The sequence below is a fragment of the Bufo gargarizans genome, chromosome 4 (genome assembly GCF_014858855.1).
Source record: "Bufo gargarizans isolate SCDJY-AF-19 chromosome 4, ASM1485885v1, whole genome shotgun sequence".
In the NCBI taxonomy this organism is placed as follows: Eukaryota; Metazoa; Chordata; class Amphibia; order Anura; family Bufonidae; genus Bufo; species Bufo gargarizans.
In genome coordinates this window covers 204,969,442-205,113,620 of record NC_058083.1, presented here as the reverse complement: position 1 = coordinate 205,113,620, position 144,179 = coordinate 204,969,442, and the positions used below count along the sequence as shown (strand labels likewise).

General features: G+C 44.0%; 1 protein-coding gene across 1 annotated transcript; it reads left to right on the top strand.

Annotated features, from left to right (window-relative positions):
• The first annotated feature begins 46,085 nt into the window (after positions 1 to 46,085).
• TMEM207 (transmembrane protein 207) lies at positions 46,086 to 132,724 on the top strand. Its single transcript, XM_044292154.1, has 5 exons — positions 46,086 to 46,225; positions 80,458 to 80,492; positions 80,577 to 80,621; positions 131,679 to 131,821; positions 132,441 to 132,724. Exons 1-5 carry the CDS (start codon positions 46,154 to 46,156, stop codon positions 132,584 to 132,586), a joined length of 441 nt encoding a protein of 146 aa, XP_044148089.1. The 5' UTR covers positions 46,086 to 46,153; the 3' UTR covers positions 132,587 to 132,724.
• The last annotated feature ends 11,455 nt before the right edge of the window (positions 132,725 to 144,179 follow it).

Below are 144,179 nucleotides of genomic sequence, written 5' to 3'. Positions count from 1 at the left end.
CCCAAATGGTTTTAAACTCAGGGGTGACCTCCCAGGCAGGGAATTTCTGTACCCGGAGACCCCTGGGTATAATACCACATTTAACATATTCTTCTAGGCTTTTAACATTCCACCATACCCTTGAGAACAATTTGTGTGCCTCAGTGAGTTCATTAACAAGCACCCTAAAATCACCACTGTCCTCCGGATCACCACCCTCCTGAAAGATGGTGGACACCTGGGAGTTCCACGCCGCCTCTCTATCCTCCACGTGTACCGCCATATCACTGCACAGACTATCACGAAATTAAAACAATGAATATAGGAGTGTCTACTGCAATTTATGTGTGTTTTTATATCATTTGAACTGGATAACCCTTGGACGCCGCAACCCCGGGTATGGTCATTACCCCTGAGAGTGACCTTCTTGATCCTGTGACCTCGATGCGGGGTGCTGCAGATCTTGGCATGGAGCTTTACATTTCTTTTTCCCTCTCTTTTCTCTTTTTTTTTTTTTTTTTTTTTTTGCGATTAATTCATAACTAGTAATTAAAATTAAAGAAAAAATGGTTATCTAGACACGATTGGGTGTGATACCATGTGGTCGAATTGAGAGACCAGGTCATTCATTTGACAGGTAGCTAATTCTGCACATGATTTAATTATAAATATTCACCTTGGGTTTTACTTTTGGGCACATACATTATTTCTTAGTGCACCAATTAATTGATAACTTCAAAAAAAATTTCATAAAATATAAATAATAAAAAAGAATAAAAAATAATATTCAAAAATATGCAAATAAAAAATAATAATAAATTCTAAAAAATATAAAATATAATAAAAATCATAAAATCAAAAATTAATGAAAAATTAATATAAAACAATAGTAACAAAAAAATATAAAAATATAGGCGAAAATAATAAAATAAAAAATAATTAAAAAATAGATTTAAAATAAGTAATAAATAAGTATAATAATTACAAACAATAATACATGAAAAATTGTTTCAGAAACATATAAATAATTTGGGATTTTGAGCATATTAATTATCATTATTTTGATACTTCTTTTGGTGTGTTCTTGAAATTAATCTATTCCTTTCCTGACATTTTTCTTATGCCCTTTATTTTTTTCAGAGCAACACTTGTTCCTTATTCTCTATTTCAATTCTTGGTCTCTCTCTGACTCTGATACACTGTTTTTTATAATTTATGCGCCAAGTCTGGTGCAAAAGGCCTGCTCTTGTTGTCCTTTTTCCTCCGTGTACATCTGCAGTTCCCCCCGTCGCCGTCACACGCCGGGATCTACGTCACTTCCGACCATTGACACGCAGTGGGAACCCTGCGAGCCGGCGCGTGCTGCTACTTCCGGTCTTTGGAACGCAGCGCGGGCCGGCTTGGATGGGCGCATGCGCGAACGGCACATCCGGACGCCGTTCGCTTCCCACAACGGACCCACACCTGTATTATGGGAGACTTCCCCATTCGCCTCTATGTCGCTCCACGACAGTGAGGGAGTTACCGCCCCCTTCTTCCATCTGGTATCCCTGCACAGGTACAAGGCATTACTTGATTATTTGATACATATATATTTGATGATTGCTATTGGGAACCAGGCACTCCTGAGGAAGCCAGCAAGCCTGGCGATACGCGTGGGGCTTTCTTTCTGACCGCCACAGACACCCCCCATCATGCCAATACCATGATAAGTATTTATTAACTCTTATTCATTGTTGATGGATCTCATGCACTTTATATTATGATATGCTGATGGATGTGGGGGTTCATACATGAAATTGTGGTGATTCAGATGGGCATGCGCCGATACACGGCTTACATGGCCCGGATTTGTTGTATACAACGATTTTAAACTTTTTTATGCTGTGTCTGTTACCCAAATAAACTTGTATATTTTTGTAGATGTGCGGCTCCTGTTTCGGTATTCTTTCTTCTCTTTTGCTACATTGTGCTTTATATACCGAGGGCCGGCACTCTTTCTTCTGACTTTCGGATGTGCCCCTATTTTTCTTTGATTGCATGGTCATTTATTAGCAGTGGTTTACACTGTTTTCTTGGGGAGGCACTCCTATATTCATTGTTTTAATTTCGTGATAGTCTGTGCAGTGATATGGCGGTACACGTGGAGGATAGAGAGGCGGCGTGGAACTCCCAGGTGTCCACCATCTTTCAGGAGGGTGGTGATCCGGAGGACAGTGGTGATTTTAGGGTGCTTGTTAATGAACTCACTGAGGCACACAAATTGTTCTCAAGGGTATGGTGGAATGTTAAAAGCCTAGAAGAATATGTTAAATGTGGTATTATACCCAGGGGTCTCCGGGTACAGAAATTCCCTGCCTGGGAGGTCACCCCTGAGTTTAAAACCATTTGGGAACAGGGTTTATCCCAATGTTCCAAAATTCTTATGGGCATGTTGATTGAGCACGATAGGGAATTGCTCCGTACAACCAAGCAGAGATTGGTGGGCCTAGAGGCGCGGTTGGCTCTGCATGAGAAAACCAAAGGTTGAGAGTTATTATACTAAGTTGAGGGACACTTTGGACAAGTATGATAAGGAGATCATGATGGGGAAGAAATCCAAGTTCCAGCGGGATAGGGTTGACTTTGACAACAAACAAGCATTTAAGTGGAAGCACACGGGAAATCTGCGTGGCCAGGGTAGGAATAACACCATGAATCCATCAACAAGAATGGCTGGTGTTCATACTGACCCCAGTGATCAGAGTTTGAGTGAGGGTGATTTTTTATCAGAGGCCAGCGACGACGGAGGTCAAGGAGGGGATTACGCAAATCCAAGAAAAAGAGGACCCCAACATCGCAGGGGCAGCAATTACCCAGTTTTCCAGAAGAGACGACTACAGCAATACTAAATGGTATGGACACAAATGTTCTTCAAATCATAAATTTATCTACATACGATCTTACTATACAGGAACAATCTATACTGGAAAAGGGACTTTCCTTTTCCCCTATGCGTGTCTTGGACAAATTTGAATTCGTCAAAGACACATATTTGTTTTGCAGACAACTTTGCTTCAAACTCCTTTTTAATCAACCCTCAATCTTACAAACCCTGGCCGACGATGAACGTGGAGTATTCATGGATCTTATGGACCTCCTGCGAGAGAGCGAATCAGAATCAGGTAGGAGGTGTTTCACCTTGAACAAGCCCTCCCTGCTTACTCCCTCATTTAACTTATTCCCCAATATTCAGCTCTTTTTTCAAGCGGTACTTCATGGAATACAGAACCTTAAACCCGATTCCTTACGTGGTAGAAATCTGAACAATTTGGAATCAGACACCATACGGAAACTACAGGCGAACAACACCTTTGTCATTAAGGAGGCAGATAAGGGCGGCAATGTGGTCCTTTGGGACATTGACCTGTATACAAAAGAGGCGAACCGACAACTACAGAATAAAACTTTCTATGTTCCTTTACCATCTGATCCTACAATGGTGTTTAAGAAGAAGTTTGATCAATTATTGAAAACAGCACGAGACATGTTCATCATCACTAAGAAGGAGCATTTGTTTTTAGAGGTGAGTCATCCTATCATTCCCACATTTTATATGCTCCCAAAAGTGCATAAGGACCTCCGCAACCCTCCGGGTCGACCCATTGTGGCCGGCATCGGGGGCTTGTGTGAACAGGCTTGCACTTATGTGGACTTCTTTCTTCAACCCATTGTTCTAGGATTACCCTCCTATGTACGGGATTCTCTCCACTTAATAGAAATATTGGAACATTTATCAATCACCTCCGATATATTACTGGTAACCTGTGACGTCGAGTCTCTTTATACGAATATTGCACACAAGGACGGCATCAGGGCTACAACCCATTTTTTGGAACAATCAATTTCGGAGGAGCCGGCCCATCGCGCCTTCCTGGTGAGTCTCCTGCATTTTGTGTTACATCATAATTATTTTGTTTTTGATCGGATTTTTTACAGGCAGGAGTCCTGGGACCGCGATGGGTGCACGCTGTGCGCCCTCCTACGCAAACCTATTTTTAGGCTGGTGGGAGGAGACCTGCGTGTACCCGTCGTCGTCTTTCAGTGGGGGCGTGGTGGGTTGGTTCCGCTATATTGATGATATCCTGTTTCTCTGGCAGGGTTCCAGGGAGACCTGCATCCAGTTCATAGATACATTGAATATCAATGATTTGAACATACACTTGACGTACACCATATCGGATGATACGGTGGATTTTCTGGATTTGAAGCTGCGTAAAGAGCATGAGCGGATCACTACATCTCTTTTCCGAAAAAGTACGGCTACCAACAATTTACTACACTATCAAAGTTTCCATCCGGCCCATATGAAGAAAGGGATCCCAAAAGGGCAGTTTCTCAGGCTGCGGCGTAATTGTACCAATATAACGGACTTCAGGACAGCATCGGCAGATTAACAACACGGTTTCGAAAAAGGGGGTACCCTAGGAAACTCATCACACGATCATATGAAGAAGCCAAAAATGCTGACCGGATGCAATTACTCACCCCAAAACCAAAAATCAGGGATGGCAGGGTGCATTTGATCACACGCTATAATAATCAATGGCCAGCATTGTATAAGATCTTGGAGAACCATTGGTTCCTGCTCACCTCTGATCGTAGACTGATACCACACATGGATGAAAAACCGAGAATTATTGCCCGTAAAGCACCCTCACTCAAGGACAAGCTTGTCTGTAGTCACTTCCAGCGTCCAACACGGGGATTGAACAGAGGCATCAAACTCAAAGGCACACATCCCTGTGGCCAGTGCAATGTTTGTCCGTACATGTTGGGAAAGGATAATTTCATAAATGGTGAGGCAAACATACGTTTAAAGCATTATATCAATTGTCGTACGAGAAACGTGGTATATGGGATTATTTGTCCATGTAGGCGAATATATGTGGGACAGACCTCACAGGAATTGCGAAAACGAATCCAGCAGCACATGTCCAACATCAACCTGGCCGCCCGGGACCGGGCTGATGAGGAGACGATTCTTACTTCTGTGGCTTCACATTTCTTGGATCACCATGGGGGTAAGTATAATGGCCTACAGGTTGTAGGCTTAGAAAAAATTTTCTCTAACATTAGGGGGACACATGTAGCACAATGTTTGTTGAAGGCCGAATCCCGATGGATTTACAATCTTGACTGTTTATCCCCACAGGGTCTTAATGAGGAGCTTTTGTTCACAGGTTTTTATGGTAGATGATTTGTTGTGGTTTTTCAATCATCCTAAATTTTCTTTTTTTTTTCCTCTCTTTTTTTCTGTCATTTTAGATATACATGTTGTTCACACTACATGTGATCACGTGGTCCTCTATTTCGGGACTGGATCATTTTTCTTCTGTACTTCGGTTCTTCGGTTGGGGAATCTTTTGATCATCGTTCACGACACTGAATTCTACTGGACTATCATGTCCTTTTCCTTAAGGACTTTCCCATTTGTCTGGACCTGTGATGACTAGTCTACTGCAATTTATGTGTGTTTTTATATCATTTGAACTGGATAACCCTTGGACGCCGCAACCCCGGGTATGGTCATTACCCCTGAGAGTGACCTTCTTGATCCTGTGACCTCGATGCGGGGTGCTGCAGATCTTGGCATGGAGCTTTACATTTCTTTTTCCCTCTCTTTTCTCTTTTTTTTTTTTTTTTTTTTTGCGATTAATTCATAACTAGTAATTAAAATTAAAGAAAAAATGGTTATCTAGACACGATTGGGTGTGATACCATGTGGTCGAATTGAGAGACCAGGTCATTCATTTGACAGGTAGCTAATTCTGCACATGATTTAATTATAAATATTCACCTTGGGTTTTACTTTTGGGCACATACATTATTTCTTAGTGCACCAATTAATTGATAACTTCAAAAAAAAAATCATAAAATATAAATAATAAAAAAGAATAAAAAATAATATTCAAAAATATGCAAATAAAAAATAATAATAAATTCTAAAAAATATAAAATATAATAAAAATCATAAAATCAAAAATTAATGAAAAATTAATATAAAACAATAGTAACAAAAAAATATAAAAATATAGGCGAAAATAATAAAATAAAAAATAATTAAAAAATAGATTTAAAATAAGTAATAAATAAGTATAATAATTACAAACAATAATACATGAAAAATTGTTTCAGAAACATATAAATAATTTGGGATTTTGAGCATATTAATTATCATTATTTTGATACTTCTTTTGGTGTGTTCTTGAAATTAATCTATTCCTTTCCTGACATTTTTCTTATGCCCTTTATTTTTTTCAGAGCAACACTTGTTCCTTATTCTCTATTTCAATTCTTGGTCTCTCTCTGACTCTGATACACTGTTTTTTATAATTTATGCGCCAAGTCTGGTGCAAAAGGCCTGCTCTTGTTGTCCTTTTTCCTCCGTGTACATCTGCAGTTCCCCCCGTCGCCGTCACACGCCGGGATCTACGTCACTTCCGACCATTGACACGCAGTGGGAACCCTGCGAGCCGGCGCGTGCTGCTACTTCCGGTCTTTGGAACGCAGCGCGGGCCGGCTTGGATGGGCGCATGCGCGAACGGCACATCCGGACGCCGTTCGCTTCCCACAACGGACCCACACCTGTATTATGGGAGACTTCCCCATTCGCCTCTATGTCGCTCCACGACAGTGAGGGAGTTACCGCCCCCTTCTTCCATCTGGTATCCCTGCACAGGTACAAGGCATTACTTGATTATTTGATACATATATATTTGATGATTGCTATTGGGAACCAGGCACTCCTGAGGAAGCCAGCAAGCCTGGCGATACGCGTGGGGCTTTCTTTCTGACCGCCACAGACACCCCCCATCATGCCAATACCATGATAAGTATTTATTAACTCTTATTCATTGTTGATGGATCTCATGCACTTTATATTATGATATGCTGATGGATGTGGGGGTTCATACATGAAATTGTGGTGATTCAGATGGGCATGCGCCGATACACGGCTTACATGGCCCGGATTTGTTGTATACAACGATTTTAAACTTTTTTATGCTGTGTCTGTTACCCAAATAAACTTGTATATTTTTGTAGATGTGCGGCTCCTGTTTCGGTATTCTTTCTTCTCTTTTGCTACATTGTGCTTTATATACCAAGGGCCGGCACTCTTTCTTCTGACTTTCGGATGTGCCCCTATTTTTCTTTGATTGCATATACAATGGCATATAGTACATGAAAGTTTCAAATGGTTAAACTTGCACAACCTACACTTGACATGCCACCGCTTCTACATATAAAAGTTTCTTCTATAACTGAGTTATAGAAGAAACTTTTATATGTAGAAGCGGTGGCATGTCAAGTGTAGGTTGTGCAAGTTTAACCATTTGAAACTTTCATGTACTATATGCCATTGTATGCTATCTTGATTGTTTTAGATATTTTATGGGGATATGTATAGGGATTGTATAATACATTTTTCTGCATACTTCAATCTGAGACCAAGTGCCTGAGTTCTCGCTCATTCTTTCTACTTTATTACTTTTCAATCGAGGGTTGGGTGTTCCCCTTTAATTGAGCTTGTAGCACCATAACAGAGCTAATTACGAGTAAGCCACCTCAACCTATTGTAATTACTGATCCTTTTTTTAAATTATGTTTTATTATTATTATTTTTTTAAGTGTGAAACTTTTTTATAAAATTTTTTACAAATAATTTTTATTTATTTTTTTTACATATTTTATTTTACACTTTGTGTCCCCCATAAGGTCAGACCTCTGGGGGACATTTAACTTCATATTTTTTTAACTATTGATTTCTCATGTAACTGTAGCTGACATAGTAGCTCCAGTTACAGGGAAAATACAGCCCCCAGAGAGGCTGTACAGCATAATACAGCACTGTACAGCCTCAGTGCAGGGCTGATCGAGGTTTATTGAAGACCTGTCAGCTCCTGCACTCACCCGGCCCCGGTGATCACATGACCACCGGGCCGGGACAGGAAGCAGCGGGCCCCCCTGCTTGGCAGCTTCACGATTAGCGCACAGAACGTCCATTCAGAGATAAACGACTGTCACGGTAGGTAAGCAGGGAAAGAACCAAACACAGGGAAAACAAAATGAATAAATGACTAGGCCAAAAAGCTAGGGAGAAAAGGGTCACCTCTTAGCGATCCCTAAGGCTTTCCCTATACTGCTGTGCACATGTGCTTACCCTAATGGTGGATATGCACATGCCCTAATGAGCCTAAGTCTATACACCCTGGGAAAACAATGAGCAGTAGGGAAAAGGGAAGAGGCAACCTGCTTCTTCAAACAGGAGGAAGCAAGAGTCTCCCTAGAGGCCTAGATAAAAGACACTAAGGGAAGAAACTGAGAGGACTTATCTTGAGCCGAACTGGAGCAGACAATCCACAACACATCCAAAGCCCACAGGAAGGAACTATAACCCACACAGACACTGGGGGAAGGAGGAATAAATAGCCTCGCTAATAATCAACCCAGTACACCTGAGGGAAGGTGGATCCAGCTCAAACCCAAAACAAACCAAAGAGAGGAGTCAGACATGTGCAGCCAGTCTGACAGATCTCTGCACATTCACAGGGCAAGGCGTGACAGTACCCCCCCTTCTACGGGTGACCTCCGGACACCCCGGGCCAACTTTATGCGGGTGTGCCCTGTGAAAGGCCCTCACAGGTGGCTAGCACTAACATCAGAAGCCGGAATCCACATTCTTTCCTCTGGACCATATCCCTTCCAAAGCACTAGGTACTGGAGGGAACCCCGAAGAACACGCGAGTCGAGAATCCTAGAGATCTCAAACTCTAAATTGCCATCCACCAGGACAGGGGGAGGTGGCAATGGAGATGGTTCCACAGGTTCCACATATTTCTTCAGTAAAGACCTGTGAAAGATCAGACCTGGAAGATCCAGACGAAACACCACCGGGTTGACCACAGCAGAGATTTTGTAAGGGGCAATACATCTTGGACCCAGTTTCCAAGATGGTACCTTGAGCTTAATGTGTTTAGTGGACAACCACACCGAATCACCCACACACAGGTCAGGTCCGGACCAGTCATACGTCTATCAGCCATCCGTTTATATCTTTCACCCATCTTTTCCAAATTACCTTGGATCTTCCGCCAGATAGATGACAAGTTGGAAGAGAATCTCTCTTCTTCTGGCATTCCAGAAGATCCAGTCCAGTACCAAACTGTGGGTGAAAACCATATGGACCAAAAATAGCGACTTATCAGTGGACTCCTGTCTACGGTTATTCAAGGCAAATTTGGCTAGAGACAAGAACGAAGACCTGTCATCCTGGTTCTCGGGAACAAAACCTCAAATAGGTCTCCAGGTTTTGGTTTATGCGCTCTGTCTGACCATTCAACTGGGGATGAAAAGCCGAGGAGAAAGACAGTTGAATTCCCAGACAAGAGCAAAACGCCCTCCAAAACCTGGAAACAAATTGCGTCCCCCTATCAGACACCACATCAGAGGAAATGCCATGCAGTTTTATGTTAAAACCTGAGCAAGAGATTTGGCATTGGGCAAGCTAGGTAATGGTATAAAGTGGTCCACTAACACCAAAATCACAGTTTTCCCAGAGGAACTCGGTAAATCGGTAATAAAATCCATGAACAAATGTGGACGAGACAGGATAGACAAAGGAAGAAGGGATCCTGAAGGTCATGTGTGAGCCACCTTCACACGTGCACAGGTCTCGCAAGCTGCCACATAACCCTCCACACCCTTGCACAACACTGGCCACCAGAATCTCTTGGAAATAAGATCTATGGTGGATTTGCTTCCAGGATGTCCCGCAAGGACCGTATCATGATGTTCCTTGAACACCTTGTTTTGCAGTTTAGCAAGAGCAAACAACTTGTCTGGAGGACATGAATCAAGAGCCTCCTTCTGGGCCCCCAACACTTCCATCTCCACCACCCCATCAGCCAAAATCGGAGCGGGATCCTCTGAATCACTCCCCCCAGGAAAACTACGTGACAACGCATCTGCCTTGACGTTTTTAACCCCAGGGCGAAAGGTGACCACAAAATTGAACCTAGTAAAAAGCAGTGACCACCTAGCCTGTCTAGGATTCAGGCGCTTAGCAGACTGCAGGTAAGCCAAATTCTTGTGGTCAGTATATACCGTAATAGGTTAAGTAGCCCCTTCCAACCAGTGACGCCATTCTTCAAAGGCCAATTTAATGGCCAGTAATTCTCTATCTCCTACATCATAATTTCTGTCAGCGGCGGAGAGTTTTTTGGAGAAAATAGCACACGGATGCCATTAGCTAGGGGATGGACCCTGCGGCAGAACTGCTCCGACCCCCACTTCTGATGCATCAACCTCCACGATGAAAGGTTGAGACACATCAGGTTGCATCAGAATGGGTGCAGACTCAAAACAGGCCTGTAATGCCTCATCCAACCAGACAGAGAAGTCGGCACCTTTTTTAGTCATATCTGTCAAAGGTTTTACAATGGTGGAATAATTCAAGATTAATTTTCTGTAGTAATTGGTAAAACCCAAAAACCACATCAGAGCTTTCTGATTCTCAGGCCTGTCCCATTCCAGTACCGCCCGGACCTTTTTGGGGTCCATACGAAAATCAGAGTGAGAAAGCAGGTATCCCAAAAACAGAGCTCCTGGACAGCAAATACACATTTTTCCAATTTTGCATACAATTTATTCTCCCAAAGGATCAACAACACTTGTCTCACGTGATCCTGATGGGTCTCCAAATCGGGTGAGTAAATTAGTATGTCATCAAGGTAAATAACAATAAACCTTCCCAATAAATGATGGAAAATATCATTGACAAATCGTTGAAAGACCACTGGCGCATTAGTTAAACCAAAGGGCATCACAAGATTCTCGAAATGACCTTTGGGTGTATTGAAGGCTGTTTTCCACTCATCTCCTTCCTTTATTCTGATCAAGTTATAGGCTCCTCTTAAATCCAACTTGGAGAACACCTTGGCTCTGACAATTTGATCAAATAGATCAGAAATCAAAGTAAGGGGATACGGATCACAGACCGTAATGAGATTCAATTCCCGGAAATCTAAACACGGTATAAGTGATCCGTCTTTCTTTTTTACGAAAAAGTAGCCGTGGCCACGGGGGACTTAGATGGCCTAATATGTCCCTTTGCCAATCTCTCGGCAATATACTTCGGCATAGCCTCTCTTTCGGGTTGGAAAAGATTGTATAGCCGAGATTCTGCCAGTTTAGCTCCAGGGATGAGATTGACTGGACAATCATATTCTCGATGGGGGGGCAGCTCCTGAGCTCCACCCTCCGAGAATACGTCCGCAAAATCAGAGAGAAACTGAAGTAGGACTGTAGTTGACACCCCTGTGATAGAAGCACAGAGACAGTCGTCCGTACAAAATTCACTCCAGCTACTGATTTGTCTTGTTTGCCCGTCAATAGTAGGGTTATGCTTTAGCAACCATGGTAAACCTAGATCCATCGGAGCAGGCAAGCCCCTCATAACAAAACAAGAAATGGACTCAACATGTGAATCACCCACCCTTAACTAAATGTCATGAACGATATGAGTAAGTGAGAGAGGGGAGGAATCAATAGCAAACACTGGTATTACCTTTTCTAATGTGCTAGTTCTAAAACCAAGATTTTGGAGAAAATGAAAGACAATAAGGTTTACCACTGTCAACAAATACCTCAAAATCAAAATTTCATGAGTCTAGCACCACCATGGCAGGCAGGAGGAAACGGGTATTGCAGGGAGAATGCATATTAGCTTGCTCAGACTCCCCATTCACACTAGCAAGAGTCGGGGAAGTTTTTTCTTTCTCTTTATGTGAATACCGCCGTAGTTTTTCATTACCGTTTTGAGGTTTAACAAAAGGACACGCGTAAACAAAATGACCTTCTTTACCACAGTAGTAACATAGCTTATTCAGCTTCCTAAAATCCCTATCACCTGAGCGAAAGGAAACCTGGCCCAACTGCATAGGCTCCTCTCTTGTCCCAGATTCAAATGTCATATTTCCCCAGGGGATAGGTGGGACGGATCCACTTTCAGACGGGACTCCCCGCTCGAGAGGAATCTTATACCTCTCTCTAAGACGTCTATCAAGCCGCACTGCCAAAGACATGGCCGTCTCCAATGAATCAGGATATTCATGAAAAGCAAGGGCATCTTTCAACCTCTAAGATACCCCCTGACAAAACTGACTCTGGAGTGCAGGATCATTCCACCCCGAGTCAGTTGACCGTCTTCTAAATTCTGCACAATACAACTCTGCAGTAAGACATGCGACAAACTGCGACGCGACATCCATTTTGGATGGGTTTTTTGCTACTGTCGTGTCGCAGCATGTCGCAGTGCGACATCATAGACTATCATTATAAAAATCATCACGCAACATTGTTGCGACAAATGTCGCCCAACAAATGTCATCGTGTAGCCCTAGCCTTATAGTCAATGGGCGGTTGGGAAATGGTTAAGTCAACGTGTATTTCGTTCTCTTTCTCTGTCCTTAGGTTGGACAATTGAGTTACTGAAGCATTTTCTATTAAAAAAGTAAAGAGCCGACAGAGCTGAGCCTTGAGCAGTAATAATAACATTTTCTACCTAGTATGCATTTTTTTTTCTCACCGTCTACATGGGAGAGATGTACAAACAGCAACGTGGGAGTGTGGGTACAGCAGCAGATATTCTCCCATAGAGTTTCTTCATTGTTTTTTGTATTTCAAAAGAATAAAAGAACAATGTAATTATTGTGATTATTTCCAGGCTGCAGCTGGCTAGACTGTTGTACAGGCAGACACAGCGCAGTAATGAAGCGGCGTTCTCAAACCACTGTGTGCAGCATTGTAAACCTGCACAAAAAATGACACATGCTGAATTCATATGAGTATTTTTCTTTCTTCTGCCAATCAAAGCACTCTGGCAATCTTAACCCTTTCAGTGCGAGAAAATGTATGCCTTTTGTTGCCCAAAAGCTATCACAGGCTATTGCGACATTTTGCTGTTCAGTTAATGCTATGTTTGTACGCTGGAAAGAGCTATGCCCTTTGGATAACATTTGCTCATGCTGGCCATGGTATACGTTTATTTAGCTGTCAGTGACAGTTACCACTCACCGTTTGTATGTATGCCAGGCTGATGTGAATGCATCCGCCATTTGGCTTACAGAATGCCCTCAGTCTTGTATATGTGTTCATACAATATGGCAAATGTTGCTTCAGTTCCTTTCACTCCTTATCAAGGAAAAAATTTCAAGTCATAACAGTAACAGCAGTGACAGTGACAGTTTCCAGATCATTAACTCTGTCTCTTTTTTTAGACTAATATTTCCTAGAAATGAATGAGTCTTTAAAAATCTCTCCTCCATTGATTCTCCAGAATATGAATATTACTCGGAATAATACCACCCTTTCTTAAGTCTCTGCTTTGTATTCATCATTTTAGATTGACAATAGCGTGTAATTATGGGCAGAATGGCCGCCATGGGTCTATGACTTGCTATCTTCATGCCAAATGTAGAGCAATCCTGTGCCTAGAAGACAAATGGTGCTCGTTTTATGTGTTTCTCAGAACAGAAGAACAGAATATCTGTCCCTGGCAGTCCTTAAATACTGGGGGCCCTAACATTCTGCTGCCCAATCAGTATTTTCATGTTACGTGTGTTTTTATATATTTCCATTTTAAACATTATAATTTTTTACTTGTTTGCTTTTTTATGGAAGAGTGAAATGAAGTTAAAACGCCTTAAACTAAGCAGCAAGACAGAAGTAAAGACATGACAGCATTGTAAAGGTTGCTAGGGTCTTAAAAGATCAAGGGGTACAAGCCCCCCCCCCCCCCCAAAATAAAAAAATAAAAAAATAAAATACCTTTATTAGAATAGATAGCATCTACCATATAGCAAACCTACCACTTGAGCACACACTCTGTGAGTTGAACCGATCACCACAAAAACTGCCCTACACCCTTGTGCATTGCCATAAAGACTTAGCCCATGATATAGTAGGACTATTTTAATCATTATTACATCTTGGATATACCTAGGGTGCAATATTTTATAAAAAAAAGCTAGGTGACTACAGAGGAAAGTTCATGTATCTAGACAAGGCATTCCTCTGCTGGTTTTCCTGCCTGGAGTATCCTAATTGTATCCAGATACTATGAGGATATACTTCACTCACTTGGCTCATTTGTATTTTTAGGTTGTAAGGGTGATACCCAGGGCTTGGCTAATGAAGACAGAGGGGCACATTTATTAAGACATTTCAGACTCCGGTCTTAATAAAGCCCTGCACTGGCGGTGGATCCGCCACAGTTATGAAGAGGCACCGGCCTCTACATAACTTTGGCGGATCCACCACCGCTTGTAAATATAAGACAGCTTCCTAGCTGTCTTACATTTAGACAATTTTCTACGCCTAAGGGTACTTGCACACTAGTGGCAGGGGACTCCGGCAGGCTGTTCCGGCTGGTGTACAGCCTGTCGGATCCATCCTGCCGCTAGTTCATGTTTGCCCCTGGACTTCCGCTCCATCCCTATTGACTATAATGGGGGCGGACTTCCGGCTACAGCACGGCAGCACACACCGAGAGGCAGCCGGACTAAAGGAACTGCATGCAGTACTTTTAGTCCGGCCGCCTCTCAGCGTGCGCTACCATGCTGCCACCGGAACTCCGCCCCCACCCCATTATAGTCAATAGGGATGGAGCTGCAGTCCGGGGGCACACGTGAACTAGTGGCAGGACGGATCCCACAGGCTGTTCACCCGCCGGAACAACCTGCCGTAGTCTCCTGCCATTAGTGTGAAACTAGCCTCAAACAGACATAGAAAATGGTAAATGAGACATGCCTGCCGTCTTTTTCCGTTCCCCGCCAATGCCCACTTTTTTTAGACCTGGCGTGAGCGGGGAAAATTGCAGATTGTGTCGAAAAGTACCTTTGCACTACAATCTGCGCCAGAAATACGCCTAATATAGGCGTATTTCTGTTTAACCACTTCCCAACCGCCCCTTGACTATAAAAGTCCAGGGTGGTTGGGTTTATCTCTGAATAGACATTTTAGAACGTCTTTTCAGAGATGGTAGCTGCATGCTAATCGTGCAGCTGCTGTCCCGGGGGCCCACTGTCAGTGACAGCAGGGCACCCCAGAGAGAAGGTAGGGACCCTTCCTGGGTGTCCCTGCCTTCTAGATCGTTGTATACACAGTGCTGAATGAGTATGTAGTAGTGTATACAGCAAGGTAGCCATATGCTGCTTCCTGTCCCGGCCCGGTGGTCATGTGACCGCTGGGGCCGGGAGAGTGCAGGAGCTGCCGGGTCTTCCATAGATCTCAATCAGCCCTGTATTGAGGTTGTACAGCGTAGTATAATGCTGTACAGCCTTTGCGCAGGGTGTATTTCCACTGTAACTTGAGCTACTATGTCAAAAATTAAAATTAATAAAGTCAGTTATAAAAAAATAAAAATTCACAAGTAAAAGAAAAAAAATTCTCCAATTAAGTAATTAAAAAAATGTTAAAAATAAAATTAATAAATCAAATAGACATACAGTATTTGGTATTGCCGCCTCCGTGCTGGCCGGTTCTATAAAAATATCACATGATCTACCCCAGGCATGCTCAACATACGGCCCTCCAGCTGTTGCAAAACTACAACTCGCAACATGCCCGAACAGCCTTCAGCTAAAATCCTAAAGCAGGGCATTGTGGGAGTTGTGGTTTTACAACAGCTGGAGGGCCGCAGGTTGAGCATGCCTGATCTACCCCATCAGGTGAAATCTGTAAAAAAATATAAAAAAATAAACATTAGCTAAAATACCTTTTTTATTTACCTCACTTCCCAAAATACATAATGTTAATCGATCAAAAAGTCATATGTACCCAAAAATTGTAGAAATGAAAAAGGTCGCCTCATCCCGCAAAAAATAAGTCTCCACACAAGACCATAGCCATAAAAATTTTAAAAAAATATGGCTCTAAGAAAACGGCAACACAAAAACATTTGTTTTTTCTCTGTGTAAAACGTAAATAAAAAATAAAAAAACAAGACATTTGGTATCGTTGCGTCTGTAATGACTGGATCTGCAAATATATCAGATGATCTACCCTATCAAGTGAGCGGTGTAAAAAAATATAGAAAAATTACACCAAAGCCAAATGTACCCCAAAATGATGCTAATAAAAACTACAGCTTGTCCCACAAAAAATGAGCGCTTACACAGCTCAGTCAACAAAAAATAAAAAGTTATTGCTCTTAAAAACCAGATGCTGCTCCTTCCCTTCTGAGCCCTGGCTTATCCCCAAAAAACATTTTATGACCACAATTGTTGTGTTACTGTATTCAGGAGAAAATGGCTAGCACATTGTGGGGAGATATTCTCCTGTTATCCTGTTAAGTTGGGGCCTAAAGCACCATTTTCTTGTAAATTTTTTGTTTTATTTTTCATTTTCACAGCTAAGGGTTATAAAACGCCTGTTGAGTCAAAGTGCTCGCTACACCCCTTAAAAATTCCTTGGGTGGTGGAGTTTACTAAATGTGGTCACTTTTTGGGGGTTTTCACTGTGGGGGTACCTCAGGGTCTCTTCAAATGCAACATAGCACCCTAAGACCATTCCAGCTAAATCTGCCCTCCAAAAATCATATGGCGTTCCTTGCCTTCTGCGCCCTGCCCTGTGCCCATACAGCGGTATACGACCACATGGGGTGTTTCTGCAAACTGCAGAATTAGGGTAATAAATATTGAGGTTTGTTTTGTTGTTAACCCTTGATGTGTTACAGGAAAAAAAAAATATTGAAATGGAAAATCTGCAAAAAAAAAGGGAAATAATGAAATTTCACCTCTATTTTGCTTTAGTTGCTGTGGAATACTTAAAGGGTTAACAACATTTCTAAAAAACTGTTTTGAATAGTTTGAGGGGTGTAGTTTCTAAAATCGGGTATTTATGGGTGGTTTCTATTATGTGAGCTCCTCAAAATGACTTCAAAACTGAACTGGTCCTTAAAAAAAAATATTTTTTTTTTTTTTTCAAAATTGCTTCTAAAATTGTAAACCTTCTAACGCCCTAAAAAAAATAGAATTGCATTACCAAAATGATGCCAGACATATGGTGAATGTTAATAAATGAGTATTTTATTAAGTATTACTATCTGTCTTAGGGCTCAAGCACACGAACCTTCCGTTTTTTTGCGGACCGTATGCGGAACCATTCATTCCGCAAAAACAATGGAAGGTACTCCGTGTGCATTCTGTTTCCGGATTTCCGCTCTGCAAAAAAGTAGTGCATGCACGATTATTGTCTCCAAATCACGGTCTGAGGCCCCATTCAAGTCAATAGGTCTGCAAAAAATACGGAACGCACGCGGAACACATCCGTATGCCATCCGGATTTCATCCGGATTTTGCGGATCCATACTGTAGAAATGCTATGCCCAGCCCATATTGCTCATGTGTTTGGTGATTAATAAATTACTGTCTTCGTTTCCGATCCGCAAAAAAACTGATTAAATACGGAAACCATACGGATATGTTTTGTGCAATAACGGAACTTAAATCAGAGAAAAACAACTGATCCGTGAAAAACAGACCGCAAAACAACAACGGTCGTGTGCATGAGCCCTTAGAGAGATTCAAATTTAGAAATTTTCCAATTTTAGTTAACTTTTGGATTTTTTTTTTATAAATAAAGGTGAAATATATTGACTCAAATGTACCATTAACATGAAGTACAATGTGTCACGAGAAAACAATCTCTGAATAGCTTGCATAAGTAAAAGTGTTCCAAAGCTATTACCACATAAAGTGACATTTGTCAGATTAGGCCTGGTGAGGAAGGGGGCAAATGGCCCGGCCTGGAAGTGGTTAATAAGTGACCACCAGAGTCTTCTGCTATATGGAGTTGGAAGAGGTGGATCTACCATGACACACACTACCTCCCATGTTTTTTGTTTCACATATTTTTAATATATTTTTGAAGGTGTTTTTTCTTACAAAGAATTGTATGGGGGGTGGGCGGCACAACCAGAGCATGCTGCTGCTGCAATAAAAAAAAAAAGGCTATGGACCCAAATAATGCACCACAAGTGAAAAAGCATCTGGCAACATTAAAAGCATGTTATTAAATGGTTTCTTCCTTTTTGATTGCACCACTGGCAATGTATAAGGCTAGGGCTGCATGGCCATCTTTGCATGAAACAGTCACGCAAACAAAGGTCGCTGTGTAGCAGAGCAGCAATTTAAGTTAGTGGGATTACAGCGTAAATTGCTTTGACTATGACCCCAGAATTGCAAAGCTAGAACCAGCCCTGCCCCTCACATGGATCCAGAGCTCTCCACATTTATTGCTAGATTCATTTCAAACTGGCAGGAGGTGTGTCCTTTCTCAGGAGGTGTGTCCTTTCTCAGGAGGTGTATCCTTTTTCAGGAGGTATGTCCTTTCTCAGGAGGTGTATCCTTTTTCAGGAGGTATGTCCTTTCTCGGGAGGCGTGCCCTTTCTGCTGCAGCTCTCTATCAGTCACAGGTTGGTGGGTGTGTGTCTTTTCAGTTGCAGCCTTGTCCTGTAACTATTACGGCTTCTAATATTAGATAGGGCTGGTGGCAGTAGACCATGTGCGACAATCTCAGCATGTTAGTTTGGCAGGCAGAGAAATAAGGAAAAGAACAAACAGCAGATGGCACTATACATATTGAATAACTCATCGGCTAAAATAAATTTTGAACTACCTACATAATTATTCAGATTCTGTTGCTGGTTTCAAACATTTAGAATATTTTTTGTGGGACAACCCCTTTAAAGTACAATTTTGTATTAGAAATGTAGAGCACACTTAGGACAGATCAGAGCTGGTGCACAGCTTTTATCTGTCTTTAGAACGCGTCTTAGGCTACTTTCACACTAGCTTTTTTAGTGGATCCGTCATGGATCTGCAAAAACGCTTCCATTACAATAATACAACCGCATGCATCCGTCATGAATGGATCCGGTTGTATTATGTCTTCTATAGCCATGACGGATCCAACTTGAACACCATTGAAAGTTAATGGGGGACGGATCCGTTTTCTATTGTGCCAGGTTGTGTCAGTGAAAACGGATCCGTCCCTTTTGATTTACATTGTGTGTCAGGACTGATCTGTTTGGCTCAGTTTCGTCAAGCGGACAGCAAAAAGCTGCAGGCAGTGTTTTGGTGTCCGCCTCCAGAGCGGAATGGTGACTGATCGGAGACTGAACTGATGCATTCTGAGGGGATCCTTTTCCATTCAGAATGTATTAGGGCAAAACTGATCCGTTTTGGACCGCTTGTGAGAGCCCTGAACGGATCTCACAAACGGAAAGCCAAAACGCCAGTGTGAAAGTAGCCTTAAATGTAAGGCTCTATTCACACTGGCATCATGGTTCTGTTCCTTCAGGTTTCTGTTATACTTGATGGGCAGAATAAGGTAGTCTGTGTAACATTACATGAAATATATCACAGACATAAATCAAATAGACTTTTGAAAATAGTAACTAAACTTGATTCTGCAACTGTACCGTAAAGCATTGTCTTCGTTATGCTATGGTACATTTGACATTGCAATCTTTTAGTCACAGTGCAAGGTGACAGCAAAGAGTCCGGTAATGAGAAATAAAATAAGAAAGTGTGGGATTCAAGTCTGTTTCATCATAAAACTGAATTGCCTTCGAGTCTGGTATACTGTTGGCTGCCTGGTGGCGCTGTATAAAACCAGAGCCATACAATGATACATTACAGGCTCCTGGAGTTGAATTGGCATCATATTGCAGAAACAATACTGCACTGATTCATAACATAGCTGTGTTCATATGGCCTTCCATGAAACCATTTTCTAAGACCAATATGATAAGCTAAGGGGATATGTTTATCTGCAGAGATGGTGCCCCCAGGTGGTACATGTTCTCCCACCGGAAACAGATGTCAGCATGCGCTGATTGTAACATGGTGTTCGCTATGTATGAATGTCATAGATGACAATGCGGCTTTCATTTGGTTCATCTACAGTAAAATTAACATGTAGAGATAAGATATTTTATTCTTTCACACAGCGCTATAGGCATAATGGATGTTTGACTGTAGGAACAGAGCTTATCTGCCACAGGGGAGTTATTACTGTCTGGCCCTATCTCTGGTTTCCCACTGAAACATGATGCTCATGAGGCCAGGAGATAATAGATTTTAGAGATAGATTAAGCAGTAGTAAAATAATTGCACCAAAGTACATGCGAGATTAAAAAAATGTGTCTCTGATTTCTCTTTCTCTCATAAAGGCAGGCAGTGGCACTCAGGGTTTCAGGCTTATTATGCAGTTTTGAAGCCTTAAATCTGGTGTGGATCATAAAAAAGAAAAAGTATTAAGGACACATACAACTTCTATTTTTAAATCCACTCCTGGTGTTGACTTCAAAAATGTCATAAAAAAAACCTGAACATGTGGCAGCAACCTAAAAAATATGTAAGGCACGATAAAGTCCAAGAACAGTATGGTAACATGAACAATATATAAGTGTTTCAACCAGTGGCCAAGCATATAGCAAAACAGTCAGCAAAATAGTACAAGCAAGTGCCACATATGTCTCACTGAAGTGAAAAATTCCAGGACCCTACATAACAAGTACTGCAGCAAAGCTTGACCACCACACCCGACATGCGTTTCACCAAAGGCTTCGTCTGGGTACAGATCGATTCTACCCAGATTGAAAGTGCTTTAAATGCCAGAACATTTTGTGTGTGTGTCTCTCTCTCTCTTTTTGTTTGTTTTCATTTGATTCATTGTGAAAAATTAAGCCACTTCCTAAATAGTCTTTCTTCAAAATGCCCTACCATTTCACTTCTTCAAAGTTTACTGTAATTTCTTCACATAGCTACTAGTGCTGCTGATTCTGGCAAACTTTACAGAGCACCTGCTCCTGCCTCTCTCTTGTACACTACAAAAGTGTGTGCTGACAAAGCATCCAAGGAGAGCAGCTCATACTAAAGATTAGTGCAACTTTTTTTTATTCAAGGTAACCACTAAAATATATTTTTTTTAAAGTCCATGTCAGAGGCAGGGGCATTGCTAGGGTCTCAAAAGATCTGGGGCCCAAGCACCAATGCATATGGCCCAATTCTCTAAGTTGAACAACCGCATCCCCCCCTCTGCAAACACTAGCACTGAAGACATTTTACTCCCAGGTGACGTCTCCTCTGATGTAGATCTTCTCTGTCATCATCTTCTCCATTCGGTCCGGACACTTCTCTCAGCCGCCTCTTCTCTGCAGAGTGTGATGCACAGACATCTTAGCTTCCTTACTTTTCTGTACCCCCAAATACTATCCTGAAGAAAAATGAGTGCCCCCCATAGTAACAGTACTCCTCATAGTCCCACCAATAGTAATTAGTAGCCCTCCAGTAATAATAATACCCTCACAGAGCCCCCAGTAGAAATAAGGCCCCCTATTATTCCCCCAGTGGTAATAAAGCTCTCTACAGACCCTTCAGTAGTAATAAGGCCCCCATAGTGCTCTTAGTATATCTAACAGGCAGGCAGTATATTCGGGGCCTGGGACAAAAAAATCAGGGGCCCAGACCCCGAATGTTTTGACCTAGCCACGTCCCTGGTCACAGGTGTCCATAGTGTTTAAGTGACTGTAATCGCAGTACCACAGAACCGGGTCCCTGCCGAGTGTTAATTTGGTGCATTACTAAAATGATCAATGCTTGGTATTATGTATGTGTTCTCAAAAGCTGTCCATAGGTGGCAATGTTTAGTTAAATATGTCCTGACTCAGCAGAGGGAACTAGTTTTCCGCTCTAAAGGAGGAGCTTTCTAGATAGATTGTATCAGCCACTGCAGAGTTTAGTTCTGCCTGCAGATGTTAGTTCAGTTTAGCCCTAAGAAAAACATCATTCATGTTGAGAGAACAATTCATTAAGGAAAGCTGGAGAAAACATTCATAGACTGTCCAGGATGACAAAGCAGTGTGAGCCAGCAAGCTATTCAGCAGATATAGAGACTACTGTTTGTGGAAGGAGTAACAGTTGACGGCACCTATCACACATGCATAGCGGTTTGTGTGGATAGTTTGTAGTGTGGGATGCCTACTACATTTTTGAGAGCTTTGCATGCCTGTGATTATCTTGGGAAGTTTGAAAAGTGTTTAGAATGAGCTTAGGGACATGTTTTCCTGTTATTATCATTGTTGCCATTTGCCTATATACAGCCATTGGGTGAAGACTACACTGTGACTTGCCTTGGAACTGTGCCTTGGTATCGTTGGGTGTACAATAACTCCATTCTGGACTTTTGTAAAGAGATACTTCTTAGTGTTGTGCAAGCATGCTCTCGAACACCATTTTCACTCGAGCATCTTGTTGCTCGGCATGTGTGCTCAAGCGTGATGCTTGAGTCACCTCCCCGAACGTTTGTTGGCTGCGTAGCAGCCAATAAATGTGTGAGGAAGTTCTGTCCCTCACTGTAATGCCGTAGCCATGTTGGTTAGTGGCATTACAGTGATTGGCTGGCTATATAGCACCCGATGACACGTGGTTCGACTCAGTCTTAGTCAGGGAGAGCTGCAGCAGAAGGGACAGGAATTGTTTAGTATTTAAAGGTGTTAGAGACCCAAAAGTCTTTTTAAGGACTATTGTTTTATTTGGCTGCAATATATATTATTAGCGCAACCTACGCAAAATTGCGTGCAATTGTTTGGCCACTGCTGACAGTGACACACTACATCTGTTGTGTTACATTAGCGCATCCTAAATATCTGTGACATTTAGCGCAATTGTTTGGCTGCTGGTTACAGCGAGATTACCTGCGCTACATCTCCTGTATAACGTTTGCGTTTGCGCATCCTAAATATTCAGTGTAATTTGTTGGCCGCGAATATTCGAATCACAAATATTAATCACGAATATTGGCACTTTGAGAATTTGCAAATATTTAGAATATAGTGATATACTGTATATTCGTAACTTCGAATATTCTAGATTTTCTTTTGATCAGTAACCTCCCTTCTTGCTTGTGGGCCAATGAGAAGGCTGCAATTCTTTGTCTGAGCTTAGCAACATTCCTAGCAACTAATAGGAAAGTTGCCTACCCCTTACTATATAAGAACCTCCCCAGCAGCCATTTCTACTGTTTTTTTAATTTCTGAGAGAGACAGAAGTGTCATTGCTGTGCTCTGTGCTTTCCACTCATTACATTAAATAGATAGTTAGATAGCTTATATATATCGTGTGTAGGTTATATCCTGATATAGTGTAGCTGTTGCAATGCAGTGTGTTAGGTAGCGTGATAGGTTCTGCTGTCCATACATACATGCAGACCTGCTAAAATGTGAAGTTTCACGTATTGCGCCAAAATATTTGCATCATTAGTGCCGATTACCACAATTGCGAATATATTGGAGCACGCTAACTGCATATAAAGCCATTTTCAATGTTCTGCCGTGCCAACCATTTTCTCCAGTCTCAGGAAACTTCCAGCAGCTTGGAAAATGTAGCAAAAGTGACCCATGGCTGTATTTCGCGAATATTACATTGCTGATTTTTCGCAATTAAGAAAATAATCTCGAATTTGTGTATATATGATAAATATTTGCCTAAATATTCGTGAAATATTGCGAATTTCAATATAGCCCCTGCCGCTCATCACTAGTGACAGTGACATTACCTGCGCTACATCTCCTGTATAACGTTTGTGCATCCTAAATATCTGTGACATTCAGTCTAATTTATTTGTGCATACACTTACAAAACCTGCGCTACTGTACGTGTGACATACTTGCAAGCATATATACAATTTTAATATGCTCGAGGTGAGCAGTAAGGGACAGGGAAGTGGCTGTGCTGCTTATGGTGCATGCAGAGGCTGTGGCCCTGGGCGCGTTGAAACTGTGCCTGCTGCCAGAGCACAAGAAACACACTCATCCATGATACCTAGCTTCATGTCCCAGTTTGCAGAGCGGCGCAGGACACCACTCTCAAAGTCACACCAATGTGACCAGGTGGTCGGTTGGATTGCAGCAGATAATGCTTCCAGTCGGTTAAGTACCACCCTGTCTTCCACAAAGTCCAGTCTCAGTAGCCAAGAGTCTTGTCAACAGAATCTTCACCCTGATCCTCCTTCCTCCCACCATGGAGAGTCTTGGCAAACTAGTGACCCACACTACACTTCCGAGGAGTTCTTTTCAGCACCATTCCTTGATTTGGGCCTCTCGCCAAGCCCGCTTGAAGAGGGACATGAGGAGATCTTGTGCACTGATTACCAAACTCTTGAGCATCAACAGTCAGAAGAAGATGATGGTGGGGAATGGCAATTAGTGTTTAACCATGTGGATGATGATGATGAGACACAGTTGCCAATAAGTCAACGGCAATTAGTGTCTCAAGAGGTTGATGATGAGGATGGGACACAGTTGTAAAGCAACAAGTCAGGAGGCTGATCAGTGAGGAAGTGGAAGAGGATGTGGTGGACGATGAAATCACTGACCCAACCTGGGAAGGTGGAAAGCCAAGCGAGGACAGCATTACAGAGGGGGAGAGATCCACAGAACCGCAACAAGCTGGAAGAGGCAGTGGGGTGGCAAAAGGACAATGGCGGGCCACACCAAACAGGCCCACAACTGTTCCCCGAAGCACCCCCTTGCGGCAATTTTCCTTGCCAAGGGGTAGGTGTTCCACAGTCTGGCGCTTTTTTGAGGAAAGTGCAGGCGATAAAAGAATTGTCATTTGCAACCTGTGACGTACCAAAATGAGCAGGGGTGTGAACACTAGCAACCTCACCACCACCAGCATGATACGCCACGTGGCATCAAAGCACCCTAATAGGTGGGCTGAATGCCTGGGCCCATAATAAATGTCTGCGGGGCACACCACTGCCTCCTCTTTCCCTGTGTTACGTGCTGACCAATCCCCTGTCCAAGACGCAGGCCCGGATGCCTACCGCCCTGCACCTGGACCTTCGCAAGCACCATCAGCTAGCACATCCACTTCTGTATCCCAGCACAGGGTACAGATGTCCATACCCTAGGCCTTTGAACGAAAGCGCAAATACTCAGCCACCCACCCACAGGCAATAGCACTAAATGCGCACCTTTTCAAATTGCTGGCCCTGGAAATGTTGCCATTTAGGCTTGTAGACACTGAGGCTTTCTGCAACTTGATGGCGGCGACCATCCCTCGCTACTCAGTCCCCAGCCGCCACTATTTTTTCCGGTGTGCTGTTCCCGCCTTACACCAGCATGTGTCCCGTAAGATCACCCGTGCCCTGACCAATGCAGTTATTGGGAAGGTCCATTTAACGACTGACACATGGTCAAGTGCTTTTGGCCAGGGATGCTACTTTTCACTGATGACACACTGGGTGAACGCTGTAGAGGCCGGAAGTGAGTCGTACCCTAGGATGGCAGAGGTGCTACCTACGCGAAGGATTGCGGGCCCTATTTCCATCAGGATTTCCGCCACCACCTACATTAGTGACTGCAACCACCCTTCTCCTCCTCCACTTCCACCTCTGAATTATCATCTTGCAGCACCAGTCAGCCATCAGTCAGTAGCTGGAAGCAGTGTAGCACTGCAGTGGGGAAGCAGCAAAAGGACGTGCTGAAACGAATTTGCTTCGGTGACAAACAGCATACTGCCGCAGAGTTCTGGCAGGAGATAAGAGACCAGACTGAGCTGTGGCTCTCGCCACTCAACCTAGAACCAGGCATAGTTGTGTCTGATAATGGCCGTAACTTGGTGGCGGCTTAGGAGCTCGGAAAGCTCACACAAATACCATGCCTAGCCCAGGTCTTCAACTTAGTGGTTCAGCGGTTTCTCAAAACCTACCCAAATGCCTGAGCTACTGGTGAAGGTGCGCTGCATTTGTGCCCATTTCCGAAAGTCATCTACAGCTGCTGCCGATCTGGCAACGCTGCAGCAGCGCTTGCAATTGCGAACTCACCAACTGCTGTGAGTACGTGCTGGAACTCTACGTTCCACATGTTGGCCAGGCCTTGTGAGCAGCAGATGGCAGTAGTGGAATACCAGCTGCAACATGGTCATCGCCTTTCCAGTTAGCTTCCACTCTTCATAATCGACGAGTGGGCATTGATGTCTGACCTCTGTGAGGTTTTACGCAACACAGATGGTAAGCAGCGATAACGCTATTATCAGCGTAACCATCCCACTTCTGTGTCTACTGAAGCACTCACTGCTCCCAATGAAGGCAGACGCTTTGTATGTGGAAGAGGTGGAAATGGGGGAAGACAGTACACAGGGTGATAGCCAGACCACCCTCTGTTCGTCTTCTCAGCGTGAATTCGATGATGATGAGGAGGAGGAGCAGGAGACGGTTGCCTCTGCTACAGAGGGTAATACCCATAGCAGGTTTATTCCATCTGTTCAGCGTGGATGGGCCAAAGAGGAAGAAGAGGATGAGGAGATTGAGAGTCATCCTCCTGACGAGGACAGCGAAGTCTTGTCTGTTGGGACTCTGGCACACATGGCTGACTTTATGTTATGCTGCCTTTCCCATGACCCTTGCGTTATACCCATTTTGGCCAACACCGATTACTGGTTGTTTACCATTCTCGCCCCCTGCTGCAAAGAGAACTTCTCATCTCTTATTCCTGTGGTGGAGAGGACTAGCAAAATGGTGCAATACCAGAAGGTCCTTGTGGAAAAATTGCTTCAAAAATTTCCAGCTGACAATGCTGGCGGCAGAGTCCATAGTTCCTTGGGCCACACGAGGAGGGGAGACAAGGGGAACACACAGCAGTTCCAACAGAGGCAGGGCAACACTCTCCAAGGCCTTGGACAGTTTCATGACACCCCGCCAGCACCCTCACCCTGATTCGCGGCCTAGTCTCACAAGGAAGGAAAAGTTTTGGAAGATGGTGAAGGAGTACGTAGCAGACCATGTCAGCGTCTTCAGTGATTCCTCTGTGTCCAAGCTGGACACATGGCACGAACTGGAGCTCTACGCCTTGGAGGTGCTGGCCTGCCCTGCCGCCAGCGCTTTGTCAGAGCGGGTGCGCATCCGCCTTACAATTGAAAATGCTGAAAGGTTGACTCTTATTAAAATGAACAAATCCTGGATTGCCCCTGACTTCTCTACTCCACCAGAGGAAAGCGGCTGAACATAAAGGCACTTTAACCGCCTCCGGACCGCCTAACGCAGATGTGCGGTCCGGAGGCGGCAGCGCTACGCACAACGATGCATATACTCGTCATCTCGTGAGACGCGAGATGGCGCGCTATGCGGCCCGCGCATGCGCAGTTCGGGCCGGCATTTCGTCAGGGACAGTGGCGTACCGCCCATAGAGGCAGACCACGCCACTGCTATGGGGCCCGCGGCACTGGGGGGCCCGTAGCGCAGATAAGGCCCCGCCCACTGATGACCTGCTTTTCTCCCCAGGGCCCCCCCCCATGTTTAGCTGAATCGCCTCCCAGAGGCGCGGCTAAGTCCTCAACACCCGCCCCCCTCCTCAGTGCTGCGCTCTGAAACACCCGATCCTCCTCTCGTCGGCGTCCCAAATCCCGCGCAGGCGCAGTGCCGGCGATTGCCTGCGCCTGCGCTCTGATAATACGGCTGAGGGCAACAGCTTCAACATCGTCACTGGGCATGCGCCGAGCCCAGTGACGATGTTGAAGCTGTTGCCCTCAGCCGTATTATCAGAGCGCAGGCGCAGGCAATCGCCGGCACTGCGCCTGCGCGGGATTTGGGACGCCGTCGAGAAGAGGATCGGGTGTTTGCAGAGCGCGGCGCTGAGGAGGGGGGCGGGTGTTGAGGACTTAGCCGCGCCTCTGGGAGGCGATTCAGCTAAATGATGGAGGCGTTATTAGTTTTCATATTTAGGCGGGCACGGCACTAATCAGAGGGGCACCGTTCCTGGGCACCGTGGAGAAAGAAAAACGCCCCTCTGGGCTCCAGTCCTTACAGCGTCATTTGCATGTCCTAAGAATCGATTTTTAGAAGAAAGGACAAGACTGACATGGAAAAGAAGAACACAGATGGAAAAAAGGTACTTTATTAAACATGGATCCATGAGTACCTTTTTTCCATCTGTCTTGTTCTTTGGATTGTGAGTCTTGTCATTTCTTCAAAAAATCGATTCTTATGATATGTAAATGACGCTGTAAGGAGCCCAGAGGGGCGTTATTCTTTCTCCACTGTGCCCAGGAACGCCCCTCTGAAGTGCCGTGCCCGGCTAAATTTGAAAACTAATAACGCCTCCAAGTTCATCTAAATCGCCTCCCAAATCCGATCCTCCTCTCGCTGGCATCCCAAATCCCGCGCCGGCGCAGTGCCGGCGATTGCCTGCGCTATGATAAGATGACTGACGGCACTGCGCCTGCGCGGGATTTGGGATGCCGGCGAGAGGAGGATCGGGGTGTTTGCCACAGAGCGCGGCACTGAGAAGGGGGGGGGTTGAGCACTTAGCCGCGCCTCTGGGAGGCGATTTAGATGAACTTGGAGGCGTTATTAGTTTTCAAACTTAGCCGGGCACGGCATTTCAGAGGGGCGTTCCTGGGCACCGTGGAGAAAGAATAACGCCCCTCTGGGCTCCTTACAGCTTCATTTACATATCATAAGAATCGATTTTTTGAAGACATGACAAGACTCACAATCAAAAGAACAAGACAGATGGAAAACAGGTACTCTGTTAAACATGGATTCATGAAAAAAAAATTGGGGGTAAATTGCTAGTGACAGATTCCCTTTAAGGCTACTTTCACACTTGCGTTCAGAGCGGATCCGTCTGGTGTCTGCACAGACGGATCCGCACCTATAATACAAATGCTTAGATCCTTTCAGAACGGATCCGTTTGCATTAACATGAACAAAAAAGAAAACAACATTTTTTTTTTTGTTCATGATAGTGCAAACGGATCCGTTTTGACTTTACATTGAAAGTCAATGGGGGACGGATCCGTTTGAAAATTGAGCCATACTGTGTCAACTTCAAACGGATCCGTCCCCATTGACTTACATTGTAAGTCTGGACGGATCCGTTTGCCTCCGCACGGCCAGGCGGACACCCGAACGCTGCAAGCAGCGTTCAAGTGTCCGCCTGCTGAGCGGAGGACAGACGGAGCCAGACTGAGGCATTCTGAGCGGATCCGCATCCACTCAGAATGCATTAGGGCTGGACGGATCCGTTCGGTGCCGCTTGTGAGAGCCTTCAAACGGAACTCACAAGCGGAGACCCGAACGCAAGTGTGAAAGTAGCCTAACATGGCACCCCAAATAAGGAGACCTGCAGGCTGCAGCAGATATCCCATGTGACAGGTCACCCCCAGGAAACCCCTAACAGTTTCTGTAGGTCATGTATAAATTTATTTAATGGGGGTGTGGCATGGGAGGAGCAAAGTCAGGAAGTGGGAGGGGCCATGGTGGGTAGTGGGCGGGGTTAAGGGGCCCAATTCAGATTTTTGCTATGGGGCCCAGTGATTCCTATGTACGCCTCTGGTCAGGGACCATTTCGTCATCAGCTTGCCAGCCAATGATCGCGGCTGGCAAGCTGATGATTTTCAAAAAAAACAATCACAGAGCCAGATAACAGATCATATTTGTAAATATGATCTGTTATATGGCTGCCTGCTCCTCTGCTGGTTCTTTTCGTCGGTTGGATCCAGCAGAGGAGCAGGCTACACAGTGAGTACACCAAACAGCACACTTTAGCCCCAGATCACCCCCCTGAACCCCAATTAACCCTTTGATCACCCCTTTGTCAATCACTAGTGAAAGGAAAAAAGTGATCAGTGTAAACTGTCACTTTTTTTTTTCACTGGTATTGACCGTTAGGTTTTAGGTATAGTTTAGGCCCCTTGGTTAGGTAGTTAGCGATCAGTTAGCGCCCAGCCCACCGCACCGCAGTCCGTTATTCGCTGATTAGCGTATCGCTAATCAGCATTTGTACTTTTATAGTATCTGGAAGTGATCAAAACTGATCACGGTCAGATCTATAATTGTATTAGTGTCACTTTAGTTCGCCCTCCACCCAAAACGCAGTGTTTGCCCGATCAGGCCTGATCGGTCGCCCACACGTGCATTCACCCACGCCCGCCCCACCGCAGTGACCAAAAAAAATTTTTTTTTGATCACTGCACAATCACTTTACACGCACTGCGGCGATAAAAAAAATCAGTTTTGATATTTTTTATCAACCGCAGCGGCCTCCGGTACTTCGCTAGCCTCCCCTTTGTAAGACAGGCTTGCTTTTTTTTTCTTGGGTAGTCTCAGGGAATACCCCTAAATTTAGTTGCCCAAAATGTCAAACAGGGGGTATTCCTCTGAAGAGGCCTACAGGCTTCTGACCCAGTCGGATGAGGAGTGGGAACCCTCATCTGATGAATCCAGCGGGTCAGAATACGAACCTGTAGAAAGCAGTGGCTCTCTGACCCAAAGTTCGGATGAGGAGGCTGAGGTCCCTGATACCACCAGGCGTACCCGGCCCCGTGTCGCTAGACCACAGGTTGCGCAGGATCCGCTTCAAGAGCAGCAGAGTGGGGCTGGTGCTGTCGGATTACGTGGTGAGGCATACACCAGCAGCCCAGCCCTCCCTGGACCTAGTACCAGCACTGCCGTACAACCTGGTGAAGTAGCGAGCACCAGAAGGGCAGTTGAAGCTGGTACGGTGGCACGTGCAGTAGTGACCCCGCCGCAGCCACCGCAAAGACGTGCCCGTAGAGCCCCTAGAATCCCAGAGGTGCTGGCAAACCCTGATTGGCAGTCCCCAACTTCAGCCGCACCTGTAGTTTTCCCTTTCACTGCCCAGTCTGGAGTTCGGGTTCAGACAGCTCAGATCGGTTCGGCCCTGGGATTTTTTGAGCTGTTCTTGACTGCGGAGCTCTTAGACATAGTTGTGGCCGAAACAAACAGATATGCCACACAATTTATCACCGCTAACCCGGGAAGCTTTTATGCCCAGCCTTTCTGGTGGAAACCAGTCCAAGTTTCCGAAATTAAAACTTTTCTGGGCCTCCTCCTCAACATGGGCCTGACAAAAAAGCATGAATTGCGGTCATATTGGTCCACGAACCCGATTCATCACATGCCCATGTTCTCTGCTGCTATGTCCAGGGCACGTTTTGAGGCCATCCTGCGTTTCCTGCACTTTAGTGACAACACCGCCTCCCGTCCCAGAGGCCACCCTGCTTTTGACCGGCTCCACAAAATTCGGCCCCTCATAGAACATTTCAACCAGAAATTTGCAGATTTGTATACCCCAGAGCAAAACATCTGCGTAGACGAGTCCCTGATACATTTTACCGGGCGCCTTGGCTTCAAACAATACATCCCAAGCAAGCGCGCCCGGTATGGGGTCAAATTGTATAAGCTCTGTGAAAGGGCCACAGGCTATACCCACAAATTTCGGATCTATGAGGGAAAAGATCAGACCCTGGAGCCGGTCGGTTGCCCTGACTACCTGGGGAGCAGTGGGAAGACAGTTTGGGACTTGGTGTCACCCTTATTCGGCAAGGGGTACCATCTTTATGTGGACAATTTTTACACAAGTGTGGCCCTCTTTAGGCATTTGTTTCTAGAACGGATTGGCGCCTGTGGTACCGCGCAAACTAGTCGCGCGGGCTTCCCCCAACGGCTCGTTACCACCCGTCTTGCAAGGGGGCAGAGGGTCGCACTGTGTAACGAAGAACTGCTCGCGGTGAAATGGAGAGACAAGCGTGACGTTTACATGCTCTCCTCCATTCACGCAGACACGACAATACAAATTGAGCGAGCAACCCGTGTCATTGAAAAGCCCCTCTCAGTCCACGACTATAACCTTCACATGGTAGGGGTGGACTTCAATGACCAGATGTTGTCTCCGTATTTAGTTTCCCGCAGAACCAGACGCTGGTATAAGAAGGTGTCTGTATATTTAATTCAATTGGCTCTGTATAATAGTTTTGTTCTCTACAGTAAGGCTGGGAGAACTGGATCCTTCCTCAAATTTCAGGAAGAGATTATCGAGAACCTCCTGTACCCAGGAGGTTCCGTGGCCCCATCCACCAGTGTAGTTAGCCGTCTACACGAGCGACATTTCCCCAATGTCGTTCCTGGTACCTCAACCCAACCGTCACCCCGAAAAAGATGTCGTGTCTGTAGCAGGAGTGGAATAAGGCGTGACACCCGCTATTTCTGTCCTGACTGTCCTGACCACCCTGCCCTATGCTTTGGAGAGTGTTTCCGGAAGTACCACTCACAGGTACACTATTAGCATAGGGATCATCTCACCAGGACAGGCACACAGGGCTATTAGGGCCCATTCACTCACACAGCTGCTGCAAATGTCTCCTTTCACATGGGACAAAGTGCATAACGCACTTTGCCACATCTTTGGGCGATTTGCGCTTTGCACATTGACCCATGGGGAAGGAGAGGTTTGTTCTATAAAGGTAATAAAAAAAAAAAAAAAAAAAAACACCAGTAAGCAAAAAAGTTAATGTTCAGTTAAAAAAGTTAAAGTTTATATGTTCTGTTGCAAAGTTAATAAAATTATTGCGTTGCGGCCTGGTTTTTTCTTTTTTTTTCTTTTTTTTTTTTTACCTTCCAGGTGGTCCAACCGATCGATTAGCTGCAGCACTGATGTGCATTCTGACAGAAGCATTGCGCTGCTGTCAGATTACACGCAAGTCAGTGTATGCGGCGCTGCAAGACGAGATTTCTACTCTGCAGTAACAGATACGTTTGCCGATGCATACGAGCTGAGGAGGAGGCGGCGTTCCTATGCTTTGGCAAACACTTTGTATATATATATATAAAAAATTAAAAAGAATCCCGGCAATGATTTATTCATCCACATCGATTGATGTGAATGGAGAAATCTGGTTTGCCAGGGCATACGAGCTAAGTGGGTATGGATGTAGGGCGGAGCTCCTATGTCCTGGCAGACGCCTTTCCCCTCCATTATTTTTTTTGGCAGAGATTTTTTCATCCACATTGATCGATGCGAATTAATAAATCTGTGCCGTTCATTTTTTTCTTTCAGCCCAGAGGCTGAACGGAAAAAAAAAATCTCATTACCTGTATGCTCAATATAAGGAGAATAGCAGAAACTCCTAATGCTGGCCATGCATGTAATGATTGCGGAGACCCTCAAATGCCAGGGAAGTACAAACACCCCACAACTGACCCCATTTTGGAAAGAAGACACCCCAAGGTATTTGCTGAGGGGCATATTGAGTCCATGAAAGATTGACATTTTTGTCCTAAGTTAGCGGAAAGTGAGACTTTGTGAGAAAAAAATAAAATATATCAATTTCCGCTAACTTATGCGAAAAAAAAAAAATTTCGATGAACTTGCCAGGCCCCTCATTGGATACCTTGGGGGGGTGTCTTCTTTCCAAAGTGGGGTCACATGTGGGGTATTTATACTGCCCTGGCTTTTTAGGGGCCCTAAAGCGTGAGAAGAAGTCTGGGATCCAAATGTCTAAAAATGCCCTCCTAAAAGGAATTTGGGCACCTTTGCGCATCTAGGCTGCAAAAAAGTGTCACACATCTGGTATCGCCGTACTCAGGAGAAGCTGGGGAATGTGTTTTGGGGTGTCATTTTACATATACCCATGCTGGGTGAAATAAACATCTTGATCAAATGCCAACTTTGTATAAAAAAATTGGAAAAGTTGTCTTTTGCCAGGATATTTCTCTCACCCAGCATGGGTATATGTAAAATGACACCCCAAAACACATTCCCCAACTTCTCCTGAGTACGGCGATACCAGATGTGTGACACTTTTTTGCAGCCAAGGTGGGCAAAGGGGCACATATTCCAAAGTGCACCTTTCGGATTTCGCAGGCCATTTTTTACACATTTTGATTGCAAAGTACTTCTCACACATTTGGGCCCCTAAATTGCCAGGGCAGTATAACTACGCCACAAGTGACCCCATTTTGGAAAGAAGACACCCCAAGGTATTCCGTGAGGAGCACTGCGAGTTCCTAGAATTTTTTTTTTTTTTGTCACAAGTTAGCGGAAAATGATGATTTTTTTTTTTCTCTTTTTTCCTTACAAAGTCTCATATTCCACTAACTTGCGACAAAAAATAAAAAATTCTAGGAAGTCGCCATGCCCCTCACGGAATACCTTGGGGTGTCTTCTTTCCAAAATGGGGTGACTTGTGGTGTAGTTATACTGCCCTGGCAATTTAGGGGCCCAAATGTGTGAGAAGTACTTTGCAATCAAAATGTGTAAAAAATGGCCTGCGAAATCCGAAAGGTGCACTTTGGAATATGTGCCCCTTTGCCCACCTTGGCTGCAAAAAAGTGTCACACATCTGGTATCGCCGTACTCAGGAGAAGTTGGGGAATGTGTTTTGGGGTGTCATTTTACATATACCCATGCTGGGTGAGAGAAATATCCTGGCAAAAGACAACTTTTCCAATTTTTTTATACAAAGTTGGCATTTGATCAAGATGTTTATTTCACCCAGCATGGGTATATGTAAAATGACACCCCAAAACACATTCCCCAACTTCTCCTGAGTACGGCGATACCAGATGTGTGACACTTTTTTGCAGCCAAGGTGGGCAAAGGGGCACATATTCCAAAGTGCACCTTTCGGATTTCACCGGTCATTTTTTACACATTTTGATTGCAAAGTTCTTCTCACACATTTGGGCCCCTAAATTGCCAGGGCAATATAACTACCCCACAAGTGACCCCATTTTGGAAAGAAGACACCCCAAGGTATTCTGTGAGGGGCATGGTGAGTTCCTAGAATTTTTTATTTTTTGTCGCAAGTTAGTGGAATATGAGACTTTGTAAGAAAAAAAATAAAAAAAATAAATCATCATCATTTTCCGCTAACTTGTGACAAAAAATAAAAAGTTCTATGAACTCACTATGCCCATCAGCGAATACCTTAGGGTGTCTACTTTCCGAAATGGGGTCATTTGTGGGGTTTTTCTACTGTTTGGGCATTGTAGAACCTCAGGAATCATGACAGGTGCTCAGAAAATCAGAGCTGTTTCAAAAAGCGGAAATTCACATTTTTGTACCATAGTGTGTAAACGCTATAACTTTTACCCAAACCATTTTTTTTTTTTGCCCAAACATTTTTTTTTTATCAAAGACATGTAGAACAATAAATTTGGCGAAAAATTTATATATGGATGTCGTTTTTTTTGCTAAATTTTACAGCTGAAAGTGAAAAATGACATTTTTGGGCAAAAAAATCGTTACATTTTGATTAATAACAAAAAAGTAAAAATGTCAGCAGCAATAAAATACCACCAAATGAAAGCTCTATTAGTGAGAAGAAAAGGAGGTAAAATTCATTTGGGTGGTAAGTTGCATGACCGAGCGATAAACGGTGAAAGGAGTGTACTGCCGAAGTGTAAAAAGTGCTCTGGTCATGAAGGGGGTTTCAGCTAGCAGGGCTGAAGTGGTTAAATGTGGCTTTTATTGAGTATTGAATACACTGTATTCCCATGCACCCCTTCCACCACAAAAAAAGTTATATGGTTCAATCCTCTTTTTATGGTCCTCCTCCTTCTCCATCATATCAACATGCTTCTTTGGCTGCCCTCACTCCTAATGTTTTATAGGGTCAGCTCAGCAGCAGACCCTCACCCATAATGTTTTAAAGGGTCACCAGCAGGCCCTTACCCATAATGTTTTAGATGGTCAGATCAGCAGCAGGCCCTCGCCCCTAATGTTTTAGAGGGTCAGATCAGCAGCAGGCCCTCGCCCCTAATGTTTTAGAGGGTCAGCTCAGCAGCAGACCCTCACGCCTAATGTTTTACAGTCATGTGAAAAAATTAGGACACCCTTTGAAAGCATGTGGTTTTTTGTAACATTTTTAATAAAAGGTTATTTCATCTCCGTTTCAACAATACAGAGAGATTAAAGTAATCCGACTAAACAAAGAAAACTAAAGAAAAGTCTTTTCAAGATCTTCTGTAAATGTCATTCTACAAAAATGCCTATTCTAACTGAGGAAAAAGATAGGACACCCTTGCCCCTAATAGCGAGTGTTACCTCCTTTGGCTGAAATAACTGCAGTGAGACGGTTCTTGTAGCCATCTACCAGTCTTCGACATCGGTCTGAGGAAATTTTACCCTACTCCTCAATGCAGAACTTTTTCAGCTGTGAGATGTTTGAGGGGTTTCTTGCACGTACAGCCCTTTTCAAGTCACCCCACAGCATCTCAATGGGATTCAAATCTGGACTTTGACTTGGCCATTCCAGGACTCTCCATTTCTTCTTTTTCAGCCAATCTTTGGTTGATTTACTAGTATGTTTTGGGTCATTGTCATGTTGCATGGTCCAGTTCCGCTTCAGCTTTAATTTTCTAACTGATGGTCTCACATGTTCTTCAAGCACCTTCTGATACACAGTAGAATTCATCGTGGATTCTATGATGGTGAGCTGACCAGGTCCTGCTGCAGCAAAGCAGCCCCAAACCATGACACTTCCACCTCCATGCTTCACAGTTGGTATGAGGTTCTTTTCTTGGAATGCTGTGTTTGGTTTACGCCAAACATGTCCTCTGCTGTTGTGTCCAAATAATTCAATTTTGGACTCATCTGTCCAAAGAACATTATTCCAGAAGTCCTGGTCTTTGTCAACTTTATCTCTGGCAAATGTCAGTCTGGCCTCGATGTTTCTCTTGGAAAGCAAAGGTTTCCTCCTTGCACACCTCCCATGCAAGTTAAACTTGTACAGTCTCTTTCTGATTGTAGAGGCATGTACTTCTACATCAACAGTAGCCAGAGCCTGCTGTAGTTCTCGAGATGACACTTTAGGGTTTTTGGAGACCTCTTTTAGCATCTTGCGGTCTGCTCTTGGGGTGAACTTGCTGGGGCGACCAGTCCTGGGCATGTTGGCAGTTGTTTTGAAAGCCCTCCACTTGTAGACTATCTTCCGGACAGTGGAATGGCTGATTTCAAAATCTTTTGAGATCTTTTTAAATCCCTTCCCAGACTCATAGGCTGCTACAATCTTTTTTCTGAAGTCCTCTGACAGCTCTTTTGCTCTCACCATGGTGCTCACTCTCACTTCAACAGTCAGGAGCACACCAAACTAAATGTCTGAGGTTTAAATAGGGCAAGCCTCATTCAACATGCAGAGTAACGATCTACTAATTATGTGCACCTGGTGTGATATACCTGTGTGAGATCTGAGCTAATTTAAGAGGGAATACATGTGAGGGTGTCCTATCTTTTTCCTCAGTTAGAATAGGCATTTTTGTAGAATGACATTTACAGAAGATCTTGAAAAGACTTTTCTTCAGTTTTCTTTGTTTAGTTGGATTACTTTAATCTCTCTGTATTGTTGAAACGGAGATGAAATAACCTTTTATTAAAAATGTTACAAAAAACCACATGCTTTCAAAGGGTGTCCTAATTTTTTCACATGACTGTAGATGGTCAGATCAGCAGCAGGCCCTCGCCTCTAATGTTTTAAAGGGTCACCAGCAGGCCCTTGGTTCTAATGTCTTTGAGGGTCACCAGCAGGCCTTCAATCATAATTTTTCAAGGGTGTGTATGAGGCCCTCCTTTATGTGAAATAAAGGGGGTGTATTAGAGTGCCGGTTCCTTGTAATTTTTGGCAGCCCTTTCACTTAGTGTATAAGCTTTATGAGTGTAGGAGTCCCACTACCTGAACAATTGTACCACAATGTGAATGAGGCCCTCCATTATGTAATATAAAGGTTGTATCGGAGTGCCTCTTCCTTGTAATTTTTTTACAGCACTTGCACTTTATATACAAGTAAATATACAGGAAAGAATGTTTCCTAACAATTTTTCCTCTAAAATCGATTTGATCTTCGGTTTTGTGCGTATTATTGTCAGTCTGTAAAAGTGGCGTACTACTCGGACAACATCGTTCCCAGCAGCGACCTGGGAGTCCAAGATGCATCCAGACATCCTCCCCATGCTGTTCCCGAACCATTTCAGTGGTGTTTCCATCAATTTCTGACCTTTTTCTGTGAAGCAGACACCCTCCCCTCTTCAGAGCAGGGGGTGTCTGGTTTAATGCTTGGCTTCTCCCATTGACTTCCATTGTGCTCAGGTGCTCTGTAATGCACACGAGCATCCCAAAGTATTTTACTTGAGCAACCGAGCACTTTGGTGGTCGATCAACACTAATACTAATGCTTAATTTTCTACAGTTAGCCTGGGTAATGACTCCAGCATGATTTGCCAGCCACAGGCACCTACATCTCATGTCATCGCATGTGGCTACTTTGGGGACTGAACTCAGAAAGGACCCATCCAGGAGGATCTTATTGTCAGGACCCCTTCAACAGTATTATAAAATTACATTATATACAGAGACACTGTAGGAAATGGACAGAGTGGCTGACAAGCCTTGTCTCCGAGAGTGATCTTGACTAGCCACAGAAGTGGGAGTTGCATGGGAGGAGGAGTGTCACGGCCATGGTCATGGTCGTGACTCTTGAACCGCATGCTGTTGCCTGCAGTTTGTATGTAGGTGTTCAACCACAGGTGAGGGCCGCTAGTGTGCTGCCTCACTTGTGGTTGCCGCGGGCAACAAGTTATGTTGTACTGTTGCAGCATAGCAGCCTGAGCTGTTGCTAGGCAGCTTGCTGTAAGTGCATGCGGTTGCACTTGGCTTGTGTGTTTATGTATGCACTTTGTATGTTAGGTGTGCACAGTGACACTTCCCTTCACTGTGGCTGCCCGTGGCAACGTTTGGTATTATGTACATGTGGTGGCAGTATCTCGGCCTTCTGGCTGACTCCCAGGACATGGTTGCCACCCATGTTGTTGCCAGCGGTAACAGCCGCAGTGTGTTGTGCATTTGGACACTTCCCCTTTAGTGGTTTCACTCCCTGTTAGTCTTGAAAGGGTTAATTCCCTCTCCTTGTGTGTCTGTGTGGGTGTGGCCACTTTGGGCTATAAAGCCTCTTTGCATATCAGTTGCTGAGGGGTTGCTTCAGCCATGCTTAGCTGGAGCAGCCTCCTGTGCATTCCATCTGCCAGTGGGGGCCACCCTTGTGTCATACTGTCACGGCTGAGGATGGGGATAACCCTCAGCCGTGCGATGCCAGAAGTTGTTAGGCTCCTTGGTCCAGGGCAATTCTGGGGGCTAGTAGGGACCCCTAGGCATCCGGTGTATGAGTCCTCCCACCTTCAGGGTTGACTCATATGGATAGGAGTAAGAGTCAGTTTAGGGACGCGATAGGAGGTGACCTGCTCCCTAATCCTGTCGTCCTGGCCGAGCAGCCTAACATCTTCTGGAATCGCACGGCTAAGGGGTTATCCCCATCCTCAGCCGTGACAAGGAGGTTGTGAAGATGTTGCTGGAGTGGGCCATTCAAAAATTTGCTGTGGGGCCCAGTCATTTCTAGTTACGCTGCTGACACCAGGGACACCACACTACCATCAGGCAGGAGCCCCAACATTGGTATATGCCCGATGAAAGAAATTGTACATCCTTCTGTCACTCCCCTGGCCCTAGGGAGCATCATTGTGAGGATTGCCACTGTGAGCCACTACCATTCCCATCATCTGTTCCCGCTCCTCCCAGGCCACGGCATAATCCTTATGAAATTCTGTAGATGGTTCTGTTTGTATTTTTACCCAGCACCTCTGTTTCTGTGTGTCTTGGTGCACATGCTGTTCATGAATAGAAAGCAGAGTGGAAACTTGAAGTGCCACAACTAGTATTGAGCGAATAGAAGCCAAACAAATTGACCTCGATCTGAATTTCAGGAAAAATTCAATCTGCAGCGAAACCGAATTTCCACATGCTTCGTGGTAATGAATCAATTTTTCCTGAAATGGTAAAAATTAAAAAAAATACATAGTTAACTCATCCATTTGCATGCAAAAAGGCCGTCATGGCCATCTTGATTGCAGAAACTGTGCAAAATTTGGGGTGGGGTGATGTATGATGTCACCACGCTGGCATGCTAGCAGGGTGCGGTGACATCATCAGCAATGAGATGACATCACCACGCCCGGCCGGCGTGATATCATCATCACATCAACATTCGAGATTTCATGCAGGATCTTCAAGATAGCTGCGATGGTCTCTACGCAAATAAATAGATAAGGTGAGTATTTATTTATTTATATTTATTTATCTTATTTTTTGAAAGTCCTAAATTGTGTCAGATGCCGCGATCAGTGATGAAAGCGGCATCTGAGGGCTTCGATGATGGGGGGGGCAGCACGATCGCCGTTCACCGTTATTGCGCCACAAATAAAAATTCTTTGTGAGTTTCGGCAAAGCAGCCGAATATAATTTTTCGTAAGTTTACTCATGTCTAGCCCCAACTACTGCACATAATTTAAAGTACTTATTGTGCAAAAGTGCCTTTACTGGAACACCTGTGACAACTTCTGAACCCCTCTAGATATGACCCTGATAGAAAGCACATGATACAGAGGGCAAGGAGTTTAGCAAAGACACAGCGCTTACCTGCAGAACACATGTACATCTGTATGTTATCTATATAAATGATTAACACACATTTCTTGTTGATGTCAATGTATAACTACTAATTACAGCAAACAAATTCAAAGCAACACCTATGTGTTAAATCTGTTGTGAATGTAGTGGCTTAATGGAGCGTTTTATGCTCTAGGTGACAAGTGACAATATTTTACATGAAAGGCCAAGGTCCTCAGCACCACCTTGAATAGCTTAAGTCGAATGCAAAGTGCTCATATTAATATATAATATAATTTCAGAAGCCAGCATAGATGTATGTTATAACCAAGCCATTGAAAACTGAATCTGGTTTTTGGCTAAAGAGCTAATAATTCAAGTGCCCTATCCAAAGTCATTGGCAATGCGGTACTTGTCATTTAGCGAAGTAAATTGATAGACACCGATGTGGATATAAGTCACTATGAATAAGTACACTGTACAAGAATATTTACAAAGGATTATTACTGGAAACATGTGGGGACATGATTTTCTGCCAAACTGTAGATGGGAGAACAGAAAAAAACTTTATAATGAACATCAAGAGAGTATCTCACTACGTTCTCCAGCCAGCAATAAGCCAAAGACAAGTTGCTATTACTCGGACAGTATATTCATCGGAATAGATTTATTTCATTCTATTCATCTTTTTGACATCCTGCATTTGATATCTATGTATTCTACAACAATATCTAAATATGGCTGTGAAGCTGCTCATAGCAGGAGCTGACAGCTGCAAATGTACAGAGATTACCATCGCTCTCATATGCAAAACTACCTGTCCACTTCATCTTAGAAGAATAATGGGTTTTATGCTCAAAATAGGTTCTGTTTCTCCTAGAACTCGTGGCATTAGCCTAGAGACTGCTAAGCTAATTTCAATATGATGGAAAGATTTTCATTTTGGTCTCAGATACTTTACAATGGTAATTAAAAATGATTGATTAGGCAATATTTGCTGGCATTTGCATGAGATACAGTACTTTCAGATACAATGAAATTGCTTGGCTTAGCTGTCATACAAAAGTTATGTATTTGAGAGTTTCAGAAGTATAAGCTTCTCTTTACTCGCAGTAATACATTGGATTAAATGGAAAGTATGTGACACCAAGGGTGATAAATATTTTTCAGTTCTGAAATCTATATGTCGCTGTTCCTGAGCTGATTGGACTGAGCTTCATTTTACAACATCACATTTGGTCATATTTGTACCCAAGTTTTATAACATTATTACAATTCCATGAATGGGCAAGAGCTCATAGTGCATCCAATTACAGCTTGTAGTATTTAGGATGCCAAATTTATATGGTGTTAGGTAATGCTCCAGTAATAACTGGTCTGATATTGGTGAGAGGAAGCAGGGAAGTATGACTTGTAATATCATTTTCGCAATACCAGCATAAGCCACCTGGATTTATGCCAGTCATTATAAATAGGGACATTTATGCTTGTGTAAAGGGCCTGCTTGAGTTCCAGAAATTGTCAACAATTGTAATGGCGTGCAGCGATCGCACAATGAGCGATAAATTGTTTGTTTTCCATGGATCAGACAAATCTGACAAGACTATGGCTAATCGCTGCCACATCCCCTCATCTAATATGAAGTCGGACAGTCGTTAGCAGTGTAAATGTTTTGTTCTTGAACCAGTAAGAATTGCAATAACAAGCAAACAGCAAAAAAAAAAAAAAAAATGGGGGATTATTGTTTCATGGAATATAATGCAATAAATGATCTCTGGCTGGTCGTTAATTAAATAATAGCTACTTGTGAGACCAACAGTGAAGCTCCTTGTGAACTTGTGGTAATTAATTAGTGATACCACAATTGAACATAAGATAGTTTGCCAGCTCTAACATGCTACAGAAGCCTTGCTGTGATCCTTGTACTGGCAACAAGAGAATGACTTGGAAGGGTAGCCCCTGCTGTTGGGAAGCCCTTCTGTTACTAATGGGGGTCTTGTTTCAGGCACGAGCCAAGGCTAGTTGAATGTCCACTAGAGTAAGAGGAAACCTATAACATACTTATCTGGATACAATCCAGCAGTGTCTGTGCCCCGCTCCTGGGGCATGCGCCAGTTGTTCAGCTATTCCTGGAAGATTGCCATGCCCTGGCTAGTCTGCCTATCAGAAAGACTTAATGCCAAGCTTTACAGACCTTTGGCTCAGCGTCTAATCAGTAGGCTAGGCAGCAGATTTAAATCAGGTACAGACTCTTTTTCATTGCCTGTAATTTCAGATGTGTACTTTTTGTCTTACTGTGCTTAGTGCTCATACCCAATTCCTGCTTTGATTTCCTTCATGCACCGACTTGGGCTTGGCTCCTGGTCAAACTCTTGTTTACTGATTTGGCTTACTCCCCTGGTTTTGACCCTGGCTAGATGACTACTTTTTAGTTTTCCTTTTGGTCACCCAGTATGGTCTACTACCTGTTGTCACAGTAGGGAACAGTGAGCCCTGAACAGCTACCAAGAACTTCCCCTACCTATTTTCACAATCCACCCTAAAGGGCGACCTGCAACTGGATGGCAGTCCCTTCCTTTATACAGTACATGCAGAGCCCAAATAAAGGAAGACAAAATAATAGACCTCAAGTGACAGAATGGCACAGTGGACAAAAAGCAGAACCAAAAATGTACCAAGCCAAGGTAAATACCAGGAGAGTCCAAACCAAATCAGAGCCAGCAGTGCAAACCATGGGTAGCCAGAGGTCAAAACCAGGAGATCACATCATTTCCAAGGGGTCAAACACAAGTCATAGTCAGGGTGCAATCAGTGGTCAGGAATCCAGTAGCAGCATCACACAAAATGCAGGGCTAGTGTGGAAATCCGTCCGTCTGGCCTTGTGGTAGACTGGTGAACACCTAGGGATTACCTTAGACTGTACTAAACAAAGTGGTGTAAAAAATTGGTAGCAGTTTTGAGTTTGCTGGCAGTGGTCACAAAACCTGGGTGACTGGTAAAACAGGATCCCTGCTGTGATTGCTGGATAAAATGAGTAAAGCTTCTTCTATGACTAGCAAAGCTGTGGGATGATTAGTATTAAAAAGCCAGCGCCCGTGGACTTTAAAACACCATGTGGGATGCCAGACAAGGCTGGTGCCATACGCACTGTAACCTCTTTTATCCCTGCCGGCTTTTCAATACTACTAAACTTGCCTTTTTCAGACTTCCCCTGAGTCCCCTGATTATTTGGGTTACACCACCCGAGGAAATGCGTTGAGACAACACTGCAATACGAAAGGACCCTGCTATACATCCCTACATCGAGCTGGGTATAGGTATTCTATAGGGAAATGACAAGGAAACCTAGGAAGTGTTTAGGGACGGCTCAGAGGGGTCGCCCTTTTCAGGGCAAGTGCTCCGCTACCTGAGCGTTATAGAACAGGCCAAGAAGGGGCAAGTAGGATAAGATACCTGGTTCTGTGATTTGGGACCCCCAAGCACCATGTACCACTGAGACAGTAAGACTGTTCCCTTTTTTTTAACATGCACTGGAATCAATTGCACTATTGCACGCACTAGTACACTATAAAAACTTTTTGGGCTATATTTTTATTATGGTTGAAATTTATTTGGAAATGTGTGTGGTCTCAATGATCACAGTTCAGGAGTCTCTATCTTAGCCTACAGCCTGTTTTGTGGTTGCTAGGTCATCCATGGGACTACCGCAGCACTGCAATTCAAAAAGAGGGGCAGCCACTGCAAATAATAGGAGCGGTATCACACATGAATGAAAGAGCCAATCCAATATAATAGAAGAAGGGGCCACTGCTATTTTATTTAGCTGATGGTATCTAGGGCTGTGTCTTACCCCAGTGCCATATTGAAAATATTAGCAAGAATCACCATACTTTACATAAGTCAATTTACAAATATACAACATGTACAATATACTTACTATACATTATAGATTATATATGCAACCCATATCTAACATACACTTAGAGTGCTCATGCTATAAAATACATTATTCTAGTAGCAGCAGTAACTGGTCTGGCAAAAAGAAATGAACCAATACAATTAACACTAGCATATCATGGTATAGAGCCTCATTCACAAGTCACACAGCCATCTTCAGGGCCATTGCAGTTTATTGGGCCTGTTTTTAACAACTGTTTAGACAGAAGTGCAGCTGTCAAATGGCCTTAAAGGGAACCTGTCACCATGTTCTGACATATAAAACCAATTGTACCTTAATGCTTGTTTACCCTGATAGTTCCCAGCGATCGATCCATAATCTTCTCAGGACTAACCTCTCTTATTTTATCGCCATATAATGCTTTACCGCCGTTATGCTCATTAGCATAAATAATTCCTTCCCCTCACACTATAATAGCCTATTTCACTCCCCCTAGACTTTGATTGACAGCCAATTTCTGCCCTCACTGCTTGTAATCTCGTCCGAAATCGTGCACATGCACACATGCCCTTTTATTGAAAGACCAATCAGCTAGCTTAGTGTATGTCCTCTCTCCCTCACGCCACTGCGTGCGGAAGTAAATAAGGAGTGCGCATTACGTGGTAGCATTGCGATACTTACACAACATAGTTCTGCCCGAAATAAATACTGCACATGCGTGAGATTTTATCCAGGGGATGTTTCTTAGGCGGAGCTGAAGCGCTTGACTCAGAGAAAATATGACTCTTTTCTGGTCAAACATGCAAGATATGACTCTTTTCTACTAATTAGCATAAAAGGCGGGAAAGGTTTATAGGGCGATAAAATAGGACAGGTTAGTCCTGAGAAGATTATGGATCGATCGCTGGGAACTATCAGGGTAAACAAGCATTAAGGTACATTTGGTTTTATATGTCAGAACATGGTGACAGGTTCCCTTTAAGAACAGGTAGACCATAAAAAGAATACTCACCTCACCATAGGCACGTGCAGGGAGTAAAAGACTGATGACCTATCCTGAGGATAAGTCATCAATATCTGTTCGTTTGGGGTCCGACTCCCCTGCCAATCAGCACTCCGGTGAGCGGTATGGCCTCTTTCTAGGCCGTTCATTATGTTCATCAGTCACATGACCTATGTGCAACTTCATGTAAATGGGCCTGGGCTGCTATACAATGTACAGCGCCGTGCAGGCTATTGCTGTGAGTAAGCCGGCACACTTACAAGAGCGCCACAGCCGCTTCAAACAACTGATCAGCGGGGGTGCCAGAATCAGACCTGCACCGATCAGATATTCATGACCAATACTGAGGGCAAGTCATCAATTTTCTACTCCCGCAAAACCTCTTTAAACCTGAGTCATGGTAAGTACTGTAGCGTGTATACAGTAACATGAATTTGAGCCTTGTGTACTATACAAATAGATACCGCACACTAGCATAGTACTGAGGTATTGAGATTGTGATGAGCACTGAACTGTGTGAACACTGCTACCTTTCCACAAATTAAAATCAATAAGCGTGACAACCACCTTCATCACACCAATGACGGACCAAAGAGATTCTTAGTCTGCGCTGCCAAGTTTCTACCTGCTATAGTCAGATATTGAAGATCTGGAACGTACAGTAATGTACATGAGCAGAATTTTGACTCCTCCAGATAGGAAATATTATGGAGAGCTTATGTGCTTCTGTGTCTAATGGTGTGAAACAAAAGTTCATTTGCTGTTAACACCCTTTAAAGCCACACTTTCTGCATCCCATAATCAGTTGGTCACACAGGAAAAGTCCCTAATGAATTCAGCAACCCGAGCAGAGAACTTCAAAAGCACAGGAGAGCGGCATACCAGCTGTGAGTGCTAATCTTAATAGGATTTTTCACACTCATAATGAGGTTTAAAACAGTGTGCTCCTATTTCCTGAACCCTTTAAATGGATTGGCATATTTTGCTTTTCCTCAGGTAACATTACATACCATATATAAATGTACATTACGTCTTTTTCATGTCCTAGACAGCTTTTTCCATGTCCAATTGCAAAGTTTGTGAGTGATATTATATTTAATTGCGTGTAAACTAATGAGTTCGCAAAGTACAGCACAGAAAGTTCACCCTGAGGGATTACGAGTACATAGATAAATGGTGGTGACAGTCGCTCTCGCAGCTGGAGTCCAGGGTTTGAAGTGATAGTTGTGTAATATTTGGAGGCAGAGATACCATGAGTTATCTGAAGTATAACACTGAAGATGAGTTGATAGATGGCATTTTGTAGAAGATTATGCTCTATGGCTGATGCACTCAGTTCAATTACTGGTAAGAGCCTTGCTTCCAGGTTCTTATGCCAGGCAATCGCTCAATGTCCAAAATATTTCTTTAAAAAAAAATCTTAGTGGAGTAAAAATCTATAAGAAAGTTTGTATAAAACTTTTCTTAAGAATTATTAACATAATTCATTTCTATGTACTTGTACTGTTGAATTTATTCATATATATGTTCATTTTATTATATTTAGCATCTAAAATATTTAAAGTTTATAATTTGACAAAGTCAAGGCTGTCATCAAGACAGGTGCAAGGCTGGAACAGCCACACGGGACGGATTTCCACAGCAAAATGCTCAAAGAATCCAGAGCACAATCTGCAGGTGTTATATGCAGATGTATCACAGACTTTGCTATGACTTTGGCATTGAAATGCCTGATGTAAATCCACAGCATACATTGGGACATCCTAAAACATTTAATGTGAAAATGGTTTAATGTAGCTTAATGTACCATAATGTGCCTAAACCTCAATCAATTGCCTTGAAACTTTGCACCACCTAAGATCCCAGCTTCCCAAACTTATCCTGGAAGTTTCATGGATTTTGGCTACTCACAAGGCAAATAAGTGGCATTAAGCTTATTTTTTTGTTAGCTTAAAGAGGACCTTTCACCGATTATGACACTGTGAACTAAGAATACAGACATGGAGAGCGGTGCCCGGGGATCTCACTGCACTTACTATTATCCCTGGGCGCCGCTCCGTTCTCCCGCTATGCCCTCCGGTATCTCCGACCACTAAGTTATAGTAGGCGGAGATTTCAGTCACTAAGTTATGGTAGGCGGAGTCTGCCCTTGTTCTGCTCTAGCCAGGTTATTTTCTCCCAGGCTGTGAGCTCTGCGATGCGATTGGCCAGCTCTACAGAAGAATTGAAATATATGTATCGCGGCTCACCCGTATCTCTATTGTGGTTAAGGTGCTCTGTTTTTCGGATGATTCACCTGTTCATCCTATATAACAAATGTGTATTCCAATTCTAAATAAAAACAGGCACTCACTATCTGGTATATTGGAATTGGTATTTTTACTCAATATAATGGTCTAAAACTATACAAAAAATTATACATAAAATATATAAAATACAATATTAAAATATACTGCGATGCAATATCATGAGATGTCACATATATGTCCAAATCAGCAATTCCTACTCTCTACACACTATGATGTCAGGATGGATCTTGTGGTGCACTTCCCCTAATTTTTGCTAGATGCTGTATTCCCAATATCAACACAAACAAATATTTTTAATCCCTAATTGAAGTGTCCTATGCAAAAATATATAGATAATAATAGTGCAAATAATTTTTTTTATGCAGATAAATAAATAACCATTCACCCAATAAAGTGTCCTGTGCAAAAAAATATATCCTGTAGAAGAAATGTCCTGTGACAACTGTATCCTGTGAAGATGTATATAGTGTCTACAATGTATCCGTCCAACGTGACACTGTTGTAATATGCACTATGCATGTAGATTTTGTGATAAAAATCAAGGAAGCTCCTCTACTGGTATTCTGTGCCTCAATTCCATTCAGAATCCACAATGTAAGGGTTAATTTGCCTCTAAGGGTTAGGTATTAACATCAGTCAGGTTTTGCAGTTGGGGCGTCCTCCTGATGCAGACCCTCTAATCTTGCCCTTTGAGGTGGATTTTCTGCTGCGGTAGCTGTTTTTGACAGGTTCGCTCCTCCTGTAGTTCCTGTGTTTTTTGTATCTCCCGAAGTATCACACGGGATCCGATACTTAGTTGTTCCTGCTTGCTGCTCTAATCTCTGGTCTCTCGGCGTTCCACGTGATTTCCTCTGTGCATGTCACCGTCCAGAAAGAGCTCAGCAAAATTTGCGTTGTCTCGCGATAGAATGAACCAGGTTCTCTTTGCTTGCGCTTGTACTGTTGCAGAAATCCTTATGATAACCCGTACTGTATTTAGTAGGCCTTTATTCAGATTCAGGTGGGTAGTTATTACTCGCAGGATCAGCCAGACGCGTTTCGAGGGTTCACCCTCTTCCTCAGTGGCTATAGTGTGAGTGCTACTACCCCCTTCTTTTTACATTATGGCTTTCAAAAACCCACCTGAAAGCCAACATGGAATTCTGGTGCTCATCTTCTAAACATTCAATAAAATATATACGAAAATCATGTCTACACAATCAGTTATAGTGCTTCTCGAACATATTAATCGAGTATCTATTACAATTTATAAAACCTTAAAATTCTATGTAATAATCAATATCTCATCCATTGGATTATTTCTCCTTCTTTCCATTCTTTCCCAATGGGTCATCTTAAACCAGATGGCTGATTAGTGATTCTCTCAGCCCACACAACTTGAGAACTTAAACACATATTTACGTCTTTCATGTATTTTCTTTAGAATCAATCATCAATTTTTCATCAATTTTCTTCCTTTAATCCTCATGCTCCCTTATTTTCTCGTGTTTATAGTCTAATTTCTATATAAGGAAGTGATCTGCTCTTTCCCGTTTTCCATCTTTTTTTAATTTATTTTTTATTTTTTATTATTGATTATTTTTTATTCACGGTTTCTACATTATTTCAATCAATACTTTAAGTATGTAGACAGAAGATGGAAGGGATCGGAAGGGATGCGTTTTCCGTGCGTTTTTTCCAAATTTCATTTTTTTGTGTTTATCTTAACTGCCCCGTATCAATTATCAATTACTACCATATTTGGGACCAAAATATCTCCTTATTCTTTATTTTCCTTCATTAATTTGGTGGGAACACATTCTATCCTATATCCTCCCCTGTATACACTTCCTCACCTGTATACACTTCCTAAGTCTGCTTTTTAAATGACTTCTATTAAACAGCTCCATATTCATTTCATATTTATTTCTTTAAATATTGGTGTTGTTTTGATGTTCTTCTGATGTTATTTTGATGTTAATTTGGAGTATGAAGGGAGGGAGCCTCCGCCCAAGAGGAGATCCTGCTGCTGATAAACAGCCAGACGCAGGATGTCCTATCGGAGGAAGGCACCCATCCCCACTCAATATTTGACACATTTCATAAAAAACCAAAGAGTTCAAAGTCCGAGTTAAGCCCTTGTGGGAGAAGTGTTTCAAAGTCGAAAATCCGTCTGGATTCCTACCTCGACATCCTGGCGATATGGTCTCCACCTCTCCAATGCACATCTACCTTTTCAAAGGCTGCGAAGACCATACCTTCAGGATTTTTGTTATGGTGTTGTTTATAGTGTAGTGAAAGAGAGTGCTTTTCATACCCATTTTTGATGTTAGTAATATGCCCTGCTAATCTTTTTTTTTTGAGAGCGTTTAGTTCTTCCGATATATTGTTTCTTGCACTGACATTCTATAATGTACAAGATGTTACTTGAACTACAGGTCAAGAAATCTTTTATTTTCCATACAAAGGAATTTACTCGTGATTGAATTTCTACGGTCTTCTTGGGGAATGATGTGAGTTTGCAGACTCCGTATCTCCCACATCTATAAAAACCGCTCAAATTCAACCAACTTTGCATGGTTGGCTTGTTCGCTTTGTTTTTGATTGATGGAGCTACCTTTAGGGATAGGTTCTGAGCCCTTGTGTAAGTTATTATGGGACCATCACTGACCATGGGGCCTATTAATCTATCCCCCAATAGGTGGTGCCAATGCTTCTTCACAATACCTTCTATTTGTTTGTGTTGTTTATTGCAGGGTAATATTATTCTCAGTTGATCTTTTTCCTCTTCCCTTATGTTCTCTTTAGTCCTTTCTATGAAAAAAAGTCTCCCTCTGTATGTTTTTAACTTTTGTCAGTGAATTCTCCAATACATTGGTGGGGTATTTTTTATCCAGAAAATGTTCTTTCATGGTTCTGGCTTCTCTCTCGAAGTCTGCTACATCTGTGCAATTTCTTTTTATCCTTTTAAATTTTCCTGTTGGAACTTCAAGCAGCCATCTTGGTAGATGGCAGCTTGAAAAAAGGATGTAGCTGTTTCGGGAAACCGCTTTCTGATATGTGCTACACATTAGTTGTTTATTCTGCACTCTAATTAATAGATCTAAAAATTCAATTTTTTCCACACTTATATTTGCAGAGAATTTTAGGTTATATATGTTGGTATTGATTCTTTCCAGGAATGCATTAAGATCTTCTCTCGTACTTCTCCAGACAAACAGGATACCATCGATAAATCAGGTCAGTACCAGGTCTGCCCCCAGCATGGGTAGGATTTCTACAGAAGAACAAGCTCTACAAAAGAACAAGGGCAGACTCCGCCTACCATAACTTTGTGACAGGAGAACGGAGCGGCGCCCAGGGATAATAGTAAGTGCAGTGAGATCCCCGGTGCCGCTCTCCATGTCTGTATTCTTAGTTCACAGTGTCATAATTGGTGAAAGGTCCTCTTTAATGTGGCTTAACGTACAAAAAACAACTTAGATGTTAACCAATTTCCACCAAACTTCCCATCCTATTAGACTCTCTCTATGCCAACATATTCTGAAGATTTGGGGTCATTTGATAAAACATACCAAAAGTGTATTATCAAATGACCCCAAATCTTCAGAATATGTTGGAATAGAGAGAGTTGTTTTGCGTACGTTAAGCCACATTAAGCTCCCCAAAAAACCAGCATAATGTCACTCATTTGCCTTGTGGGTAGCCAAAATCCATGAAACGTCCAGGATATGTTTGGGAAGCTGGAAACTTAGGCTGTGCAAAGTTTCAAGGCAATTGATTGAGGTTTAGGCACATTATGGTACATTAAGCTACATTAAGCCATTTTCACATTAAATGTTTTGGGATGTCCCCATAAATTGACATGCTGCAGATTTAAAATCTGTACCGCGGGTCAATTTACATTGCAGTTGTTTACCACCGTGAGTGGATGAAATTCTTTAAAATCTCATACATTTAGCTGGTACTGTAAATTTTACAGAATCGCTGCTAGGTGTGTTATGCAGCATGTGCATGTCTACATAGATAAATAGCTGTGGTTCAACTGGTTAAATCGCAGTTTTTCTTTTGTTTATCCGAGGCTCCATTCCCAGTTATGATACTTTTTCTTAATATGCAAATTAGGCCTTTGGTGTAATGAGGGCCTCGCCATTGCTCTTGATGTACCCAAGCTCAGCTCCTTTCTGTGACTCGCCCCTCCCTCACTGCTTTGCCACTGCCTGGCCCTGGCAATCAAAGCAGTCTGGGAACATCCACATACCACCCTATAGGCCCATTCCTGATTTAAACCCATCTTAGACCAGTTTCACACATCAATATTTAGATTAGTATTTTACATCAGTAATTGTAAGCCAAATCAAGTAGTTGGTCCAAAACCAGAATGGCTATAAATCTTTCGCTTATATATTTTCCTGGTTTTGGCTTATAAATACTAAACACAAACACAAAATGTTTACCAAAATACTGCTGTTTGAACATGGTTTTGACTGTAACCATTTGTCGGGCTAAAAGATGCATTTATTTCTCAAAAAGTGTTTGTGTGTGTGATGGGGATTAAATATCCAGCAAATTGAGATAAGTATTATAGTGGTGGGTTAAGTATTCAAAATTAGTGAAGTCCAGCTAGAGCCTAACCCTAACAAAAATGTAAATAATAAAGTTTAATATTACTTATAACAAACACATTGTCCAATAAATGTCCAGGCCTACACCAGACCATCCAGATACATAAGCTTACGGGGATGTTAAAGAGAACCCTAAGTTATAATCCCTAATACTAGGCCCTGAGCCCAGGGGCGACTCCTGATGGTGGAGGCCCCCTGTCCTCGAACCTAACTAGACACTCCTGATGTGCCCTAACAAGTAAGGTGATTGAGAGTAAGGATTAAATGTGGTGGGCTGGTGTAGGCGTGGACAAGGAGGATCAATAACACGCAATGCACAGTGTATACAGCCCTGTTGATGCCAGTGATCAGCAGGTACACGGTACAGTAAACTACACTACAATTAAATGAAGACACCAATTGAATAATAATCAATAATGTCACAGATCTAGTCTGTGTAAAGCCCCCTAAAAAGCCTCCCAGGGTCCACTGCTTGGTCAAATCCAAATAGCCCTCCATTTATACAGATTCCCTAATTAGACATGCAAAAACACCTGTTCAGAGGTGAATCCACTCCGGTATGTGGTTCGCATGCCTGAACAAGTGCCGGCGTGCGTTCCACTGTGGAACGCACGCCGCAGGATATCCGGTTCAGTCGTCCGGATATGACGTCATAAGATCATGCGTTCCAGCGTGGAACGCATAGCGATCTCAGCGTCTACATGACCAGACTGAGCCCTATATTCCAGAATTGAGCGCAAGGGGCCAGATCGATTACAGGGGCATAAAATCCTCCCAATGACATATAGAAACATTGGGTGGAAAGAATGCTTGGCCATAATGTATTATCGATAGTTAAAAGCCACTTTTATAAGCCCATTTTGATGAATGTATAACGATAAATAATGTTAAAGGAGGCTAAGTAAATAAAAGAAGTAGCTTTGTTATTCTGGATTAATGCTCAGAGGGGTATATATAGATAGAGAAGATATCTAAATGGCAAATAGCTAAATGGAGGGCCATAATGAGGACAAGGGGTTGTTGCAGTAATAGATATGGGATATATAGAAAGACGATAAGCACGACGGTGAAACATTTATTATTCACCGTTTATGATAACAAAAATTTGGGTACTTCACGCACCCGGCTCAGTCCACAAGGATACAAAGGTCCATCCGAGCCCATATGCTGCAGGGAAAAAAAAAAAAAAAAAAGTAGGGAGGGGGCATGGGGAGGGGGGAGGGGAGGGAAAGGAGAGTACGGATATAGCTAGCATAGGCCAAAGGCCAATAGGTAAAACAGGTTATAGGAAGCAGGAAAAGGTCAATCTTTCATTTAGGCCAAGGGGGGACTGAGACCGGAGTCTATGGATCCATTCGCTTTCTTTTTGTAAGATCCTCCTGTCCCAATCCCCTCCGCGTGGCGATGGATGTATCAATTCAAGTGCCGTGAATCGAAGACATCCTGAATCCCCACCGTGATGGTCATTAACATGTATGGCTATCGGAGTAATTTCCTTATTTTTGACATATTTTTGACATCATTGATGTGCTCCAGAATACGCCTTCTAAACTCTCTAGTAGTTTTCCCGACATAGTCTAGAGGGCATGTGCATTGGCACAAATACACCACCCCCCTAGATCTACAATTGATGAAGTCACGTGCCTGAAACGTCTGGCCAGAGGTGGATCCTACAATAGTTTTGGCCGTATTCAAAAAAGGGCAGGCTTTACAACTACCACACTTATAAATGCCTACTGGTCTACGGTCCAGCCAAGTACCTGCCCTGATAGGTGGTGTAAAGTGTCTCGCTACCAACCTGTCTTTGAGACTCCTGCCCCGTCGATAGGACACAGATGGACGTTCCGTAATGATCTGATAAAGGTCGGGGTCCATCTTCAGGATAGGCCAATATTTATTGAGTATTTCTTTGACATCCGGATTGGCGGTGTCAAAGTTTGAAACAATCCTCAACGGTTGAGGGCTATCCATGATCCTCTTTTTAGGACTTAGTAGATCATTACGTTTATAAGTTGATGCGTGCTTAAAGGCTTCCCTAAGCACCGATTGTGGATACCCCCTTGCTATAAATCTATCCTGGAGAGCCCTTGCCTCATTGAAGAATGCTTCATCACTGGAGCAGTTCCTCCGAACTCGGAGATATTGTCCCCTAGGGATACCCCGTTTCAGGGGGGTAGGGTGGTAACTGCTCCAGTGAAGAAGAGAGTTGGTTGCAGTTGTTTTCCTATGTATGTTCGTAGAAAGTCGGTCCCCCACTATTGTTACCTTAACGTCCAGAAAAGTAATGCTCGACGGATGGTATTCAGAGGTAAAATGGAGTCCGATTTCGTTCACATTAAGATCGGACACAAAGCGCTTAAATTGGCAGGCATCGCCCTTCCAGACGACGAAGACGTCGTCTATGTAGCGAGTCCATAGCTGGATGTTCTTGGACCACCAGACATCACGGTCTGGGAAGACATGGGTATCCTCCCACCAGCCCAGGAAGAGGTTTGCATAGGTCGGGGCACAAGGACTGCCCATCGCCGTCCCCCTGAGCTGGTGGTAGAATTTAGAATTAAACAAAAAGAAATTGTGAGTAAGGGTGTACTCAAGTAGCCTGATGATAAAGGCATTATGTAGGTCAAATTGAATGCCCCTGGCACATAGAAAATATTCAATGGCCTTGATCCCATGCTGATGTGGAATGGAGCTGTATAGTGACTCCACGTCAATACTACACAGCATACATTCAGGGTCAAGGGTAAGGGCATCAATTTTGTTGAGGAAGTCCATTGTGTCCCTCGTATATGCTGGGAGGGACACAACGAACTCCCTCAACACCCTATCCAAATATACCCCACAGTTCTGGGTAAGCGAATTTACACCTGACACTATGGGGCGACCTTTAAGTGGATTAGTCCCCTTGTGGACTTTCGGGAGTCCGTAGAAGGTCGCTATCATGGGTTTATCAGGTAAGAGAAATTCGAATTCTGATGTTCCAATCACCTTATTCTCCAAACCGTGCAATAAGATGTCTCTAAGCTCGGTTACAAACATCAGAGTCGGGTTAGACGGTAAGATTCTATACCCCTCCTTGTCCTTTAATAATTCCAGGCACATGTGCATGTAGGCCTCGTTCTCAAGTATCACCAAGTTTCCGCCCTTATCTGAAGATTTTATTACGATACTATGATCTTTCTCCAGGGAACGTAGTGCATTCATCTCTGAGATGGATAGATTAAAAGATTTTGGACCTCGTTGGTCAAGTTCTTCAAGGTCCCTTATCACCATCTGCAGAAAAATGTCTACATATTCGTAATTGGCTGGTGGTGGCATTTTCTTACTTTTTGGTCTCAGTGTTGTGAAGGGGCCTGAACCAACAGTCCGAATGTGGTCCCTATTTAAATCAGTGAGGGTTTGGAGATCGTCAAAGTCTTCCTCACCAAGACCGAGCCTGTTACAGGTGTCTCTATTTGAGACCTTAAAGAACTTGTGCCATCGGAGTCTCCTGCAGAAGAGGTGGAGGTCCTTAGTCCAGGAAAAAAGACTAAAGTTGGATGTGGGCACAAATGACAGGCCTCTTTTAAGGACCTCCACCTCGTCCGGAGTAAGACACCGTTTGGACAAATTGATAATTTGGAGGTCTAGCACTGACCCTTGTCCAGGCGACCGCGCAGTGGGTATGGCATCGCATTTTTGTCTAAAAAAGAGGTGGATGAAGGCTGAGGTTGAGTCTGAGTGTGAACTTGGATGTTGGAGTAGCCAGAGGGAGGTGAGGAGGAGGAAGTATTCACGTACCCAGACCCTCGTGAACCCCGTCCTCTTCCCCTGTAGCCCCCTCCCCTCTGCCATCCCCGTCCACCTCGTCGCCTCGTCCCCTGGCGGCCTGTAAGCGAAGAGCTACCGTGAGGCTTTGTGTATGAGTCAGTATCTGATGAGTCGAGTTCAGAGGATGAGGGTTCAACAACCCCTTCAGGTTTCTGTATAATGCTGTAAGCCCTGTTCTCCTTAAATTCACTGAGGTCCCTGACAAATTGTCTATGCTTCCTGTCTTTAATCAGACTCTGAAAGCGTTCAACAGATGTTTGGAGTGATCCCTCTCGTCTTGAAAATTCAGGGTCCTCCTTTAACTTCAGGGCGCTCTCTATCTGTTCTTGTAATTTTTTCGAAGACTGCTCAAAGGTAGATCTCTCCTCCTCGAGCAGTAAGCTCATCAGATTGAGTGAGCTTTGTGTTAGTAGCTCCTCCCACTTAATCAAAAGAGAAGGTGAGGAGATTCTCTCAGCCGGTTTTACATGAAGACGTAACCCCCTAGGTACGATTCTATTACCTATATAGCTTTCCAGGGATTTAATCTCCCACCACGATTTAATATTTTCTTTATAGCAATTATATAAATCATTAAAAACCTGTTTACTAGTGGCCTGTTGGCCTATACCTGGTACATCCTTATCCGAAAATATATCCCTTGCTTCGATTGCTAGAGCCTCGGTGAACAAAGTCCCTGAGAGGAAACTGGCCATATTAGACAAATGAAATAAATATCCAGCAAATTGAGATAAGTATTATAGTGGTGGGTTAAGTATTCAAAATTAGTGAAGTCCAGCTAGAGCCTAACCCTAACAAAAATGTAAATAATAAAGTTTAATATTACTTATAACAAACACATTGTCCAATAAATGTCCAGGCCTACACCAGACCATCCAGATACATAAGCTTACGGGGATGTTAAAGAGAACCCTAAGTTATAATCCCTAATACTAGGCCCTGAGCCCAGGGGCGACTCCTGATGGTGGAGGCCCCCTGTCCTCGAACCTAACTAGACACTCCTGATGTGCCCTAACAAGTAAGGTGATTGAGAGTAAGGATTAAATGTGGTGGGCTGGTGTAGGCGTGGACAAGGAGGATCAATAACACGCAAATTATTAAGTACCCAAATTTTTGTTATCATAAACGGTGAATAATAAATGTTTCACCGTCGTGCTTATCGTCTTTCTATATATCCCATATCTATTACTGCAACAACCCCTTGTCCTCATTATGGCCCTCCATTTAGCTATTTGCCATTTAGATATCTTCTCTATCTATATATACCCCTCTGAGCATTAATCCAGAATAACAAAGCTACTTCTTTTATTTACTTAGCCTCCTTTAACATTATTTATCGTTATACATTCATCAAAATGGGCTTATAAAAGTGGCTTTTAACTATCGATAATACATTATGGCCAAGCATTCTTTCCACCCAATGTTTCTATATGTCATTGGGAGGATTTTATGCCCCTGTAATCGATCTGGCCCCTTGCGCTCAATTCTGGAATATAGGGCTCAGTCTGGTCATGTAGACGCTGAGATCGCTATGCGTTCCACGCTGGAACGCATGATCTTATGACGTCATATCCGGACGACTGAACCGGATATCCTGCGGCGTGCGTTCCACAGTGGAACGCACGCCGGCACTTGTTCAGGCATGCGAACCACATACCGGAGTGGATTCACCTCTGAACAGGTGTTTTTGCATGTCTAATTAGGGAATCTGTATAAATGGAGGGCTATTTGGATTTGACCAAGCAGTGGACCCTGGGAGGCTTTTTAGGGGGCTTTACACAGACTAGATCTGTGACATTATTGATTATTATTCAATTGGTGTCTTCATTTAATTGTAGTGTAGTTTACTGTACCGTGTACCTGCTGATCACTGGCATCAACAGGGCTGTATACACTGTGCATTGCGTGTTATTGATCCTCCTTGTCCACGCCTACACCAGCCTACCACATTTAATCCTTACTCTCAATCACCTTACTTGTTAGGGCACATCAGGAGTGTCTAGTTAGGTTCGAGGACAGGGGGCCTCCACCATCAGGAGTCGCCCCTGGGCTCAGGGCCTAGTATTAGGGATTATAACTTAGGGTTCTCTTTAACATCCCCGTAAGCTTATGTATCTGGATGGTCTGGTGTAGGCCTGGACATTTATTGGACAATGTGTTTGTTATAAGTAATATTAAACTTTATTATTTACATTTTTGTTAGGGTTAGGCTCTAGCTGGACTTCACTAATTTTGAATACTTAACCCACCACTATAATACTTATCTCAATTTGCTGGATATTTATTTCATTTGTCTAATATGGCCAGTTTCCTCTCAGGGACTTTGTTCACCGAGGCTCTAGCAATCGAAGCAAGGGATATATTTTCGGATAAGGATGTACCAGGTATAGGCCAACAGGCCACTAGTAAACAGGTTTTTAATGATTTATATAATTGCTATAAAGAAAATATTAAATCGTGGTGGGAGATTAAATCCCTGGAAAGCTATATAGGTAATAGAATCGTACCTAGGGGGTTACGTCTTCATGTAAAACCGGCTGAGAGAATCTCCTCACCTTCTCTTTTGATTAAGTGGGAGGAGCTACTAACACAAAGCTCACTCAATCTGATGAGCTTACTGCTCGAGGAGGAGAGATCTACCTTTGAGCAGTCTTCGAAAAAATTACAAGAACAGATAGAGAGCGCCCTGAAGTTAAAGGAGGACCCTGAATTTTCAAGACGAGAGGGATCACTCCAAACATCTGTTGAACGCTTTCAGAGTCTGATTAAAGACAGGAAGCATAGACAATTTGTCAGGGACCTCAGTGAATTTAAGGAGAACAGGGCTTACAGCATTATACAGAAACCTGAAGGGGTTGTTGAACCCTCATCCTCTGAACTCGACTCATCAGATACTGACTCATACACAAAGCCTCACGGTAGCTCTTCGCTTACAGGCCGCCAGGGGACGAGGCGACGAGGTGGACGGGGATGGCAGAGGGGAGGGGGCTACAGGGGAAGGGGACGGGGTTCACGAGGGTCTGGGTACGTGAATACTTCCTCCTCCTCACCTCCCTCTGGCTACTCCAACATCCAAGTTCACACTCAGACTCAACCTCAGCCTTCATCCACCTCTTTTTTAGACAAAAATGCGATGCCATACCCACTGCGCGGTCGCCTGGACAAGGGTCAGTGCTAGACCTCCAAATTATCAATTTGTCCAAACGGTGTCTTACTCCGGACGAGGTGGAGGTCCTTAAAAGAGGCCTGTCATTTGTGCCCACATCCAACTTTAGTCTTTTTTCCTGGACTAAGGACCTCCACCTCTTCTGCAGGAGACTCCGATGGCACAAGTTCTTTAAGGTCTCAAATAGAGACACCTGTAACAGGCTCGGTCTTGGTGAGGAAGACTTTGACGATCTCCAAACCCTCACTGATTTAAATAGGGACCACATTCGGACTGTTGGTTCAGGCCCCTTCACAACACTGAGACCAAAAAGTAAGAAAATGCCACCACCAGCCAATTACGAATATGTAGACATTTTTCTGCAGATGGTGATAAGGGACCTTGAAGAACTTGACCAACGAGGTCCAAAATCTTTTAATCTATCTGTGACGGTAGTAGAAAATATCCCCGTCAAGCATTCCCTTCTTCCCATGAAAGAAAGTCACCCAATATTCCACGAGTAGGAATATCCCTGGAATCGCCGAGTAATCCACACATGAGTCAACTTAATGCTGGAAACACGAGACTCTTTACTGGCGCACAGAACTCACACTTTATGCAGCATAAAACTCCTCCTCTGGGCCCGGCTAGATAATTGAGTTTTAACAATACACACGGCTCAATTGTCTGCTGGCCAGAACATTTACAACTTTTAACACTTTCAGAATACACACAGCTCAATTGTCTGCTGGCCAGAACATTTACAACTTTTAACACTTTCAGAAAAGTACTTTCCATCCCACATACAAACATAATTTCAGCCTCCCTGTTCGGTACACGAATACATTCATTCTTGACATTTGGAACCAAACAATATAGACCTTAAAATAGCAGGGAGAGAATTAAACTGAAGCATATAGGCAATTGCATCAAAGTCCTTCACAATGGCCCCCCTTTTTCTCCCTGCTCCGGCAACTCGGTTGGACCTTTCCTGGTCCAGTAGGGTTGACGGGTTCAGAGCTTTTAGTCCGAGGTTAAATCCGTTTGGCGTGACAATCCATCGGCATTCCCGTTTTGCTTGCCTGGGCGATAATGAATCGTAAAGTCATAGGGCTGTAAGGCCAAGCTCCAGCGTAGCAAACGGGCGTTGTCCCCTGAAACCCGGTTAAGCCACACCAAGGGGTTGTGATCGGTGATGAGAGTGAACGCCCGGCCATAAAGGTAAGGTGTGAGCTTTTTGAGTGCCCACACCAAGGCCAAACACTCTTTTTCAATGGTGGCATAGCTGACTTCCCTTGGCAACAGCTTCCGACTCAGGTATGCCACCGGGTGCTCACCTCCATCCTCCCCGATCTGGCTCAGTACTGCCCCCAGTCCAAACATTGAAGCGTCTGTGTGGACAATAAATCTTTTGTTAGGATCTGGGGTAACCAACACCGGAGCATTAACCCGAGCAGTCTTTAGTGCTTGGAAAGCCACCTCGCATTCCGGGGACCACAGGACTTGTCGGGGTAGCTTCTTTTTGGTCAAGTCGGTCAGGGGTTTGGCCAGGGCGCTATAGTCGGGTACAAAGCGTCTGTAATAGCCGGCTGTGCCTAAGAAAGCCATGACTTGTGTCTTGGTGTGGGGAGTGGGCCAATTGGCAACAGCCTCGATCTTAGCCGGCTCCGGCCGTTGCTTACCACATCCTACTCGGTGGCCCAAATATTGTACCTCCGCCATACCAGCTGAGCTACATCCCCTCCCTTTTTACCTATACGTTGGCATACCTCGCACGTTTGACAATACGCCCTGACGTCGTCAGATACCCCAGGCCAGAAAAAGTTCTGAGTTACCCGATACCCTGTCTTGCGTATTCCCAAATGGCCTGCCAAGGGTACGTCGTGCCCAATCCTCAATAACTCCTGCCGGTATTTCCGGGGAACTACCAGCTGGCGTTTTTGCTTAGGCCCTGGTGCATTACCCCGGGTCTCGGTGAGCCTGTACAAGCGGCCGTTCTCCCAGATAAATTGCTCCTTCTCTAATCCCCCTTGGCCCCTCCTGGCTTTCTCTCGATACTTTCTGAGGGAAGGGTCTCCGGTCACCTCCCGCCCAAAGTCCTCTGGGGTGTCCCAGGGTAGGGGTTCTACAGTCAAGGGTAGGTTGGGTTGGCTTACCTGGGTCTCAGTAGGAAGTGGATGGCTCTCGGCAGCGCGACTTTGTGCTCTGGTGGTTACTGCGTGGGCCTCCTGAGCGGGGGTAGAGGCGAACGCCGAAGTCAGGGGGCCAATGTCGTTGCCCAAGATGACTTCAGAAGGTAAGTCTTTCATGACGCCCACATGAACAATGCCAGCTCCCGCCCCCCAGTCTAGGTGTACCTGTGCAGTAGGGATACGGTATACTGCCCCCCCTGCCACTCTCACAGCAATTGATTTCCCCGGTTTCTCTGATGCCTTAATAAGGTGTCTTTGTACCAACGTGATGGTTGCCCCACTGTCTCTTAATCCCCGGGCGGTTTTTCCATTAACCATGACCAGCTGACAATGGTGTTTCCTGTTGTCCGTAATAACAGATTGTACCATGAGGGCTTCGTAAAGGGTGCCCAATGGTTCTTCCTGACCCAGTTCCTGGGGATCCCAAGCCGAGTCTACACAATGGGCTGCTGCTGGGGGGCGGTACCCAGGTCGAGACCAATTTGACCTGGTGTTGTTGTCCATGGGGCAATTCTGCTTGTAGTGACCCAGCTGTTTGCACCGGAAGCAGCGTTGTTCATTGCCCTCCTGGCGTGGATAGCGAGGGCTAGATGTCACCGGTCTGTTAGGAGGTTGGTATCTAGCGGCGGGTGGGTATGAGGGCACCGTTGGTCGTGGAGGTTGTACCCGTGGTGTGACCGGGTTCGTCTTGCGAGTATCCGCATATTCATCCGCCAACTTAGCGGCCTCTGGTAGAGTCATGGGCCGGCGATCTCTCACCCAGTCTTTGACATCCGTCTGGATGTGCTCGTAAAATTGTTCCAGGAGCATTAGTTGCAAAATGTCCTCTGCGGTGGTGGCCTGGCTGCTGTTGACCCAGTTAGAGGCCGACAGGGATAACTGGCATGCCCATTCCACGTAAGAGTCTTTCGTGGTTTTGCGTGAGTCCCTGAACTTTTGTCGGTAGGACTCCGGGGTTACTGCATAACGAGCCAGGAGCACTTCTTTAACCCTGGCGTAGCTATGGATCTCCTGCTCTGGCACGGTCCGGAAAGCATCAGAAGCTTTGCCTGACAGTTTGCCTGACAATATTGCGACCCACTCTCCTCTATCTATTCGGTGCAGGTTACATTGTCGCTCAAAATCTGCCAGGTAATTATCAATTTCACAGTCTTTTTCATCAAAAGCTTTAAAAGCGCTAAACGGAATCTTCCTTGTGTCTGCTGTGCTGTACTCACTGTTTGGAGAATGTGCGGCTGCTTGTTGGACTGCTGCCAGTTTTAACTGTAGCTCTGCGTCTCTTATTTGTTTAGCCTCCTCCGCTAACAGGTTCATCACTTTCAGCACCACATCCGCCGTTGGGTTCGGACCGAACCATGCTAGCTTCTCTCTCATTGCCTTGTTGGCTGGTGATTCCTCCTCCTGAATCACTGGTGTCCCCATCTCTTGTACTGCTGGCGTTGCTGCAACCAAGTTCTCCTGGTCTAGCTCCATTAATTCTGCTATAATGACCCGCTTGGTTTTGTTGCTAGCAATCCTTCCACGGACTTCCAGTAGTTCTTTCAGTGTATTTCTTTTAAGCAGGGTGTACCAGCCTTCCATTCACTGTTCCCAGTGTCTGCTTGGAATCCTGGTGTAAAGGAAAGTAGAAGGGAAAATCCCGCTGCTGCCAACCAGTTGTGACGGTAGTAGAAAATATCCCCGTCAAGCATTCCCTTCTTCCCATGAAAGAAAGTCACCCAATATTCCACGAGTAGGAATATCCCTGGAATCGCCGAGTAATCCACACATGAGTCAACTTAATGCTGGAAACACGAGACTCTTTACTGGCGCACAGAACTCACACTTTATGCAGCATAAAACTCCTCCTCTGGGCCCGGCTAGATAATTGAGTTTTAACAATACACACGGCTCAATTGTCTGCTGGCCAGAACATTTACAACTTTTAACACTTTCAGAATACACACAGCTCAATTGTCTGCTGGCCAGAACATTTACAACTTTTAACACTTTCAGAAAAGTACTTTCCATCCCACATACAAACATAATTTCAGCCTCCCTGTTCGGTACACGAATACATTCATTCTTGACTTTTGGAACCAAACAATATAGACCTTAAAATAGCAGGGAGAGAATTAAACTGAAGCATATAGGCAATTGCATCAAAGTCCTTCACACTATCCATCTCAGAGATGAGTGCACTACGTTCCCTGGAGAAAGATCATAGTATCGTAATAAAATCTTCAGATAAGGGCGGGAACTTGGTGATACTTGAGAACGAGGCCTACATGCACATGTGCCTGGAATTATTAAAGGACAAGGAGGGGTATAGAATCTTACCGTCTAACCCGACTCTGATGTTTGTAACCGAGCTTAGAGACATCTTATTGCACGGTTTGGAGAATAAGGTGATTGGAACATCAGAATTCGAATTTCTCTTACCTGATAAACCCATGATAGCGACCTTCTACGGACTCCCGAAAGTCCACAAGGGGACTAATCCACTTAAAGGTCGCCCCATAGTGTCAGGTGTAAATTCGCTTACCCAGAACTGTGGGGTATATTTGGATAGGGTGTTGAGGGAGTTCGTTGTGTCCCTCCCAGCATATACGAGGGACACAATGGACTTCCTCAACAAAATTGATGCCCTTACCCTTGACCCTGAATGTATGCTGTGTAGTATTGACGTGGAGTCACTATACAGCTCCATTCCACATCAGCATGGGATCAAGGCCATTGAATATTTTCTATGTGCCAGGGGCATTCAATTTGACCTACATAATGCCTTTATCATCAGGCTACTTGAGTACACCCTTACTCACAATTTCTTTTTGTTTAATTCTAAATTCTACCACCAGCTCAGGGGGACGGCGATGGGCAGTCCTTGTGCCCCGACCTATGCAAACCTCTTCCTGGGCTGGTGGGAGGATACCCATGTCTTCCCAGACCGTGATGTCTGGTGGTCCAAGAACATCCAGCTATGGACTCGCTACATAGACGACGTCTTCGTCGTCTGGAAGGGCGATGCCTGCCAATTTAAGCGCTTTGTGTCCGATCTTAATGTGAACGAAATCGGACTCCATTTTACCTCTGAATACCATCCGTCGAGCATTACTTTTCTGGACGTTAAGGTAACAATAGTGGGGGACCGACTTTCTACGAACATACATAGGAAAACAACTGCAACCAACTCTCTTCTTCACTGGAGCAGTTACCACCCTACCCCCCTGAAACGGGGTATCCCTAGGGGACAATATCTCCGAGTTCGGAGGAACTGCTCCAGTGATGAAGCATTCTTCAATGAGGCAAGGGCTCTCCAGGATAGATTTATAGCAAGGGGGTATCCACAATCGGTGCTTAGGGAAGCCTTTAAGCACGCATCAACTTATAAACGTAATGATCTACTAAGTCCTAAAAAGAGGATCATGGATAGCCCTCAACCGTTGAGGATTGTTTCAAACTTTGACACCGCCAATCCGGATGTCAAAGAAATACTCAATAAATATTGGCCTATCCTGAAGATGGACCCCGACCTTTATCAGATCATTACGGAACGTCCATCTGTGTCCTATCGACGGGGCAGGAGTCTCAAAGACAGGTTGGTAGCGAGACACTTTACACCACCTATCAGGGCAGGTACTTGGCTGGACCATAGACCAGTAGGCATTTATAAGTGTGGTAGTTGTAAAGCCTGCCCTTTTTTGAATACGGCCAAAACTATTGTAGGATCCACCTCTGGCCAGACGTTTCAGGCACGTGACTTCATCAATTGTAGATCTAGGGGGGTGGTGTATTTGTGCCAATGCACATGCCCTCTAGACTATGTCGGGAAAACTACTAGAGAGTTTAGAAGGCGTATTCTGGAGCACATCAATGATGTCAAAAATATGTCAAAAATAAGGAAATTACTCCGATAGCCATACATGTTAATGACCATCACGGTGGGGATTCAGGATGTCTTCGATTCACGGCACTTGAATTGATACATCCATCGCCACGCGGAGGGGATTGGGACAGGAGGATCTTACAAAAAGAAAGCGAATGGATCCATAGACTCCGGTCTCAGTCCCCCCTTGGCCTAAATGAAAGATTGACCTTTTCCTGCTTCCTATAACCTGTTTTACCTATTGGCCTTTGGCCTATGCTAGCTATATCCGTACTCTCCTTTCCCTCCCCTCCCCCCTCCCCATGCCCCCTCCCTACTTTTTTTTTTTTTTTTTTCCCTGCAGCATATGGGCTCGGATGGACCTTTGTATCCTTGTGGACTGAGCCGGGTGCGTGAAGTACCCAAATTTTTGTTATCATAAACGGTGAATAATAAATGTTTCACCGTCGTGCTTATCGTCTTTCTATATATCCCATATCTATTACTGCAACAACCCCTTGTCCTCATTATGGCCCTCCATTTAGCTATTTGCCATTTAGATATCTTCTCTATCTATATATACCCCTCTGAGCATTAATCCAGAATAACAAAGCTACTTCTTTTATTTACTTAGCCTCCTTTAACATTATTTATCGTTATACATTCATCAAAATGGGCTTATAAAAGTGGCTTTTAACTATCGATAATACATTATGGCCAAGCATTCTTTCCACCCAATGTTTCTATATGTCATTGGGAGGATTTTATGCCCCTGTAATCGATCTGGCCCCTTGCGCTCAATTCTGGAATATAGGGCTCAGTCTGGTCATGTAGACGCTGAGATCGCTATGCGTTCCACGCTGGAACGCATGATCTTATGACGTCATATCCGGACGACTGAACCGGATATCCTGCGGCGTGCGTTCCACAGTGGAACGCACGCCGGCACTTGTTCAGGCATGCGAACCACATACCGGAGTGGATTCACCTCTGAACAGGTGTTTTTGCATGTCTAATTAGGGAATCTGTATAAATGGAGGGCTATTTGGATTTGACCAAGCAGTGGACCCTGGGAGGCTTTTTAGGGGGCTTTACACAGACTAGATCTGTGACATTATTGATTATTATTCAATTGGTGTCTTCATTTAATTGTAGTGTAGTTTACTGTACCGTGTACCTGCTGATCACTGGCATCAACAGGGCTGTATACACTGTGCATTGCGTGTTATTGATCCTCCTTGTCCACGCCTACACCAGCCCACCACATTTAATCCTTACTCTCAATCACCTTACTTGTTAGGGCACATCAGGAGTGTCTAGTTAGGTTCGAGGACAGGGGGCCTCCACCATCAGGAGTCGCCCCTGGGCTCAGGGCCTAGTATTAGGGATTATAACTTAGGGTTCTCTTTAACATCCCCGTAAGCTTATGTATCTGGATGGTCTGGTGTAGGCCTGGACATTTATTGGACAATGTGTTTGTTATAAGTAATATTAAACTTTATTATTTACATTTCTGTGATGGGGATTGACAGAATTATTGAATGAATGCTAATGACCGCTTCTATTATGGAAACTGTCATTAGAGTGCAGGAGGCGCGGGGAGCAGTGAATACAGTGCTGGTAACACTAGCTGTACCCATCGTTCCCTGGTCTTCTTCTGGCAACCGTGCTGAATATGTACTGACACAGTACAGCATCAAGAAATGGTGCACATAGGCGCACACCATAAATTGACACTGTGTGATGTCAGGTCACAGTGCAGCACGGGCCGGAAGAAGAGAAGGGAGAGGTGAGTAATGGATCTGCAGCAGGGGCGTTGCTAGGTCAAAACATTCAGGGCCTGGGCCCCTGATGTTTTGTCCCAGGCCCCGAATGTCCTGCCTGCCTGTTAGATATAACTGTATTGCCGTCCTCAGGACAGCAATACAATTGAATCTAATGCACTTCAAGAGCTGAAGGACCTGTGATGACCTCACAGGTCATGTGATGTATTCTAAATGCAGGCCCTTGGATGATGTCACCATCATGTGACCAGTGCAGGAGAGGACGGCTCAGCAGTGAAGAGAAGCCCTGGGAAGAGGCTGAAGATTACTCAGTGTGAGAGGCAGAGCAATGTTGGGAGTTGTAGTTATTTAACTGGGACTGTATGTTAGGGCTGAAGGGAGGGAAGTTATTTACATGGTACTGTGAGGTGGAGTGATGTTAATAACATGGGACTGAAATTTGGAAGTGGCTGGGGTAGGGTGATGTTACTTACATGGGACTGTATGTTGAGGGGTAATGTTATTTATATGGGACTGCATGTTGAAGGCAGCTGCTGGAGGGAGTTATATTATTTACATGGGATTGAATGTTAAGGGGTAATGGTATTTACATTGGACTGAATGTTGGAGGTGGGTGGGGAGGGGGTGATTTTATTTACATGGGACTGTATGTTGAATGTGTCTGGGGGAGGGAGTGATGTTATTTATATGGGACTGAATATTGAGGAGGTGATGGTACTTACATGGGACTGTATGTTGAAGGAGGCTGGGGAGGGGGTGATGTTATTTACATGCGACTGTATGTTGGAAGGGGCAGGAGAGATGGTGTGATTTTATTTACATGGGACTGTATTTTGGAGGGGGCTTTAGATAGAGAGGGATGTTATTTACATGGGAATGTATATTGGAGGGGGCTGGAGAGATGGTGTCATGGTATTTATATGGCTGAGGGAGAGAAATATGGCTACTTACATGGGACTGTATGGCAGAGGTGCTGAGAAATTATAATTTCTGAGGACACTAAACAGAGAAATATAACTACAGGAGGCACTGCAGACGGCATTATAAATATTGGGGGCACTTCAGGGCGAGCATTATAACAGTAGGGGGGCGATATAACTACAGGGGGCACTTCAGGTGGTATTATACATACTTGGGGCACTTCAGGGCGATCATTACAACAGTAGGGGGCAGTATAAATACTCGGGGCACTGTGGGGGCATTTTAAATCCAGGGGACATTAGGTGTTCTTATTACTAATGGGAGCTCTATAGGAGGGATCTGCATTATTTCTACTAAGAGCACTATGGGAGCCTTATTACTACTGAGGGGTCTGTAGAGAGATTTATTACCACTGGGGGAATAATTGGGGGCCTTGTTTCTACTGGGGGCTCTGTGAGGGTATTATTAATACTGGAGGGCTCTTCTACTAATGGAGGTAGTGGAGCATTATCACTGTTGGGTCCAGTAGGGGGCAGTATTACTAATGAGAGCATTCTAGAAGGGAATTACTATTGGTGGGACTATGAGGAGTACTGTTACTGGGAGGCCCTGGATGTGACAGGTATAGCAATGTCTTCAGTGCTAGTGTTTGCAGGGGGGGGGGCGGTTGTTCACCTTAGAGAATTGGGCAATATGCATTGGTGCTTGGGCCCCGGATCTTTTGAGACCCTAGCAACGCCCCTAATCTGCAGAGAGATCTCCAGATCAGGAGAGGTACGTTTTTTTTAAATGTATGATCTGAGGTCTGATTTGAGACTGATGAATTTTTTTTTTCTTATTTTACTCCTCTAAATATAAGGTACATCTTATAGTCCGGTGTGTCTTATAGTCCCCCAAAAAAATGGTAACTTGATTATGTAAACTTTTAATATTGCTTTTCTTTAAACAAAATATAACTCTTTTTCACTTTAGTTAAGTCAAAATATGTTTGCAGAGCCTACAGTCATGTGAAACTTCCAACTAACAAAAGGAATATTCCTGTTAATGGGAACAAACTGAAAGTTGCAGAATCAATTCTCATTATTTTCCCCATTGCTAATGGTACAATTGATTGTTTGCTGATCGGCTTCTTGTAGCACATACCTTTTACATTAGCAGCAGCATGTTTATTGTTTGACTGAACCAGATGTCTAAAATTCCATCTAGCTTATTTGATTAAACTAATTATTTGCGTCATATGTTGTTTAAACTGATTTGCTTTAAAATGGATAATGACCTTTTGTCTGCTCTTGTGGTGGTAGAAGATTGGACTGGTCCATTGATTTCTCCCAGTATGAGTATTCATTAGTGGCATGTAACTAGAAAAGAACAGTGTGTTGTAAATAAATACATCCTTGTATCCCATTATTTATTTTAAGATATTATAAAACTTCTAAAGATGTAAAAAAAATTCTGATATTTATTACATTCATGAGGCAGAAATGGGCATGTAGTTGTCCTGTGAATTTCCTGTTGGTTCCAAGAAGATTGAAGAACCACTAGCCATGGACTGCTCCAAAACTAATAAAATCTATACAGGGCATGATGGAGCTTGCAACCATGTCACTAAGAGTATGACCACAAGACACAACGATGCTGTGGTCAAGTACCATAACCATTATGTTCGTACAGACTGTAGCTGCCTTTAGTTAAACTACCGTTCATTGGGTCTGTATTGTTAATGACAGCACGGTATTGAAGGTGCAGCACGGCCATTAACGTTGCAGACCCACTGAACAGTGCGGTCTCATTATTTTAATTAGAAATAACAATACAAAGACAGCAGTACTTGACTACAGCATTACCGCATTGCAACGCTACACGACCGCACCATGTGGTCATTTGTTAAGGCTGCATTCACACAGTAAGTGTTTGGTCAGTGATTGTGAGTCAAAACCCGATGCAGGTCAAAAGCACAAAACAGGTGCAAATCTTTCCATTATACCTTGTGTCTGAGTAGGCTCCACTCCTGGTTTTGACTTAGATTTACTTATGGAAATCACTGACCAAACACTGAATGTGTGAAAGCGGCCTTAGGCCTCATGCACACGACCATTGTGTTCCGCACCCAAGCAGCAGTTTTTGCGGCTTGGATGTGGACCAATTCACTTCAATAGGGCCGCAAAAGATGCGGACAGCACTCCATGTGCTGTCCGCATCTGTTGCTCCCTTCCGTGGTCTGCAAAAAAAATATAACCTGTCCTATTCTTGTCCGTTTTTGCGGACAATAATAAGCAGTTGATACAATGGCTGTCTGTGCCGTTCCGCAAATTGTCGTGTGCATGAAGCCTTTAGGCTGATAATATTAGAAGTTACAATTGACAGTCATTTGACAGTCACGTTTAAAATTATTTGAAAAGGAGAATCCTAAATTAGCTGATCTACCAAAAGAAAGTAGCTTTTCATTGGGACATTTAGTGTACTTACTAGTATCTTTAAGTTACTATCATGTTGGCCATATCGTTCACACCTCTTGTATACAAACATAAAAAAATATATTTTATAGGACATTCTATATTTTATTGGCTCCACATGAACTTTAATATGGAAGTTATTTGCTCCATATGCATCTATTAGGTTTAAAAACACTTTTCATGCATATTACAGTAAATGCACTTTGAAAAGAAAATACAGTGCAGGCATGGCAGCTTTATGAATGTTATATAGATCCATATGTATACAGAGCCTTGAAAAAGTATTCCTACCTCTTGAACTTATCCAAAAAAATGTCACGTTACATCTGCAAACATTCTGTACTTTATTGGGAATTTATGTAATAGTCCAAGTATGTGTGAAGTAAAAAGAAAATGATACATGGTTTTTGACATTTTTAATAAATAAAAGTTTGAAAAGTGTGGAGTTCATTGTTATTCACCCCCCTGTAGTCTTATACCCCTAAACAAAATCCAGTGTGACCAATCCACATTGAGTAATTGCACTAAAAAATGTATTCCTTTAGGTATCAAGTATAAACGGCTAAAATTAAACCCCCCATGGCTTACAGCTACTGTGAAAAGGGCAATAAAAGACTAAAAAAGGGCATTTAAAAAATACAAATCTGAGGGGTCAACTGTAGCGATTGAAGATTACAAAGAGCTTAATAAAAGCTGTAAAAAGGAGATAAAATTAGCAAAAATACAAAACGAACAGCAGGCAAAAGAGAGCAAAAAAATCCCCAAAATTCTTTAAACATATAAATGCTAAAAAACCAAGGCCCGAGCAGGTAGGGTCCCTAAATAATCGTAAAGGGGAGTAGTCACTGAAGATAAGGAAAAGGCAGAGTTACTAAATGATTTTTCTAGCTCTGTATATACAAAAGAAGAGAAAGGAGCTGATATGTGTGGTGCTGGGGCTGTTAGTACATCCAGTAATATACTTAATTGGCTAACTATAGATGGTCCAAGATAAGTTAAATAAGGTAAATGTGAACAAGGCTCCGGGTCCAGATGGATTACACCCAAGAGTGCTTAAAGAGCTCAGTTCAGTCATTGCTGTCCCCCTGCTTATAATTTTTAAAGATTCTCTAGGAACTGGCACAGTGCCAAGTGATTGGCGCAAAGCAAATGTGGTACCCATATTCAAAAAAGGATCTAGGTCCAGTTATAAACCAGTTAGTTTAACTTCTGTTGTGGGGAAAATGTTTGAAGGACTCTTAAGGGACTATATACGGGAGCATGTGACTGTAAATAATACTATAAGTGATAACCAACATGGGTTTACCAAGGACAGAAGTTGTCAGTCTAACCTGTTTTGTTTTTATGAGGAGGTGAGTAGTAACCTGGACAGAGGGGCAGCTGTGGATGTAGTGTTTCTGGATTTTGCAAAGGCTTTTAATGCTGTCCATCAGATGTTTAATAGGTAAAGTAAGGTCTATAGGCTTGGAAAGTATAGTTTGTAATTGGATTGAAAACTGGCTGAAGGACCGTATCCAGAGAGTTGTTGTCAACGATTCCTATTCAGAATGGACCCAGGTTATAAGTGGTGTACCCTAATTTATTTATTAATGATATCGAGGATGGGATTATTAGCACCATTTCTATTTTTGCAGATGACACTAAGCTATGTAGTACTGTACAGTCTGTGGAAGATGTCCATAAACTACAAGCTGGCGAAGATATATTGATGACTGTCTGCTAGTGTGGGAGGGGAGTAAAGAGGGTCTGGAAGAGCTTATCTGTAACCTCAATAGAAATTATTGAAATTTAAAATTTACTAGCAGCATAAGTGATAAGGCAATACATTTTCTGAATTTAACGATATTCATAGAGGATGGAAGATTGAAGACTAAAACATTTTTCAAAGAAACAGATGTAAATGGGTATATAGATATAAAAAGTTGCCATCACAAGCCCTGGTTTAGAAATATCCCAAAAGGTCAGATAAAAATAATTCATCGAAATTGCACAGATGTAATTACCTTCAGAGAACAGAGTAAGGTGTTACAAGATAGGTTTGTTGAAAAAGGCTATAAGCGGGAAGATCTTCGCATGTGTAGCCAAGAAATAGAGATAGGAGGCTATAAAGAAAAAAAAGGGGATTAAAAAGAAGGATTTTAGATACTCTTGAATTACTCAATATACTGTACAGGCTGGATTGGTGAAGAACGCGATATAAAAAAAAGGGGAGTACTTAAAAATGACCCTGTGTTAGGCAAGGAAATACCGGATCGTCCAGATGTTATCTTCAGAAAGCCCCCAATTTTTGCAATCACTTGGTACATTGCGCTATCCCATTGGAAGGTAAGGAGAAAGGTCAGGAGAAGTTCACATGGTGCGGTTTTTGTCCCTCATGTAAAAATAGAATAAAAAAAGAGAGGTATGTGCAAATAGTGCATTCGAATGCAAGGAACAAGGATTTTAAGGGGAAGGGAGAGATTACCTGTGAAACTTCAGGGGTGGTCTACATGCTGGAGTGCAAGTGTGGCCTCCAGTATGTGGGCTGAACAACCAGGAAGCTCAAAGTCCGAGTGCAGAAGCACATCAGAAATATAAAGAAGGGTCTAGAATCGCATGGGATGTCCCTGCATTTCAAAAACAAACATCAGAAGAACTCAAAAGGGTTAAAGTTTACGGGGGTGGATGTAGTGAAAAGTAATTGGAGAGGAGGGAATTTGGTTGCAAAGATAGATCAATACGAAGTTAAATGGATTTATGAATTAGATACACTTCAACCAAAGGGGCTCAATGTGGAGTTCGATCTCACGACCTGCCTTGTAGATTGAGTAGAGACATCATGGGAGCACAGTTCCCCTACACCAGGGAGGACTTTGCAAACACATACCTTGCAGTTAGGTATGAACTACGTCACTTAAGCCTAAGAAGAGAATTTGACCTCTGAAGAATGGATGTAGGATCGAGAGGGAGAGGGTGTGTGTGCTGGCTGGTACAGGTGTAAAAACCTAGGATATGGAGATGAATGAAATAGAACCTGTGACCTGGATGGGTGCGGATAAAAGAATATTTGTGGATGAATGAAAGGAACATCTAAAGAAAGTGCAGTTTGTAGACAAGATATTAATGTGGATATGTGGTTTTAAGAACAGGAAGAATTATGAAAAGTATTACTGGTTTTTAGTGTTTCAGATTACAATGGGGGAAGGGAGGGGGTATTTAAAGACGGGATGTGGGATTTTAAGTTACGCCCCTGATGAAGCTTTGGAGCGAAACCCGTGGCGGGCAGGAGCAATAGCCTGCTATTTTTTATAATTGCTTGCGTCCACCTACATTTGTGAGTATTATTAAAAAAGGTTTTATCTACTGAATAGCGGCTCTTCACTATTGGAGCTTCTATGTTCTATAGAACTACTAAGGAATAAGAACATCGGAGGATTTGTGGTGTTTACTGTGTCTGAGGTGCCTGATTTCCACCTGCCCCTGTGAGTATAATAGGGAAAGGTGCAGGTGAGAAGCATATACTGTGCTACACTATTGGTGCGCTTTTCCTACAGCTGCAGTGGAAAGAGAAATATTTGGAGTATATGGAATCCCACTAGTGCTTGCATAACTGGAGGATCTTTGAGAGAGGAGGAAGTAGTGAATAATTGCGTGGACCCGAAAAAACACATGCTGATATTGTAAATTGAGCCCACTTCACTCCTGGGACCCACAGCGGTAAAACCATTGTGAAACCACGGTTTGGAACTTTTGTGACTTTTTATAGAGATGGACCCCAGGATGCGGATCAGATCCTATCAATATCCCAGTCCGTAATGCAGCGAATCATTGAAACAGCCCTCAAACCACTTAAGAGTGACCTCTCGGATATTAAAGATGACATCTGCAATATTGGCCTCAGAGTAAAGCAACTAGAAGCAAATCAGTCCTTTATTGTCACGTTTGGGGAGGTCACAACTGCCGCTTTCCACTCTTGTCACTCCCACCTCAACGCCCTCCTATCTTACCTGGAAGATCAAGAAAACAGGAAGAGAAGGAACAACCTCCGGATCCGGGGCGTCCCTGAAACTATCCCTCTCTAATGGGCACTGTCTATGGCATTTTGAGGTCCTTGCTTCCAGAAGAAGAGGCCCCTCACCTGGTTCTAGAACGAGCCCACAGAGAACTCTGCCAGAAGCCAAGGGATGGAGACCACCCCCCCCCCTAGGGAAATTATTTGCAAGATCTTAAATTCCCTGACCGTAAAATTATATTAAGGTCAGCTAGAGACTCAGAAAATATCACCTGCAGCAGAGTTCCCATTTCTCTCTATCAAGACCTACTATATCCTCCCTGAGCTTTAACAAACGCAAATGTCTTAAGCCAGTCACGGAGCTCCTAAGGAGGAAGAAAATTCCTTATCGTTGGCTGTTTGCATTTGACCTCTCCTTTACCCTCAACGGCTCAATGAAAGTTATCCGTCATCCGGAGGACCTCCCCCCTATATGCTCGGACCTTCATCTGGAGGCCTCATCTATCCCTTCCTGGCTCCAATTCTCTGATGTTCTGGACCTCCCCCGGAGATCCCGCAGTGGTAAACTGTGAAGGGGCCAGCTTCAAGAAAGAGATCCACAATCTTCACTGAGGACTGAATGCCTTTTTCTTATTATTTTTAGTCCAATTCACAGTCACTGTAAGCCCGGGTAACACCATCTTGCTCTAAACGTTCCTCTCCCTCACCAGGAGAGTAACTCTTTGTTATCGTGAATGTGTACTAATTAGTGCTCGGGGTCTGCGGGGAAGGTTGTCTGGTTTCCTAGGCCTGCCCTCCTCTGACGTGGGCTGCGTGCTGTCCGCCTCCCCTCTCTGTGGGCGCCGGGTCACCCTTGTTTTAGGCCCAGTGGATTCTCTCCCCTGCCGCACAGGGTGCTACACCCCCCCCCCCATCCAGTTCCTAGAGCGCCGTCCCTATAGGATTTCACTGATTCTGTTCTAGTTACTATTTGGTTCACATTGCTTATCAATTTTACTTCTACATGACTACTTTTCACGTTGTCACGTGGAATGTCCACGGATTGAATTCTCTAACAAAGAGGTCCAGGGTCTTTCAGCACTTGAGGTCCTTGAGCGCGGATATTGTGGTCCTCCAAGAGACTCACTTCAAAGCAGGTAAAATCCCTACACTCACACACACTAACTACTCACAATGGTTCCACTTTTGTCACCCCACCTCTAAAATTAGAGGTGTCTCTATCGCCATTAAAAAATCGGTCGCCTTTACACTCTCCTCCAGCATATCTGACCCATAAGGCAGATTTCTGTTCCTGAAGGGCACAATTGCCAACACGACTGTCTCCATCGCAGGCTTATACGCTCCAAACAGCAGTCAAGCTGAATGGTTAAAAGAGGCAATTAGACAGTTTGGCTCATTCAAAAAGGGCTCTGCATAGTGGGCGGAGATCTCAATGTAGCTATAGAACCTCACCTAGGTTCTCCCTCACTGAAGTCTCACCTGTCCGCCCGGAAACTCAGAACAGTGAAACAGGGCCTACAGTCATTGGGAGTTAGAGATACATGGCGCTCCTTATATCCATCACATCGTAACTACATCTACTTCTCTACCTCACATAACTCATACCAAAGACTGGACTACATATTTGTATCCACCCGTCACTTACACCAAGTTTCTAGAGTGTGAATTGGGCAGATCACCGTCTTGGACCATGCACCAGTTCTGGTTGAGATAAAGATCCAGACACTCCCTGAACTCCTCCTCCTCAATAATGAGCTCTCTATACAGAGGATCTCAAAGGTCCTCAACTCATATTTTGCCAAAATTGTGTCTGAATCTGTTTCCCCAACAACACTCTGGGAGGCCCATAAGGCTGTGGTCCGAGGAGAACTTATTTCCATCGGCACGTACGCTAAAACTTGCCGGACCAAGGAGGTCGATTCTCTATGTCTGAATTTACTAGGCTAGAGAGATCTCACAAATAATCCTTGGCCACTTCGAACCTAGCTGAGCTCACTAAACCCAGCTAAAACTGCAAAAGCTTACCTGTACTCCCAGCATAGGGTATATCATCATGGTAACAAAGGCTCTAAGTTCATGGCCTTCTTAGCTAAGCGCAGACAGGAACAAACCCATATCAAACAAATAACCCCTGTGTCAGGCCCCCCCTCCGTCTGTCACGGACACACAAGGAATTGCACACCAATTTCAGCAGTTTTATGCGTCACTATACAATATACGAGAAAACAAACCCCCAAACCTAATGGCTCAACGCAAGTTGGATATAGCTACCTTTTTTGATCACTTATCCCTCCCATTGTTATCTGAAGTCCAACGCGCCAAACTAGATAAAAGATTTACCCTGGCAGAACTAAAACGGGTCCTTTCGTTATCCCCCAGGGCAGGAGTCCAGGCCTCCCCCTGATGGCCTCCCCATACAATATTACAAATCTTTTTTAGAGATATTACTTCCCCAGATACTGAACACCTTCAACTCATTATTGGAAGGGATGGGGTTCTCAGCACAAAACAGAAGCACACATAACCATTTTGCCAAAAAATGGTAAAGACCCCTCTCTCTGTGGCAGCTACCGCCCTATATCAATTCTCAATGTGCACGTAAAACTGTATTCAAAATTACTTACAAACAGATTAAATGCTTTGCTACCAGGACTAGTAAATGCCGAACAAGTAGGCTTTGTAAAAAGGAGGGAAGGTAAGGACAACACGCTTTGGGTCCTACAGATGATCTAGTTTGCTCAGTCCACTAAAAATCCTTTAGCTCTCCTATCCACAGATGCCAAAAAAGTGTTCGGCCGAGTAGATTGGAGCTTCAAGTCCCAAGCCTTGGCAAAGTTTGGGCTCCTCCACACTTTATCTTCTGTATAATGGTGCTTTACTCTAAACCTATAGCTTTGGTACGAGTCAACGGCACCCTCTCTCACCCCTTCAGATCTCCAATGGTACCAGGCAGGGTTGCCCCCTGTCTCCTTTGCTTTTCGTCCTTATGATAGAAACTCTCATCCAGCATATCAGCCAACACCCGGACATCCGAGGTTTAAAAGTAAGAAACCAAACTCACCTCACAGCAACTTATGCAGATGATCTCCTGATTCTAACAACAAACCTTGATGTGTATTTCCCTGTGTTGCAGGATATCTTTTCCACTTTCCAAGACCTCTCCAATTTTAAGATAAACCCCACCAAATCATCTGCATTAAACATTTCTTGCCCTGGGGGTATGGTCGCTAGAGCCTCTACTGGATCTCCCTTCCCATGGTCTCACACCTCTATTAAATATTTAGGTCTTTCCATCTTGGATAATCTAGAGAACTGGTACACACTTATCTATGCCCCTTTACAGACACAGGTTTCATGGACCATATATAGCTGGAAAATCCCTTATATCTCGTGTTTTGGTTGAGCTAATCTCAGGAGATGGGTATTCCTAAATCCCTTTACCTATTTCAAACATTACCTATTCACCTTCCCTGGTCCTTCTTTATGTCTACCCGAAGACGGTTTCTGCAGTTTCTCTGGTGGAAAACTAGCCATAGAATAGCCTATAAAACCTTGACAAGATTTAAAGGGGCAGGGGGCATAGGGCTCAATGACATAGAAGTCCTTTATCAGACAGTCCACTTGGCTAGGATGGCTGACTGGCACCAAGGGACTTTTCCTAAACTGTACGTCCCCATAGAAGAAGCTCTCGGGTTTTCCACTCACCCAGGGCATTGCCCCTTTACTGAATGAAATCACCAGGGCTACTCTCCAAGTATGGCACTCTCTTCACAAAGTAGCTCTAATATGGCCATCCCCTTCCCCCATTACTGGAGTAGGGGACCTTCTCGATCTAAACACCTCCTACACCTCTATCTATCTCCCTCTTAAAAAGAACTTAAATGTTAAGAAAATTGGGGATATACTAGTTGATGGCACTCTTCCGGAGTTTTGGGCGTTGTGCTATCAGTTTCCTTCCATCTCTATGACGCAGTTAACATACAACCATATCACTCTGGGCTTTCGGACATTCCTGAATCTGGGCCCTCTGCCCTGAGACACTACTTGGCTGGAGCTCATATTTTCATCTCTCTCTCCAATACCCAAGTTTATATCCAAGATATACAAGGAGCTGGTTGTGCTTCCCCGGAACTCCCAGTTGCAATACATCAAGGCCTGGGAACAGGAGCTGGGCCAAACTCTCAACCCAAGCGAAATCAACTAAATTTACAAACATAGCTGTGGCCCCTCCAGATGTATTATATTACAGGAAATTAACTATAAATTGACATTCCGCTGGTATAAGACCCCTGTGGTTCTTCATAGGATCAACGCCTTGATCTCCAGCCTCTGCTGGCGCTGTATCTCGCACACTGGCACCTATGCTCACATTTGGTGGGATTGCAATCTTATTAAACCATTCTGGAAGAGAGTAGGGGAGCTCATAGTAAAAATCTGCCCAGGAGCCCCACACCTGTCCCCAAGAATCATTTTTCTCAGCCTTCCCCCGACATTCCCTCCCCGTTTTAACAGACAACTTTGGTCCACATTGGTAGTTGTGGCAAAAGCATTGATCCCCCTTCTTTGGAGAGACACCACCGCCCCATCGGTATCTCAGTGGATTTCCAAAGTGTCCCAGATCTACCGCAAGGAGTAGCTCTGTTACATAACTTCACGCAATTATCCTAAGTTCCACAGACTCTGGAGACTATGGAAAGATTTAATGTTCACGCTAACCCCTGACCACTTGTCTGAATCCTAAATACAGGTCGCTAGTGGCGCTGGGCACTCACAACACTGACTGACTACTCGGGGGGCTCAGCGGTGAGCCTTTCCGACAGAGATGCTGAACCTCTTTTACGGCTTTCGTTATACTTATCTCTGCTACCAATGTTCTACCTATGTGTTCTCCTACTCCACGGTGGGACAGATTTGAATTGTGCATAGTAATTGTCTTCTCACTCGGTAGTTGGTGAGCAAATATAGTGTTGGCCAAAACAGGCCGCTGTTCCATATGTTTTTATGTTTCACTCAATATATGAACCACGCAAATGTTTATATGTAACATGTATACAAAAATTTCAAAAGACTTATTTTCTTAAGTACTGCTGTATTTTCTTGTGCTTTGTCCTTTTATAAACCTAATAAAAAGAAATTTGCATTAAACATTGCAAAACACTTTGTATGACAAAAAACTGCACATCACCCTGAAATCACCATCCCCACTGTGAAACATGGTGGTGGCAGCATCATGCTGTGGTGTGCTTTTCTTTGGCAGGGACAGGGAAGCTAGTCAGATTCGATGTGAAAATGGATGGGGATAAATACAGGGCAATCCTGGAGGAAAACCTGGTGGAGGCTACAAAAGACTTGAGACTGGGGAAGAGGTTAACCTTCTAGCAGGACAACAACCCTTAACATACAGCTAGAGTTACAATGGAATTGTTTAGTTCAAAGGATATTCATGTGTTAAAATGGCCCAAAATCCAGATGTAAATCCCATTGAGAATCTGTGGTAAGACTTGATAATTGCTGTGGCCCTCCATCCAATCTAACAGAGCTTGAGCTATTTTTCAAAGCATGGAGAAAAATTTCAACCTCTACATGTGCAAACCTGGTTGAGGCATACTTCAAAATACTTGCAGATGTAATTTCTTCAAAAGGTGGTCCTACAAAGTATTGACTCAGGAGGGCTGAATACAAATGCATGTCACACTTTCCAGTTTTTTTTTTTTTTTTTACTTTTTAAACCATGTGTCATTTCCTTGACACTTCACAATTGCTTGCTACTGTGTTGGTCTGTCACATAATACTGCTGGGACTGCTGGGTCACGCCTCCTGCTGGCATGGTGTTGCGGCGGCGGCGGTGGTTGTCATGTGGTGCTGCACCAATTTAGAGTAAGTACCCACTCAAAGAGCCAACTTTGGCGTGGTGAGTGGGCCTATGCATTTTGATCAAAACATATATTAATGCCTCATGTACGCTATGTAGATTAGGGCTTGATATCCTATTACATACACTGAGAAGTGATATGAATTGTGCTGAGAAGCAATAATAGATCAATGCATAGCATGGGAATGTGAGATCCATGCTTTTTTCTCTTTTTTTGTTGTTGAATAATACAGAAGTACATTAGATGCCGTGTATGCCTATGTCTTTCTTGGTACTAGCCTAAATCATTTTATGTATCTGCAGCCTTCCTGCTCCAGTTTGTGCGACCTGTCTGAAATGTAAGTTTCCTTCAGTTCCATTGATATTCAAATTTCCCATGTGTCCATGATATACATTTTATGCTGAGTTTTTATATTTTCTAGATGTGTTGCTTACATTGAACACCCCTTCAGTGTTTGGTATATATGGTATGTATAATTGCAGTCCTCTTTATTCTAAACAGAGTACATGTCTACCCTCAACTGTCTTTGTTCACCTATCCTTGAATTGGAGAAAGACCATGGCCTCTTTTAACCCCTACATTACCTGGGAAGAGAATTCAGGTGGAGACGGAAGAGATTCAGGTGGAGACAGAGGACCTCATGCATACCTGTATTGGTGGTAGTAGTATGGGCAATGGTAGCGACAGTGACATTTGAGGCAAATAGAGAGGAGGGAATTGGGAGGGTACAAGGAACCCACAATGACATATCACAGTGTGATAAAAGTGCCGTGGAAGGGTGATTGTTGTGACTATTGTGTGTTGAACAAGACCTAGTAGGGGTGCTGAGGAGAAGGACTAGAGGAGAAAGGTGGTAGCCACAGTGGCAAAAAAGAGTGGAGGCAAATATGGCCAAAACCTCCAAAAGAACTGGCAGGGTCAGATCTGCTTATATTTTGATCAGCTCCGGAACTGGAGATGCTGCTGATACTGGGGAATAGGCTCAAAATATGCCAGACCTAAGCTACACTGACATTGTGCGAGTATCTCCCGTATAGCCTTTTTTCTCCAAAAGGCAAGTACAGAAAACTACAGACATGTGCAAGATCTGCAGAATTAAAAAAGGTAATGGGTAGAGTTGACCGGACACCTGGATGTTCGGGTTCGACGGGTTCGGCCGAACTTGAGAAAAAAGTTTGAGTTCGGGACCCAAACTTGACCCCGAACCCAACCCCATTGAAGTCAACGGGGACCCAAACTTTTGAGCACTAAAATGGCTGTAAAAATGTAATGGAAAGGGATAGAGGGCTGCAAATGTCGTCAAAATGTGGTTAAGAGCATGGCAAGTGCTCTGCAAACAAATGTGGATAGGGAAATGTCTTAAAATAACATACAATACGTAAAAATAAAAAACTATAATCTTGATCTGGGAGGACCAGGTCCATATGGAGTAGAAGGTTGAGGAGGCGGTGAATGTGGCGGTGTAGGTGAAAGTGGCGGTGGAGGAGGAGGTAGCCTACACTTCTTTTTGGTTTTAAATTTATTTGCATTTTTTTAACTTAGGGTACACCCCAAAACATTGGGAAATATAACCTGTGATTACCCCCTCCAGTCATGCTAAACACATGTTCAGACAATACACTGGCTGTAGGGCAGGCCAGCACCTCCAAGGGGTAAAGGGCAAGCTCAGGCCATGTGCCCAATTTGGAGATCCAGAAGTTGCAGGGGCTGACCCCTGTCAGTCAGTTTGTGTAGGCGTGTGCACACCTACTGCCCCACCATGTCGCACGTCCCCGTGATGTTCACGATGCAATTTGATGTCTGCTCTATCAACTTTCGATGTTCTTTTATGCGCCTACCATGGTGATCACGGGTGGCGGGGAATCAGGGATCCAGGCCAGAGAGGGAGCGTGAGAAAGAGAGACCACATCCAAGGGAGGATTCATTTTTTCAAATTTAAAATTATAGAGTTGAAATATGGGAGAAATTATTAAAGCGTAAAAGTGTGAAAACTTTTCAAAGTTTGAGCATTGAATGAAAGGATATGGCGCGCATTAATTACTGAATAATATATTACATTTTATTCCCTGTCACCTATGCATAGCAGGTGTTTATTCACGTCTAAAATTGTATAATGTCAACCCAAGAATGTAACAGAAAAATGATTGAAATTTATTAGGCTGTCAACTAGGTAGAGGAGTGGTATATTAAACCCAAAAATTGGTGAATTTCACCCAAAAATTTAACTGACAATTTTTTTTTAAACCTGTCTACTAGGTATAGCAGTGGTACATCACACCCAAAAATGAATTTCACAGGAAAATGACAATTATTGTTTTTTCAACCGGCCTACTAGGTATAGCAGTGGTACTATACACCCAAAAATTTGTGAATTTCACCCGAAAATGTAAATGACAATTTCTTTTTTTTAACCGGCCTACTAGGTATAGCAGTGGTACTATACACCCCAAAATCGGTAAATTTCACCCGAAAATGTTATTGACAAAGTAGTCAAATGATATAAAATAAAATACGTGCAAATAAAAAAAAAAATTGATTTATGAGGTGGAGTTCCATATGGAGTAGGAGTTTGAGGAGGCGGTGGACGTTGTGGTGTAGGTGGAGGCGGCGGTGGAGGAGGACGAGGTAGCCAACACAGGTTTTTGGTTTTAATTTAATTTTTTTAAATTAGAGTACACTCCAAAAGAGTGTGAAATATCCAAAATACAAACATGAGCAATTGCGCCGAAGTTATGCTGCAGCGCTGACAGGCGAGCAGCAGGGTGAGAACGCCGAAAGCACGCACAGACGGACCGCACTTTATGCAGCAGCTCTGACATATCGGGGTAATTTTTAAGGAATCTCTGCACCACCAAATTCAGCACATGCGCCAGGCAAGGCATGTGCGTCAAACCGGCTAGTCACAGAGCTGCTACGAGATTTCGCCCATTATCGCACACCACCAGGCAAGGCTTGAGGCTGACTGGCACAAACAACTCATTGGTCTGTTGTTCAAGGCATGTCCACAGCTCCTGCACGGTTGTGGGGTTTGTCCCCCAAACAGATAAGTTTTAAAACTGCCTGCTGTCGTTTACCCCTGGCTGTGCTGAAGTTGGTGGTGAAGGTGTTACGCTGACTGGATGAGGAGCTGGTAGAGCATGAGGAAGCAGAGTAGGAGGAGGAAGCAACAGGAGGCAAACTGAAGCGCCCTGCAATCCTCGGTGGTGGAAGGACATGCGCCAAACTGCTATCCACCTCAGGCCCAGCCGCCACTGCATTTACCCAGTGTGCTGTTATGGAGATATAACGGCCCTGACCGTGCTTACTGGTCCAGGTATCCGTAGTTAGATGCACCTTGCCACAGATGGCGTTGCGCAGTGCACACCTGATTTTGTCCCCTACTTTCAGGGTTAGAGATCGCGTGTTGGTAGGGGGGTACTTCCTCTTCCTCTCCAGCGTTTGGGAGATGGAGAACTGAACGCTTCCGTGGGACATTGTGGAGATGCTTGGTGACCCAGGTGTTGGTGTTGCGGGCAAATCCTCTGTTTGCGGGGTGGCAGGTGGCACTGTCACTCCAGAGGTGGATGAAGAGGCCGAGACTGCAGCAGAAGAAGAAGCAGGAGGAGCCAGAGACCTTTCTTGGTTTTTGAGGTGTCTACTCCACTGCAGCTCGTGCTTTGCACTTAAATGCCTGGTCATGCAGGTTGTGCTCAGGTTGAGAACATTTATGCCTCACTTCAGGCTCTGATTGCATAGCGTACAAACCATTTGTGTCTTGTCATCAGCACATTGTCTGAAGAACTGCCACACCAGGGAACTCCTTGGAGCTGGCTTTGGTGTGCTCGGTCCCTTGCTGCGGTGGGCAGTAGCAGGCGTACTGTCTAGAGGATGGCCGCTCCGCTTTTGCACCCTGCTCCCTCTTCTGCTGTGTTGGTGGCTCTGTGCAACCACCGCCTCTTCCTCCGAACTACATAGGTCACTCGCATGACCTTGATTCCATGTGGGGTCGAGGACCTCATCGTCCTCCACATCATCTTGCACCCAGTCTTCACCCCGCCTTCCTTGTCGGTCTGCACACTTTCAAAAGCACCAGCAGTTGGCGCCTGTGTTTCGTCATCATCCGAGACGTGCTGCGATGATCCTCCCATGTACTCATCTTGAAAGATAAGTGGTTGGGCATCGGTGCACTCAATCTCTTCCACTTCTGGGGCAGGGCTAGGTGGATGGCCCTGGGAAACCCTGCTAACAGAGTCATCAAAAAGCAGAAGAGACTGCTGTATGACTTGGGGCTCAGACTGCTTGGTTGATTTGCAAGGGGGTGAGGTGAAAGACTGATGGACATCTGCTACAGGTGCCAACTGTGGTCTTTCAGCAGTGGGAGACAATGTGAAGGAACTGGATCAACTCTCAGCAACCCAATCTACTATCGCCTGTATTTGTTCAGGCCTCAACATTCGTAGAGCAGCATTAGGTTCGACCAAATACCGCTGCAGGTTTTGTCGCCTACTCGCACCTGAGGAAGGGGTTTCACTTGTGCGTGTAGCTGGCACAGATCGACCACGTCCTCTCCCTGCAACAGGAGCTCCACCAGCAGCACAACGACCTGGGCCATGTCCCTTATTTGACGCTCTCTTCATATTTTTCGAATTTAGGATCTTGCTCTAAATGGGTGTTTAATTAATAGTAGAATAGAACGACAGTATGTAAAGGGTGTATTTCACATGGCCTGAACTAGACTAGGCCGAAATTAAAGATTTCTTTGCCCAAAATGGCTGTATTTCAAATACCTGAATCAAACCCCTGTATGTAGAGGGTGTATCTCACATGGTCTGAACCAGTGTAGGCCTGAATTCAATATTGGTGCACCAAATGGCGGTATTTCAAATGCCTGAATCAAACCCCTGTATGTAGAGGGTGTATCTCACACGGCCTGAACCAGTTTAGGCCTAAATTAAATATTCGTGCACCAAATGGCGGTATTTCAAATGCCTGAATTAAACCCCTGTATGTAGAGGGTGTATCTTACACGGTCTGAATCAGTGTAGGCCTGAATTAAATATTTCTTTGCCCAAAATGGCTGTATTTCAAATGGCTGAATCAAACCTCTGTATGTAGAGGGTGTATCTCACATGGTCTGAACCAGTGTAGGCCTGAATTAAATTATTCTTTGCCCAAAATGGCTGTATTTTAAATGGCTGTATTTCAAATGCCTGAATAAAACCTCTGTATGTAGAGGGTGTATCTCACAGGGCCTGAACCAGTGTAGGCCTAAATTAAAAATGTCTTTGCCCAAAATGGCTGTATTTCAAATGCCTGAATCAAACCCCTGTATGTAGAAGGTGCATCTCACACAGTCTGAACCAGTGTAGGCCTGAATTAAAGATTTATTTACCCAAAATGGCTGTATTTCAAATGGCTGTATTTCAAATGCCTGAATCAAACCCCTGTATGTAGAGGGTGTATCTCACACGGTCTTAATCAGTGTAGGCCTGAATTTAATATTTCTTTGCCCCAAATGGCTGTATTTCAAATGGCTGTATTTCAAATACCTGAATCAAACCCCTGTATGTAGAGGGTGTATCTCACACGGTCTGCACCAGTGTAGGCCTGAATTAAATATTTATTTGCCCAAAATGGCTGTATTTCAAATGGCTGTATTTCAAATGCCTGAATCAAACCCCTGTATGTAGAGGGTGTATCTCACATGGCCTGAACCAGTGTAGGCATGAGTTCAATATTGGTGCACCAAATGGCGGTATTTCAAATCTCTGAATCTAACCCAAATGTATTAAGGGTGTATCTCACAATGACATCTGCATCAAAGGCTGCCAACTAATTTATTTTTTGCCCAAATGAGTGTTTGTTTAACAACTGAATTTGACAGCAGTATATAAGCCTGCAAAACCCCAGAAAATGATGGGTGTATTTCTAGCTTAAATTGCACACTGACTAATCCAGATGTTGTAGATTACCAAAAAAGTGTTTTTGAAAACTCGGCTAATGCACCGTTTGTCATCCGCGTCCGTGATCCGTGGTTCCAGTCCGTCAAAAAAATATAACCTGTCCTATTTTTTTCACGGAAAACGGTTTGCGGACCTATTCAAGTCAATGGGACAGTGAAAAAACACAGAGGCACACAAGATTGTTATCCACGTCCGCGTCCGTTACTTAGACTATTTTTTTCAGGTCAAAATTTACAAATCTGACATACGTCACTTTATGTGGTAATAGCTTTGGAACACTTTTATTTATCCAAGCCATTCTGAGATTGTTTTCTCGTGACACATTGGACTTCTTGATAGTCATAATATTAAGTCAATATATTTCACCTTTATTTATGAAAAATTCTGAAATTTACAAAAAAATTATGAAAAATTTCAATTTCTCTGCTTCTAAAACCGAAAGTCATACCTAATAAAATATTTATTACTTAACATTCCCCATATGTATACTTTATGTTGGCATCATTTTAGAAATGTCATTTTATTTTTTTAGGACGTTAGAAGGCTTAGAAATTTAGAAGCAATTCTTAAAATTTTTAAGAAAATTTCCAAAACCCACTTTTTAAGGACCAGTTCAGGTCTGAAGTCACTTTTGGGGCTTACACAGTGGAAACCCCCCATAAATGACCCCATTGTATAAACTAAACCCCTCAAGTTGCTCAAAACTGATTTTACAAACTTTGTTAACCCTTTAGGTGTTCCACAAGAATTAAAGGAAAATGGAGATGACATTTCTAAATTTCTAGATTTAACATTTTATTACATTTTTTTCTTTAACACATTGAGGGTTAACAGCCAAACAAAACTCAATATTTATTACCCTGATTCCGCGGTTTACAGAAACACCCCACATGTGGTAGTAAAATGATGTAAGGGCGCACGGTAGGGCGCAGAAGAAAAGGAGCGCCGTATGGTTTTTGGAAGGCAGATTTTGCTGGACTGGTTTTAGATGTTGTGTCCCATTTAAAGCCCCCCTGATGCACCCATACAGTTAAAACTCCCAAAAAGTGACCCTATTTAGGAAACTAGGGGATAAGGTGCCAGTTTTATTGGTACTATTTTGGAGTACGTATGATTTTTAATTGCTCTATATTACGTTTTTTTTTTTTACAAGATTCGTCTGACATGGTAGATCATGTGCTATTTTTATAGAGCAGGTTGTTACGGATGCAGTGATATCAAATATGTTTACTTTCTTTGTTTGCTTGTTTCAGTTTTACATAATAAAGCATTTTTGAAAAAAAAAATTATGTTTTTGTGTCTCCATTTTCTGAACGCCATATGTTTTTTTTTTTTCTGCCGATCGTCTTGTGCAGGGTCTCGTTTTTTCCAGAAAGAGTTGAGGTTTTTATTGGTACCATTTTTGGGTACATAGGATTTTTTGATCATTCATTATTACACTTTATGGGGCAAGGTGACCAAAAATTTTTTGGGACCAGTTTTTATTTATTTTTACAGAGTTCATCTAAGGGGTAAGGTCATGTAACAGTTTTATAGAGCAGGTCGTTACTGACGTGGCAATACCTAATATGTATACTTTTTCTTATTTATTTATTTAACTTTTACACAATAATAGCATTTATAAAACCAAAAAAATGATGTTTTAGTGTCTCCATAGTCTGAGAGCCATATTTTTTCTATTTTTTGGGCGATTGTCTTAAATAGGGTATCATTTTTTGTGGGATGAGGTGACGGTTTGATTGATACTATTTTGGGGTTTTTAAGCGTTTTTGGGGTTCATAAGCTTGCTGCTGCACCTTTTGTGATGTAAGGTGATAAAAATGGCTTTTTTGGCACAGTTTATTTTTTTACGGTGTTCATCTGAGGAGTTAGGTCATGTGATATTTTTATCGAGCAGGTTATTACGGATGCTGCGATACCTAATATGTACACTTTTTTTTATTTATTTCACTTTAACACAGTAATAGCATATTTGAAATAAAAAAATTATGTTTTAGTGTCTCAATGTTCTAAAAACTATAGTTATATTTATTTTTTGAGCGATTTTCTTATGTAGGGTCTCATTTTTTGCGGGATGAGATGATGGTTTTATTGGTACCATTTTGTTTGATATATACCTTTTTGATCGCTTGGTGTTGCACTTTTTTTTTTTTTATGGTGTTTAGCGGATGGGGTCTATCATGTGATAAATTTATAGAGACGGTCGTTACAGACACAATGATACCTAATATGTGTTTTTTTTTTATAGGAAAAGGCAATAAAAATTTTTAATTTACATTTATTTTTTATTTTTTTATCAAGTCCCTCTTGGATCTTGAAGATCCAGTGGGGCTGATGGCTGTACTATACTTTGCAATGCTCTTGCATTGCAAAGTATAATACTATTAGATGTCCTATAGGTGGCAACACCGGATGCTTTGCAAAGCACGGCAGCCCCGATGGTTGAGAGAGGGAGCCCCCTCCCTCTTTTAACCCCATGGATGCCGCTGCCACGGCATCTAAGGGGTTGCAGAAGAGTGTCAGCATAGAGCTGACACTCGCTGCTGATGGCGGCGGCTCAGGAACAGAGCCACCGCCATCACACACAGCAGGGGGACCGCACCGCATCGGGGGCAGAGGGCAGGGGACAGCGCTGGAAAGGGGGAGGGGGAAGGCACGGCCAGCATTGAAGGGCAGGAGCAAATGGGGGCAGGATGAATGTATGGGGCAGGGTGGGCGCGGACCGCATCAGGGGCAGGCTGCATGAATATGGATGGGGGCGGGGGGAACTGCATCAGGGGCAGGTGGAGACAGGAGGCGCACAGGAAGGGGGCACAGATCAGGGGCAAGAGGACATATTACTTGATTTCAGGCTCTGATCTGCAGAGTGCAGATCAGAGCCTGGAACAGGCATTTTTTCACTGCCGCAATCCGATTGGTTAGTCTGCACAGACTAACCAATCGGATCGATTGTCCGCAAGGGACCACTCTGATTGGTCCCTTGCCAGCATTACTGCACTGTATGCTGTCCGTGACAGCAGCAGGGCAGGGGCAGAAGCTTTAATCCAAGCGTTTTGCAACACTTGGATTAACCACTTCAGCCCCACTAGCTGAAACCCCCTTCATGACCAGAGCACTTTTTACACTTCGGCACTACACTACTTTAACCGTTTATCGCTCGGTCATGCAACTTACCACCCAAATGAATTTTACCTCCTTTTCTTCTCACTAATGGAGCTTTCATTTGGTGGTATTTTTTTGCTGCTGACATTTTTACTTTTTTTGTTATTAATCAAAATGTAACGATTTTTTGCAAAAAAATGAAATTTTTCACTTTCAGCTGTAAAATTTTGCAAAAAAAACTACATCCATATATAAATTTTTCACCAAATTTATTGTTCTACATGTCTTTGATGAAAAAAAATGTTTAAGCAAAAAAAAAAATGGTTTGGGTAAAAGTTATAGCGTTTACAAACTATGGTACAAAAATGTGAATTTCCGCTTTTTGAAACAGCTCTGATTTTCTGAGCACCTGTCATGATTCCTGAGGTTCTACAATGCCCAAACAGTAGAAAAACCCCACAAATGACCCCATTTCGGAAAGTAGACACCCTAAGGTATTCGCTGATGGGCATAGTGAGTTCATAGAACTTTTTCTTTTTTGTCACAAGTTAGCGGAAAATGATGATGATTTTTTATTTTATTTTTTTCTTACAAAGTCTCATATTCCACTAACTTGCGACAAAAAATAAAAAATTCTAGGAACTCACCATGCCCCTCACAGAATACCTTGGGGTGTCTTCTTTCCAAAATGGGGTCACTTGTGGGGTAGTTATACTGCCCTGGCAATTTAGGGGCCCATATGTGTGAGAAGTACTTTGCAATCAAAATCTGTAAAAAATGACCAGTGAAATCCGAAAGGTGCACTTTGGAATATGTGCCCCTTTGCCCACCTTGACATCAAAAAAGTGTCACACATCTGGTATCGCCGTACTCAGGAGAAGTTGGGGAATGTGTTTTGGGGTGTCATTTTACATATACCCATGCTGGGTGAGAGAAATATCTTGGCAAAAGATAACTTTTCCCATTTTTTTATACAAAGTTGGCATTTGACCAAGATATTTTTCTCACCCAGCATGGGTATATGTAAAATGACACCCCAAAACACATTCCCCAACTTCTCCTGAGTACGGCGATACCAGATGTGTGACACTTTTTTGCAGCCTAGATGCGCAAAGGTGCCCAAATTCCTTTTAGGAGGGCATTTTTAGACATTTGGATCCCAGACTTCTTCTCACGCTTTAGGGCCCCTAAAAAGCCAGGGCAGTATAAATACCCCACATGTGACCCCACTTTGGAAAGAAGACACCCCAAGGTATTCAATGAGGGGCCTGGCGAGTTCATATAATTTTTATTTTTTTGCATAAGTTAGCGGAAATTGATTTTTTTTTGTTTTTTTCTCACAAAGTCTCACTTTCCGCTAACTTAGGACAAAAATTTCAATCTTTCATGGACTCAATATGCCCCTCAGCGAATACCTTGGGGTGTCTTCTTTCTGAAATGGGGTCACATGTGGGGTATTTATACTGCCCTGGCTTTTTAGGGGCCCTAAAGCGTGAGAAGAAGTCTGGAATATAAATGTCTAAAAATGTTTACGCATTTGGATTCCGTGAGGGGTATGGTGAGTTCATGTGAGATTTTATTTTTTGACACAAGTTAGTGGAATATGAGACTTAGTAAGAAAAAACAAACAAAAAAAATATATATTTCCGCTAACTTGAGCCAAAAAAATGTCTGAATGGAGCCTTACAGGGGGGGGGTGATCAATGACAGGGGGGTGATCAATGACAGGGGGGTGATCACCCATATAGACTCCCTGATCACCTCCATCATTGATCACCCCCCTGTAAGGCTCCATTCAGACGTCCGTATGATTTTTACGGATCCATGGATACATGGATTGGATCCGCAAAACACATGCGGACATCTGAATGGAGCCTTACAGGGGGGTGATCAATGACAGGGGGTGATCAATGACAGGGGGTGATCAGGGAGTGTATATGGGTGATCACCCCCTGTCATTGATCACCCCCCTGGTAAGGCTCCATTCAGACGTCCGCATGATTTTTACGGATCCATGGATACATGGATCGGATCCACAAAACACATGCGGACGTCTGAATGGAGCCTTACAGGGGGGTGATCAATGACAGGGGGTGATCAGGGAGTGTATATGGGATGATCACCCCCCTGTAAGGCTCCATTCAGACGTCCGCATGTGTTTTGCGGATCTGATCCATGTATCCATGGATCCGTAAAAATCATACGGACGTCTGAATGGAGCCTTGCAGGGGGGTGATCAATGACAGGGGGTTGATCAATGACAGGGGGTGATCAGGGAATCTATATGGGTGATCACCCGCCTGTCATTGATCACCCCCCTGTAAGGCTCCATTCAGACATCCGCATGTGTTTTGCGGAACCGATCCATGTATCCATGGATCCGTAAAAATCATACGGACGTCTGAATGGAGCCTTGCAGGGGGGTGATCAATGACAGGGGGTGATCAGGGAATCTATATGGGTGATCACCCGCCTGTCATTGATCACCCCCCTGTAAGGCTCCATTCAGACGTCCGCATGTGTTTTGCGGATCCGATCCATGTATCCATGGATCCGTAAAAATCATACGGACGTCTGAATAGAGCCTTGCAGGGGGGTGATCAATGACAGGGGGGTGATCAATGACAGGGGGTGATCAGGGAATCTATATGGGTGATCACCCGCCTGTCATTGATCACCCCCCTGTAAGGCTCCATTCAGACATCCGCATGTGTTTTGCGGATCCGATCCATGTATCCATGGATCCGTAAAAATCATACGGACGTCTGAATGGAGCCTTGCAGGGGGTGATCAATGACAGGGGGTGATCAGGGAATCTATATGGGTGATCACCCGCCTGTCATTGATCACCCCCCTGTAAGGCTCCATTCAGACGTCCGCATGTGTTTTGCGGATCCGATCCATGTATCCATGGATCCGTAAAAATCATACGGACGTCTGAATGGAGCCTTGCAGGGGGGTGATCAATGACAGGAGGTGATCAGAGAATCTATATGGGTGATCACCCGCCTGTCATTGATCACCCCCCTGTAAGGCTCCATTCAGACGTCCGTATGTGTTTTGCGGATCCGATCCATGTATCTGTGGATCCGTAAAAATCATACGGACGTCTGAACGGAGCCTGACAGGGGGGTGATCAATGACAGGGGGGTGATCAGGGAGTTTATATGGGGTGATCAGGGGTTTATAAGGGGTTAATAAGTGACGGGGGGTGTAGTGTAGTGTTTGGTGCGACTTCACTGACCTACCTGTGTCCTCTGGTGGTCGATCCTAACAAAAGGGACCACCAGAGGACCAGGTAGTAGGTATATTAGACGCTGTTATCAAAACAGCATCTAATATACCTTTAGGGGTTAAAAAAAATCACATCTCCAGCCTGCCAGCGAGCGATCGCCGCTGGCAGGCTGGAGATCCACTCGCTTACCTTCTGTTCCTGTGAGCGCGCGCGCCTTCGTGCGCGCGTTCACAGGAAATCTCGGGTATCGCGAGATGACGCGCCGATGCGTCCAGGAGGAACAAATCAACCACCTCCCGGACGCATCGGCGCGTTAGGCGGTCGGGAGGTGGTTAAAGAGCTGCCTGACGTCTATACACGTGCTATCTGCATGGGGCATGTGCAAATGGCACGTATATAAACGGATTGCAGTCGGGAAGGGGTTAAAGATGAGTTTGCGGGCAAACAGCTGTACATCTTTTACTTTTCAGAAAAGAGCTTTTGGTGTAAACTATAATCCCTTACCTAAGATTGACATATGATCCTGGGTCAATACATGGTCAGATAAGATTATTGCCTGCAAAGTCTCAGGGCGTCCCTGGTTGTTATGATTCACCATGTTTTCGCTTACTATATCTGTTAGGATATATTCTAACTCTTTGGGCTTGGTTACTCCCATCTTCACTCATCGATGTCTCCGATATTATTGATACTGATCTTGACCTCAATTACTTTTGTATCGATATACCCTATCAATATCAACATCCAAAAGATCACGTTGAAACTTTTTTACTTTGATGTCTTTGATCTGTCTCTCCCAGTTAAGAAAAATTCCTTCCATTTCCTTCTTATATTCCTCCAAATCACTCTGGGACAATTTCTGCATCAATTGATTTTCCACATTAGTAATTTCCATTTCCAACTGAGACCTAGTTTAGGTATTCAATACAATGATCAATTGCATGAGATTAATCGAACACGCACTACACGTCTTTTCCCATTTTTTGCAAAAGTCATCATCATCCCTTCCATAGGAAGGAAAAGTCTGTAAATGCAAACCTCTATGAATAAGGTCCTTCGTAATATACTTTTCCAATGTCGCTTTGTTCCACCAGGTCTTCATGTGTTTATGCAGCAAATAGTACCAATCAAACCGTCACCATTTGGTCACCTTGCCCCATAAAGTGTAATAATAAATGATCAAAAAATCCTGTGTACCCAAAAATGGTACCAATAAAAACTTCAATTCTTTCTGGAAAAAACGAGCCCCTGCACAAGACGATCGGCAGAAAAAAAAAACATATGGCATTCAGAAAATGGAGACACAAAAACATAATTTATTTTTCAAAAATGCTTTATTATGTAAAACTGAAACAAACAAAGAAAGTAAACATATTTGATATCACTGCATCCGTAACAACCTGCTCTATAAAAATAGCACATGATCTACCCTGTCAGACGAATCTTGTAAAAAAAAAACTGTGCCAAAACAGCCATTTTCGGTTACCTTACGTCACAAAAAACGTAATATAGAGCAATTAAAAATCATATGTACCCCAAAATAGTACCAATAAAACTGGCACCTTATCCCCTAGTTTCCAAAATAGGGTCACTTTTTGGGAGTTTCTACTGTATGGGTGCATCAGGGGGGCTTTAAATGGGACATGGCATCTAAAACCAGTCCAGCAAAATCTGCCTTCCAAAAACCATACGGCGCTCCTTTTCTTCTGCGCCCTGCCGTGTGCCCTTACATCATTTTACGACCACATGTGGGGTGTTTCTGTAAACCGCGGAATCAGGGTAATAAATATTGAGTTTTGTTTGGCTGTTAACCCTCAATGTGTTAAAGAAAAAAATAGAAAAGAAATAAAATGTTAAATCTGCCAAAAAAGTGAAATTTAGAAATGTCATCTCCATTTTCCTTTAATTCTTGTGGAACACCTAAAGGGTTAACAAAGTTTGTAAAATCAGTTTTGAGTAACTTGAGGGGTTTAGTTTATACAATGGGGTCATTTATGGGGGGTTTCCACTGTGTAAGCCCCAAAAGTGACTTCAGACCTGAACTGGTCCTTAAAAAGTGGGTTTTGGAAATTTTCTTAAAAATCTTAAGAATTGCTTCTAAATTTCTAAGCCTTCTAACGTCCTAAAAAAAAAAAATGACATTTCCAAAATGATGCCAACATAAAGTATACATATGGGGAGCTACGTGCCCTGGATGTGCATCCCTCCCTACCCACCCCTGCAGCTGACAGGAGTTGATTTTTACCTTCATTTTTTCAATACCCATCAGCTTTGGAGTGGGAGGGGGCGTGGCTTAACCAGCTTAGCGGGACCTGGGGACAGGGTTTTTAAGTCCATCTTTTGAGAGATGCCTGAATGGCCACCCTACCTGCCCCCTTAACTGGACCACCACAGCACTCTGCTCCGTTAACGGCGTTATCCACAGCGCCCCGCCCTTTAAAGCTGACCTACAGCAGTGAAGAAAAATGGGTGGGTTATGGAAACCTGGTGTAAAACTGTGTGTATGTGGAGACTAGGGCCTGGGAGCTTCCATTGGCTGCTAAGGGTCACGTGACCATGTTTCTATTGGCTAATACATTTTTTTGGAATATCTCTGTATGTGCTAGAGATCTGAGACCCAGTCTAAAACCTTCCTGGACACCTGGTGTACATGTGTGCCAAATATCGTGATTGTAAATGCGACAGTGCTGATTCCTTTAGCAGACATAAACACTTACATAAACTCAGCTTTATATATTAGACTAGCTGAAGGACCCGGCTTTGCACGGGTACATTTCATCTATTTCATTTAATGTTTGTGTGTGTCATTAAAAGATATCAACAGTATCCACTATAACAGTGACATCCACAGCCCCCACCTCTTAACACTGACCCCCCCACCCCACAGTGCCCCGTCTCCTTAAAATGGGACGTCCACAGCAGCCCACCCCCTTAACTTTGACCCTTTACGGCAGTCTTTCCCTTTAACAGTGAGTTCCACAGTACCCCACTCCCTTAACAAAGACCTCCACAGAGCTCCGTTCCCTTAAAATGTGACTTCCACAACACCCCACCCCCTTAACAATGAGCTCTACAGCACCCTGCCCCTTAACACTGACCTCCATAGCGGACCGTCACCTTAACTGTGACCTCCACAGCAGCCTGCCCCTAGGGTAGCCAGAGGTCTGGTTTTAGGCCGGACAGTCTGGCTTTCAGACTCCCTGTTCTCCATCCAGCGGAGGGCCTGGACAGACACAGGGATGTCCTTTTGAACAGCTCACGCTCAGACAGCAGCACTGACAAGCCGTGATACGGAGCGATCATGTGATCTCCTTCCAAGCACCCTCTGTTGTGACAGGGTAGGTATCCTTATTGGTCAGCGTTGATAGGGTGATGCCCTTAGGCCAATCTATACCAATTAGGTGGGGTATAAAAGGACATGTGAGGTAGACAGTAGGTTACGCCCCCCAGAAGAAGCGCACCAGCAAAACGTACGTGGGGCCCAGGCCTTCCCTAAAGTGGTTACCTGTATTTTTCGCCTTATAAGACGCACTGGCCCATAAGACGCACCCAGGTTTTTGAGGAGAAAAATAAGAAAAAAAATATTTTGAACCAAAAGATGTGCTTTTGTTGGGCTTTGAGCTAATTGTAACCTGTGAATGACACTATATGGGGGTCTGTGGCTGGCACTGTTATGGGGGTCTGTGGCTGGCACTGTTATGGGGGACTGTGGCTGGCACTGTTATGGGGGTCTTTGGCTGACACTGCTATGGGGGCATCTGTGGATGGCATGACACTGCTATGGGGGGGATCTGTGGATGACAGATAAATAGCATCTTATGCTATTTGACATCCATAGATCCCCCCATAACAGTGTCAGCCACTGTGAATGACCCCCAGGGGGTGGGGCTGGCATCTACACTAGTTTTTAAATGGCAGCGGGGGCCCAGTGCAGTCATTGCCCCGCTCACTGTACTAATGGTATCTACTGTAACTGCAGGCTAAGTTCGATCCAGCACTGAGCAGCCTGTACTGACGATCATAGCAAGCTGGAGGCAGGAGGCTGGGTGAGTGGGCACTGGCAGCGCAACTTCCTACGTCACGTGCCTGCGCTGCCTGCTTCATTCATAAAGTGGGCGGAGCAGGCATGTGACGCATGAAGTTACGCTGCCAGTGCCTGCCCGCCCAGCCTCCTGCCTCCAGCCTGCTATGATCGTAAGTACAGGCTGCTCAGTGCTGGATCGAACATATGTATAGTTAACCATTGCCTGCCTGCAGTTACAGATACCATTAGTACAGTGAGCGGGGCAATAGAATACAGTGACTGCACCAGGACCCGCTGCCATTACAAAACGAAAGGCCGGCCCCCAGCCCCTCCTCCCCCCCTCGCTGATACACACGCCGGCAGCGCTGTGCAGCTTGCGGTCGGCGATGTATCAGTGTAAAAATGGCAGCCTTCGCACCATAAGACGCACTGCCATTTTTCTCCCACTTTTGGGGGGGGGGGAGTGCGTCTTATAGGGTGAAAAATACGGTAGTTACCTTGCCTACATGACATCAATTGTTTTGTCTACATTTTCTCTGCAGTGGGCTATTCTTGATTCTTGATCTCCTTGATTTTTTTGCCACTCAATATCATTGGCAATGTTCATTTGATGTTGGTTTAGCGACATTGTGTGGCATATATTCTTGATGTAGGATTAATTTTATCCACAATTATTATATATTTTGTACACTTGTACTGGTATTTGCGTATTATTTCAGCTGACAGGAGTTGATTGGATGTTGCTTTGTAACTTGAAAAAATTGATTAAAATAGAAAATCTGCCAAAAAAGTTAAATTCAGAAATTTCATCTCTATTTTCCATTAATTCTTGGGGAACACCTAAAGGGATAACAAAGTTTGTAAAATCAGTTTTGTATACCTTGAGGGTGTAGTTTCAAAAATGTAGTCACTTTTTTGAGTTTCTACTCTAGGGGTGCATCAGGGGGTCTTTAAATGTGACATGGCAGCATAAAATTATCCGAGTGAAATCTGCTTTCCAAAAACCATATGGTGTTCCTTTCCTTCTGCACAACACTGTGTGCCCGTACAGCAGTTTACGACCACATATGTGGTGTTTCTGTAAACTACAGAATCAGGGCCATAAATATTGAGTTTTGTTTGGCTGTTAACCCATGCTTTGTAACTGGAAAAAATGGATTCAAATGGAAAATCTGCCCAAAAAGTATTGTGGAACACCTAAAGGGTTAACAAAGTTTGTAAAGTCAGTTATGAATACCTTGCGGGGTGTAGTTTCTAAAATGGGGTCATTTTTGGGTGGTTTCTATTATGTAAGCCTCACAAAGTGACTTTAGTCCTGAACTGGTCCTTAAAAAGTGGGTTTTGGAAATTTTGTGAAAAATTTCTAAATTTGCTTCTAAACTTCTAAGCCTTCTAATGTCCCCAAAAAATAAAATGACATTCACAAAATGATCCAAGCATGAAGTAGACATATGGGGAATGTAAAGTAATAACTATTTTTGGAGCTATCACTATCTTTTATAAAAGTAGAGAAATTGAAATTAGTAAATTTGCTAATTTTTCATTTTTTTTGCAAATTTGGCATTTTTTTATAACTAAAAATAAATTTTTTGACTCAATTTTACCAATGTCATGAAGTACAATATGTGACGAGAAAACAATCTCATAATGGCCTGGATAAGTCAAAGCATTTTAAAGTTATCACCACAAAGTGACACATGTCAGATTTGCAAAAAATGGCCTGGTTCTTAAGTTGAAAAATGGCAGGCTCCTGAAGGGGTTAACCACTTTGTAAGTAAGAGCCAACAGAGAATATAGAAAAGTAAACCAGTAATGTGTGGCAAGAAGAATTCTGTCAATCAGGGTATAACTATTAGGAGAGTAGCGATAATTTGTGGGCACTAACTGGGCATAATGTCCTTACCCACTATATGGCCAATCAAAGATGGTCATTATGGCCCACTAAGGAAGTATAGAGAAAACAAACACGGACAACTGACAAACTTGATGAACAGGGGAAGTAGATGAAAGACAAACTAAGGGGGCCTTCCAATGGATGGCAGGCACCATGAGTGGTATTTGGTCAACTGTAGGTTACAGCTTGCAGTGTTCCATCATACGGCTCAGCCAGGAGCGTAGCTAAATGCTCATGGGTCCACCTTCCCTTAGTGTTTTGTGGCCAGGGGCAGCCGAGCACATAGCCTTCCTGCTGCCTGAGGCAAAAATTGACACTCCAGGTTCAGCCAATGAACTAATAGCAAAACAATATTAAGGCTGTAGAAATAAAAGTGGGTATACAGCATTATGTTTATACCAGTGTCCTGTCATTATCACTATTTAATCATATAGAGGTGCTGCCGGACAAACCACATGGGGGAGAGAAGGGAAAGGGCTCTCTTGCGGGTGGAAGACTCAAGGCAGGCAAGCTCAGCATGTATAGGTAGAGTCTTACATAGACAGCAGAGGTCTGCTAGGAGGAGCAGAAAGGGGATATTTCACCCAATGTGTAAATATTTTTAAGAATTGATCATGATGGTCCTACTTTAAGTTTTTATTTGGGGGAGGATTGGGGTCTTATAGTTTTTGTTTTATGGTATCTTATATATTTCATGTATTTATTGTTTTCAGCTGATGTGTATTTGCCCACCTTTTGTTGGCTTGGAAATACATTGATCTATTGTCAGGGAGATTAGTATTGGGAGTGGGTTGATTAGGGCACCCCCTTAGTGTGCTTCACGTGGTTAATTAAATTTTAGTTTTTTTAATATCATGTTTGCATATGGCAATCATGTATTACAGTTTATAATTTCTTAGAATTTTAGGTGTGCTCAGTTCATTCCTCTGAATTCCACATTCCTCTCTCTTTTTTCTTATCATCCCTTTTCTTCATATTATGTAAAGTCAAGGCCTCTTCTGTATGCAGTGATATTACATTCATTAGCATTTTTTTCTGGTGCTGGTCTCTGTTACATTGTGAAATTGCACCTCTGGTTGAGTGACTGGTAGGTATGAAGTGTGTCTAGCGGCCCAGGGAGTGATAGCTTTGGAGGCATCATTCAATCTCACAAGACTGAAGTCTCCTTAATAATCACTTTGTATACCAGAACTGAATGGTAAGGTCTTATTGTTATGGAATGCAGCTCTAGTCTTGCTGACGAGATGGTTTGTGATATATTATAATGGGTAATCTTGCAGTGCATGTGACATGGCGGTGTAGAAGGAATTTAATAGTAAAATTCAGCCGCAAGCTTGCGCAAACAACATATTAAATTGCATGGAGGGACACTGTATGATATACATTACCATAATAAAGTACAGCATATAGCCAATAAAGAGTACATGATTAACAATTGTTAGTGTATAGTGATTAATAAATGAAGTAATAAATTGTTAGGTTCTACCTGGGGCTAAAACTTGAACATATGGTTTAGAGTGGAAATTTGAAAAATAAATAGTGGGATTTTTTTAAATAATGTTTTTATTCAGTGGCAGTGGGTAAGGAAGGGTAATTTATTTGCCTAATAAAATCCCTTTATTTAAGAAGTGCCCCGTGAAAATAATCTGATGACATGGTGTATCAATGCTGCGACCAACAAGGACCAGCTGCAGTCTGAGAGGGAACATAGTGTCAAGTATACTTCTGCCAGAGGTGAAATGAAGCACTGCTTGGTACTTTCTAATGAATTTGTGGTCTGTATAATACATAGATGTGCCAGGTACTCTAAAGGTAGAGAGAAAGATGCTCTTTGTAGCAAGTCCTGCTCTAGTTTATTGATAGACATCCTGAATTGACTCCTGAAAGGATATATAACTCCTTAACCAACAGGCCATTTTAGACCTTAACCACTTCAGCCCCTCTAGCTTAAACCCCCTTAACGACCAGACCACTTTTTACAATTCTGCACTACACTATTTTCACCGTTTATTGCTCGGTCATGCAACTTACCACCCAAATTTTACCTCCTTTTCTTCTCATTAATAGAGCTTTCATTTGGTGGTATTTCATTGCTGCTGACATTTTTACTTTTTTTGTTATTAATCAAAATTTAACGACATTTTTGCAAAAAAATGACATTTTTCACTTTCAGTTGTAAAATTATTCTAAAAAAACGACATCTATATATAAATTTTTCTCTAAATTATTGTTCTACATGTCTTTGATAAAAAAAATGTTTGGGTAAAAAAAAAATGGTTTGGGTAAAAGTTATAGCGTTTACAAACTATGGTACAAAAATGTGAATTTCCACTTTTTGAAGCAGCTCTGACTTTCTGAGCACCTGTCACGTTTCCTGAGGTTCTACAATGCCCAGACAGTAGAAAACCCCCACAAATAACCCCATTTCGGAAAGTAGACATCCTAAGGTATTCGCTGATGGGCATAGTGAGTTCATAGAACTTTTTATTTTTTGTTACAAGTTAGCGGAAAATGATGAATTTATTTTCTTTTTTCCTTACAAAGTCTCATATTCCACTAACTTGTGACAAAAAATAAAAACTTCCATGAACTCACTATGCCCATCATGAAATACCTTGGGATGTCTTCTTTCCAAAATGGGGTCACTTGTGGGGTAGTTATACTGCCCTGGCATTTTAGGGGGCCAAATGTGTGCAACGTAGTTTGAAATCAAAATCTGTAAAAAATGGCCTGTGAAATCCGAAAGGTGCTCTTTGGAATGTGGGCCCCTTTGCCCACCTAGGCTGCAAAAAAGTGTCACACATGTGGTATCGCCGTACTCAGGAGAAGTTGGGGAATGTGTTTTGGGGTGTCTTTTTACATATACCCATGCTGGGTGAGAGAAATATCTCGGCAAAAGACAACTTTTCCCATTTTTCTATACAAGTTGGCATTTGACCAAGATATTTATCTCACCCAGCATGGGTATATGTAAAATGACACCCCAAAACACATTCCCCAACTTTTCCTGAGTACGGCGATACCACATGTGTGACACTTTTTTGCTGCCTAGATGCGCAAAGGGGCCCAAATTCCTTTTAGGAGGGCATTTAGGCATAGACATTTGGATCCCAGACTTCTTCTCACGCTTTAGGGCCCCTAAAAAGCCAGGGCAGTATAAATACCCCACATGTGACCCTATTTTGGAAAGAAGACACCCCAAGGTATTCAATGAGGGGCATGGCGAGTTCATAGAATTTTTTTTTTTTGGCACAAGTTAGCGGAAATAGTTTTTTTTTTTTTTTTCTCACAAAGTCTCCCTTTCCGCTAATTTGGGACAAAAATTTAAATCTTTCATGGACTCAATATGCCCCTTACGGAATACCTTGGGGTGTCTTCTTTCCGAAATGGGGTCACATGTGGGGTATTTATACTGCCCTGGCATTTTAGGGGCCCTAAAGCGTGTGCGCGTTCACAGGAAATCTCGCGTCTAGCGAGATGACGCACGGATGCGTCCAGGAGGAATGAATCGACCGCCTCCAGGACGCATCCGCACGTTATGCGGTCCTGGGGTGGTTAAAGAGATTGTCTCACTTCAGCAAGTGTCCATTATCATGTACATAACGTTAATACAAGGCACTTACTAATGTATTGTGATTGTCCATATTGCTTCCTTTGCTGGCTTGATTCATTTTTCCATCACATTATACACTGCTCATTTCCATGGTTACGACCAGCCTGCACTCCATCAGCGGTGGTGGTGCTTGCACACTATAGGAAAAAGCATCAGCCTCTCTGGTGGCTGGGACTGTAGGAGTGCACATAGGCTAGTGTTTTTTCTTATAGTGTGCAAGCTCGACCACCGCTGATGGATTGCAGGGTGGTCGTAAGCCCTGAATACGAGCAGAATATAAAGTAATGGAAGAATGAATCAAGCCAGCAAAGGAGGCAATATGGACAATCACAATACATTAGTAAGTGCCTTGTAGTAACTTTCTCTGCTTGATAAATGCTATTTGCTGAAGTGAGACAACCTCTTTAAGGTATGGCCACATGCAATGTCAGACTGGCCCACTAGAGCACCAGAGGATTGTCCTGTGGGCCAAGGGTCTTATATTAGAATGAGCGCCAAAGGTCCTGGAGAAAAATCCCATTTGGAGCTGCCATTTGAGCCATTTACCACTATGGCTTATGTCTTTGAATCAAAATCTATTAAACTTTATTGGTGATATAGGGGGTAGACCTAAAAATAATTTCCTCTGGTGAGCCCAAGGTCTGAGAGTGGCCACACCGTTTGATCTCCGGATGCAGTTTCTGAAAACCAATACCAGAAGTGAATTTTTTACGATCGACTCCTGATTTTAGCTTCCAAAACTGATTTCACAAACTTGATCTGTGGCCATACCCTTAGTGACAGGCAGTCTTTTTCATTTTTCCATCCTTGTATTCTGAGAGCAAAAACTTTTTAATTTGTTCCATTGATATAGATATATGCAAGCATGTATTTTAATGCCACCACTTTGGGGTATATGTATAATGCATTAAAACTTGAATACATTATTTTCTTCAGAGGGGTTGAGAATGGAAAAATTAAGCAGTAATTGGCCAATTTTGGGGATTTTGCTTTTTGTGTGTCATTTGCCGTGAGATATAAATTATGTGCTAACTTTATTTTGTGAGTTAATTAAAGTGATACCAAATTGATATAGTTTTTTTTAAATATTTTACTACTTTTGCAAGTAAAAAAAAAAGGTTCAAGACAATCTTTTTTGTGTTTCCATATGCAAAAAAAAAAAATCATAATTCTTTTTACATTTTCTATAAATGGTGGTGTGTGAGGACTTTAGGGGAGATTTATCAAACTCGTGTAAAGTAGATCTGGCTTAGTTGCCCATAGCAACCTTCCAAAGGAACTGTGAAAAATGAAAGGTGGAATCTGATTGGTTGAGTTGATGTTTTCATTGGTAACTTTCAAGGGTGCATATTACTTTATTCAGTTTCCTTTGGGAATATAAAAAAAAAAGCAGCAAATCTGGTATAGTTATTTCTTTTCTTTTTTTACAACATTAACCATACTGGTTAAATAGCATGGTCATTTTATAGTTTGTGTTGTTTTTGGACATGATGGTGCTAATTATGTTTAAGCTTTTAATTTGTATTACATTTTTCTACATAATACTGCAATATATTCAGGGAAAGGGGATTTTTTTTATTTTTGTAACATTTTTTACAATTGTATTATTAGAGATGAGCGAATTTCTCAAATATTCGATTTGGTCGGTTGGCCAAATTTTCAGAAAAGATTTGATCTTAATTTATTCGTGGTGAATTGCGTTAAAAAACAGCTATTTCCTGGCTGCAGAGAGCCTGTATAGTGGTGTAGAACACTGTGCCTTGCAGGAAAACGCATAGGGAGTCTGCTGTGGTAGTGAAACAATACTGTGAGGCTGCAGCAGCATGAGGTGGCCACAAACTGTCAAGGTGAAGTAGTGTGGAAGCTGACTCCCGGCCACGCTACCGACTTGCTGGCTTCACTGCTGCCTGACGCGCAAGCTGCCACGCTCTTCTCCCTATGATGATTAAGCCCCTTCATCACCCGGCTCCCAATTGCGATCGGCTACATTATCATTGAGTACTGTCTGCACATCATTGATGTCCTCCTCAACGGTCTCTGAGCCAGGAGCCTGACTGCTCGCAACACCAGCTACCACTCCACTCTCCTCATCACTACTTGCCTGCCTACTGGAGGAAGCGGCGGATGTCTCCTCCAGATCTTGGCTGTGCAGTAGCTGCTGACTGTCCTCTAATAGCTCATCCTGACTGTATAGTGGAGCTGAGTCCACAGCATATAATACTTCTTTGGTTGAGGGAACAGAAAAGGACAGAAGCACGTTGAGGACAGGTGAGGGCACAGGACCTGCTCCCGGGCCATGCCAACTAAAGGTTGTGTCTGACGAACCCTCCGACTTTTGGATGGGGATGTCTGATGTCACTTGGGACGAAGTGGATGACCGAGTCAACCATTCAAGAACCGCAGGGTTGCTGGTCAAGACACGACCTCTAGATGAAACCGGGAGCTCAGGCCTCTGGAATTGACCCCTGCTGCCATGCCCCCTTAATCTGCTGCGACCTGTGCCAGTGCCAGAAACACCCACCCCTTGTGCAGTGCCTGGCACTAATCTGTCTGACATACTGTTAAATCAAATAAATAAATAAAACGGAAATTAATACACCCCAAAAAAGGCTGTAATTTTCTCACTTCACCACACAACGGATAATAAGCCCCTTTTTTTTCACTAATACACCCACAAAAAGGCTTTAGAATATATAACTGCACCACTGAACGGTTTTCCACTAATACACACCAAAAAAGGCTGTAATTTTCTCACTTTACCACACAACGGCTAATAAGTAGAGTTGAGCGGACACCTGGATGTTCAGGTTCGAGAAGTTCGGCCGAACTTCCCGAAAATGTTCGGGTTCGGGATCCGAACCCGATCCGAACTTCGTCCCGAACCCGAACCCCATTGAAGTCAATGGGGACCCGAACTTTTCGGCACTAAAAAGGCTGTAAAACAGCCCAGGAAAGGGCTAGAGGGCTGCAAAAGGCAGCAACATGTAGGTAAATCCCCTGCAAACAAATGTGGATAGGGAAATTAATTAAAATAAAAATTAAATAAATAAAAATTAACCAAAAACAATTGGAGAGAGGTCCCATAGCAGAGAATCTGGCTTCACGTCACCCACCACTGGAACAGTCCATTCTCAGATATTTAGGCCCCGGCACCCAGGCAGAGGAGAGAGGTCCCGTAACAGACAATCTGGCTTCATGTCAGCAGAGAATCAGTCTTCATATCATAGCAGAGAATCAGGCTTCACGTCAGCCACCAATGCAACAGTCCATTGTCAGATATTTAGGCCCAGCACCCAGGCAGAGGAGAGAGGTCCCGTAACAGACAATCTGGCTTCATGTCAGCAGAGAATCAGTCTTCATATCATAGCAGAGAATCAGGCTTCACGTCACCCACCACTGCAACAGTCCATTTTCATAAATTTAGGCCCAGCACCCAGGCAGAGGAGAGAGGTCCCGTAACAGACAATCTGGCTTCATGTCAGCAGAGAATCAGTCTTCATATCATAGCAGAGTATCAGGCTTCACGTCAGCCACCAATGCAACAGTCCATTGTCAGATATTTAGGCCCAGCACCCAGGCAGAGGAGAGAGGTCCCGTAACAGACAATCTGGCTTCATGTCAGCAGAGAATCAGTCTTCATATCATAGCAGATAATCAGGCTTCACGTCAGCCACCAATGCTACAGTCCATTGTCAGATATTTAGGCCCAGCACCCAGGCAGAGGAGAGAGGTCCCGTAACAGACAATCTGGCTTCATGTCAGCAGAGAATCAGTCTTCATATCATAGCAGAGAATCAGGCTTCACGTCAGCCACCAATGCAACAGTCCATTGTCAGATATTTAGGCCCAGCACCCAGGCAGAGGAGAGAGGTCCCGTAACAGACAATCTGGCTTCATGTCAGCAGAGAATCAGTCTTCATATCATAGCAGAGAATCAGGCTTCACGTCAGCCACCAATGCAACAGTCCATTTTCATAAATTTAGGCCCAGCACCCAGGCAGAGGAGAGAGGTCCCGTAACAGAGGATCTGGCTTCATGTCAGCAGAGAATTAGTCTGCATGTCATAGCAGAAAATCAGGCTTCACGTCAGCCACCACTGCAACAGTCCATTGTCAGATATTTAGGCCCAGCACCCAGGCAGAGGAGAGAGGTCCCGTAACAGAGGATCTGGCTTCATGTCAGCAGAGAATTAGTCTGCATGTCATAGCAGAGAATCAGGCTTCACGTCACCCAACATTGGAACAGTCCATTGGCATATATTTAGGCCCCGGCACCCAGACAGAGGAGAGGTTCATTCAACTTTGGGTAGCCTCGCAATATAATGGTAAAATGAAAATAAAAATAGGATTGAATGAGGAAGTGCCCTGGAGTACAATAATATATGGTTAAGGGGAGGTAGTTAATGTCTAATCTGGACAAGGGACGGACAGGTCCTGTGGGATCCATGCCTGGTTCATTTTTATGAACGTCAGCTTGTCCACATTGGCTGTAGACAGGCGGCTGCGTTTGTCTGTAATGACGCCCCCTGCCGTGCTGAATACACGTTCAGACAAAACGCTGGCCGCCGGGCAGGCCAGCACCTTCAAGGCATAAAAGGCTAGCTCTGGCCACGTGGACAATTTAGAGACCCAGAAGTTGAATGGGGCCGAACCATCAGTCAGTACGTGGAGGGGTGTGCACACGTACTGTTCCACCATGTTAGTGAAATGTTGCCTCCTGCTAACACGTTGCGTATCAGGTGGTGGTGCAGTTAGCTGTGGCGTGTTGACAAAACTTTTCCACATCTCTGCCATGCTAACACTGCCCTCAGAGGAGCTGGCCGTGACACAGCTGCCTTGGCGACCTCTTGCTCCTCCTCTGCCTTGGCCTTGGGCTTCCACTTGTTCCCCTGTGACATTTGGGAATGCTCTAAGTAGCGCGTCTACCAACGTGTGCTTGTACTCGCGCATCTTCCTATCACGCTCCAGTGCAGGAAGTAAGGTGGGCACATTGTCTTTGTACCGTGGATCCAGCAGGGTGGCAACCCAGTAGTCCGCACACGTTAAAATGTGGGCAACTCTGCTGTCGTTGCGCAGGCACTGCAGCATGTAGTCGCTCATGTGTGCCAGGCTGCCCAGGGGTAAGGACAAGCTGTCCTCTGTGGGAGGCGTATCGTCATCGTCCTGCCTTTCCCCCCAGCCACGCACCAGTAATGGGCCCGAGCTGCGTTGGGTGCCACCCCGCTGTGACCATGCTTCATCCTCATCCTCCTCCACCTCCTCCTCATCCTCGTCCTCCTCGTCCTCCAGTAGTGGGCCCTGGCTGGCCACATTTGTACCTGGCTTCTGCTGTTGCAAAAAACCTCCCTCTGAGTCACTTCGAAGAGACTGGCCTGAAAGTGCTAAAAATGACCCCTCTTCCTCCTCCTCCTCCTCCTCCTCCTCCTGGGCCACCTCCTCTTCCATCATCGCCCTAAGTGGTTTCTCAAGGAGACATAGAAGTGGTATTGTAACGCTGATAACGGCGTCATCGCCACTGGCCATGTTGGTGGAGTACTCGAAACAACGCAACAGGGCACACAGGTCTCGCATGGAGGCCCAGTCATTGGTGGTGAAGTGGTGCTGTTCCGCAGTGCGACTGACCCGTGCGTGCTGCAGCTGAAACTCCACTATGGCCTGCTGCTGCTCGCACAGTCTGTCCAGCATGTGCAAGGTGGAGTTCCACCTGGTGGGCACGTCGCATATGAGGCGGTGAGCGGGAAGGCCGAAGTTACGCTGTAGCGCAGACAGGTGAGCAGCGGCAGGATGTGAACGCCGGAAGCGCGAACAGACGGCCCGCACTTTATGCAGCAGCTCTGACATGTCGGGGTAGTTGTGAATTAACTTCTGCACCACCAAATTCAGCACATGCGCCAGGCAAGGGATGTGCGTCAAACCGGCTAGTCCCAGAGCTGCAACGAGATTTCGCCCATTATCGCACACCACCAGGCCGGGCTTGAGGCTCACCGGCAGCAACCACTCGTCGGTCTGTTGTTCTATACCCCGCCACAACTCCTGTGCGGTGTGGGGCCTGTCCCCCAAACATATGAGTTTCAGAATGGCCTGCTGACGTTTACCCCGGGCTGTGCTGAAGTTGGGGGTGAAGGTGTGTGGCTGACTGGATGAGCAGGTGGAAGAAGAGGAGGAGGAAGCCGAGAAGGAGGAGGTGGCAACAGGAGGCAAAGAATGTTGCCCTGCGATCCTTGGCGGGGGAAGGACGTGCGCCAAACAGCTCTCTGCCTGGGGCCCAGCTGCCACTACATTTACCCAGTGTGCAGTTAGGGAGATATAGCGTCCCTGGCCGTGCTTACTGGTCCACGTATCTGTGGTTAGGTGGACCTTGCTACAGATGGCGTTGCGCAGTGCACACTTGATTTTATCGGATACTTGGTTGTGCAGGGAAGGCACGGCTCTCTTGGAGAAGTAGTGGCGGCTGGGAACAACATACTGTGGGACAGCAAGCGACATGAGCTGTTTGAAGCTGTCTGTGTCCACCAGCCTAAATGACAGCATTTCATAGGCCAGTAGTTTAGAAATGCTGGCATTCAGGGCCAGGGATCGAGGGTGGCTAGGTGGGAATTTACACTTTCTCTCAAATGTTTGTGAGATGGAGAGCTGAACGCTGCCGTGTGACATGGTTGAGACGCTTGGTGACGGAGGTGGTGTTGGTGGTACATCCCCTGTTTGCTGGGCGGCAGGTGCCAACGTTCCTGCAGAGGCGGAGGAAGAGGCCGAGGCGGCAGCAGCAGAAGAGGCCGAGGCGGCAGCAGCAGAAGAGGCCGAGGAGGCAGCAGCAGAAGAGGCCGAGGAGGCAGCAGCAGAAGAGGCCGAGGCGGCAGCAGCAGAAGAGGTAGCAGGGGGAGCCTGAGCAACTTCCTTGTTTTTAAGGTGTTTACTCCACTGCAGTTCATGCTTTGCATGCAGGTGCCTGGTCATGCAGGTTGTGCTCAGGTTCAGAACGTTAATGCCTCGCTTCAGGCTCTGATGGCACAGCGTGCAAACCACTCGGGTCTTGTCGTCAGGACATTGTTTGAAGAAGTGCCATGCCAGGGAACTCCTTGAAGCTGCCTTTGGGGTGCTCGGTCCAAGATGGCGGCGGTCAGTAGCAGGCGGAGTCTCTTGGCGGCGGGTGTTCTGATTTTGCCCACTGCTCCCTCTTTTGCTACGTTGTTGGCTCGGTCTCACCACTGCCTCTTCCTCCGAACTGTGAAAGTCAGTGGCACGACCTTCATTCCATGTGGGGTCTAGGACCTCATCGTCCCCTGCATCGTCTTCCACCCAGTCTTGATCCCTGACCTCCTGTTCAGTCTGCACACTGCAGAAAGACGCAGCAGTTGGCACCTGTGTTTCGTCATCATCAGAGACAGGCTGAGGTGGTATTCCCATGTCCTCATCATCAGGAAACATAAGTGGTTGTGCGTCAGTGCAGTCTATGTCTTCCACCGCTGGGGAAGGGCTAGGTGGATGCCCTTGGGAAACCCTGCCAGCAGAGTCTTCAAACAGCATAAGAGACTGCTGCATAACTTGAGGCTCAGACAGTTTCCCTGATATGCATGGGGGTGATGTGACAGACTGATGGGGTTGGTTTTCAGGCGCCATCTGTGCGCTTTCTGCAGAAGACTGGGTGGGAGATAATGTGAACGTGCTGGATCCACTGTCGGCCACCCAATTGACTAATGCCTGTACCTGCTCAGGCCTTACCATCCTTAGAACGGCATTGGGCCCCACCATATATCGCTGTAAATTCTGGCGGCTACTGGGACCTGAGGTAGTTGGTACACTAGGACGTGTGGATGTGGCAGAACGGCCACGTCCTCTCCCAGCACCAGAGGGTCCACTAACACCACCACGACCATGTCCACGTCCGCGTCCCTTACTAGATGTTTTCCTCATTGTTATCGTTCACCACAACAACAAAAATATTATTTGGCCCAATGTATTGTATTCAAATTCAGCGGGATATAAATTTGAGGCCTAGTATTTAGGCGCTGGGTGACAGGTATAGATTTACTGACAGAATTAGACTTGGAAATGCACAGTAGCGTGTGTGTGAAGTTATTCTGAATGACCCTATGTGCACCTTGAATATTATATACTCTTTTAGGGTTAGATTTAAAATAGCTCTGATACAGCAGAAACCACTAATTTAGGAAATTGCTAAATTGGGAATTGTATTTCAACCCAGAACAAAAAATGTGCTTTGACGGACACTAAATAACTTGCCCAGCCAGAACAGTACAGCAGTAACGACAGATTTAGCGGGATATAAATTTGAGGCCTAGTATTTAGGCGCTGGGTGACAGGTATAGATTTACTGACGGAATTAGACTTGGAAATGCACAGTAGCGTGTGTGTGAAGTTATTCTGAATGACCCTATGTGCACCTTGAATATTATATACCCTTTTAGGGATAGATTTCAAATAGCTCTGATACAGCAGAAACCACTAAATTATGAAATTGCTAAATTGGGAATTGTATTTCAACCCAGAACAAAAAATGTGCTTTGATGGACACTAAATAACTTGCCCAGCCAGAACAGTACAGCAGTAACGACAGATTTAGCGGGATATAAATTTGAGGCCTAGTATTTAGGCGCTGGGTGACAGGTATAGATTTACTGACAGAATTAGACTGGGATATGGCCAAAAAATAACCACACTATTGCTGGTTAAATGCACTTGGTGTGACAGCTTGACCAACCACACTACTGAGGGTTAAATGCACTTGGTGACAGGCGCAGCTTGCCCCTGATGTAGTATATGGCCAAAAAATGAACAGACTATTGCTGGTTAAATGCACTTGGTGTGACAGCTTGACCAACCACACTACTGAGGGTTAAATGCACTTGGTGACGGGCGCAGCTTGCCCCTGATGTAGTATATGGCCAAAAAATAAACAGACTATTGCTGGTTAAATGCACTTGGTGTGACAGCTTCACCCTGATGTAGGCTTTATCCAAAAAACAACCACACCATTGAGGGTTAAATATACTTGGTGACAGGCGCAGCTTGCCCCTGATGTAGTATATGGCCAAAAAATAAACAGACTATTGCTGGTTAAATGCACTTGGTGTGACAGCTTCACCCTGATGTAGGCTTTAGCCAAAAAACAACCACACCATTGAGGGTTAAATGCACTTGGTGACAGGCGCAGCTTGCCCCCGATGTAGTATATGGCCAAAAAATAAACAGACTATTGCTGGTTAAATGCACTTGGTGTGACAGCTTCACCCTGATGTAGGCTTTAGCCAAAAAACAACCACACCATTGAGGGTTAAATGCACTTGGTGACAGGCGCAGCTTGCCCCTGATGTAGTATATGGCCAAAAAATAAACAGACTATTGCTGGTTAAATGCACTTGGTGTGACAGCTTCACCCTGATGTAGGCTTTAGCCAAAAAACAACCACACCATTGAGGGTTAAATGCACTTGGTCGCAGCTTGTGCTGGCGCACCACAAGACACAAAATGGCCGCCGATCACCCCAGAAAAAAGTGACTGACAAACGGTCTGGGCAGCCTAAAAACAGTGAGCAATTGAGTATCAGCAGCTCAATGACCCACAGCTGCAGATCGATCAATAATCAAGTCCTTTGGAGGAGTTAATCTGCCTAATCTCGCCCTACTGTCGCAGCCGCAACCTCTCCCTACGCTAATCAGAGCAGAGTGACGGGCGGCGCTATGTGACTCCAGCTTAAATAGAGGCTGGGTCACATGGTGCTCTGGCCAATCACAGCCATGCCAATAGAAGGCATGGCTGTGATGGCCTCTTGGGGCAAGTAGTATGACGCTTGTTGATTGGCTGCTTTGCAGCCTTTCAAAAAGCGCCAAGAAAGCGTCACAAAAGCGCCAAGAAAGCGACGAACACCGAACCCGAACCCGGACTTTTACGAAAATGTCCGGGTTCGGGTCCGTGTCACGGACACCCCAAAATTCGGTACGAACCCGAACTATACAGTTCGAGTTCGCTCATCCCTACTAATAAGCAATTTTTTTCACAACTATTAGACGCCAAAAAACGCATTAGAACATATAACTGCACTGTTTAATGGCAAATTATACTTTTTGTTTTTCAATAATACGGTATATGCCAAAAAGGCTATAATTTTCTCACTTCACCACACAACGGCTAATAAGCCCCTTTTTCTACTAATACACTCCAAAAAAGGCTTTAGAACATATAACTGCACCGCTGAACGGCAAATAAGCCCTTATTTTTTTCCACTTATACATGCCCAAAAATGCTTTAGAACATATAACTGTACCGCTGAACGGCAAATTACACTTCACCACACAACGGCTAATAAGCCCTTTTTTCCCACTAGTGGGGTGACAGGAGGAGGGGGAAGCAGGGTCTCTAGTGAGGTGACAGGAGGGGGAGCAGGGTCACTAGTGGGGTGACAGGAGGAGGGGGAGCAGGGTCACTACTAGGGTGACAGGAGGAGGAGGGAGCAGGGTCACTAGTGGGGTAACAGGAGGAGGGGAGGCAGGGTAACTAGTGAGGTGACAGAAGGAGGGGGAGAAGGGTCACTAGTGGGGTGACAGATGGAGGAGGAGCAGGGTCACTAGTGGGGTGACAGGAGAAAGAAGGAGCAGGGTCACTAGTGGGGTGATAGGAGGAGGGGGAGCAGGTTCACCGGGGACCAGTCACATGAGTCCACAGCTCCTTATCTCTTCAGCGGCCCTGTCATGTTTCCCAAGGTCCTCAGGCAGCGTGCCCCGCTCTCCTTACAACAACCACCCCTGGAGCCCCTCCTCCTTCTAGCTCCTGCCGACTTCCCCTGCTGCAGGGAGCTCCGGCGCGTGCCTATACCAACCAATATCAATGCTCCTTGCTGTAAGGAGCTTTGATATTTTTTATTTCAGGTACAGGCAGCATCGCTGCGCTGCCTGTGCCATTCACAGTGCTCACTGCTCTGATGAATTTGAGGGAAAAGTCTAAGGCGTATTGGTACGCCTTAGACTTTTTCCAGGGAGTCACACGGGTCGCATGACACAGCTTCGCAGGCCGGATTTGGCCCATGGGCCATAGGTTGGGCATCACTGGTTTAGAACATATAACTGCACTGCTGAACGGCAAATAAGAACTTATTTTTTTCCACTTATACACTCCAAAAAAGGCTTTAGAACATACAACTGCGCCGCTGAACAGTAAATAAGCCCTTTTTTTCCACTTATACATGCCAAAAAATCCTTTAGAACATATAACTGTACCGCTGAATGGCAAATAATCCTTTTTGTTTTCCACTAATACACACCAAAAAAGGCTGTCATTTTCTCACTTCACCGCACAACGGCTACTAAGCCCTTTTTTCCACTAATACACCCCAAAAAAGGCTTTAGAACATATAACTGCACCCTGAACGGCAAATAATACTTTTTGATTTCCACTAATACACACCAAAAAAGGCTGAAATTTTCTCACTTCACCACACAATGGCTAATAAGCCCTTTTTTTGCACTAATACACCCCCAAAAAGGCTTTAGAACATATAACGGCACCGCTGAACTGCAAATAAGCCCTTTTTTTCCACTAATACATGCCAAAAAAGGCTTTAGAACATATAACTGCATCGCTGAACGGCAAATAAGCCCGTATTTTTTTCCACTTATACACGCCAAAAAAGGCGTAGAAATATTTCCATGTAATACACCCTGTTAATGGCTGTATCACACAGCACTTGCACCCCAATAACAAGAAAAGTGTGCGGGAATTACAGAGGTATCATCTATTACAAACTTGAAAGAAGCAGTATAATGGCAATTTGGATCCGCAGTCAGTGCAGCAAGGTGTAATAAGATTATTCCTATTACCCAGGCTGTAAACTCCCCTATTGGACCCTGTTCTCCTTTTATAGTGTGGAATAATTCCTCCCTATTCTTTCCCTACACTAATGATCTTTCCCCAAACTTCTATTTAGCAAAATAAAAGTTTTCATGTCTTTTATAGCACTGTCCCTAGCGCCTGCTGACGTCTCTCCCTGCACTAAGTACACTGGAAAATAGCAAAATCCAATATGGCTGAGACTATTTATTGGGCTGTGACATCACAGGGCTGGATCGCTGCTGATTGGCTGCATGCATGGATCCCTCGTTTCCAGAGTTCTTTGCTCCATGTCCTAACATGTGCAGCAGCCATTTTAGGAAAAAATTCATTTCGTAACCACGAAGTGTCAGGAAATTGTAATTCAGTGCGAATCAAATTTTTCCTGGAATTGGGATCGAATTCTGTCAACTTCGATTCGCTCATCTCTAATTATTATTTTCATATTTTTTACACAATAGAGGACTTGATCCCTTGTTACCTTATTCTCTTAATCCCCTGTTTATGCAACACGCCAGACCTGCAGGGTATAGCGAAGTGAGGTCACGGTTATGGGCAATCGAGGGTTACTCACTGTATTGGAGAACCCTGGGCAGGCGCGTGGCAGTGAAGGAGAGGTAGACATGGTTCCTCTGGGGCACACTCTGTATATAGGGACCAGGCCTGATGGTGGATGAGGTGCCCAGGATATTACGGGTATTTTGAGTGCCTGGGGCAAGGTCTCTGTTGGATTCGTGACGCCAGTGCCTTTGGACGGTGGCACGCCGGTTGGTAGTCGGAATGATGTAGGTACACAGGTAGACTAGTGAACCAAACGTTACTTTTACTGAACAGTTCAACTTTGTACAGCAGGTGGTAACACAGTCTTTCAATCACAGTTCCACAAGTAGGCTTATTCACAAAACGGCAGGTAATAATTATGCAAGATACGCAGAGGGTAAAGTCACAAGCACTCAGCAGCAGGTTGTACCTTTCCTCAGAAACAATGTACACTGTCCTTTTCTAGAACTCCTGTTCTGGCTTTAAATCCCAAGGCCCGGATGCCTAAAGGGTGGCTTAAATCCTTGGTAACTATCTTCCTCTGGTATTAATTAAATCCTTGCTTTCCTTTCTATTTGCATCTGCCCATCACGGTTACTTATCTTTCCCTGGATCTTGCTCACGTGGCTGTTGATTGACTGTGGGTTTCTCCCAGGAGGTTGGGTCCTGCAACTGGGGTGACTTCAGAGCTAACTAAGGCTCTCTTGGTTTCAGGCAGGCTGGATCTTCTCACTAGCCTCCTGGACATCACTATCAGCCAGGGCTATCAAGCTGCATGTCAGGAGCAGGCTTTCTAGCCTCTGTCTTCTCAGACTCCTGACTCTGCACACACTGCACTGCACTGCACTAACTCTCCCTGTCTGGGCCTGTACATTTATACTAGGGGCTCCCTATCTCCCTCTAGTGTCTGGGATGTCTAACTACACCCAACTAGGCCTGCTATTGCATCATACAGGGGTACATTGCATATAACAACACATTAGAACATACATTAAATGCACAATTAAATATAACATTTCTGTCCCTTGTGAGTAGGAGTAACGCGCACACCAATTGACCCTTATGTAGTGCCCACCCCTACCTAGTGGGACACTACATTTAATACTCTGAAATTCTTATGTAATGCAGCATATTATACCTTTCAGACACGTTTACAGTAAGGCCTCTTTCACACGGATGTTGCGGGTGAAGTGAGGGAAAAGATGTGGGTGCATTGAAGGAAAATGCGTGATTTTTCCCTGCGAGTGCAAAGCGTTTTAATGCGTTTTGCACGCGCGTGAGAAAAATTGGCATGTTTGGTATCCAGACCCGAACTCGGACTTCTTCACAGAAGTTAGGTGTTACGTTCTTAATACAGAATGCTTAGTCATCACATGACCATCACATGGCCCATCACCATGGTGATGGACCATGTGATGAGTGCAGTGACGTCACCAAAGGTCCTTTTCCTCCCAGATCATCAAAGAAGAAGGAAGAAGACGAGCAGGGCTTCTTGAACATGTGGATGAGGTGAGTTTAATTATTATTTTATTTTTTCTTTTAACCCCTCCATCCCTAATTTACTAAGCATTCTGAATTAAGAATGCTATATTTTCACTATTGACTTTGTCAACTTCGATTTGCTCATCTCTAATTATTATTTTCACATTTTTTACACAAGAGAGGACTTGATCCCTTGTTAGCTTATTCTCTTGATTCCCTGTTTAATTCACTGAAATACTTATGTAATGCAGCATATTATACCTTTCAGACAGTTTTACAGTAGCAAGCAGCCTAATACAACCTATCTCTGACAGGGTCTAATATGCTTCTTCAGATGGAATACCCAGAGGCTATTATCAGGTCAAGAGGCTGACAGTAGGAACTCCTTCCATCTGTCTAACTATTTTAGATGCCATGGTCACTATTGACTGCATCATCTGAAAGGTTAAACTGCTGAGCTTAAAGTTATGTCCATTAATACAGCCCTGCTTCTGCCACTGATCTCATGGTTGAACCCACAAAATCAATGGAAATGTACTCTTAAGAATGGGAACTACCACTCGACTGCAATGTACTTTTTCATTGCTGGTAAGTCAAATACCCCATTTAAATGATTGCTATGATTTTATGGTCATCCCTTTTCCCCAGCTTGAGCTTTTGAGTTTTTGTGGAAATATAAGTGAGAAAATTTAGTTGTGTGCACTTTTTGGTATGTTTTTGAAACCCATACACTACTGTTTTCCAAAAGCAAGGATATTTTTAAATCACTTTTCTAAGGTAACAGGGCAATGATTTAGCCAGCTCCAGATTCAGCTCTAAAGCCATGCGTCCTGTTAACATAACTCATGCTGAATGGGAACAGCGGCACATCACCATTGGCCCAGTTTCATAAACCCCTATTTTGTAACGAGGGTGTCACGAATAGAGTTCGTACCAAACTTTAGGATTTTTGGACCTGGACACAAACCCGAACATTTCAGTCAAATTTGGGGTTTGGGTTTGGTGAGTTAATGGCGCTTTTTGAATGGCTCGTGTGCCCTTAGAAGCCATCACAGCCATGCCTACTATTGGCATGGCTGTAATTGGCCAGTGCAGCATGTGACCCAGCCTCTATATAAGCTGGAGTCACGTAGCGCTGCACATCACTCTGCTCTGATTAGTGTAGGGATAGGATCCTGCTGCTGTGAGGGAGAGAATAGGACAGAATATTTAATCAGAAGTGCTTGTTAACTCAGCGCTCTACCTAGATTTAGTTTTGTGGGTGCAGTGCACAATCTTTTTAACCTGCCCTGAGCCCAGTGACCCAGTAAAATAACTTTTATCCGTCTATTAGTTAGGTCGGTGGCGGCGGCCATTTTATGCAAGTTCTGTGCACCAGCACAGCATATGTGCATTTGTGAAATAATGAAATAATTTTTCTTGGCTTTAAAAAAAATCACCCTTTTTTGGCAAAATACTCAATTTTTCATCCCTTGCTGCATCTGTCAGTGTGAAATTCAAGCGTTATATACTGCTGTCATATTCTGTTATTAGAAAAACACCCTTTTTGGGCAAAATCCTAATTTTACGGCATTTGCTGCATCTGTCCTTGTTAAAAACAAGCTTGAAATACTTCAATAATTTTCTGGGTTTTAAAAAAACACAAATTTTTGGCAATACCCTCCATCTGGGGCCTATGCCGCATTAGTCAGTGTGCAATTTAAGCTAGAAATACAGCAATAATTTTCTGGGTTTTAAAAAACTAAATTTTTGGGCAAAATACTCAATTTTACATCCCCTGCTGCATCTGTCAGTGTGAAATTCAAGCGTTATATACTGCTGTCATATTCTGTTATAAAAAAACACCCTTTTTTGGCAAAATACTAAATTTGCGGCCTTGTCTGCATGTGTCAGTGTGCGATACAAGCTTGAAATACAGCAATAATATTCTGGGTTTAAAATAACACCCATTTTGGGCAAAATACAAAATTTTACTGCCCTTGCTGCATCTGTCAGTGTGAAATATAAAGCATTATATACTGCTGTCATATTCTGTTATTAAAAAAACACCCTTTTTGGGCAAAATCCAAATTTTGCGGCGTTTGCTGCATCTATCATTGTTAAAAACAAGCTAGAAATACTTCAATAATTTTCTGGGTTTTAAAAAAACACCCATTTTTGGCAATACCCTCCATCTGGGACCTATGCCGCATTAGTCAGTGTGAGATACAAGCTTGAAATACAGCAATAATATTCTGGGTTAAAAAAAACATCCATTTTGGGCAAAATGCTAAATTTTGAAGCCCTTGATGCATCTGTCAGTGTGAAATTCAAGCGTTATATAATGCTTTCATATTCTGTTATTAAAAAACACCAATTTTGGGCAAAAAACTTAATTCGGCAGGCTTTGCTGCATCTGTCATTGTGAGATACACCCTTTAAATACTGTTGTTCTATTCTGCTATTAAAAAAACACCTATATTGGGCAAAAACTTAATTTTGCAGACTTGCTGCATCTGCCATTGTGATATACAACCTTTAGATACTGTTGTTCTATTCTGATTAAGTGTAAGGCAGCTCTCACCTGCTCCACAACACCCTCCGGGCATGGACGCCGCACCTGGATGCAGAAATATACAGACGATTCCAAAGGAAGGAGAAGTCCAGCTCAGGTCAGGTGTGAATACATGGCTTTTTTATTTCAGCGGTTATAAAATTCCACACAGCAAGGTGCAAACAAGTGACGCGTTTCAGACCTCTTTAGCATCAGGGTCCTTCTTCATGACAAACACAAAATGTTGTGGGAGCACCCCCTGATAAATCCCTGTTCTATTCTGTCATTAAAAAAACACCCATTTTGGGCAAGATCCTAAATTTGAGAAATATGAGGGACGTGGCCCTGGTCGTGGTGCTTTTGGAGGAGCTCCTGTTGCATACTGTCATTCTATTCTACTATTAAATACCAATTTAGAGCAAGATCCTAAATTCGAAAAATATGAGGAGAGCGTCAAATAAGGGACATGGCCCAGGTCGTGGTGCTGCTGGTGGAGCTCCTGTTGCAGGCAGAGGATGTGGTCGATCTGTGCCAGCTACACGCACAAGTGAAACACCTTCCTCAGGTGTGAGTAGGCGACAGAACCTTCAGCGGTATTTGGCTGAGCCAAATGCGGCTCTACGAATGGTGAGGCCAGAACAAGTACAGGTGATAATAGATTGGGTTGCTGACAGTGCCTCCAATTCCTTTACATTGTCCCACCCAGTCTCCTGCTGAAAGATCAGAGTTGGCACCTGCAGCCGATGTCCCTAAGTATTTTACCTCACCCCCTTGCAAATCAGCCCTAGTCTGAGCCCCAAGTCATGCATCAGTCTCTTCTGCTTTTTGATGACTCTGCTAGCAGGGTTTCCCAGGGCCATCCACCTATCCCTGCCCCAGAAGTGGAAGAGATTGAGTGCACCGATGCCCAACCACTTATCTTTCAAGATGAGTACATGGGAGGACCAACGCAGCACGTCTCGGATGATGACGAAACACAGGGGCCAACTGCTGTGGCTTTTAAAAGTGTGCAGACCGACAATGAGGGCAGGGGTGAAGACTGGGTGGAAGATGATGTAGAGGACAATGAGGTCATCGACCCCACATGGAATCAAGGTCATGTGAGTGACCTGTGTAGTTCGGAGGAAGAGGCGGTGGTCGCACAGAGCCACCAGCACAGCAGAAGAGGTAGCAGGGTGCAAAAGCGGAGCAAACGTCCCCTAGACAGTACGCCTGCTACTGCTCACCACAGCAAAGGACAGAGCACACCGAAGCCAGCTCCAAGGAGTTCCCTAGCGTGGCAGTTCTTCAGACAATGTGCTGACAACAAGTGGTTTGCACGCTGTGCAATCAGAGCCTGAAGCGAGGTATAAATGTTCTCAACCTGAGCACAACCTGCATGACCAGGCATCTAAGTGTAAAGCACGAGCTGCAGTGGAGTAGACAGCTCAAAAACCAAGAAAGGTCTCTGGCTCCTCCTGCTTCTTCTTCTGCTGCAGCCTCGGCCTCTTCATGCACCTCTGAAATGACAGTGCCACCTGCCATCCCACAAACAGAGGATCTGCCAGCAACACCACCACCTGGGTCACCAAGCATCTCCACAATGTTCCACGGAAGTGTTCAGCTCTCCATCTCCCAAACACTGGAGCGGGAGAGGAAGTACCCCCCTACCCACCCGCGATCCCTGGCCCTGAATGCCAGCATTTCAAAATTACTGGCCTTTGAAATGCTGTCATTCTGTCTGGTGGAGACAGAGAGTTTTAAAAGCCTTATGGCGGTGGCTGTTCCACAGTATGTCGTGCCCAGCCGCCACTACTTTTCCAGGCGTACTATCCCTTCCCTGCACAACCAAGTGGGGGACAAAATCAGGTGTGAAATGCGCAATGCCATCTGTGTCAAGGTCCACCTAACTACGGATACGTGGACCAGTAAGCACGGTCAGGGATGTTGTATCTCCATAACAGCATACTGGGTAAATGCAGTGGCGGCTAGGCCTGAGGCGGATAGCAGTTTGGCGCATGTCCTTCCACCACCAAGGATTGCAGAGCGCTTCAGTTTGCCTCCTGTTGCTTCCTCCTCCTACTCCGCTTCCTCACCCTCTACCAGCTCCCCATCCGGTCAGTGTAACACCTTCACCACCAACTTCAGCACAGCCAGGGGTAAACGACAGCAGGCAGTTTTAAAACGTATCTGTGGATGGGCCATGAACAACAAACTGATGAGTGGATGGTGCCAGTGAGCCTCAAGCCCGGCCTAGTGGTGTGCGATAATGGGCGAAATCTCGTAGCAGCTCTGGGACTAGCCGGTTTGACGCAAATCCGTTGCCTGGCGCATGTGCTAAATTTGGTGGTGCAGAGGTTCCTTAAAAATTACCCAGATATGTCAGAGCTGCTGTATAAAGTGCGGGCCATCTGTGCGCGCTTTCGGCTTTCTCACCCTGCTGCTGCTCGCCTGTCAGCGCTCCAGTGTAACTTCAGCCTTCCTGCTCACCGCCTCATATGCTACGTGCCGACAAGGTGGAACTCCACCTTGCACATGCTGGCCAGACTGTGCGAGCAGCAGCAGGCGATAGTGGAGTTTCAGCTGCAGCACAGACAGGTGAGTCTCTCTGCTGAACAGCACCACTTCACCACCAATGACTGGGCCTCCATGCGAGACCTGTGTTCCTTGTTGCGCTGTTTCGAGTACTCCACCAACATGGCCAGTGCCGATAACGCCGTTCTCAGCATTACTATGCCACTTCTATGTCTCTTTGAAAAAACGCTGCTGGTGATGATGGAAGAGGATGTGGCACAAGAGGAGGAGGAAGAGGGATCATTTCATAGGGTTTCCGGCCAGTCATTCACAAGTGGCTCCAAGGGTGGGTTCCTGCACCCACAAACGCCAGGTACACAATTGTCCAGCCAGGGCACAGTTCTGGAGGATGATGAGGTGGAGGATGAGGAGGAGCAGATGGAGAAGGAGGAACCGTGTTCACAGCAGGGTGGCACCCAAACCAGCTCATGGCCATCACTGGTGCGTGGCTGGGGGCATAAAGAGGACACAGACGATACACCTCCCACAGAGGACAGCTTGGATCTGGGCAGCCTGGCACACATGCTGCAGTGTCTCCGAAACGACCGCCAAGATGCGCGAGTACAAGCGAACGCTGGTAGACGGGCTGCTGGTGGTATTCCCACCTGACAGCAGGGGCACAGTAGAAGCACAAGGCAAAGGCAGAGGAGGAGGAAGAGGTCGCCAAAGCAGCTGGGGCACCACCAGCACCTCAGAAGACAGGGTTAGCATGGCCGAAATGTGGAAAAGCTTTGTCAGCACGCCACAACAACCAGCACCACCAGCTGATATGGAACGTCTTAGCAGGAGCAGCATTTCACCAACATGGTGGAGCAGTATGTGTGCACATGCCTACACATACTGAATGACGGGTCTGCCCCATTCAACTTCTGGGTCTCCAAATTGGGAATATGGCCTGAGCTTGCCCTTTACGCCTTGGAGGTCCTGGCCTGCCCCGCAGCCAGTGTATTGTCTGAACGTGTGTTTAGCACCACAGGGGGCGTTACCACAGACAAGCGCATCCACCTGTCCGCAGCCAATGTGGACAAGCTCACATTCATTAAAATGAACCAGGCATTGATCCCACAATACTTGTCCATACCTTGTGCAGAATAGACATGTATACCGGCCTTAATTATACTACAGCGCAATTGCTCATTGTTGTATTTTGGATATTTCACACTCTTTTGGAGTGTACCCTAATTTAAATAAATAAATAAAATTAAAACCAAAAACCAGTGTTGGCTACCTTGTCCTCCTCCACCGCCGCTTCCACCTACACAGCTACGTCCACCGCCTACTCAAACTCCTACTCCATATGGACCTCCACCTCATAAATCAAGTTAAATGTTTTAATTTGTACGTATTTTATTTTATTTTATGTCATTTCACTAATTTGTCTGTTACATTTTCAGGTGAAATTCACAAACTTTTGTGTGTGATATACCCCTGCTCTACCTAGTAGACAGGTAACATTTTGCTAATTTGTCTGTTACATATTCGGGTGAAATTCACTAATTTTTGGGTGTGATATACCCCGGCTGTACCTAGTAGACAGGTAAAAACATTTCACTAATTTGTCTGTTATATATTTGAGTGAAATTCACCAATTTTTGGGGTGTGATATTCCCCTGCTGTACCTACTACACAGGTAAACAAATATTACTAATTAGTTTTTTACATTCTAGGGTGACATTTGACCATTTAAACCCCTGCTCTGTATAGGTGATGAGGACATAAATATAAAAAAATCAGCTCTTATATTGTCGGGTGACATTTTACCAATTTTGCCGTATACAAACCCCTGCTCTGCATAGGTGACAGGAAATTTAATTTAAAAACTTTTCTTTAATTGATGTGCGCCCCCTTCTTTCATTCAATTCTTAAACTTTAACAACTTGTCCCACATTTGTGCTTCAATAATTTGTCCCACTTTTCCGCTCAATCATATTTAATTAAAAAAAATTAACCTCCCTTGGAAGTGGTCTCTCTTTGTGGAACCCTGATTCGCTGATAACCGTAATCAACATGGTAGGCTCAGAAAAGAACATCGAATGTTGAAAGAGATAATATCCAAATGAATCGTGAACGTCGCGGTAATGTGCGATCAGGCAGAAGTTATCTAGAGTCAACAAAGCGGCAGCAGGGCCTCTCCTGTCTTTCCAAATCCTAAATACTCCAGTGACATTCCCTATAATTTTTTATTAATCATTCCAATAACAGGGTATCTTTAGAGTCCTGTATTGTTATTTATCGTCGCTACCTCCCCAAGTCGGGAGTGGATAATTGCCACGGGCCCCCTTTCCTTTGATTCTTCAGTTTTAATATCTTCTCCCACATTTCCGCTCGATCACAATTAAATTCCATCCATTGATCTCCCTTGGATGTGCTATCCCTTTCTCATGCTCCCTCTCCGACATGGAACCCTGATTCGTCGCTAACCGTGATCAACATGGTAGGCGCAGAAAAGAACATCGAAAGTTGATAGAGCAGATATCAAATTGGATCGTGAACATCACGGGGACGTGCAACATGGTGGGGCAGTATGTGTGTGCACACACCTACACGAACTGACTGATGGGTCTGCCCCCTGCTACTTCTGGGTCTGCAAATTGGGCACATGGCCTGATCTTGCCCTTTACGCCTTGGAGGTGCTGGCCTGCTCTGCAGCCAGTGTATTGTCTGAACGTTTGTTTAGCACGGCTGGAGGGGGTTATCACAGGTTATATTTCCCAATATTTTGGGGTGTACCCTAATTTAAAAAATAAAAAATAAAATTTAAAACCAAAAAACAGTGTTGGCTACCTCCTCCACAGCTGCTTCCACCTACACTGGCACATCCACTGCCTTCTTAACCTCCTACTTCATATGGACCTCGTCCTTCTAGATCAAGATTATAATTTTTTATTTTTACGTATTTTATGTTATTTAAAGTCATTTCCCTATCCACATTTGTTTGCAAAGCACTTGCCATGCTCCTAACCACATTTTGCTGGCATATGCAGCCCTCTAGCCATTTCCATGACATTTTTAAAGACATTTTAGTGCTCAAAAGTTCTGGTCCCCGATGACTTCAATGGGGTTCGGGTTCAGGGTCAAGTTCTGGTCAGGTTCAGGTCCCGAACTCGAACTTTGTGAAATTCGGACGAACTCGTCGAACCCGAACATCCAGGTGTCCGCTCAACTCTAGTCACGACCTATCGCTGACCCTGTTGTACCTAGGGTCAGGATGTCGCAGCGGGTGGCTACTCGCTCGGTCTCTAGAGATATCCCTCCATGACCTAGTGGTGAGAATAGATTCTGGTCCAGATCTTCTAGTCTGACCTCTGGTGGAGTTGGAGTTGCTGTGGAGCTGTTGGAACTGGAGCTGTTGGATCTCCGGTTCACTCCTGTTGTTGTCTCCCTTCGGGGGATTGCTTGTTCTTTCCCTGTTGTTACCCTACATGTCAGTGGTGAGGACTAGTGCTCCCACCGCCCTATTCACTATGGCTTATTTCAGGGCACGTGATCGGCGTACAAGTTAGCAGCCCGTCTAGGGATGTCAGGGCAGCCAGGTGCCAGTGTTAGGTGAGCTAGGGGGTCACCACTCCTCCCTCTCCCTAGTGGAAGGGTACTCCTCTTCCCTCCCCTCTGCGCCACATGTCTGTTACCTGCCATATTAGACATGATATACAGTATTTCCTTTTAAATACATACATATTTTCTACATGTATAAAGATATGGGGGTTTTTTCTAGGTGGGTTACTAACTGTATCACTATCAGATGGCTGGGATCCTAGCCTAAACATGTTTTCTACTTTTAAGTAACCTGCTCATTTAGGCCATGTTTAGACTCTGTCTCTAATCCACGTACCGGAATATGACACTGATCTTTACACAGCACATTGCTATGCTTTCTTCATTTCTGTATAGGAGGATCCATTAGGAGACATTCTTGCAGATTAAATTCTTTTTCACAGACATGTACAGGCACTGAATGCAGCACTACTTTTCCCATCAAGCTAATAGCCTTGGTGAAACCTAATGGACCCCATTATAGGTTAATATGGTCCATTGGACGTCCGTAATGAAAACCATGCTGATGTGAACAGAGCCTCCTAGTGCACTGGTAACTTTTTACTTATTTTACTATACTATACAATCCAGCAAGCAGCTTTCACCAATGTACTGTTTTGCTTGTGGTGACTATTACCTATATTAGATTCTGGGTGATCTACATTTGGCAACAAACATTAGGTAAAAGTTGTTTTCGGCAAACTGAAACAACATTCTTGTCTGAGCGGCCCCAAACTCCTTTACAAAGAAAGACATCAGTGGAAAAAAGCATCTGGTCAGCTGCTGCCAAAGGGGTCTTATTTGCACCTTCTCATTAAAACAAGTATGTATGCTTTCCTTATAGTTACAGCAAAGGGCATCTGTCAGCAGATGAAACTGGCTGAACTGTTGAATGTGTGCTTGGCAGCTGAAGGCATCTGTGTTTGTCCCATATTCATATGTGCCAGTGCCCTCCCGAACCCTTGCTACACCCCTGCAGTATTGCTAATATAAATTATGTTTTAATATATGCAAATTAGCCTCTAGGAGAAACTGGGGCGTTGCCATTACACCTAGAGGCTCTGCTCCCTCTGCAACTGCCGAACACTCTGCACTTTGATTGACAGGGTCAGGCATTATAAATGTCATCACACATGGCCCTGTCAAAGTGGAGAGGGCACAGCCATTGCAGAGAGAGCTTCATTGCTCCTAGAGGCACATTTGCATATATTAAAACTTCATTTTTCTCACAATGCGAACACATATGAGCATGAGTCCAACACAGATGCCTTCAGCTACCAAGTGCACATGCAACAGGACAGCCAGTTTTATAGGCACAAATCTGCTGACAGACACCCTTTTGTTGACATTTGACATTTACCATAATGCAGCAAATTTTAACTTTAGGGTGGGTCAAGTTAGTAAAGCAGAAACATCCAAAGAAGGCAGCAGGCGCATAGCAATTACCCACTCCCGACTTGGAGAGGTAGTGACGATAAATAACAATACAGGACTCTTATGATGCCATGTTATTGGAATGAGTAAAATTACAGGGAATGTCACTGCAGTATTTTGAATGAGTAAACATTATACAGGAGAGGCCCTGCTGCCGTTTGGTTGACTCTAGATAACTTCTGCCTCATCGCACATCCCCGTTACGTCCACGATCTTCTGTCAACTTTCGATGTTCTTTTATGCGCCTAACATTTTCGGAGAGGGAGCCTGATAAATGGCTACGGCTACTACTTCAAAGCAAGGCAGCATGAGTTGCGGGCCTGTAGGTGAGCTGACCCTGTAAAAGATTTGAGTTGTGGGCCTGCAGGCAAGATGACCCAGTAAAAGATTTTAGCTCCAGGCCTGCTGGTGAGCTGACCCTGTTAAACATTATATTCTAGTGCCTGCGGGTGAGCTGACCCTGTAAAACATTATATGTGAGGGCCTGCAGCTGAGCTGACCCTCTAAAAAGTTCTATGCGAGGGCCTGCATGTGAGCTGACCCTGTAAAAGATTTCAGTTGCAGGCCTGCATGTGAGCTGACCCAATAAAAGATTTGAGTTGCAGGACTGCAAGTGAGCTGACCCAGTAAAAGATTTTAGGTGCGGGCCTGCTGGTGAGCTGAGGTGGAACCGACAAACCCAACTTGATTTTGATGGCTGCATTAATCTGCAGGTGACCGTGATACAGCTCCACAGATTGTTTCCATCTGCATCTTTCTAAACAATCTGTGGCCTTAGTCTTTTATCTAGACTCAGTGATTGTGCCACTATGTGGCTTCCTCATGCTGCCATCTCCACACCATGCAACCTTGCCACTCATTTGTATCACCATGCTGCTGCTGATGCTACTTAAAAGGCTTTAAACTGATCACTAAGCCCACAATTTAATTAGGGTTTTGTAATCGATAAACCCCACTTGCTTTTGTGGGCTACATCAGTGGCGTAGCTAGAAATGACTGGGCCCCACAGCAAATTTTTGAATGTGGCTCCATCCCACAGCCCCCATGCCTGCTAGTAAAGATCGCTCTCTCAGACTAGGGCCGGCAGCTGTTCCATCCATTTTATACACTGTCTATACTGTCACTGTATATAATTTAATTGTGTAATACTGTTGAGGGGGCCCTGACCAAATCCTTTAGTTCTCCTCCTCCTGGATGGGCTGCTTCTGGGTCAGGGCCCCAAAGCTGCAGCTTCCCCTGCTTCCCCTATAGCTACAGCCCTGGTCTGAATTAATCAGCTGCTGATGCAGCTTAAAGGACTTAAAGTGATCACCCGGCCCACAATCTAATTAAGGTTGTTTTGTGCACAAAACCAAAGTAAAAAAAAAAAATCGATTTTATAGGAAAAATGTATTGAAAACATTCTTTCCTGTATATTTACTTGTATATAAAGTGCAAATGCTGCCAAAAATTGCAAGGAAGAGGCATTCCGATACAACCTGTATATCATATAAAGGAGGGCCTCATTCACATTGAGTTGCGGTCCTGCAGGTGAGCTGACCCTGTAAAAGATTTTAGGTTTGGGCCTGCAGGTGAGCTGACCCTGTAAAAGATTTGAGTTGCGGGCCTGCAGGTGAGCGGACCCTGTAAAAAATTAGATGTAAGGGCCTGCTGATGAGAGGACCCTGTAAAAAATTAGATGTGAGGGCCTGCTGGTGAGCGGACTCTCTAAAAATATAGATGTGAGGGCCTGATGGTGAGTGGACCCTCTAAAAATTTAGATGTGAGGGGCTGCTGGTGAGCAGACCCTCTAAAAAATTCGATGTGAGGGCTTGCATGTGAGCGGACCGTCTAAACATTTTTATCTGAGGGCATGCTGTTAAGTGAACCCTCTAAAAACTTTTATCTGAGGGCCTGCTGGTGAGCGGACCTTCTAAAAAATTTGATGTGAGGGCCTGCTTGTGAGTGGATCCTCAAAAAAATTATGTATGAGAGCCTGCTGGTGAGCGGAACCTCTAAAAAAATTAGATGCGAGGGCCTGCTTGTGAGCGGACCCTATAAAATATTAGTTGTGAAGGCCTGCTGGTGAGCGGACCCTCTAAAATTTTTATTTGAAGGCCATATATGCGAGGGCATTATATGTGACGAATAAGCAATGCATGTTTATATGACGGAATAGGAGGAGGAGGCTGAGAAACAGAAGATTCAACGATATACCTGTCACAACCCTTGGTTAAGTTGTGCTTCTGTGTCTACACGTGTGGTTGCCGTTGGCAATGGTGTTTGCATGTGAGGCATTTTCCCTGGGTTGTGGTATTTCCCCATTTTTGGTTTGCACAGAGTTAATGTTTTGTGGTGGATGTGACCTCTGGCCTCTTTATATGTTGGTGTGTTGCTGCCTGAGGTCAGAGTTTGCTTGTCAGCCTGTGTTGGAGCTTTGCTCCCTGGCTGTATGTTTGATGTCTGTGTGAGCCACCCTTATTTGTGATTCTGTTTCCTTTGCTGTGTCAGTTTGTCCCCTCCATTGTGTTTCTGTTATTCCTCCCCCACCTGGTGTATGTAGTTTTGGTGTGGTCCCTGTTTGGAGGTTCGCATGGTGGTGTGATTGCTCCGGAAGGGGCTTGCTTTCCCGGAGGGGTTTAAGTGAAGGCAAGGCTGGGTTTCCCAGCCTGGAGCCTCCATCTCGGCTGCGGCAGGTAAGTGTTGATAGCATTGTTATGTTGCTGTGTGACTTACCTGCTGTACTGTTTCACCCATAGTCTTGCATCCTGTCAGCTACTGGGCCTCTGGAGACGCCTGCCATCCGTGTCGTGGATGCACAGGTATTCTCTGCCCTGTCATCATCTGTAGGACAATGCAGGGATTCCTAGATCTCTAGGCACGTGGGTATGAGTCCTCTAACACCTGAAGGGGGCTCATACAGTTAGGAGACTAGGGCCTGTTGAGGGAAGTGTTAGGAGGTGACCAGCTCCCTTTTCCCTGCATTGCGGCCTGGTAGCCAGAGCATTGCACGATGGGGGGTTCCCCCACTCCCTGTCGTGACAATACCATTGTTTGTGGTCGAAGGGGTGCATGGGAATACAGTCTATTAACTAGATTAAAAACAACACATATAAAGTGTCTTTATGTTCATCAGCATTCCCCTGGTGGGGTCGAGAAGTCATGATCAATCCAGGCCTTCTTCATTTTTATATGAGTCAACCTGTCAGCATTTTTTGTTGACAGGCAGATACGCTTATCTGTTATAATGCCACCTGCAGCACTAAATACACACTCAGACAAAATAATGGCAACAGGGCAGGCCAGCACCTCCAAAACGTAGAGCGCCAGTTCGTGCCACGTGTCCAGCTTAGACACCCAGTAATTGTAAGGCACTGTGGGATCATTGAGGACGCTGACACAGTCTGCTATGTACTCCTTCACCATCTTCCAAAAATGTTCTCTCCTTGTGGCAGTAGGCCACACATCAGGGTGAGGGTGCTGGTGGGGTGTCATGAAACTGTCCCAGGCTTTGAAGAGTGTTGCCCTGCATCTGTTGGAACTGCTGTGTGTTCCCTTTTTCTCCCCTCCTTGGTTGGCCAAGGAAGTACAGACTCTGCAGCCAGCGTTGTCAGATGGAATCAACAGGCAAGACGTTGATGTCGACATCAGGATGAATCTTCATTTCCTCCTCCTCTTCTGCCCATCCACGCTGAACAGATGGAATTAAAATTCCATGGGTACTACTCTATGTAGCAGAGGCAACTGTCTCCAGCTCCTCCTCTTCATGGTCCATTTCGCGCTGAGAAGACGAACTGAGGGTGGGTTGGCTATCACCCTGTTTAACGTCCTCCCCCATTTCCTTGTCTGCCATATTCAGAGCGTCGTCCTTAACTGTGAGCAGCGATCGTTTGAGTAGACACAGCAGTGGGATGGTTATGCTGATAATAGCATTATCGCCACTCACCATCTGTGGGAATTCATCAAAGTTTTTTAAAACCTCACAGAGGTCTGACATCAATGCCCACTCCTCGCTTGTGAATAGTGGCAGTTGACTCGAAAGGCGACGACCATGTTGCAGCTGGTATTCCACAACTGCCCTCTGCTGCTCACAAAGCCTAGCCAACATGTGGAACATAGAGTTCCAGCTTATGCTCACGTAGCACAACAGTCGGTGAGCTGGAAGCCGCAAGCACTGCTGCAGAGTTGACAGACTGGCTGAAGCTGTGGACGACTTGCGGAAATGAGCACAAGCGCGGCTCGCCTTCACTATTAGGTCTTGAAAATTGGGGTAGGTTTTGATAAATTGCTGAACCACTAAGTTTAAGACGTGGGCTAGGCATGGGATGTGTGTCAGGTTGCCAAGCTCCAAAGCCGCCACCAAGTTACGGCCATTGTCTGGTTGTAGATTGAGTGGCGAGAGCCACAGCTCCACTTCCTCACTCTGCTTATCCTCCTAACTTGATCTAACCACAACCTCAGTGATTGACAACTGTGTCTCATCATCATCCACCTCGTGAACAAATGATTGCCATTCACCACTGTCATCTTCTTGAGACTGTGAAGGCTCAAGAGGTTGGGAATCAGGGCACAATATCTCAGGTCCCTCTGAAAGCGTGCTGGGCGCGAGGGCCAAAATGTAATAGTGGCGCTGTAAAGAGCTCCTCGGAATATCCGAGTGTGGGATCACTCATTTGGCAAGATTCTCCATGGTGAGAGGAAGGATGACCAGAGTGAGGATTTGGTTGACCAGACTCTTGGCTACAGAGACTGGACTTGGTGGAAGAGAGGGTGGTGCTTAACCGACTGGAAGCATTATCTTCAGCAATCCAACCGACCAACTGTTCGCAATGGTCCGACTTGGACAGTGTTGCCCTGCGCCGCCCAGCTAAGTTGGACATGAAGCTGGGTACGGAGGATTTTTGTCACAGAAACCCACAGAATATGGACACTATATTAGGGACAGATTATTGGAATTTGCCCTAAAGAAACAGTTTTCGGATGGTGTACTGTATATGTTTCAGAACACCACAGAATATGGACACTATTTAAGGGCCAGATTATTGGAATCTGCCGTAAAGACACTGTTTTCTGATGTAGTTTATATTTATATTTTTCACTATATCTGGGCCTGACAACCACACAAGGTGTTGAAGCGCAGATCACACAATTCACGATTGCAGTCTTGACAGCAAAAATGTGGATAGGATTATGGGAGAATTTTTTTTCTGTATTTTCATGTTTTCCATATATTTGGGCCTTACAACCACACAAGGTATTGAGGCGCAGATCACACAATTCACGAATTACACCTTCTGTATAGCAGAAAAAATCGCTATTTCGCAAAGTATAAAAAATAAATTTGAGTACTACTTTGCACAATTAAATTGCTGCCACAACACTCAATAGTCCTTAAAAGGAATTTTGGGTCTTTGAAACATTATTCACTGGAATATATTGAGATCACAATCTCCCTACACTATCTGTCCCTTCCTAAGTGCAGCTCTCCCTGACTCGCATTGAGACAAACTGTCGTCATCGGGTGCTATATAGCACCAGATGATGCGTTCCGGCCAGCCAAACACTGGCTACTGGCATTACAGTGATGGCAGCACTTACTGCACGTTTATTGGCTGCTTAACAGCCGCAAAACTTGCGGGGAGGAGACTCAAGCATGCCGCTCGAGTACATGTGGTACTCGGCCGAGTACTGCCATGTGCCGAGCATAGCGATGCTCGAGCCGAACAGGTATTCGGCCGAGCATGCTCACTCACCACTAGTTAAATATCAAGTTAAAGTTTGATATACCCATAACTGTATATGATGCTTTGTTTTCCAGGATCTTCGTGCTTGCCCTGTTAATTTTGATGGTGCGTTGCATGACTGCCTGCTGCCTCCAGTGTTGTGTAAAGAGACAGGCAAAATTGTCTTCTAGAAATATGGTTACAGTAGTCTCTCTGAGTGGCTCATGTTCTATATATGGTATGTCAATTTATGAAAATTTTACCTTTCTTAAAATTCAGTTGGAACAGCATATGAACAATAGTGTCCTATCTTATTTACCTAAGGACAAAAATATGGGAAAGCCTGTGATTGCATTGTAAAATGGATCTTCTTTCTGTTTACAATTAGTTCACAGTGATGGAAAATGTAGGGTCATTACCAGTCAACAAATATTACATTGAGTACATATAGTCACTGTACTTGCAACAAAATTAGCATAAACCAATAGTACATGTGAGTGTAAGAAACTTTGTTATGCTGTTTATCTTAGAGGAAAATGCCTGTTTCTCCCTCTAGCAACTAATTTCTTCTCCCCTCTACATAGACTTCCATGGGGCTATGTAATCTGATCCTTCAGTGCGCCGACAGTCTGTCTCCTCTCGCAACATAAATTTAGCAGACAATGTTAGTTGAGAGGGGGGAGAAAGAGCATTTTTTTCTTATATTTACCTGACCTATTGATTTATGTAATTTGTTTAGTTGACAGTTTAAGAATTAAGCTTGAGATGCATTGGACTATTTCTAAACTGTGCACAATAGATGGTGCATGTGGTCTTTCGGCATTGTATATACAGATAACTTTTTTTCTTTCCTACAGTGACAGAGTCTCCCCAGTGCCCCCACCCCCAGTCATGGTCCTCTCATCGAACTTCAGATTCATCTGCTTCTTCTGCATCAGTTGGGGAATTGGAGTTACGAGCTCCTCCTTCATATGAAGAGTTGTTCACCAATAAAATATGTTGATTACAAATGTGAACAACATGTCTAGTTTTGCTAAACATGTTTGTTCCCCCTGAACCCTTTTGTTAAAGGAACAAGCTAGATTAAAGTAAATCAATGATTATATGGCTTACAAATTGATTTCTAGAATGTGGTTGTAAGTTGTCAACAAGTTCTTTATTAGTCCAGCGCACAACTTGGGACATAAAAGTCAAAAATGTTCTTAATATTTACCATTAACTATAGATTTATTATTATTGTAACGGATCTCCTGGCACCCCGACTGGGTACCTCCGTCGAATGATGCTCCTAGCGCTTCCCGAGGACTCCAAGCACTCCACTTGACACCGTACGCACTGCAGACCCCACGTACCGCCGAAGCTTGGTTGAGGTCTCGCCGTCTCCTACCTACCCTGGACCTACGACAAGGCTCCAGGCTCCAGTGGGTCAACCTCTCCTAAATCCAGAGAGCAGGAACAGCTCTTACAAGAGCTAATAGTATAGCCAGGGGAGTATAGCAAATCTTCAGCATATAGCAATCCCCAGTGTCGATCAGTTACTCAAACACCAGCTTCAACATGATGAAGGGTAAAACAAAACTCTTTATTGAACACACAGCATTGACTTATACACATTTTTCAACAAGGTTACCACCCACAGGGTTTTGTAAAAACAACCAATAAACACGTACAATACACTCAGACAAAAACCTCCCCTCTGCCTGTGAGACAATTACCTTTGATGCAATTGTATCACAGGCAGGAGAATACACAGTGTCTTCTGTCCTGAAGACAACCGAGGAGTAATTCTATTATCTCTCAGGACAAAGGGAAATCGCCAATACACACGTGGGGACAATATGACAGACATCACTACTCAAATATATAATGTTCCACCTTTTACAGTACACATAGACATTTAACATATCCCAAAATGGCACGAATTAGACCAGGGGTTCAAAAGTTACTAAAAGTCCTTTGTGAACAAAGGAAGCCTGGCTGATGAGAGGGCCCATAATCCTGGGGCAAGAGGCTGGTAGCCAGGATTCTCCACCACCCAGTGGCGAGGTTGGTTTTGTCACAATTATTATCGCTGAGTGGTGCATCATCGAACTTAGGCCTATTCACTTCATGTTTCCTTATGAATCACCAAACAAGTGGCCACCGTCTTGAGGAGTATGAGTGAATGTTTTATTATCCTGTTAGAAGTGAGGAACTTAAAGAAGAACTGAGTTGCTCCTAGGCCATATGACCAATGAATGTGACGTCACTGGCCTAGGAAGAGGCCAACAACAGATCAGTGAAGGGGTAAGTGCAGAAGTTAATTAGAACCCTACTGATTTAAAATTGATACTAGAGTTGAGCAAATTGAATCCAACAAACTGGAATTCGATCCGAATTTCAGGATAAATTCAATTCACCGCAAAGTCAAATTTCCTTGTGCTTCGTGGTAGTGAATCGATTTAACCTGAAATAGTGTAAAAAAAATAAAAATAATAATACTTACCTCCTCCATTTGCTCGCAACGGGCTTGCCACTGCCATCTTGATTGAAGATCTCGGACAAAATCCCGTGCCTTGTAAAGTATGACATCACCACGTCAGTCGGCGGGATGACGTCATCACGGGCCACACAGGATTTTGCACCAGATCTTCAAGATGGAGGCAGCCGGCCATCGCAAGAAAATGGAGGCTATTGCAGCTCCCTGTCATTGCACCCACTACTTACAAAGAAAAGCACTTCATGACAAAGTAATTTGCCACGAAGCAATTTTATTTATTTTTTTATTCGGCAAAGCAGCCGAATCAAAATTTACCAAAACTTCACTCATCTCTAATTGATACATATCCCGAGGATAGTTTTTCAACATAAAACCACTTTAAATGCTTGTATTATTCATGAATAAAAATACTGGATTATCTTTTCTTAGGATTCTATTCTTATGCTGTTCCTCTGTTATTTCTCCAGGAAATATATGAATAAATTGACAATTGGGTGTTACAATTTGAAGGTTTGTCCAAAATACTCTAATACTGTCCAACCGATACTGGCATGACCAGACTGTATAAATATACACCTGTAGTGGCTATTCTTTGGTACTGCAGCTCACTTACCATTCATTTGAATAGGGGCTAACCTGCAGTACTCGAAAATGGCCAATACACAGTGTAGCTGTGGTGTCCCAGTTCCTTACATTCTTTACTTCCTAAACCACAAGTGCCACTAACAGCTAATCATGAGGGTGTCATTTTTCGGCCCCCACTAATCTGATATTAGTGACCCATCCTATGGATAGGTCATCAGTATGTTAGTCCCAGAAGACCCCTTTAAAGGTTATCAGTCACAGACAGATTCTTGAATGTTAGGGATAGAGAACTGTGTCATTAATAGGCCCAATGTACTAACTTATTTCAGTTTTACATATGTCTTGCCAGATGTCAATGAATGTCACCATTTAATATATGACAATACTCAGTAGGGTATCTTAAACATAATAGAGTTTTTTTATGAAGCCCTGCAATTCTGGTTTCGAGAAGTAAAAAAAAAAAAAGGGTTTTGCAACTTTGTGCAAAAATGTTATCTTTTGGTATTTTTACACCACTGCTATGTCATTGAGGTGACGTTCACTCAAGTGGGTGGGGAGGGCCGGAATGGCATCAAAACATCACTAAACATGCTGTATTTAAAGATGCTTTAAAACTGAGTTCAATAATTCCCCTCCAATGTATCCTTTGATTTTATATGAATTTCAATAAAGCAGTTCTTAAGGAATAAAATGGTTACGGAAATTCTTCTTCCATTTAGATGATGTAAAGTCTGACATTAAGGTCCCTGCATGAGTCATTTATCAGAGGATGGATGACATTTGGGTCATTCAGCCTTTAGGCTTTTAATGTATAATTCATTTTTTAACCAACCCCTTTCAAACTTCTTTGTGTAACCCCATATTCTTTCCAGACGTATTTGGCACAGATATGCTATTTTGTTAGATAAACATTGGTGACTTTCTCAAGAACATAAAAAATACAACCCAGTTTTTATTAAATATAATTTAAAATTCTTTATAATCATTTAAAAATTGCTAATTCACATATCTTAGTACATTGGTTAATTTTATGGTGAACGTTGAACTAAAAATTCATATCTACAGCAATGCAGTAATTGATGTTGCCCATCTCAGACATTGATGGCATATCACCAGGATATATCATCATTGTTAGGTAGGTGCCGGTCCCACTCCTATCCCTAGAATGGGTTCCCATTCACAATAGCACGCTCAGCTATTTTTGGAAGTCCCATAGCATTTGTCACGTGCTGGAGGCCCAATACAGACCTCCGGGACGTCATGAAAACAGGCAAGATTCAGACCAGGGACCAACAGAATACTTTATTGCACATGTGATTAATGAACATGACAGTACTGAAAAGCAAGCTCGGCAATAGTGGTAGCACTACCACAGAACCAAGTGAACCGGCAGACCAGAGGCAAAACCCAGAGGGCAGAGAGCCAGTGAGCCATGTTCTTCACAGAGCCCCTGGTGGTGGGGATGAACTGGGCTGATGGCTCACTGGTCGCACCTCCAGGAAGGTCCCGATACACTTGATCTCTACCTGCAGAGAACCACGCTTGTGATACCACCAGCGGAAACAGACAACAGAACTGCAATCCAAGCAAACATAGGGCTTGGAACAGACAAAAATACAAACGGGAACCAGCACAGAAGCAGATGCCTTGGACCCCATGCAGAACGGAAGCATAGCGGTCACAGGCAGAGCTGCACACAGACAAGAGAGAAGGAGAACCCAGGAGCCCTCTCACAAAGGCAGGACAAACACAGGAACAGAAGCAGTAAGGCACTGCAGGACAGACATGGATCAGAAGCTGCCAGGCTGGACATGGAACAGGCAGGATCGGAAGCAGTTTAGCACTGCCAGGCTATGAGACGCAGTTAGAGCACTGCTAGGCTAAACATGGACAGAGGAGATCAAGGCACAGAACAGGTTAAGAAGATCAGACAAGGCAATAACATCAACACCATCACAGGACAGGTACAGAAGAGCAGACAAAGCAACAACAACAGTACTTTACCAGGAGAGACCACACAAAAGGGCAGATGGCAAAAAAAAACTAGGTCAGCAGCAAGGGGCTACATTCAGCAAGGCACAGGAACAGACTGACCCCCTGAGTGAGCAGGAAGGTGCTACACCCAGCAAGACACAAGATAGAATGACCACCAGCCCCACAGCTCACAGATAGAAATAGCTGAACGAAGAGGCACCTGGGCACCTGATAATCCACACCCAGGAACAGGCCAGGGATTACTAACCCCACCAGAACCAAACAGGGAGGGGAGCCTGCATGAACAGAGAAGTGAACACACAGGTTGCAGTACTGGATGTTGCCTCTGGCAACCAGCAAACACTGAGTCACCCGCATCTAGTACGCCGGAGGACAAACAACCCATGATACAAACACAAATGCATCCATATTCAAATCCTGTACACACAAGGCCGCAGCCAGCACACATCGCAGAACCAACATGCATGGGAACACCCACAGCCAGTACACAAAGCGCATGCAGCCAGCCTGCACGGCACTGGCGACAGGAACCACAGAGATGCAGACATGGAAATCCACAACACAGGCCACAGTTCACACACAACACCGCAGCCAGCACGCAGTCCCAAGCAACCAGCATACATAGGGGCCAGCCTGCAGCAAGTACGCAACAGAGCCTGCAGCCAGCCTACACAGCCACAACTGTCACAGTGAACCGCACTGTGACAGCAGTGATTAGAGGGTGCACTGGGCATGCACTGCCACCTCTTCTTTAACCGCTAAAGAACTGCTGGAAATAGCTGAGCGGAACTCTCAGGGGTAAACTGAGTGTGGCTGCCCTTGCGCTGAAAACTTGCTCTCAATTTGGGGGGCTGTTCTGGAGATAGGTACAGGTTCCACCTTTGGGACTCACTCCAATCTGACATGGATGGCATATTCTAGTGATATGTCATCAATGTCTGAGATGGGAATACCCCTTTAAGTACAAGAAATCTAACTTTTAATGCCATCTTTGTTTTCATGGTATGACCTTTTTAATTCTTCAATGCAGTATTAAAAAAAAAATGGTATGTAAACTGAGAAAAGGGCATGAGCGAGGACAGACTATGGCAATTTATTCAGCACTGGCTTTTTTTACTATTAGGACCAAGTCTTTGGATACAATCACAGCCTTGTATAAGTTTCCTTTATCATAGTCAATCTTTTTTTCCATGCAGTCCAGACACATACATTAAATGGCTTCCTATAAATATTGTCCCTACCCTGTGTAACAATCAAGTGAATTGTAATCTTTTTTTGGACCAAGATCATTAAGAATAAATATATTTAGATGTACACAGCTTTATTATGTATTGGCACTATACATCTCACCGATCATGAATGTATTCACTGTGATGAAAATACATTTTTATTTTTATAGTAACATCCAGTCTCTAGTGAGGTTTACATTTTAAAATTGTAGTGTATAGTTTGTCAGCACTGAAAACAGGATTTGTCCAGTTATAGGGAACTATCTTTAACCACCTCCCGACCGCTGTACGCAGATATGCGTCCGGGAGGTGGTTGCTTTACTCCTCCTGGACGCATATACGCGTCATCTCGCGAGACGCGAGATTTCCTGTGAACGCGCGCACACAGGCGCGCGCGCTCACAGGAACGGAAGGTAAGCGAGTGGATCTCCAGCCTGCCAGCGGCGATCGCTCGCTGGCAGGCTGGAGATCCGAATTTTTTAACCCCTAACAGGTATATTAGACGCTGTTTTCATAACAGCGTCTAATATACCTCCTACCTGGTCCTCTGGTGGTCCCTTTTGTTAGGAACGACCACCAGAGGACACAGGTAGGTCAGTAAAGTCGCACCAAACACTAAACTACACTACACCCCCCCCCCCCCCGTCACTTATAAACCCTTTATGAACCCCTGATCACCCATAAATCACCCCATATAAACTCCCTGATCACCCCCCTGTCATTGATCACCCCCCTGTCAGGCTCCGTTCAGACGTCCGTATGATTTTTACGGATCCACGGATACATGGATCGGATCCGCAAAAAGCATACGGACGTCTGAATGGAGCCTTACAGGGGGGTGATCAATGACAGGCGGGTGATCACCCATATACACTCCCTGATCACCCCCTGTCATTGATCACCCCCCTGTAAGGCTCCATTCAGACGTCCGCATGATATTTACGGATCCATGGATACATGGATCGGATCCGCAAAACACATGCGGACGTCTGAATGGAGCCTTACAGGGGGTGATCAATGAAAGGCGGGTGATCACCCATATACACTCCCTGATCACCCCCCTGTCATTGATAACCCCCCTGTAAGGCTCCATTCAGACGTCCGCATGTGTTTTGTGGATCCGATCCATGTATCCATGTATCCGTAAAAATCATGCGGACGTCTGAATGGAGCCTTACAGGGGGGTGATCAATGACAGGCGGGTGATCACCCATATACACTCCCTGATCACCCCCTGTCATTGATCACCCCCCTGTCATTGATCACCCCCCTGTAAGGCTCCATTCAGACGTCCGCATGTGTTTTGTGGATCCTATCCATGGATCCGTAAAAATCATGCGGATGTCTGAATGGAGCCTTACAGGGGGGGTGATCAGTGACAGGGGGGTGATCACCCTGATCACCCTGATCACCCCCTGTCATTGATAACCCCCCTGTAAAGCTCCATTCAGACGTCCGCATGTGTTTTGTGGATCCGATCCATGTATCCATGGATCCGTAAAAAATCATGCGGATGTCTGAATGGAACCTTACAGGGGGGGTGATCATTGACAGGGGGGTGATCACCCTTATCACCCTGATCACCCCCTGTCATTGATAACCCCCCTGTAAGGCTCCATTCAGACGTCCGCATGTGTTTTGTGGATCCGATCCATGTATCCATGGATCCGTAAAAATCATGCGGATGTCTGAATGGAGCCTTACGGGGGGGTGATCAGTGACAGGGGGGTGATCACCCTGATCACCCCCTGTCATTGATAACCCCCCTGTAAGGCTCCATTCAGACGTCCGCATGTGTTTTGCGGATCCGATCCATGGATCCGTAAAAATTATACGGACGTCTGAATGGAGCCTTACAGGGGGGTGATCAATGACAGGGGGGTGATCAGGGAGTCTATATGGGTGATCACCCCCCTGTCATTGATCACCCCCCTGTCATTGATCACCCCCCTGTCATTGATCACCCCCCCCCCTGGTAAGGCTCCATTCAGACATTTTTTTTGGCACAAGTTAGCGGAAATTTTTTGTTTGTTTTTGTTTTTGTTTTTTCTTACAAAGTCTCATATTCTACTAACTTGTGTCAAAAAATAAAATCTCACATGGACGCACCATACCCCTCACGGAATCCAAATGCGTAAACATTTTTAGACATTTATATTCCAGACTTCTTCTCACGCTTTAGGGCCCCTAAAAAGCCAGGGCAGTATAAATACCCCACATGTGACCCCATTTCGGAAAGAAGACACCCCAAGGTATTCCGTGAGGGGCATATTGAGTCCATGAAAGATTGAAATTTTTGTCCTAAGTTAGCGGAAAGTGAGACTTTGTGAGAAAAAAACAAATAAAAATCAATATCCGCTAACTTATGCAAAAAAAATAAAATTCTAGGAACTCGCCATGCCCCTCATTGAATACCTTGGGGTGTCTTCTTTCCAAAGTGGGGTCACATGTGGGGTATTTATACTGCCCTGGCTTTTTAGGGGCCCGAAAGTGTGAGAAGAAGTCTGGGATCCAAATGTCTAAAAATGCCCTCCTAAAAGGAATTTGGGCCCCTTTGCGCATCTAGGCTGCAAAAAAGTGTCACACATGTGGTATCGCCATACTCAGGAGAAGTTGGGGAATGTGTTTTGGGGTGTCATTTTACATATACCCATGCTGGGTGAGAAAAATATCTTGGTCAAATGCCAACTTTGTATAAAAAAATGGGAAAAGTTGTCTTTTGCCAAGATATTTCTCTCACCCAGCATGGGTATATGTAAAATGACCCCCCAAAACACATTGCCCAACTTCTCCTGAGTACGGCGATACCACATGTGTGACACTTTTTTGCAGCCAAGGTGGGCAAAGGGGCACATATTCCAAAGTGCACCTTTCGGATTTTGCAGGGCATTTTTTACACATTTTGATTGCAAAGTTCTTCTCACACATTTGGGCCCCTAAATTGCCAGGGCAGTATAACTACGCCACAAGTGACCCCATTTTGGAAAGAAGACACCCCAAGGTATTCCGTGAGGGGCATGGCGAGTTCCTAGAATTTTTTATTTTTTGTCACAAGTTAGCGGAAAATGATGATTTTTTTCTTTTTCTCTTTTTTCCTTACAAAGTCTCATATTCCACTAACTTGCGACAAAAAATAAAAAATTTTAGGAACTCGCCATGCCCCTCACGGAATACCTTGGGGTGTCTTATTTCCAAAATGGGGTCACTTGTGGAGTAGTTATACTGCCCTGGCAATTTAGGGGCCCATATGTGTGAGAAGTACTTTGCAATCAAAATCTGTAAAAAATGACCGGTGAAATCCGAAAGGTGCACTTTGGAATATGTGCCCCTTTGCCCACCTTGGCAGCAAAAAAGTGTGACACATCTGGTATCGCCGTACTCAGGAGAAGTTGGGCAATGTGTTTTGGGGTGTCATTTTACATATACCCATGCTGGGTGAGAAAAATATCTTGGTCAAATGCCAACTTTGTATAAAAAAATGGGAAAAGTTGTCTTTTGCCAAGATATTTCTCTCACCCAGCATGGGTATATGTAAAATGACACCCCAAAACACATTCCCCAACTTCTCCTGAGTACGGCGATACCAGATGTGTGACACTTTTTTGATGCCAAGGTGGGCAAAGGGGCACATATTCCAAAGTGCACCTTTCGGATTTCACCGGTCATTTTTTACAGATTTTGATTGCAAAGTACTTCTCACACATATGGGCCCCTAAATTGCCAGGGCAGTATAACTACTCCACAAGTGACCCCATTTTGGAAATAAGACACCCCAAGGTATTCCGTGAGGGGCATGGCGAGTTCCTAGAATTTTTTATTTTTTGTCGCAAGTTAGTGGAATATGAGACTTTGTAAGGAAAAAAGAGAAAAAGAAAAAAATCATCATTTTCCGCTAACTTGTGACAAAAAATAAAAAATTCTAGGAACTCGCCATGCCCCTCACGGAATACCTTGGGGTGTCTTCTTTCCAAAATGGGGTCACTTGTGGGGTAGTTATACTGCCCTGGCAATTTAGGGGCCCAAATGTGTGAGAAGTACCTTGCAATCAAAATGTGTAAAAAATGGCCTGCAAAATCTGAAAGGTGCACTTTGGAATATGTGCCCCTTTGCCCACCTTGGCAGCAAAAAAGTGTGACACATCTGGTATCGCCGTACTCAGGAGAAGTTGGGGAATGTGTTTTGGGGTGTCATTTTACATATACCCATGCTGGATGAGAGAAATATCTTGGCAAAAGACAACTTTTCCCATTTTTTTTATACAAAGTTGGCATTTGACCAAGATATTTTTCTCACCCAGCATGGGTATATGTAAAATGACACCCCAAAACACATTCCCCAACTTCTCCTGAGTACGGCGATACCAGATGTGTCACACTTTTTTGCTGCCAAGGTGGGCAAAGGGGCACATATTCCAAAGTGCACCTTTTGGATTTCACCGGTCATTTTTTACACATTTTGATTGCAAAGTTCTTCTCACACATTTGGGCCCCTAAATTGCCAGGGCAGTTTAACTACCCCACAAGTGACCCCATTTTGGAAAGAAGACACCCCAAGGTATTCTGTGAGGGGCATGGTGAGTTCCTAGAATTTTTTATTTTTTGTCGCAAGTTAGTGGAATATGAGACTTTGTAAGAAAAAAAAAAATCATCATCATTTTCCGCTAACTTGTGACAAAAAATAAAAAGTTCTATGAACTCACTATGCCCATCAGCGAATACCTTAGGGTGTCTACTTTCCGAAATGGGGTCATTTGTGGGGGTTTTCTACTGTTTGGGCATTGTAGAACCTCAGGAATCATGACAGGTGCTCAGAAAGTCAGAGCTGCTTCAAAAAGCGGAAATTCACATTTTTGTACCATAGTTTGTAAATGCTATAACTTTTACCCAAACCATTTTTTTTTTGCCCAAACATTTTTTTTTTATCAAAGACATGTAGAACAATAAATTTGGCGAAAAATTTATATATGGATGTCGTTTTTTTTGCAAAATTTTACAGCTGAAAGTGAAAAATGTCATTTTTTTGCAAAAAAATCGTTACATTTTGATTAATAACAAAAAAAGTAAAAATGCCAGCAGCAATGAAATACCACCAAATGAAAGCTCTATTAGTGAGAAGAAAAGGAGGTAAAATTCATTTGTATTTACCATACAAATGCATGACCGAGCGATAAACGGTGAAAGTAGTGTAGTGCCGAAGTGTAAAAAGTGCTCTGGTCATGAAGGGGGTTTCACCTAGCGGGGCTGAAGTGGTTAAAACATGTTTCTGGAAAGGTAGAATAGACAGATAACAGCTATTTTGCATTGACTCTGATAGGTTTAAACAAATGCTAAAGAACGCAATACAAGAGTGCAGTTACAAAAATTAAGGGAAATTACAAAAAGATTGAACTACCATATGGATCATCACAGCATACACATGTCTGCAAAATCATACGTACCATAAAAGCAGCAAATGCAACTGCTATGAAGCCCATGCAAGGTTGTAATAAATGGAGTAATGGGTTTATAACAATCCCCTTGCTTTGTTCCCTTCACTACTCTGTGAATGGACGTGTGAATACTTCCTTTGAACTCTGTTCTAGCAACGATCTATGCCTCTTAATAAAAAAAATAAAAAATCTATACCTTAAAGGGAATCTGTCATTAACTTTATGCTGTCCAAACAAACAGAAGCATAAAGTAGAGACAGGTGAGTAGAATTCAGTGGTCTGTCATTTAAAAGTTAAAAGTAAGCGGTTCCTGAGAATAGAGATGGCCTTGCGGTTCGCCCGGCGGTTATCTCGCGGAGAACTTTGCTCGTTCGCGATTCGCCAAACATATGGCAATATTCGCATGCGCCTTGTTTTTTTTGCATAGAGCCAAACTTTGACCCATGACACATCCATCGGGTGGGACAGAACAGCCAATTGAAACATTTCAGCACATGGACACACCCCGAACCCTATATCAGAACCCGATCTGGCAGCCATTTTACATTATGTGTTTTGCCAGTGTAGGGAGAGGTTGCATTTTGGAGCAGGGACAGTTAGGGACACCAAAAGCTAGCTAATAGGGCCACAAAAGTTCTTTTAAGGACTGGAGGGGTGTGATATACTTATATTATACTTTCTAACATAGAAATTATATTATAGTGTATTTGTATTGTGCAGCAGTTATGTGCAGTTTTGCTGCGATACCGCAGCTAAATAAAGGGACAAACGCTATTGGAGTAACTAATTGCAATTGGTGTGATATATCTGTTGCCCCCCCAAAAAAACTGGTTGAGGGCTGCGATATACCTTCTTCCACAAAATACTGATTGAGGGGTTC

Coding starts and splice junctions, on each gene's coding strand:
- TMEM207 (XM_044292154.1), top strand. CDS start 46,154: ATGAGGTTTAAAACAGTGTGCTCCTATTTCCTGAACCCTTTAAATGGA. Junction 46,226..80,457: donor CATATTTTGCTTTTCCTCAG/GTAACATTACAT, acceptor ATGTATCTGCAG/CCTTCCTGCTCCAGTTTGTG. Junction 80,493..80,576: donor TTGTGCGACCTGTCTGAAAT/GTAAGTTTCCTT, acceptor TATATTTTCTAG/ATGTGTTGCTTACATTGAAC.